Source organism: Diospyros lotus, chromosome 3 (genome assembly GCF_014633365.1).
Source record: "Diospyros lotus cultivar Yz01 chromosome 3, ASM1463336v1, whole genome shotgun sequence".
Classification (NCBI taxonomy): Eukaryota; Viridiplantae; Streptophyta; class Magnoliopsida; order Ericales; family Ebenaceae; genus Diospyros; species Diospyros lotus.
The window spans coordinates 20,484,190-20,617,517 of NC_068340.1; the positions used below are offsets into that span (position 1 = coordinate 20,484,190).

General features: G+C 36.9%; 2 protein-coding genes and 1 long non-coding RNA gene across 6 annotated transcripts; 2 read left to right on the top strand and 1 right to left on the bottom strand.

Annotated features, from left to right (window-relative positions):
- Positions 1-20,374: 20,374 nt before the first annotated feature.
- On the top strand, positions 20,375-88,545 carry LOC127797122 (uncharacterized). Of its 4 annotated transcripts, none has more exons than XR_008022131.1 (7): positions 20,375-20,625; positions 20,831-20,932; positions 53,342-53,396; positions 54,017-55,771; positions 60,438-60,594; positions 85,995-86,117; positions 86,327-86,338. XR_008022131.1 is itself a non-coding variant. In XM_052329692.1 (7 exons), the coding sequence occupies exons 4-7, from the start codon at positions 54,023-54,025 to the stop codon at positions 88,283-88,285; spliced, it is 2,163 nt and encodes a 720-aa protein (XP_052185652.1). In that variant the 5' UTR covers positions 20,389-20,625; positions 20,831-20,932; positions 53,342-53,396; positions 54,017-54,022; the 3' UTR covers positions 88,286-88,545. The 4 variants fall into 4 exon arrangements, 3 of the variants coding, with proteins under 3 accessions (XP_052185654.1, XP_052185652.1, XP_052185653.1); XM_052329692.1 differs by lacking the exon at positions 60,438-60,594 and adding an exon at positions 88,145-88,545 and having other exon boundaries at positions 20,389-20,625; positions 86,327-86,476; XM_052329694.1 differs by lacking the exons at positions 60,438-60,594; positions 86,327-86,338 and adding an exon at positions 88,145-88,545 and having other exon boundaries at positions 20,380-20,625.
- On the bottom strand, positions 26,172-27,581 carry LOC127796865 (uncharacterized mitochondrial protein AtMg00810-like). Its single transcript, XM_052329269.1, has 2 exons — positions 27,138-27,581; positions 26,172-26,384 (listed from the first exon to the last, which is right to left on the bottom strand). The coding sequence occupies exons 1-2, from the start codon at positions 27,579-27,581 to the stop codon at positions 26,172-26,174; spliced, it is 657 nt and encodes a 218-aa protein (XP_052185229.1).
- A 3,996-nt stretch (positions 88,546-92,541) lies between the features above and the next one.
- LOC127798405 (uncharacterized) lies at positions 92,542-94,081 on the top strand. Its single transcript, XR_008022382.1, has 3 exons — positions 92,542-92,759; positions 93,049-93,104; positions 93,947-94,081. It is a non-coding gene; the product is annotated as an uncharacterized LOC127798405 (long non-coding RNA).
- The last annotated feature ends 39,247 nt before the right edge of the window (positions 94,082-133,328 follow it).

The following is a 133,328-nucleotide window of genomic DNA, read 5'->3' on the forward strand; positions in this document are numbered from 1 at the left end:
ATTATAACTGAATATTTATGAATTAATCAGTTTAACCTACAAATTCAGTTTTGTTATTTTAATAATTAATATGAATTTTGATTTTTTTAAAATAATATATTTTTAATTTATAATAATTAATTAAAATAAATTGTCAATTATCATTAATTTTATTTATATATAAATTTTATTTTAAATAAATATAAAAGATAAAAAAATTTGAATAATAATTAAATATGAATTTTTTTATAAATATATTTTTATTTATTGTAAATTTTTAAAATTTTATTTTTATTTTATCTATTAAAATTAGCGTAGAAAATAATTTAAAAATTTTGTTTTTTTAATGTTTTAAAATTTTTTATTTATATAAATTTTTAATAATTTTAAAATTTTTATTTACGTTTAAATTTTTATTTTATTTTATAGCTGATCAGCGACGGGTTATTTACCCGTCGCAATTTATTTTTTTAAAAAATAACTGATCGGCGACGGAAATGGTGGTCGTCGCTGACCAGTGACGGAAATGGGGCCCGTCACTGACTAGCGACAGGAGTGGGCCCGTCGCTGACCAGCGACGGGTGTGGGACTCGTTGCTGACCAGCGATGGGAGTTGGGCCTGTCGCTGAATCCGTCGCAAAATGCCTCTATCGCTATATTCCATCGCTAAATTTTAGCGACGGATTGTAATGTTTTAGCAATAGAAATTTTCATCGCTAAAACTTTGATGTTTTGTAGTGTAAGCTCACTTCACTTTATTCCAATCCATTAGCCTCTTCTAGATCATCCTTAACTTCTATTTATAAGTATCCGAAGAGCTTCTTGAGAAATATAGTTGTTTATAATTGTTGAAGAATAAAAAAACTAACCGTTGTGAGATTTTTCAGTAGAAACTATCGATAGAAAATAAGGGTTAGTCTACAGTTTCTAATTAAAATTAAAGACTTAGTCGACAGATTCATAAAAACTGTGGACAAATGCCTTTGCACATATACTGACTATCAACAGATGCTCTCCAAACTATCGACAGTTTCAAGACATACTAAAAACTTGCTTTGTAACTATCAATCGAATCCTAGAGGATTATCGACAGTTTCATGCATTTTCCAATGCTTGTCGACAGATGATCTTGAATGCATTCAAAAATGATTTCTTTTGATTTAAAAGATATTTTGTTAGAAATTCATTTTGATTATCATGAACTAAGAGATTAATTTCAAAACCCATGATTTGATCGAATCACATAAATTTTGAATTTGATCTAAATATTCATAAACTAAGAAATTGATTTCCAAACAAAATATTTATATCTTTACAGAGATTCAAATATGCTTAGAAATTTACTTTGACAAGATACTTGATTTTTATACTTACTTTAATTCTCAAACTGTTGTTTGAAAATTATTTTGAAATATAATTCTTTATTTTTCTAATCTCCTAAATCATTAACAATATACACATATATATGTATTAGAAAATACTTTGACTAAATTTCTTGAAACTTGGGATTCAAAATGAGTTTTGATTAAAATGATCTTTTTGGAAATTGTACATTGAAATTGATTTTTGTTTCCAAATCATGTACTTTAATTTAGAGTATAAAACCATTTTATATTTTTTATCATCAAAACCAAACACAAGAGTAAAATATCAAATGTAAACTTCAAGCTCAAACAAAGAATACAAGTGTTATTTGTGAAAGTCGGATAAATCTAACTTTCCAAATACATTCACTTGGTTACATAAAAACCTTTAGAGGAGCCAAGATAACGAGAAATTCTCATCACATGGAATTTTACTGAAATCTTAAAAGATGAAAAGTTAAGACCACTGAATTATACTCAACTTTAGAACAAAATTTCTTTCAAGAAAGAGATAATTCTACTTAGCACATCATAAAGATACAACATGCATGGACGCATTTACTTTGTGATACATGTTCACATGAAACATACATAAGTCAAGTATCACTTGACTAAAATATAACATATAAAACATTGCAAAAAATGTTCCTCAACAAGGCACCCCATCATCACAAAGATACTCTATCTTGATCATTATGATAACTCATTTAAATATCAAGACAAGAGCATACATAAGATAAAATACAACATATAAAGATGCTATAACTCTAGCATCATGATTTTTTAACGTAAAAGCACACATGAGCTTAGCAAAGCATATATGAAATTTATTTATAAGCTCTAAGCCATTATACACATATATACCACGAATGCATAAATTGAGTAATTCCTAAAGGATAGAAACTTTAGAGTTCTATTACTCAAATACATTGAACCTAAACATAAGCAACACTTAGGAAGTATTGCTTTGAAAAATATACAACATTTAAATTCTTATCTATATCTAGATGCTTTACGATAGCACTACTTAATTGCATTTATATTCTTATTCAAGTGATTAACAGTCACTCGACTATCAATCTAAGAAGATAGATTTTTAGCAGCTTCACCAAATGATGTCTAAAATCAATAGTCCTATAGATACTTGAATGATTTGCCTATCAAGCAACATGCACTCAATATGAAAAGTTCTTCAACAGATCTTTCTAAGATGTTGAGAACTTTAGGAAATTATGCTCTATGAATTAGAGGTTAGAATCTGTAATACCCGGTATTACATGGTATTGGAAATAAATAATTTTTGATTATTTCGAAAGGATCTCGGGTGGTCCGGGAAGCCCGAAAGACTATTTCAGGAAATTAATTAATAAAAATATCGAATTTGTGACAAGGAGTGCCCCGGGACTTGGATGTCAAGGGAAGAGAGCAAGAGATTGGTGAGCGTCTCGAGATGAGGATAATGACGCTGGAAGCAGTCCGATCGGGAATAATTTTTGGAATAAATTCTGTAAAAGCCCGAAAGAGTGCTGCTATCGAATGGTCTTAGGGGACCTCCAGGAAGCTGAGAGAACCCTAGGGCCCAATTTTGAGAGTAAAGCAACCCTTAAGTGTTTTTGGGTGGAATAAAGGTCTCATGCCGGCGTAGGGACAAAATCGATATTTCTGAGTAGAAGTCTATTTTTTATTTTAGAAAATCAAGAATTTATGTGGCTTGATGGTATTTAAATTAAAGTTTGGAGGGTCCAAGTGTAATTATAAATTTCTCAAATAAATTAATGAGAAATAAAGAGGGGCAAATGTGTAATTGTGTATATATATAAATATACGCGTGAACTTGGGGAGCAAGCTTGCTACAGTGCAATGGTGTTCTCTGAAATTGAAATCAAAGAGAATAGGAGGCATTTTTTGCCGAGAGCCAAGGCAATGGAAGAGAGCTCGCAAGAGAGAGGGAGCCGGGCCGAGAGATTTTGAGAGAGAGAGAGAAAGAGGGAAGATCACCCATGGCAGTAGTGGCCATGGCTAACGATTGAAGCTGCGGCAGCGGCTGAGGCTAGCGGCGGAGCTGAGGCGGCATCAAAGCTGGAGCAGCCGATAGAGGTCGATTGGGCCGATGGTGGCCGAAGGCAGCCGCGGCCTGTAACAGCGGAGGTCGGCCATGGCAGCGCTGTGCGAGCAAGGGAGACCGGTGATGGCTAGAGGTGCAGGCTGCAGTGGTGGCCGCTGTGTGCGACGAAGCTGGGGATGTCGCCGGTGGAATTGCAGGAGGCGATGGCCGACAATGGTAGCGGGGCAAGCAGCGGCGATGGGCGGCTGCTGGTTCGTGCGTAGGCAGCGCGCTGAGGAAGAAAAAGGAGCAAGCGCGCGGGAGAAGAAATAAAGGAAAAAAAAGAAAAGAAAAGAAAAAAAATATATAAAAGAAATCTGGAAATAAATGAGAAAATATGGAAAAATCTTGAAAAATTCTAGAAAAATTGGGGAAAAGTCTGAAAATTATTTCAGGACTCGAGAAGCGTGCTAAAGGCTCGAAAATGAGAATTCGGGTGCATTGTGGCAGCTCAAGAGGCAACGCCAGGTGGGCGTTTTCCCTATTTCCCCTCCAGATCAATCGAGGTAAATTGATTTAATTCTTTTTAGTTATTTTCGTTCTAGGAGATAATGAAATGTGAAGTGATGGCTAATTTATGTCGTGGTTAGCATTGTTCGGAAGTAGTTGTTGGTGAGTAGTTTTGTGGTGTGTGGTGAAAATGAACGCATTGGTTAATGTCTGATTGTTGGGTTTGTGTGTGTGGCATCTAGGTCCTACTAGTAGGTTCTATGGCACACACCAAGAGGTGGGGTGAATTGATTATTTAAAAAAAAAAAAAACTTAATTGATAGAACTTTGAAATCCTTTTGATTGAAAATAAAAAACTCAATGCACGTGAGGATAATGAAATGCTAGCAGTGATAAACAAATAAAAAGAAACATAAGCAAGAGAGAACACAAAGATTTATAGTGGTTCGGCTTAACCCAAGCTTAATCCACTACCTTACCTCCTCACCAAGGATTTTTCAAACCATCCACTATCAACCCCCTACTCAACCCGAGTAGGTCCTCTAGTCCGAGACTAGGAATTACAACCTCTCACTCAAATGGGCCCTCTAGCTACACAAGTTAGAAAAATAACAACGATACAAATGAAAGAGAGAAGCTAAGAGTTAACACTCTTAGTTACAAGTTCTCTCACAATGAAAACTAGGCATAAGAATAGATTTAGAATGATAGAACAAAGCCTTGCATAGAAAAATATAACAATGAAAGCACAGAGAACATTGTAAGCACGAATAAAATGATTTGTAATATTTAGATCATCTTGTTTCCGTCCATTGGCCTTCTCTTGATCATCCATGACATGTATATATAAGTGTCCCACAAAGTTGAAGAGAAATATAGCCGTTTGGAGCCGTTGGGATTTGAAAAAAATGCCCTTGGAAGCTTTTTGCGAAATACATAGTCGACAGAGAAAATAGGTTAGTCGATTATTTTATCAAATAAGATTAGCCATAGTCGACAGACAGAAAAGCATGGTCGACTATCTTATATCACAAAAATCTCATAGTCGATAGATCCTTTTACATAGTCGACAGATCAAAAATTACAAAGAAAATTTTGAAATTCATGAACAAACATAGTCGACAAATGAAATAGCATAGTCGACTATCCTTACACAATAGTCGACAGAATGAAATATAGTCGACAGAGGCCATATATAGTCGACAGATTAAACAAGCATAGTCGACTATCCTTATGCATAGTCGACAGATTGAAGCACACAGTCGACAGATGAGGAAGATTTTCAACAGAATGAATTTTGAAAACATTACAACATATTTACATTTCTTTAGTTTAAATAAATGTCCTCATTTTATTTAATTTATATTTTAGCTTCCATTTACTTTAGTACATAAATGTAAATAAAAAAGTACCCCCCATTTGGATTCAATAAAAATATCAAAAAAATCAAAATCAATAAGAATAAAAAAGTAGAATTTAGATTTTAGTAGGAACTTAGGATTTTGTGATTTTACCACTTCCAATATATACACTTTCTATTTCTTGAAAAATTCGTTAAAAATCATTTTATCACTAATGAATGTTAGCTATTGAATTACCGGGAGTTAGTTTTCTAAAAAGGAAACATTTTCATATATGCCTCCTTATAAGGTGTTAGTCTTCCAGACTTAGAAAAAATATTGAAACGTTATCAAAATGAGTTTCAAGATATGATGCATGAACTAAAAGATTTTTCATACGATGAAGTTTCAAGTCAAAACCTTTCATGCACGTTTCAAAATATGAAAGCCTATTTTGAAGTATGAGATTAACATAAATGATTTTTCATACTTAAGATTGGATTTTCATCAAACACATATATGTTAAAAATAGTCTTTTTTGCCTTAGAACAATTTTAGCTCTATGTTGACTAACGACTTTAAAGCTAATTTGAAAATCATTTTAGGAGATTCTTTTAAGACTAAATACTTGACTTTGCAAATCTCCAACGAATATAGAAAATGATAAATCTTTTTGGTTTTCATTTTAACAAATCATTTGAAATTGATTTTTGTTGAAAACCATAGACTTGACTCATGACTTAGGGATAAAACAAGGTATTGTTTTTCATCATCAAAACTAAACACAAGGGTAGAACATCAGGTCCTACCAAGGAGGCGGTGGTCCTAGAAGAGTCTGAAATAGGTAGGCGTTTTTGCTCTAGGCAGGAGAGGCTTCGAGCCAGGTAAGGGATGACCCTATGTGGATGTGGTCTTGCATGTTGGTAAATATGTTTGATAATATTTTTATTTAGCATTTGCATGTAGTGGTTATCACTTGCGTGATATGAGATCTAGTGGACCTATAGCCATATGAAGGACTAATGTTGTGGGGGCTGATAGGTTGATGCCTCAAACCTTGGTGGGTTGTGAGAATGAATGGGCCTAGCCTCATTTGCATGCATTTGGCATATATAAACATGGTTATATTCATATTTACATGCATTACACCCTTATTGAGTCTTTATGACTCATGAGGTTTTACCTCATGTTGTAGATGATGCAGGACCAAATGCAAGCAGAGATGGTGCTGGGAGACTGTTGTGGTAACGAACATCGTTGCCTGGGATGTGTGGATAAGTATTCTTCTCTATTTTCTTATGTGTATTCATGTGTTTGAATGTAAGCGTTATTGAGCACTAGAGGTATCTAGTTGTTGTAATTATAACAGTGGGATAGATGATTGTGAGTCTGCGTGATATATATGTGGCTTTAGTGTTGAAGCCAAGTTCGGACCAAGTAAAGATCAACGAGGTATGTTCTCATAAATCCCCAATACTCAGTGAAATGGTTGTTATGCTAGCTTTGTGCCTGGGTCACCTTTGGTTTGCTAGGAGGCGAGCTGGAGAAAGGTGAAGCTTACTCGGGTTTCGGGTCCGGTCTGCTGTGTTTTCTTGTTTTAATTGGGACCGATTCCTAAATGGAGCAAAGGGAAGGACGAAGCCTAATTCCCACCTAGGGCGTTTCTTGTTGAAACATAGTCCAACCCTTCAGTTGTGGTTCGTCGGGTGAGTAATCCGGTCGATTATTTACCGGTGGCGTCCGTAAGTGGGAGCGGGTCGTTACAGAATCACTTCCCTAAGCATATATATATATATATGTATATAACTTTACTCTTTTGCAAGGAAGATAGATATTAAAACATCATCTAAAAGCACACTACTTTTAGCCTTGAGAAATGCTTCCACATAATTTGAGTGCTTAAGATATTCCTCAACCTTAAGCTTATTGCAAGTGTCTTAAGGATATATAACATTTATCCATTACACTAATTCATTAGGATACATAAGATATGCCATGAAGTTCTAGAATAGGAAACTTAATAACATATTAAGCACATAAGCAAGAGTAAGATTAATCACAAATATACTGAGGTTGTTAACATAACATTATCATGAAAAATAAGACTATAAATTCTATGAAGCACAACTCAAGTACCCTTACTTGAGTATATAATCTTTTACTCAAAAGACATCATGTTGGCTTGACTATTAATACTTAAACATTGGATAACATATATTGAATACATTACTCTAAAACTTTGAGAAATGCTATTACATATATCACCTAGCACATAAAATATCACGAGCCTTCACAAAGCACTCATGCAATATCTTTAGGATGACCCCAAAGAGAAGCATATACAAACATATCAATAAAGTATATGGCTAAAGCAATTATAACACATATAGATATATCTATCCAGGTTCTTGAACTTTATACACATTCAAGGGAACCTCCATGTATCTTATCAAAATAAATCTTAACATATTCTAATGCAAAGCATATTAACCTATGATAACAAACATAGGAGGACATTAAAGTTTTGGCATAAATGGAGTCATCATCAAAACACTCAAGAACATAAACTCAATAAAAATCATTCTCTCATTTTCTCATCACATCAAAACTTAACATAAGTAATTGCTTTGATATTCTCTTATTCATGGGGAAATATATAATATAGCCAAAGGAAAAACTAGAATTAAGGTGTTAATTTAGGAAATAATTGTTAGAATGCACTAACATTTGGTGTATCATGCAACGGGTTGTGATGGTTTTCAAATGTTTTTTGAAAATACACATATATGTGGCGGAATGATACAAAATAACCCTTCTAAGACTTGGTATAGATAGCCATATGCAAAATAAAAACATTTAAACAGAAATGAAAGCAACGGTTACCTCACGTCATTGAGATGCTATCAGTTGTGCCTGTGATGCACCTGGACCCAAATTCCTTCGATCCCAGAAAAACTCCTTCAAACAGCTTCCTCCCAATCTCGTCTGCTCTGGTACCTGCTTCTTTGGTTGACCACACCACCCCTACAGTTATAAACGACAAAGTCGGTACACACTTAGGCAACACTAGAACCCTTCACCTTACCTATGTGCTAGACAAGCAAGGACAAAGGTGATTCCTATTAGTGTTTTGTGCCCTAATACTTGATTTGGATGACATATAACGAGGTTGTTTTATGCATTCATTGTATCTTTGTATAAATTAATAAAAGGCAAGGTTTTCTTCATTCATATTTTTTTCAATCAATGATATAAATGAGTCTCTTGATCTTTTGTTTGAGAATCTTATTTTCAAGGTATTGAGACTATGCTATTGGATTCTTTGGTAGCAGAACTTCTTAAACTATTACTAATCTTTAGATTATTTGGATGTAGACTTCAAGTAATCGAGTATGGACTAGCACAGGAGTTACTATCTCATTTCATATGGGATACTGATGGGAGGGCGGTGTGTCATGCGTCATATGACATGAGATGTCGCTAGTAGACCTGTAGGTGGTCATTGGGAATGATCAGCCAAATCTGACATAGATGACTGACCACATGGCATGATGGGTAATAGTCGATTCATCAGGTTGCGATGGTGTGTTGATCCTTAAACTTGAATCGACACGGTTGTTTTATGTAATTGTGTACGAGATTTACTAACGAGTCGGATCATCTAATTGAGAGGTGAGAACATTATTTATGTGATTCTGTACTATTGGGAATAGGATCTGTCTTCTTCGTCGGTATTTGATGGGATGAACGTCCTATGTGATCTACTATTAATGTGACAAAACAGACCCTGACCAGGGTAGATTAAAAGTCAGGAAAGGTGTTTCTTAAGGTGTTATCTACTCACATTAATGAGGTCTAATACATAATTACTGAGTTTTTTGAGTTTGTCACTCCATGGCTCTCGCTCACCAAAGTTTTCTCCCTACCTTACATTAGAAACTAGATTCACCTAGATTTTATCGGATCTAGGAAACCTATACAATTTTTAATAATAATTTAAATGTTTACAAATAATTTTTCCACACTTTAACACAAATAAGAAATTAAGAACAAATTATACAAGGTAATAATATTTAAATAAATAAATAAATTTGTAAATTCAAATAGAGAAGTTCAGATTTGTCGTAGAAGATTTGAAGAACTTTTCTCCTCTTGTCTTGTGCCTCTTCGATTAATGAACAATGAATCTTTGAGAGCCATGGAATGCTTGAAAATTAGGTTGAGAGCTTTTGGGAGGTTTGGATGTGCAATGGATACTCAAAATATAAGTTTGGGGGTATTTATAAGCATTTTAGCCACTAAAGAAATGGTTAATATGAAGTTTGAAATTCAAAAAATGTTTCGACTTTCTCAAACAATAAGAAAACATGTCTCACATTTAATTCAAAATAAATTTACTTTTTGCATGAGAAATCAAGATCTGAAAATTCAAATATAAGCTTTTGAGACATAAATGATTAAAACAAAAACATGTCTAAAAGAAATTTCTTTTAATTTAAAATAAATTTACTTTTTACATGAGTAAGAGAAACATGTCTAAACCCAATTCTCTTTAATTCAAAATAAAGTTACTTTTTGTATGAGAAAGAGAAAAAAAGTCTAAAAGTAATTCTCCTTTAATTCAAAATAAATATACTTTTTACATAAGTAATAAGAGCATTTATTAATAAATAAAAATTCAAACATAAACTTTTGAGACATAAATGATCAAAAGAAGGAAACATGTTTAAAGACAATCCACCTTTAATTCAAAATAAATTTACTCTTTGTACTCACTTTTAATTAAAAATAAATTTATTTTTTTATATGAGAAAAAAATACATTTATATCATAAAAATATTTTTGTTAATCATCAAAACTTAATTAATATTAGCAAGTTGACTCAATATTCTCCTCCTTTTTTATGATGACAAAAAAAGATTTATGAGGTGATTAATGTGACTAAAAACAAATTTGAACTTCCCCTTAATTTTATACTATAAACTCCCCCTTTCAAAAATACTAATAGCATAAAAATATTTTGGATATAACTTAATAGATAAAATAGTTTTTAAGAGTTTTAAAAAGCAAACTTGATTGTGAAATTTGATTGTCTTGATTGCACCTGCGGCATGTCCTATCTCTCAGATATAATACATTTTTCTTCCCCTATAGAAAAATTATATACAATTCACACTCTCATACATACAATCTCTCATCTTATAACATCTTATTCTTCTCCTTATTTTTTTCATAATCAAAAAAACATTGTTAACGATGAAAATAAAGATATATAAACAATATAGGTCGTGAGAGAAATATATCGAACATAATCCACAATATTGAGCATAATTCAATATTACACAACATTAAAGAAAATAATCATAATATAGTCATGGGATATAGTAGCATTACAAAATTTACAAAGCAGTATTCTAAGGCACCCACGTTGATAGCTTTGGATTTGGCCGATGCTCAATGCTGATGATGGTTGCTGAACACGATGGATCCAAGTCCATTTATATCACCTGGGAATGGCCATTGGCTGTTGCTGGTTTCGACTAAGTAAGGTTGCAAACTAGTTTCTTGGAAATAAGGAAATGACACATTTTCTTTTTGAATAACTGGATTTTCAAAATTTCAAATATGGTTTGGATCATCCATGAGAAAAGATCAATTGTCATAATATGGATTTGAATTGGTTTTTGGGTGAAACCAATTTTGAACATTGAGAAGGTTTGCATAAGAGATTGCAAATAGTTATTCCTCCAATAAATCTAAATGAAATTGATGATCGACGATTTGCTGTTAGAGGGAAAAAATGTAGGAGACACAACCGTAAATAGGATCTTGAAGCCTAGCTTGAGCTTCATACAAGAGTGTAGCAACAACCCCATAACGATCACTAATCGGAAGCTGGTTTTGTAGCTTCGAGGCATTACTGACACAAAAAATCTTATGGATAGCGACAAAATCAAAAGATCCTTCTTCATAGCAGAATTAAGGGGCAAAGACACATGGTTGAATACATTTTCTTCTTAATACTTTGCAGGCACCGCATAGAGAACTGGATTTTGACATGATCTTCTAGTTTATTTGTTTATATTTATTTTTGATTTATTATTATTATTATTAATAATTTTTTAAAACAGTGACTTGTCACTATTTTTAGGGTTTCGATTAGCAGAGGCGAGAAGGCGAGGACAAGGGCGAGATTAGGAAATTACAAGCCTCCTACTTATACACAAGTAGACCCTTTAGCTTACAAGTTAGGAAATATAAGAATTGAATAATAAAGAAATAATCTCTTAGTTACAAGATCTCTCAATGTAAAATACAAGTCTTGAATCAAGTGAAACAAATTATGTACAAAGCTTTTGAGAGAAAAGTTAAAGCATAAATATAATTGAGAAGTATGAAAATAATTTGTAAGCTCACTTCACTTCATTTCCATCTATTATCTTCTTCTAGATCATCATTGATTTGTATTTGTAGGAGTCACACAAGCTGCAAGAGAAATCTAGTCGTTTATAACCGTTGGATTTTGAAAAACCAGCCGTTGGAGGCTTTCAACGACAAATTCGATTGACAGATGAAGAGAATCGGTTGACATATTGAATTTAAAATTTACGTTAGTCGACATATTGAAAGCATTAGTCAACAGATGTAGTAGTGTTAGCTGACAGATTAATAGCATAGTCGACCAATTGAAAGAAATATAAATTTGTGCATATAAATGAACAAACTAGTTTCTAGAAAGAGTGGTTCGTTGTTTTTGCTTCAGTCTTGGGTTTGGTTAGTGACAAGGGTACAAAACTTGGGGCAACAACTGCACTTGTTTATAACAAGATTTTTTACATTTTAATCAAATAAAAATACAACATTTCAAATATCATCAAGAAATTTTACCATAAGATTTTTTATATTAGATTGTTTAAAATAATTTTTATTCAACATTTTTTAATTAATTAAAAATAAAATATTCCAAATACCATTAAAAAATTTATCACAAGATATTTTGCATTGGATTCAACAATTTTGATCAAATAACATTTCAAATGTGATCAAGAAATTTATAACAAGATTTTTTATATTTAATTGTATGATGAAATTAATTTTTTATTTTGATACTTAATAAACCATATAAAAGAAATTTAGAGTACCAAGTAAATAAAAATTAATAAAATAATTTCATTATAAAATATAATTGAATTTGATCATTAAAATCATGTCAAAGACAAAAACATCAATCTATAAAGAGCATGCATGGTCTTTTGCCTTTGACAATGTTTTTGTTTCATTTATCCAATGATTCAAAATCAATTTGTAAAAATCATTTATGAGATTCTTTTAAATCTTAATACTTGTTTTTGCAAGTCTCCATACATGTAATTCATTTGGTTTTTATTTTCATAAAGGTACTTGAAATTGATTTTTGTTTGAAAATCTGAAAACTATATATTTGACTTAAGATATAAATCATTTGTTTTTCATCATTAAAACCAACACAAGAGTAAAATATCACCATTGACTCTTAGTAGCCATTCTGTTAACTTTTAATGGAACCAAGATCTCCCATTAACTCTTAACAGTTTCACTCTATTAACTCTTAACAGTTTATTGATCCATTTATTAACTTTTTAACAAAACATACACACGATAATTGAGAATCATTAATCTAATGCATTACCAAATTTATGTGTGGCCTTTTAAATTCATTGATGTGTAACAATCATGACACGTCAAACTTTTTAATGCAGATCAAACACTTTGATATACTACGAGAAGTTCTCCATTTCCTCACAGTACCCTGAAAGGTCCTAAGTGACCTCTAGCATAATATCAGGATGATTCTAATGGCAATAAAGTCAATATTTAAGGTAAACCTATTTGGACTTTTGATTACTGTGCACCATAATCCTTACACTGACTAGTATCTTGACTGAGTGAAAGTCATGGACTAATTAAAGTCACAAAATTTAGTAACTATGCTAAGATCCAGTACAGTGTGATCAAGATGACACATTGGAATTCCTTCCAACATTAGAAACTCATTTCCGATCATACGCACCCAGGTCAGGGGTTTTCTAACCATAATCAACTATAACAACATAGGATGTTCACCTCACACCAAATGTCAATGAATCCTATTAGCGAGCATCTGTCTCTATTTACCACTGCACAGAGTCCACAAAGAGAAATTCCTACCTGTTACATAGGATGGTTCCGCTGAATAAAAAATCTCAGACACCAGTGCACTTAACAACTCTGTTGCCTCTCGTTTAAGAACCAGATACATAATCAAAAACTAGTAACAAATCATTAATCCTCACAGCCACGTGATCTATTACAAATGTCAGATTCAGTAGGTATTCAACCAACACCTACCCACATGTCTATTATCTGCATCTTGTGCAATATGGCATATGACTTACTATCCTTTATCATTAGTATCTCATACTAATAAGAGGTAGTAGCCCATGTGCTAGTCCAATTAATCATAGTCCCATATAAGAAATCTTAGGACTAAAAGTAGTTTTAAGAAATCATGTATTGTAGATCTTTGTCATATATTTTTAATAGTTTAAGAATAAGATTCTCAAGAAATTTAGGGAGTCATTCATACACGTTTGGAGAGTAATAAATGAAGAAATGACCATTTTATTAATTACAAGAATATTATACATGTATCCCTCTATTGCATACTAGATGTCATCTAAATGTAGTATTAGCGCATAAATCACTAACAACAAGAACTCCTTTACCTCTAAATTAGCAAATAATAGAAAAAAAGAAACAAACTAAAAATAGGAAACAACTGAAAAATAGAAACAAATCCCTAATAATAATGTCGAAATAATGGTATATCAAAATCCGAACTTATTCGGAATCTTATCTTCCAACAGCTTATAATTTCAATAACACCATCCAATATTCAAGTCAATAATCTAATTAGAGGAAAAAGTTCTAATTAGAGGCAAAAGTTCAAGGGGATAAAGGCACCCAAAGAATAGAATGAAAGATTAAGTAGCTAAAGGCCAAGGAAATTAAGTAATATAAATCACTAGAAAATTAAACGAAGAAAGAAGTTTAAGGGAGAAAACAAAATCCGTTACAAGTCTATGCCTTAGAGGGTATTTATAAGTGTTCTTTGCTTATTCTATTATGTCCCAAATTATTGCACATTTAACTCTTTATTATATATAATCGATGTGGTTCTAGCATTACAAGAAAAACGGAATTTAGTGACGGAAAAATTCATCGTTAAAACATCAAAATCCGTCGCTAAAAATGGCGTCACTAAAATTTAGCGACGGGATTAGGGACGAAAATCATCGCCAAAATAAAAAATAAAAAATAAAAGTTATTTAAAAAATTAAATATTATTTTAGTTACGGAAATCGTTCCGTCGCTAAATTACGACAGAAAACTTTTCGTCACTAATATACAACAAAAATTAGAATATTTAAAAAATTAAAATAAATTATAATTAGCGACGAAATTGTTTCCGTCGCTAACTTTAATTTTTAAAAAAATAATAATAGTAGCTCAAGCTTAAAGGATGTGCGCCCTGCCTTGCAGCGCTACGTGGCCCTGCCTTGAGCCGCTACGTGTAGTGCTGGGATAATTTCCCAGTGCATTCTTTCTTCCCTTCCTCAATTTCGATCCCTGGTCACTCATGTGCGCGCACAATCGTCTGAGCTGCTAGCTTCCTTATGATATACACTACATATATTAACTATATACTATACCCAGCTAAAATTACAACATTTTAATTTTTTTTTAAATTATGTTTTTAAATTTTAAATCTTTTAAATTCATAAATTAATACTTAAAAAATAAATATTGTAAATTTTAACTCAACTAATATACTATTTAAATGTTGTAATTAATTTATCTCTTAAATATTTAAGTTTTATTTGATTAAAAATTAGTTTAATACATATTTGTTATTATAAATTTTACAATATCATATCAATTTACATATTTTTGGTTTGTAAATAAAATACATAAAATATGCATTTAATACATTTTAATATTTATTTAATCTTTGTTTAATACATAATAAATAAAATTTATTTTTTTTCATTTGTAACAATTGGTTAAATTTTTTAAGTATTAATTTATTTTTTTAATTATTTAACAATTTTCTATTTAATTTAAATTTAAATTTTTATTATTTATTTAATTTTTTTATTAATTAGAGACATAATATTTCGTTGCTAAATATTTTTAATTTAATTAAATAACAATTATAAAATTTAGCGACGGGTAACTCCCGTCGCTAAAAAATAAAAATAAAAAAATAAAAAATACAAATTTAGTGAGGGGCACACACGTCTCTAAAAAATAAAAAATAAAAAAAATAAAATAAAAAATTCAGCGAGAGGGCAACTCCCGTAGCTAAAAAATAAAAATAAAAAAAATAAAAAATACAAATTTAGCCACAAGAACACACCCGTAACTAAAAAATAAAAACTAAAAAATAAAAATAAAAAATTCAGTGATGGGCAGCACCTATTGTTAAAAAATAAAAATAAAAAATACAAATTTAACGACAGGCACACCCATCGCTAAAAAATAAAAAATAAAAAAAATCAAAATAAAAAATTCAGCAACAGGGCAATACCCGTCGCTAAAAAATAAAAATAAAAAAAATAAAAATTACAAATTCAGCGACAGGGGCACACCTGTTGCTAAAAAATAAAAAATAAAAATAAAAAATTCAGCGACGGGGTAACACCCGTCGCTAAAAAATAAAAATAAAAAATAAAAAATACAAATTTAGTGACAGGTGCACACCCGTCGCTAAAAAATAAAAAAAATAAAAAATAAAATAAAAAATTCATTGGCAGGCAACCCCTGTCGTTAAAAAATAAAAATTAAAAAATGCAAATTTAACGACAGGTGCACACCCGTGGCTAAAAAATAAAAAATAAAAAAAATAAAAATAGAAAATTCAGCGACGGGACGGCCCCATCACTAAACATTAAAAAAAAAAAAAATGCACATTTAGCGACGGAGGCACACCCGTCGTTGAAAAATAAAAAATAAAAAAAATAAAAAAAATAAAAAAAAAATTCAGGGAGGGGTCAACCCTGTGGCTAAAAAATAAAAAATAAATTAAATAAAAATATAAAATTTAGCGACGAGGTAACCCTGTCGCTAAAAAATAAAATTAAAATAAAATATTTTAATTATTTAACGATAGAATATTTCGTCGCTAATTAACTTTTAAAAAAAATTTGGCGACAGAATATTTCGTCCCAAATCCAAATTTCCGTCTCTAGTTAGTGACGGAAAAATTTCGTCTCTAAATCCATTACTAAATTACGGATTTTTTGTAGTTTAGTTTGTTAGGAATATCGCTATTAATTGTCTCAATTTGTTTATAACGTCGTTGTTAGTAGGCCCATGTTAGAGAAATAATTGCATCCGCCTAGATTTAATTATTTAAAGGTGATGATTATCTTGTATTTGTATGATATAAATAAATAAGAGATAAATCACTTAGTTATCTCTTTTATCAAGGATAATTAAGAGATGCAAGTTATCTCATCCTATTAGAGAAAGGATTTTTCTTCTCATTATCGAGTATAATTGAGAGATGTAATTTATCTCATCCTAACATAATTAAGATTTAACAACTTACTTATTTGGAATAAGAAAATTAATCAATTATCTATACCGCTAGTTACTTATAAATAAGTACCTTTAAACACAATTGAAAATACAATTCTTTCTCTTCATATATTATTCAAGAGCATGGGTCTGTTCGGTTTATACCTTGGATGTTTTTGGTTATTCTAGTAATAACCATATACTGGGAGCATTAAAGATTATTGTTTTGGAACAATCCAGTCCCAAGTCAGGTCTACCCTGTTTATTGGATCCTTAGATTAGAGGTTGTATTCAATAAGTATTGCATAATCAAATTAAAACCAATACTAATGACACGATAATCATGATCAACTATAGTCTAGCCATAGGCCACTACCTTACACTCATTCACATTGGTTCATATTGCTATGTTGTAAATATAAAATCAATGCCCAAAGATTCCCACGATAAGCCAAGGAAAATACAATAGCTCGACTTTGCCCCCAGGATCCACCACTTTTCTTGTTAGACAAGTGACTGCCTGTTAAACTACTAAAGCAAAAGGGTAAACAATCTAGAAGCTTGTACTATCGATTACCTATAAATAAGTATCTCTTCCCATAAATTACAACACAGTTAAAAATAGAAGTCTCTCTCTCCATATACTATTCAAGAGCAGGGCTTTGTGGGGTTGTTCCAATAATAATCATACATCGAGAACGTTGAAGATTTGTTGTTTTAGAACTCTTAGAAGCTCGTAAACATCATATTACTCCACTGTGTATATCTGATATTCGTTTATGGTCCAATTCATTGGAACATATTCACATGGAAAGAGCATTATTTGTAATTGAGACATATATCATTCTAACATGAACAACGATGTGACTTACCAAGTAGAAGCACGAGGATGTGACTTATCAAGTAGAAGCACTAACTAAGGCTTGTTAAGTGAATCCAAGACTTATTGACTTATAATAGACTTGATCCAAAGTGCACATTTCATGCGATCAATTGAGATGGTGACACACATGAAAAAACTAGTAACTTGGGTATACGACTAGCTAAAACTAAAGTTCTATTAAAAAACGTTTTCACGGGATGGAAACTCCTTGAGAAATATAAAGTTTTTACGATGTTGATCTTGAGCCACCATCCAAGCACGAATACCTTCGTTTAAGGAAATATTTTTAGTGTACAACTTATATGTTAGGGTGATGTAAACGTTACAATCATATCATGTTTAATCTGTAATCAGAAGAGTTAGAGTTTGTATGGTTAGCTCCACTTAATAAGATTAAGATTTATAATTTTTTTTTTGACAAATTCATATTATATTTATTTTAGTGTTCTAATAATTTTTGAGATCAATGAAACATATTTTTGTTATATTGTAGGTTCAAGATATTAGGGGTGTGCAAAAGTTCGGGTAACCTGAACTAATCGAAATGAACTGATCGGTTTGGTTATTCTTGATAGACGGTTTGATTATTCTTGATAGACGGTTTGGTTCGATTACCAATTTTCTAAAAAATTAGGAAGTTAATTCGGTTTGATTATTGTGGTATAAATAATCGCAAAAATTGATCCAAACTGTTCGCCCCTCATATAACACCCAGCCTTGTCCCCCTACACCCGAATCCCTAATCCCACTCGAGAATGAATTGATTCGAAACCCTAACCCTTGTCGTCGTCATTTGTCGGAAGACTTGGAACCAATTGATTTTGCCCCCACCCAACACCTTGCCCAGCCTCTCTGCACCCAAATCTCGAATCCCACCCGGGAGAGTGAATCGAAACCCTAAGTCCCTAACCCTCGCTGTTGTCGTTGGAATCAATCGCTGTCGGTGTAGGCTTTTGAGTTGTCACCTACCCCATCGACACCAACAGATGGGACCGATAGACCCGACACCATCATCGTTGCCCCCTCATCCCTTCTTTGTCGAGCAATCATATTTAGAGCACATATAGAGATAAGAGAGACATTATCGAGATCAATATTAAAGCTTCCGTTTGTTTCGATTCCTCAATTGATTCAGACTTAAAAGTTATCAGGTACATATATGTGTGTATATATAGTTGTACGATGCATATATAGGTGAATGATATGTATTGCAAGGTAGGTTTTGTGTAACTTTGAGTGAATAATCATAGAAATCAATTGATGCCATTTTATTAGCCAAAATTGAAATTTATCCAATTGTCCTTTAATTTTAGATTTGGATGCAAAAGCTTTGTAAATAAATGAACATTAATGTTTAGATTGATGTTGTGTATGGATGCTATGTGTTTGGTTTATTGTATTTGAATTTGGATAGGTAGTTTGTCTTTGATTCGGTATATCAACTATGATTCAATTCGATTCGATTATAAAAAATTTAAATTTAGTTATATTTAGTTAGTGAATAGGTTCAATTTAATTTTATGTTTAGATTTAATTTAATTCGATTAGATATTTTCAACCCGATTCAATTCAATTATAATAGGATGTACACCCCATCCAGATATGGATTCATGTCACGATTTTCTCAAATTAAATTCTGGTGCCAGCTTAATCCCAATTTGTGTGGTTGTAAATACCGAAAAAGATATTAGTCACGTCACGTGAGGAGGGGACAAAATGGTAAAGTAGCCGAAGGGAAGGTGAATTGAATGGACTCCAATTTGGGCCCTCTTGATTTGATATGACAAAGAAGCCCATTGTCACCTCACATAAGGTCCGTTTCCTGGTAAGTGGGCGGGCAACAAAAAAACCCAGGGCTAATGCTCTGTAGATACGGAACTGGCCGTCGCACTCCCAAATATACTTGTTTGTTTAAGGTCGTGTTTGGTAATATAAGTCAGATATTTGGTTTTTCAATTCCTAATGCTGTCTTCCATCCGTCATTATAAATCCGAAAATTTGGGAAATTTAATTTTTTTATTTTATTCTAATTCTAATTTTCTTCACTTAAACATATTTAAATTTTCTTCTTGCTTAATCAGAAAAATGTTTTTTCTTTTTATAATATTCTTTTTCGATAAATATAGAGTCTAATTTTCTCTACTTTAACACAATCACACAACCTCAATATTTATATAAATTCATACGAAAAGGAACATAAAAAATCAAGAAACAACGTATGAATTTATTTAGTTGTGAAATACAAAGTTATGCTTTATTTATTCTATATAACAATTGAATACATGCTTTATGTACATAACAATTTTGAACAAAAGGTATTTATATATCTAATAATTATAATTGATTTCATTTTTTAAATTTTTATAAAATATAAAACAAAAATTAGATTATAGACCTAAGACAAGTTTTATGTATTTTTTAAATTTTTTCTAAATAAAAATATTTTATATAACTCTAACAACTCTTTGCTCTCTTCCTTTCCCTGCAAGTAACAGGTATGCGGCCCGCCACTGGAGTCCAAACACGGCCCAACTGCCCCGGAAAGCTTCTGGCAGTCCACGTCAACCCAAAGTCAATCTTTAAATTCCGATATCACCCTTACGAACATCAGAATTTACGCCACAGACGGCGGGGACGAATTCAATCCGTGAACGACCAATAAGAAGCTCCGGTCACCGTCCCCCGTCACCACACACAGTTGCTTTGCACCTCCTCGCTGTCGTATACAACACACCACCGCAGAAGAAGTGAACTCAATTTTCGTTTCCCCTCCCAGCGTCTTGAAAATCGAAAATTCTCCACTATTCCTAAATCTTGCCCAATCCCGCCCGTCTCATTCTACTCCGCCCGTTTCTCTCTCTCTGGGTTTCTCCTCTCAATCGGGTGTCTCGACTCGCTCAACAGGTACTTCCGTTCCTTTCGATTGTGAAATTAAGTCGTTTCTGAAATTATGTTTCCAAATTAGGGTTTGAATCTTTGTTTTTCCTGGAATTCTCCGGGAATGTTATTGTCGTTGTTGAATTGTGATCGGATTCTCTTTGTTGATTTCATTTGGGTTTAATTTTCCTTGATTTTTTTTTTTAAATTTTTTGTTGACTCATTCTCGTAGAACACTGCTGTGTGTTGTTGGCGCTGCTGCTTATGGTATACAAGCGTCCACTTACTTAAATTGAGATGCGTAATCAATAGCTGGTTAATTGGTTGATTGCAGGTATTTCGTTTGTTGGTTTCTTTCTTTTTTTTTTTCCTTGAAACCCTCAAAATGACATGAAAATCTGTGAAAATTGTTTCTTGTGTTTGGGTAGTCGCATTTTGATCGATACATTTCAGGGCCAAGGCACTGAAGATGCGTTGAAACTTGTTAATGTGGAGGTTTTGGAGTTGGAAAACTAAATGTTAAGGAATTTAATGGAATTGGGATATTATCTGATTCAATTGTTTATACTATTTTTTTTTTCATACATTGGTTCACTTTGTTTAGACAAATACAAATATGGAATATGTCATTATTTGTTTTTTTAATAGCTCATATTAAAGATAACATGCATGAGACATGACTAAGATGGTTTGATCATGTGAGAAAAAGGCCAATAGAAGCTTTTGTGATGAGAGTGGATGGAATATAACAAGTATTTAGCAAAAGAGATATAGAAGACCATGAAAGACTTGGTGAGAGATACTTAGGTATGAGATTAATTATAAGGGTTAGAAGATAAGGCTCTAAATAGAAATAAACGAAATGGTAGAATTGATATAGCCTGACCCATATAGCGGGTTAAAAGGTTGGTATGTTGTTGATGTTGGGATTATCAACATGCCCCAATATAGCTGTCAAATCCTTGATTTGACAAGGTTGGTTCTCAATTGTTGAGAAGGTAGGCGGGAAGAATAGGGAAAGGTATGAAGAATTAGGCACTGTTCTCTTTGCTGTTTTCAGGTCGTTTTCAGTTTTTAGTTTTCCAAAACAGTGAAAATGTGTTTACCTTCATATTTTCAAAAACACATTTTTGAAAACAAGGATTTTTTTTTTTTTTAAAGAAAACTCAAAATTACAAAAAGTCGTTTTGGCTGTTTTCATTACAAACATGTTCAAAATTTTCAAAAAATTTGGAAAATGCTACAGATAAAAAGAATGCGTTTTCAACAATCTTTAAACAGACACTCAAAACACGAAACTGAAAAATGAATTCAAAACTCAAAATTGAAAACTGAAACACAAAGAGAATAACCCCTTAGGAATTGAGGGAGAAGATTTGAGAGAGAGAGAGAGAGAGAGAGGAGGGAAAATTGAATTCTCCAATTGATTGATCATGGGGGTATTGGCTTGGTTGGTGCTTTTTATACTGATCCATAGCCAGATTTCGGAGCCAAAATAGTTACCCCTCTACATAACTTGCTCACTTGACTAATACAACTTGCCCCACTTGACATGTTGGCGCATTCCTTTAGCTATGACAAGCATCGTTTTATTTACAAGGCCTAATAGCCTAATAACGTGACAATCCCTCCCCGTTAAGTCATTTCTTGTCCTTAAGAAATGTGTAATAACCTGGTCATGTTGGGAAATTGTGTGAGGAGATCCGACAAGTATTCCCACGTGTTGTTATCCGAGTGAAGGGACGGCCATTAGACCAGTACTTGGGTGAGAGGAACCCCGCGCTTGTGAACTGTCATGACCCAAGAGGAATTAGAGGGGCAATGTTGTCATTAGTTACAATTATTTGTTAAGAGACGCTATTCATTTTGTTAAAGTGCACATGGGTGCTGTTCTATAATATTCTATTAGTTGAATAGTCTATAAATAGGCTATAGTATGTAGAGAAATATGTGCTGAAATAATATATTGAATTTATATTTTCCTTCTTTACTATCTCTCTCTCGTTCTTGCTTGTTCTCCCTCATTTCTCTTATTTTCTGCTTTATATCTCCCTCCAATTCTTCTCCGTTTCTCTCTCGAACTCTTCCCATTTCCTTCCTAGACCCTAGCTAAACCCTAGGGTTGTGACATTTAGTATCAAAGTTGACAATTCTCGGCTGTGATTCGGAAGCCGTAGCAATTTACCAAGGTGATTCTGCAGCAAATTCAGACGATAGATTGCGGAATTGATCGAGGCAGTAGGTTTGGGGATTTGAAGCAATGATTTCTGACACTTTGTGGCGGATTAATTTCCAACAGTCCTGGATGCAATTCTAGTGACTGGAAAATTAATCAGAGCAAAGCACTTCGGGCTCGAAATTGGAGACGAAGCGGCCAAGTGAGTTCTGACAGTGATTCCGAGATAATTTGAAGGTAGCTCAAGGTGGCGTTGTTGGAAGTAGATCGTGAGTGATCGCCGAACATCAGTGAGTGCAACTCAATAAGGCAATCTCGACGGAGATTGAAACGGAGTCAAGACTATTGAAGTCCAATTCGTGACACAAGTAAGTAACTCTCAGTTGTTGAAGTGTGATTGAGGTGTAGCAGGAAGGCGAGTGCTGGAAGTTGATAGCTAAGCATCGCCAGGCTATCCTTGAAAGCTGATTGAAGGTGATCTTCAAGAAGCTGCAGTGGAGAAGATCAATTGTAGGAGGTGCTACAAAGTCAAGCTTGCTTTAAGAGGTTATTTGTCCATTGCGACTGTTGGCTCTCATCAACAATTCAGTTGCGGGATAGAGGTACGAAATTCAGCTGATTTCCGACAATCAGAGGTCAGTGATTGGGTGGAGAAGAAGGCATTGGTTGGGGTGATCATTGAATTCGCTGGACCATGGGAAGATAGCGAACAGTTGCAAGCAAGTTCGATAATCGGCAATTCAATTGCAGATCGAAGGTATTGAATTCAGGAGAATAGGAAGCATAACCTTGAGCGAGGCGAGACGGAAGGTACGACCACTGCATGTGACTTCGGCGGTTATCCAAAGCAAATTTGGGTCACTGCATGTGACCGAGTTGTGAAGGCGCCATCGAAAACGGTCCAAAGGAGAATTTCGCAAGCGACGATCCTCAATTGCCTTGATTTTGATGGTGATCTTCAACTCAGATTTGAAAGTTGAGCGAGAGGTGAGTCCTAGGCGAATTCTAACTTGACTCAGGCTAGAGGTGAAGAAGTCTTGCGGTTGTGAATTTCGGCTCATATTTGAATTGCTAAGGCGAAGCAGGAGGAATCCTTGGCCATTTGGCCAAGGCAACTACTATGGGGTGATTTCGGACGGAATTTCAGTGACTTGGGAAAGTGAGAGTCGGCGATTCACAAGAAGTTGCAACGAAAGCCAATCAAACTCTTAAGAAGTTAAAATTTGGAAGGCGACAGTCCTTAGCTGCTCCATCGTAACTAAGGCAGAGGTTTCGGGTGAGTTGGAAGCTGATAGTAGGCTAACTTCGAGGCCGAACAAACTCGATCAGATTTCAAAAATTGATTTGGAGGCTATTCAGCAGTAGCTAAAAAGCTGATTCAGATCTACGCTACTATTAGGGCAAGGTCTGAAGCGGATTAAGGTTGTTGAATTGGAAGCAACAATTGGATTGGCTTGGGTTGCTTAATTTTAGTACTGGAATAAATTTCCGAAGGGGTCCTTGGAAGCTGATCAAGAGGCTGTTGTAGTGGTGAATTTTTTAAGGAATTGAACTTAGGAGATGGCTGAAGGATTATGTGCTGTAACAAGAAAAGGAATCAAGGGCCTTAGTAGACAGTTGGATGATTTTTTATTCTATTTTCATACAAATTCCAAGTTAGTATTCTAGCTGAATGTTTTACAAAAGAATATTCTGCCTACTTGAGTCAGATTGGAGATGAGAGTTGCAATGAAAAGCATGCGCTACAGCCTAAAGGTTATATTAAAAGCAACCAGTAGATTGGAGGTATTCATAAGGCTGAAGTGTCCCTAAGATTAGGAATGGATGATGCAAAGGAGGAAAACTTGGGACGAGGAGTTGGGGGAACTCACTCCACTCTCTTGGGCTCGCGGATGAACATTCCTGCATTTGAAAGAGATAGGTTTAAATGGTGGATTAGGTAGTGTGAACGGGTGTTCTACCAATACTAAGTAGCTGAAAGGGAGAAAGTGAACATGGCTGCAGCTTATTTGGAGGGCATCACAGATGCTTGGTTTAAGAATTAGAGCCATGGGAGGGTGGAATTGAGCTGGCCACAGTTTGTGATCGACTTGTGTACCCGGTTTAGAGAAAGGACCAAAACTGATGTTATCAAAGGAGCTTCCAAGGCTGCTCATCAAGTAGCGCATGAAGTTGATGAAGTAGCAGTGGAAGAGGAAGATGGTGTTCATGCAACTGATGAGAAGTATGAGGCTGATGAGGTCCTAAGAATGGGAATGGTCCCTGCAAAGAATGAGGAACAATTTGAATTGAATCAGACAATTCAGAATGACAAGAAAGAAAAGGCAATTGCTGCAGAAGAGATTGAGGAAGAGGTGTTGGAGGGTGGCATTCAATTAGTTGACAGCCTTTCAAGTACTCCCACTGGTGTTGAGACTTCTGATGCTATTGATCTCCGGAAGCAGCAAAGGAAGGAGCCTAAAAAGCCTCTTTACCAAGTACTTGAGGAGAAGGAGGAAAGGATTGCAGTAGGCACTTTGTTTGGGACATCTCATACGTATGTCATCGACACGGGCCCACAAAATAGGACAGCAGCTGCAAAAAGGGTTGATTTGCTTAAAGAGAAGTTTGAATTTCTTCATATGGCTGGAAATGAGATGGCTACAAGAATGATAGTTCCATTGGAACCATTTTCAATGGCAATAAGGAAGAGGTGGCTGGCTGGACTTGGGGTTGCAGCTAGTCATAGTACTGTTAAGGAAGAAGGAAAGAGAAAACAAAAGAAAAAGGTAATACAAGAGGAGAACAAGAAAAGGTGAAGAAGAAACTAGTTGGTGAAGATGGGTATTGGATGAATAACAACGGCTCAATGGTAATAAGTTTCTTGGGGGCAAGAAACCTTTTAAGGAGGGGGGATTGTCATAACCCAAGAGGAATTAGAGGGGCAATGCTGTCATTAGTTACAATTGTTTGTTAGGAGATGCTATTTATTCTGTTAAAGTGCACATGGGTGCTGTTCTACAATATTCTATCACTTGAACAACCTATAAATAGGCTATAGCATGTAGAGAAATGTATGCTGAAATAATATATTGAATTCATATTTTCCCTCTTTACTTTCTCTCTCTCGTTCTTGCTTGTTCTCCCACATTTCTCTTATTTTTTGCTCTATATCTCCTCCAATTCTTCTCCGTTTCTCTCCCGAATTCTTCCCATTTCCTTCCTAGACGGTAGCTAAACCCTAGGGTTGCAACATGAACTACTTGTCTGTCCAAGATCACTGTAGGCATTGCTTCTTCCATCTCTTCCCCCACGATAGGAGGGAGTGTTTCGCTGGCCGTTTGTGTTCCGTTCGCTTTCTTGAGGAGAGAGATGTGCAGACCGAATGGATGTGTGATCCCTCTGATAATTGCAATCTCTAGGCCACTGTTCCTATCCTCTCCAGGATAGGAAATGGCCCATAGTACTTGGGGCTTAGATTGGATATTGGCTGGTGGGTTAGAGCCTTGAGGTGTTGTTGGCTCAACTTCAAATAAACTTCCTCCCCTATAGAAAATTCCCTCTCACTGCGCTTCTTGTTAGCCAATTGCTTCATTCTATTTCGTGCCTTAGCCAATTCCGTCTTCACCACCTGTATAATGTTTTGTCTCCATTGCAAATATGTCCCAATTGCAGCCAACGTAGTCTATCCCCCAATACCAGTTAATAAGGCTGGTTTGTAGCCATAAAGAGCTTCAAATGGGGTCATTTTGGTCGAGTTGTGATAACTCGAGTTGCATCACCATTGAGCTACTGCCAACCACTTATGCCACCTCCTTAGCTGCAAGAAACTTAGGCTCCTTAGATAAGATTCTAAGCACTGATTGACTTGTTCCAACTGATCACTTGTCTTTGGATGGTATGCAGTGGACATATGTGTCACACCCTTAGGGTTGAATTAGGGTGTGAAAGAGGATTTTGAAATTAAGAGTGAAATTTGGGTAAGAAATCAGATGAGAGGGAGAGAAACAACAGATGAGATAAGGGAGAAGATAACCGAGAGAGATATTAGCAGAGAATAGTAGCAAGAGGAAGAGGAGATCACAGGGAAGAATTAGAGGGAATTCAGAACATTCATCAATTCCATATATGCTCTAATGAAGGCTGTGGCTTAATATATAAGCTCACAGTTGTAGTTACAAGGCAAGGCATTGCAATTGCCTAAGTTACAAGACAAAAAGGGAAAAAGACAAAAGGTGAAAATATCCTAACAACCTCTAAGACAAATAACCCTAATAGAAATAGAAATTAAAAAACAAATTCCAGGTGTTGACTTTAGATAGCACAAAATTCTCCGTAAAGCTTGCATATGCTCTTCAGTGGGACTATGCATAAACTGACTTACTAAGCTGATAGCAAAAGCTATGTCAGGCCAGGTGTGAGATAGGTAAATCAGCTTTCTTACTAACCTCTGGTATCTCCCCTTATCCACCAATGGATTGTCACTTGGTCCTAATTTCAAGTTAGGATCTAAGGGAGTATTTGTTGCCTTGCTACCTAGCAATCCAGTTTCTTCCAATAAATCCACGGTATATTTTCTTTGGGAAAGAAATATACCCTCATTTGAGTATGCAACCTCTATTCCCAAGAAATACTTGAGCCTACGAAGGTCTTTGATGTCAAATTCTCGGGCCAAATTTCCTTTTAGCAATTTCTTCTCATCCTCATCATTGCCAGTAACAATTATGTCATCAACATAAACAAGTAGAATTGTTAGAGTACCTTTCTTGGAATGCTTTATGAATAAGGCTTGATCTCCTCTACTTTGCCAATACCCCACTGCCTTCATAGCCCTTGAGAACGGGTCAAACCAAGCTCTTGGGGATTGCTTTAATCCATACAATGCCTTTTTAAATCTACAAACATAACTTGCAACAAGTGTTCTAAAACACGCTAGGCACTAGTTGGACGGCATATTGGGGCCTAGCGCCTAGGCAGAGCCTAGGAAAACTGTTGTTTTTAGCAATAATGCAACATAAACCTACATTATTTTGTAACATTCGTTGCTTCCTCACATTATTTTGTGCTTTCATCTAATAGTAAGTCACAGACAAATCAAATTATTGTATTAACAATAATTTCGCCCATGGTGCTGTACTTTTCTCGACTTTTTTTCCCACGAAATTACGCCCAGGTTTCCTAGCAATTGCCCATTCAATATGTGCTTTTGACCAATGCTTTACTTTACTTTGGTCGCGCTCTCTCTTTCTCTTTCCCCTAAATTTCTCTCTTCTTCCCAGACAAGTTCCATCTACTTCAGAGTTAACGATGCTCTCTAGTCTCTACTCAATCATTTTGATGATAAATCAAAGAGGTAGACTTTGATTGATCTCCAGTTTTCTCCAACAGATCCATTCTTCCATGCTCCCTCTGTTCAATAACTATTACAACAAGAGGCAAAGAGCCCGCCTCCTCCTCTTCCGCTTCTTGGAGCAGCGACAACTATCACGTGTTCTTGAGCTTTAGAGGCGAGGACACTTGCCGGACCGTTGTCAACCATCTATACACTACTCTTACGAATGCCGGATTTCGTCCCTTCAAGGACAATGATGAAATCCAAAGAGGAGAAAGCATTAAGGTTGAGTTACGGAGGGCTCGACGCCTAGGATGTTGATTGGCATGAAATCGCGGCAGCTAGAGGCTGCCTAATGCCTCGGCGGTGCCTTTTTGAACATTACCTGTAACTTCATTAGGAAAACCAGGTGGGGGGGGGTACATAAAGACCTCTTTCTCCAAGTCACCATGTAAGGAAGGCATTTTTCATATCTAGCTGCATCAACTTCCAGTCATAATAGCTAGCCAAAGATAGGAGAACCCTCACTGTAGTCATTTTTGCCACGGGTGTAAATGTCTCTAAGTAATCGATGTCATATGTTTGAGTATACCCCTTGGCCACTTATCGGGCTTTGTATCTTTCCAATTTACCATTAGCATTGTATTTCACACTAAATACCCATTTGCACCCTACTGGTACCCCCTTCGGTTTAGGTACAATTTCCCAGGTATTATTCTTTTCTAAGGCCTTCATTTCTACCTGCATAGCTTTTACCTAATGCTGCTTCTGTAATGCCTCTTCTACAGTCTTAGGAATAGTTATGGAATCAAGGGAGGACATAAAACTTTTGTGTTTCAGGGACAATTTGTGATAAAAAACAAATTTGGTTATAGGATGCTGTGTACAACTCCTCACACCTTTCCTAACAGCAATAGGCATATCCGGGTCTGAGATTTCAGGGTTAGAACAATCAGTAAGGTTAAGCAAATCAGAATGTTTAGTGAGTTCCAAACCTGGTCGAGGGGTAGATGATGGATCCTGCATAGCACCTGGGTTAGGCTGTCCTTTCCTCTTATACACATGTGGTGAGCCTTTGAACTGAACAAGAGACAAGAGATATCCTAGGTTGAACAAGAATTGGAGAGTCAGATTAGTGTTCCAAGTCTCCGGAATCTGCTGGTTGAGGATTAGAATAAATAGGAGAATCATAAGAGCTAGGATCCAAAGAAGATTAAAGTTGATACGGCTGAGACTCTTCTAAGATAGGAAGAGCATGATCAATAGAAACACTCTCCCCTTGAGGACCAGAAGTAGGAACCTTAAAAAAAGACTGATTTTCAACAAAGGTTACATCCTTAGATACAAGGACCTTTTGGGTAGGAGGATGATAGCATTTGTACCCCTTTTGAGCTGGAGAATAGTCAAGAAATACACATTTAAGGGCTCGAGCATCAAATTTATCCCTATGATGTTTAGATATATTGACAAAAACCACACAACCCAATATCTTAAGAGGGAGAGGAGTATGTAGACCAATTTTTGGAAAATGAGTAGAGAGATACTAAAATGAGGAGAGTTGATTTAGCACTCTTGAGGGAACCCTATTGATTAAATAGGTTTACTGCTTCACCCCAAAAGGTTTTAGGAATTGAATGATGATGCAAGAGAGCCTTAGTAACATTTAAGAGATGCCTCATCTTTCTTTCAACAACTCCATTCTACTGGGGAGTTTCCACACAAGAGGATTTATGAACAATCCCCTTTTGTTGGGAAAAATGATTGAGATAGTGGTTAAAATAGTCCCTTGTATTATCAATCTTTTTAATAGAAATCTCAAATTGAGTGAGAATCATTCTATGAAACAAGGGTAGAATGCTGTTGATGGTTGCTTTGTCCTTGAGTAAGTAAACCAATGTCATCCTAGTGCAGTCATCTGTAAAGGATACAAACCATTTGGCCCCAGAATAATTAGAGACTCTAGAAAGCCCCCACACATCAGAATGCGCTAAAGAACAAGGAGACAAGGAAAGTTTATTGCTGATAGCATAAGGTAGTTGATGGTGTTTGGACAATTCACACATATCACAATGAAACATATTGATATCTACCCCCTTTAAACAAGTCTATAAACATAGATTTTAACAAAAAGAAAGGAGGATGAACCATAGTTCTGAAAGGCGTGAGGCGCAAAGGGTCCTGGAGTCTGAGGCGTGAGGCGCACGAGGCGAGGCATGCCTTTGCGAAGCGAGGCGCACATTTTAGAAAAAAAATTCAAAATCTTGTAAAATCATAAAAAACTATCAAATTATCAATAATAACACATGCATATCATTAATGTTTCATTATCTTCAAATTCTAAACTAACAACATCGAAGTTGATTCATTCATCATGCAATTTCTAAACTAGAAACATCATCAAAGTTCAAACTTAAAGTCTCAAACTCAAACAAGTACCAATCATCGTGCAAAGTTCTAAACAAACATATAAACACTACAAGTCCACAATCAATAAAGAAGTTTTAATCATCATCATCATCATACCCTTTACCAAATTGAAAATCATCATCTTACGGTGCCATATTTTGCTCATCCCTGTTATTTTTCTTCTTTTGCATGTACTCTCCAATCTCTTGTTTTATTGATGGAGGACATTTTGGAATAGCTTTAGTATTCTCTACAATCAATAAACACTACAAGTCCACAATCAAGAAAATGTTTTCATTTTGAAAAATGCTATTTTTCTAGGTTTGGAAGATTAGCGCATTTTTTCTAAGTCTGGAAGATTAGCGCATTATAAGGAGACATATAAGAAAATGTTTTCATTTTGAAAAATTATCTCTCGACATTTTGATAGCTAATATTCATTGTTGTTAAAATGATTTTTAATGAATTTTTCAAGAAATAGTAGATACGTATTTTGGGGGTGGTAAAATCGCTAAATTCTGAGTTTGTACTAAAACCAAAATTTTATTTTCTTATTGTTATGGATTTTGATTTTTTAGATATTTTTATTGAATCCAAATGGGGGGTACTTTCTCATTTACATGTATTAATGTAAATGGAAGGTAAAATATAAATAAAAGAAAATGTGGATATTTACTTAAACTAAAGAAATGTAAATAAATTGTGATGTATACATGCTGGAACTGAGAAGAGGGGAGGCTGGAGAGAAGAGGAAGAGAGGATGCAGGCACGGGTTTCATGAGGCTCGCCTCTCGCCTCAGCGCCTCATCTTGCAAGGCGAGGGCCTTGCTAAAACCGCCTCGCCTTAGCCCAGGCGAGGCGCCAAACTGGCGCCTTGTGCCTAGGCGCGCCTTTAATAACTATGGGATGAACTAACTTAAAATGCTAAAGCTAGATATTGGATTGAGTGGAAGTATGCAAAGAAGAGGAGTGACTTAAGCTAGGCTGATCTCCTGCAGGTGGCTCATTGCTCCCTTGTAGATAGTACAACCCATTAAGTGCCTTAGTAGCACCAATCATCTTCCTTGTGGCTAGGTCTTGAAACACACAATCATGAGGTAAGAAAATTGGGCAAGCTTGTAAATTGAAAGTAGATTGGTGGACAGGCTAGGCACGTAAAGTACTTGTTGGGTAGGTAGAGATGGGTTGAAACTTACATTTCTTTGTCCAACTATAGGGATAGCTTGGCCATTAGCAATTGTAATTTTTCTAGCGCTAGATATTGGTTCAAAGGTCTCAAAGAATTTTAGGTTAGGTGTCATGTGATCGGTGGCTCCAGAATCTAAGATCCAAAGATTATTCCTAGCTGCATATGAGGCATTGAAGGACTTGGAATTAAGGCACATGCCTGCCCTCACCATCAATAACCAGTTTACCAATGACTAGTTTTGTAGAAAAAATCTATCCAAAAACTCTCTCAAACTCACCTTGCTGTGAGTAGTTTTTCCAGATCTGAAAAGGCTCCCCACCTATAACACTTCCTCGTGCTGCTAGCAAGGTTAATCAGTTCACTGACCTAGCTCTTGACAAAAATATTATTGGGGTTAGAGATAGTTCTTGCCGATTTCGTTAGTGCAGAAGAGGCCCTGCAACTGTCTCTAATGAGAGGCAGCAACGAACAACTTGCTTCCAACTTTGAGAGTAGCTTTAGAAAGGTCACTGGCAAACTTGCAATGCAACAACAACAACAAACAATATTGTTCCCCTTGGTTTGTAATGGTGTAGGGAGCCGAATGGCTGTCGGCAACGGTTGTTGGATGCTCGTTGGAGATGTCAAGGCGAACAACAAAATGAGGAAGATCGAACAACGGCTTGAGTAGCTTCTCGTTCTAGGGCAACGATGACCAATAGGAGCAATGATGGAGATGAACGATTGACGAGGGACATTAGAACCAGATGCGAGAGAGACAAGGATGTACGCAACAACCAAGGCTAGGGCGGACGGAGGTGATGCTGAATATGAGTAATGCACAAGGATGAAGGAGTGTCGAGAATGAAGGCTTGCAATTGAGGGATGTACACCGCAGAACTACAACGATGGCAGAATCGGGGAACGTGGCAGTGGCGATTAAGGCCGGTAAGAAATATGCAAAGAAGCCCTAGAAACGATGAAGGCAAAACGGTTGGCAATGAAGGCCGGATCGGAAAGGAAGGCAATGAAGGCTGGAAAAATGCCCTAGGAAGATTGGCTCTGATATCATGTAGAAGAAAACTGAAACATAGGATATATTTCTCTTCTACTTCACAAGGAATGGTTACAATATATATAGGAGAAAGAAATCAATCAAATCCCTATAACTAAAAAAAAAGAAGGAATCCTAATTACATCAATTACTAATTTACATCAATTAATCAATCAATCCTAACAATTAAGATTGATTATAATCAATCCCATAGATTGTGGGATAATTGAGATTGATAATCAATCCCATAGATTGAGGGATCTGATTTTCCAACAACAAATTGGCATTCCATCCCCTTAGCCGTTCCCTTATACATAAAATTGTGGGTGTTCTCACTATTTATCAGACCCATTACGGTGTTGTCCTAAACTTTCCCTTCCACTTTAATGATTTTGCTACTGGCCATTCCCTTGATCACATGCAAGGAGATAGCCCCATTGTCCTCTTCTTCCACATCCTCTACTACTGCTAGGTCTTCCTCATCTTCCTCTTCTTCCCCTTCCAATAAAAGTAACTGCTTCATGCATTGATGTTCAGTGGAGTACCTAACCCCACATCTAAAACATAGCCCGACCTATGTCTTTTGTTCTATGAGCTTACCCCTTGACTGTAGGCTTGGGTTGGATGATGGGACTAACTAGTATCTCATCCTTGTTCCTCATTTTAGGAATTCCCTTCCCTGCATTTTTCCTCTAGATGATATTACTCTTGGATTTCCACCTCTACTTTGTCCCTTTTGTTTCTTCATTAATGCCTCAATCGTCAACTCTTGCAAAAGGCCCTCTTTGCCACCTCTTGAATAGTCTTTGGTTTCAACATCTTAATTGTAGACCGTATTTCATCATTCAACCCCCCCCCCCCCAAACAAAGCTGGATAGAAAGTATTCTTTAGTCATAAATGGATTCCTACTCAACATCAGGGACTTTAACTCTTCGAATTTCAGTTGGTACTCTTATATTGTACTATCTTGCTTCAATCGGTTAAACTCTTCCACTATGTCCATCTTCCCTCGTTCACCGAACCTCCCACACAATCCCTTGGTAAAATCATCCCTAGTGTAGCTATCTCTCACCTTGGACCACCCCTGGAACCACACATCTCCAACGTCGTTGAGATAGGCCGACGCCAGGGTCACCCTTTTGATCTTTAGCTACCTAGTGGATACTAAATAGTTTCTCACACCTCCTTATCCACCATCAAGGCTTTTGTCCCTTGAATATTGGTAATTCTAGCTTTGGTACTAGAAAATTGGATTGGTGCGGGAGAATTTGAGCCTCCTGCCTTCTATCCACCATATTTTCTCCCATAATAGCCGGATCCACCTCCAATTTTGATGATCTGGCATTCTGGTTGTTGGTTCCAGTCCCAGGTAGGATTGGTTATTTCCCATCTCTAGATGGGAAATCAGGAGAGATCCTTACCTAATTTTGGTTAGAGAACATGAGCATGAATTGTTGCAATTGATTGCGTAGCAAATTCCTTTGCCCCTGCATCTCTTCTTGTATTTGGTCACGCATGTTAGCGCGCAACCTCTTTGCCATCGTCTCCAATTTTCGATCTACCATCGTCTCCATCCTCCCTTCCATGCATTCCACTCTGTTTTGCATCTCTGTCATCGATGCTAACATCTATTGCAACTGCACCTCCATGTGTTTCATTTGAGTACCATCAGCCATGTTGTCTGATTGCTCCCCACAAATCGGCGGCCAGGACTTTGCTTTGATGCCGAATTGTCAGATCAGGGATCTGACAAGGTTGGTTCTCAATTGTTGAGAAGGGGGTTAGGTGGGAAGAATAGGGGAAGGTATGAAGAACTAAGAATTGAGGGAGAAGATTTGAGAGAGAGAGAGAGAAATGAGGAGGGAAAACTAAAATCTCCAATTGATTGATCATGTGGGTGTTGGCTTGGTCAGTGCTTTTTATGCTGATCCATAGCCAGATTTGGGTGCCAAAACGGTTACCCATCTACACAACTTGCCCCCTTGACTGATACAACTTGCCCCACTTGACATGCTGGAACATTCCTCCAGCTTTGCCAAGCACCGTTTTATTTACAAGGCCTAATAGCCTAATAACGTGACAATAGCATTTGTTTTGTCCCATTCATTGAATAGGTTATAGGAATACACTTTTCGTCTCAATTACTAACACATTTTGATTTTTATCTTTTACGCATTTTACTTTGCTCGAATATCGTTTTTGTTTTTATTTTGCCTTAGTTAGCTTATGTCTCTCTCCTTTTTTTTATCCAAAATATAATGGTCTTTTAGTTATAGAGGATATGGTTATAGATTGAGATGCATGTAGGCCTAGAATTCATGGACCTAGTCCTACTTAGTGGGATTAAAGCTTGTGATTGTTGTTGTTCTTGTTGTATGACATGTATAACATTTTGTAGTACGCCCTTTTGTTTTTGTTTTTATTTGGTAATGGTAGCTGTCTACTATTATTATGACACTTTTTGGTTGGGAGTTTTTCCCTTACTCTCTTGGAGCAATTTTTAATCCTTATCCAAATTGTATTAGCAAAATGGATCACCTGTGAATAAATTTGTATTCATCGATGATATATTGCTGGAATCACTCTTTACAATTGGTCTCTAACTAGACCAAATAGGGGATTGTGAAATCTCTATGGACAGAGTGGCTTATGCTAGGCAGCACTGTGGTTCTGTAATGGTGATATGAATGCAATTTAGATTTCTATGCTACTTTTCTCTTGTAATTTAGAGGAGACCAAAGTTCCACTAGCTAACAGTCTTTACCTTACAATGGTTGTTTTTTGTTTGTGCCATTTTTTCAAAATTTTAAAGTTCACTGTAAGGTAAGTTTCAGCCCTTATAATTAGGTGCTAACTGCTAATTTTCGAGTACTGAAGTTTTCGTTGTACACTTGTACTAAACAGATCCAAAGCCTTACAGGGAAAATTGTCATGTGACACCTAAGGAAAAGAGCTTTCATAAAAGGGCCGTGGTTGAAAGTCCAGATTTCTAAGGGTGATTGTTGGAAGTTTGTGTGGGTCAGCTCTAAGTTGTGTATTGGGCAGATTGAAACTTTTATTTGTATATAGCTCATCTGGGGGATTTTGGAGGTGAACTTTTAGCTCAATGGTTGGTGTAAGGATGTAATTTTTAATTTTGGGTAAGACCATGGCCTAATCTAGCCATTAATTATTGCACTGTGTCCATGAATGTGTTGTTTGATCATGGTATGGTACTACCATTACTAGGATAAGGAAGAGCTTTGGTAGTTAAAGGCTTTTAGGAAAGGAATTGTCACACCCCCCTTTACTGGTTGTGTAATTGACCATGAACCCTAAGCCAATACTTAAAAGTTCACAAAGCCTAAAATCTTTCCATATTTGCATGACTAAAATGACAGAAAATAATTGAAAATTTAACTATGTCAAATTGAGTCCATTGATAATCTCCCGATCTGTGTCCCCGTCTAGCCCCCTAATCTTGCTTACCTGGAAAATATGTTAGGGAGGGTGGTGAGCTTAAAGTCCGGTGTAGGTCACCCATTTCATACATATACAGTGAAACAAATTGCAGTTCATAAATATTTACCAATGTTCCCCATGCGACAAGTATCATCAAATAAGAATCACACCATATCACATGGTGTAGCTAACAATTTTCCATGATGTTGTCACAGTCCCAAGGGCAGTCTTGTAATTGTGTCTTTTGCCCAGCTATTGTTGCTCGTACTTAGTAGTTATGGTAGTTAGGCTATTCTAGGTTGTACATTCCAGAATAGTGTATGGATGTCTATAAATAAGCCATATCAGAGGATGGGGATCTTGATGTGAATGAGATTGATCTTTTCCCTCCACTTTTTGTTATCCTCTCTCTCCTCTCTCTATCCCTTTCTCGATCATTCTCCCCCTTTATTCTTTCCCTCCCTTAATTCAAATTTTCATTTCAAATTTCCTAAAAACACTATTGAAATTACCTTTCTAGATCGTACGGATTTGACAATTGGTATCACAGCAAGGTGGTCTCAGGCCGGTGATTGAGACATTGATTGCGATCGGTAGTTGCAAACTGATTTTGATCGACGACTGGGATCGGCTCCTAAGGGCGTTGGAGTAAGTTGAGAATGGCAGAAGGAATGAGGACGAAGCAATTGATGATGAGACTAGAGGCAATGGAGGTAGGGTTATGCCAAAACCAAGAGTAAATGGAGGGAGACAATGGAAATGGGAATTCAATAGACGCAAGAGGAGGTGAGTTGCAATTGATATGAGAATGCAACAACTTGCGATGTGTTGCTGACATTGGAGAGAACGGTGACAGGCCTCAGGGACAAATTCTCCAATTTAGGCTAGCAATTGAGTGCTACCTAGAGCATGTTCTTGAGGTAGCCAAATATGAACCTGCTGGCGGATTTTCCCCCTAGGACCACCACGACACTGATCCTAGTGACGCCAAGAAATCGGCAGAGTGTTTTCGATCCTCTGATAACCGAGGATCATCTTGAGTTAGATGGGGAGGCATTGGCGAGGGGAGCTTAGGGAGGCCATATAAATCCCCCAATGCTGAGGATAGAGATTCTAGGATTTGAAGGCATTAAACCTCGATAGTGGATTAGAAGGTGCAAGAGATTCTTTTATCAATACCGAGAGATAGAAGGGTAGAAGGTTAACATAGCAGTTGCATACCTCAATGATGTGGTGGACGCTTAGTTTTAAAGGTGGAGTTGGAGCAGAACGGAGTGGAGTTGGCTAGAGCTTGTAACCGATTTATGTGCCTGATTTGGAGAAAGATAAAAAATGGACGTCGTCAAGGAATTCGACAAATTGAGGCAAGATGGCACAGTGGATGAATACTGGATCAAGTTCGAGGAATTAAGGTCCTTACTCTTACTTTCTGACCTTACATTGGATGAGTCCTACTTTATGTCCAGCTTCATTAGTGGGTTAGGAGCAACTTAGTTTTACGATCAAAATGCTACAACCAACTATGGTCAAGCAAGCCATGGAGCAAGCTCAACTTTAGGAGATGCCTTAGAGGCATTCGCCAAGAAGCATCGATTGTCAACAAGAAGCTATTGAGAGTACAGTTTGCAGGTAGTGGATTGATGAGTCCTAAAAGTACTAATTAGTTGGTTCAGAAGGGAAGCCTAGTCCTTAGAAATTTCCCCTAATATGGCTCCGGTGAAATCATTGTCAGTGGAGCAAAAGTGTTAACTAGGATTATGTTCCTGTTGTGGTAAGTACTCCCTTGGTCACCAATGTAGAAGGCAATTATTGCAGGTGGAGGGACAGGAAGAGGAGGATGAGGAGGGAATAGAAGAAGTGGGTGAACTGGCAATTACAGGAAATGGGATGACAGGGGAAGAAGATGGGGAAATATCCATGCATGCTCTGCAGGGTTGTCCCATGGGCAGAATACTTAAGGTGAGAGGATTGGTGGGCAAGAAGAAGGTGATGATTCTAATCGATTGTGGAAGCACTCATAGCTTCCTGGATAAGGAGACTGCCATAGATTTGCAATGTATGACCCAAGAAACCCCTCCCCTGTCAGTGGTGATTGCAAATGGCAGTAAGATGATCAATGGGTACAAGTGCTGGGGAGTTAAGTGGGTGATGCATGGCTAGGAGTTCACTGCCAATCTTCGAATCCTAAATTTAGGAGGCTACTCCATTGTTCTAGGGGTTGATTGGATGAAGACAGTTAGTCCCTTTGTGTTTGATTTCAACACTTTGGAGGTCACTTTTGAGGTCGAAGGGAAGCATATCACGTTGACTAGGTGCATGGTGGATGGAGGAGGAATGCAAGTTGATGTTCGGCCAGAAAATGCAGAAATTATTGGATCAAGGGGGAACTACGATAGCTCACTTCCACTCTATATATGCGGTAGAAGTTGAGGGGAGCACAGAAGAAGAAGGAAGCTAAGTAGCAATAGCAACCTCAAAGTGTTGCCAGATTGGCCTTACTTCCACCTTGCATGCGATCATAAAGGTAAACTCTTGCGATCCCTTACACTCATTATTGATTGAATTCGAGGACTTCTTTGCTGAGCCATCAACCCTCCCCCCACATCGATTCCTAGACCACTTCATACACCTAAAGCTAAACACAGAATCGGTAAATATTCGATCCTGTAGATATTCACCCTTACAAAAGGCTGAAATTGAGAAGCTAGTAAAAGATATGTTGTCCAAAGCCATAATTCAACCAAGCCAAAGTCCTTTTGCCTATCCTGTTCTTTTAGTTAAGAAGAAGGATGGGACTTGCCGATTTTGCGTAGATTATCGTCAACCGAACTCTATCATAGTCAAAAACAAATTTCCCATTCCTATCATTGAGGACTTATTGGATGAACTAACTGGAGCCACAATCTTTTCCAAATTTGACCTAACCTCTAGATACCATCAAATCCGGATGAACCCTACTAATAGACCCAAGATAGCCTTTCAAAACCATTGAGGGCATTATGAGTTCCTAGTCATGCCATTTGGCTTGACTAATGCCCCAATATCATTCCAGGCTCTGATTAATCACATTTTTTAACCCTATTTAAGGGAATTTATGCTTGTATTTTTTGACGACATCCTCATATATAACCCAAACCTGGACCAGCATATAACCCATCTCAGAATAGCCTTTGAGGTCCTCAAAGCTAATCAATTATTTGTGAAAAGGTCCATGTGTACCTTCGTTGAAACCTAGATGGGGTACTTAGGCCATATCATCACCGGGGAAGGGGTTAGCACGAACCCTAAAAGGATTGCATCAATGTTGGATTGGCCAAGATCTCAATCAATCAAGGAGCTAAGGGGGTTCCTAGGCTTGACCGGGTATTATAGAAGGTTCATTAGAAGGCACAGAATTATCTGCAAGCCATTGACTAATTTGCTTAAGAAGAACAGTTTTGGTTGGAACACTAGTGTTATAATCGGGAGCACTGACAACCTTTATTCCTCTCAAGAAACCAATCAAACACCTCCTGATCACATTCTCAATCACTCTCAACACACCGGCCAATAAACCACAAAGCAAACATATAATAAAGAACATAAATTGATCAAAAGAACATAATAGGAAATGAAACATTCAAACCATATAAGAAGACATAATTTTATCCTGGTTCATGCCATGTGAATGGCACTACATCCAGCTTTGAAACCACCACTGAGCAACCTTCTTTATTGATGAAAACAGTATAGGACTTCCCTCTTCTCTCTCTCACGATATAAGCCTTCCCAAAAGTGTACAAGACTACAACTTTCTCACTCTCTAGGCTCTCGCGAAATCAGAAGAGAACATGCGGTATAGTCCCTCATCCCCCCTTTCCCTATTTATAGTAAATAGGGTGATATTACCTAGGGCCGGTTATGATATTTCCGGTTTTTCCCTCCACTAATAAATAATATTACAAGAGAGCCACCCACTTATCAACTAATCTCATAATTGCATACAAATCTATATATTAACCTATCACTAACTCTAGACAATCTTTAACAACTAGGGCGAGCTGAGCATTCCAGACATTGAAGTTAGCCATGACACAAGCCCCTATACTAGCTTTGCCCAAATTCTTAAAACCCTTTTTACCCTAGAAATAGATGCTTGCGAGATAGGGGTAGGAGCTGTACTAGTTCAAGAAGGCAGACTGGTGGCATTCCTCAGCCAAGCCTTACCCCATAACACTTGGGAATAAGCACATATGATAAAGAACTAATTGCAGTGCTGCTTGCTATTGACAAATGGAGATACTACTTGGAGGGTAATCGATTTGTGATCAAAACAGACCATGAGAGCCTCAAGTTCTTAACACAACAAAGAATCCACACTTAGTTGCAAAGGAAAGGGGTTACCAAAATGTTGGGACTTGACTACACAATACAATTATAGGAAGGGGAAGGAAAACACAGTGGTGGATGCTTTGCTTTGTCTAGGAAGGAGGAATTGGGGAGTTGCTTGGCTATTTCAGCTATAATTCCTGAGTTGGTGCAAGACATATCGGCCAACTATGAACAATCAGCATAGATCAAAGATCTATTAGCTAAATTGGCTGTGCAACCACAAGGTAGTGGAAATTATACCTTGATAGCTAGGCTTCTCAAATATAAGGGGAGATTGGTGATTGGGGAGGATGCCCAGCTTAAGGAGAGGGTCCTCCGTTCACCGCATGACTCACCATTAGGGGGACACTCGGGTTGGAATGTAACCTATCATCGTGTGAGACAGTTGTTTTATTGGCCTAGGGTTAAAAGGATGACATAGTATGTATGAAGTGTGCTACCTGCCAACAATGCAAACTGAACAGGTACCTTACCTAGGCTTGCTACAACCCTTGGCTATACCAGATCAAGCATGGGAGCAAATTTCAATGGATTTCGTAGAAGGGTTGCCGAAATTAGAAGGCCATGGCACTATCTTGGTAGTAGTGGATAAGCTAACTAGATTTAGTTACTTCATTAGCTTGGCACACTTGTTCCCAATCCTTGAAGTGGCACGGAAACTAATGTACTCAGTGTTTAAGGTACATGGCTTCCCCCAATCCATAATTTCTGATCAGGACAAAATATTCACTAGCCAATTTTGGAGAGAATAATTCAAGAACTTATTACATATGTCAACGACCTATCACTCGGAGACTGATGGACAGACGAAAAGGGTGAACCAATGCCTAGAAACCTATCTCAGATGTCTCTGCTTCTCTGGGTCGAAAAACTGGAATAAATGGTTGCCTCTAGCACAGTGGTGGTACAATTCTAACTTCCACACTTCCCTTAAGAGATCTCTTTTTGATGCTCTTTTTGGATACAAGCCCCGTATACTCCCTACAGTCATGCATTATACTATAACAGAGACCTTGGTGGATTAATACTTAAGGCAAGGGCAGGAAACCCTACAGGTGATCAAGGGGGAGCTTACCCTAACACAACAAAGAATGAAACAAATAGATCGGGAAAAAAGTGAATGGACTTTTGAAGTAGGTGATAAGGTTTATGTGAAAGTAAAGAGTGTTAGGATTTGCATTAGTTAGCATTCAATTCTCGATAGAGGGCTTTAAAATGTAGTTATGAATAACCATGTATTTTATATTTTATGAGTTTAAAATGTAACGGTAACTAACTCTTAAAAGTTAGTACCGGTAGTCCCTGTTATTCCTTTAATTGCATTTAAGTCCCTATTGTAACCACCTTTATCTCTTATAAATAGAGGCGGATAAGTTCTCTGTTATTCATTCAACATTCATTCTTCTTGTTTTATCTTGCACGGACTCTAGAGAGAATTGAGAGAAAGCTTCGCTTGGTCCTTGTATTCTCAGGAGGGAAGGCTATTGTTCATAGTCAAGAGTGTGCGAGAGGGAGTGTTATATCCTATTGCTTTCTAGTGGATTCTGTCAAGCTTCGACAGTTTGGATGTAAGGCATTTTGTGCCTGAATCAGGATAAGTTTCTTGCCTCTTTTACTTTCTGTTAATGTTTTGATTTACTCTAAATATCTGTTAGTCTATTTCGGTTTCTATTGATTGTGAATTGGCTGTGAGAAGTGGGGTTTATTGTGTGTTTAATCGGTCCTATAGTCAACAAAGAGATTCCAACAACAGCTTTTCTCCATAGTTCTCACCACTAAGCTTAGCCCCAAGTACTACGGACCTTTTCCAGTAACAACCATGGTTGGGGAAGTGACATATAGGCTGCAATTACCTAAAGGAATGGAAATACACCCGGTCTTCCATGTATCATTACTGGAGAAAGCTATCGGCCCTACTAATTCCATCAGTGCAGATCTTCCTCCTAATGTGGAAGACTTGTCGGTCGTAGTGAAACCCCTAGCAATATTGGAGAAGAGGGTGACCTATCAAAATTTTGCACCCCTGATACAACTACTAGTACAATGGACTCGATGGCACTTAGCCACATGTCTTAGGAGTACCTGCCAAACCTTCTCAAGCAGTTCTCGTGGGTTGCTCAATTTTTTTTGGGGGGGGGGGGCGGAATTGTCATAATCCTAAGGGCAATCTTGTAATTGTCTTTTTTTTAGATATTGCTGCCATTGTTGCTTGTACTCAGTTGTTATGGCAGTTAGGCTATTCCGTGTTGTACATTTTGGAACAATGTATAGATGGCTATAAATAAGCCATATCAAAGGATGGGGATCATGATGTGAATGAGATTGATCTTTCCCCATCACTTTCTGTTATCCTCTCTCTATCCTTCTCTAGATTATTCTTCCTTCTTATTCTTTCCCTCCCTTAATTCAAATCTTCCCTCCAAATTTCCTAAAAACACTATTGAAATTACCTTGCTAGATCCTAGGGATTTGATAGATGTGTAAAACATCAATTAACCAAGCGAGCACAACAATATTCTATAATCAGTTCAAACCTCATTAAATATCTAAATCTCCATTTAGAATCTGAACTCAATTCTAATTTCTTTGAAACTTTAAATTATCCTAATCTACAATGCCTTTAGAAATCCTATTTCCTCTTGGATTTTGTTTTCCCTCTTATTTGTCTCTTTCTAAAAATTCAAGTGTTGCAAGAATGATTGGGAAGTCTTATGTGGTTTGTGCTTCTTACTTTCGATGCGTATTTGGTCCAGTTACATTTTAGAGTGCTTGTCTTGTCTTAAATAGTTGCTTGGATTGTTATGAGTGTTTATATGGTTCTTAGGCATAGCCAAGTTAGTCACAGGTGTGTCCCACACCTATTTGCTAGGGTTTGGAAAGGAAATGAGAAGAATTTGAGGGAGAGAGAGCAGAAATGGAGGGAGAAACAAGTGTTATTAAAAGCCCAAGGCGCACTAAGGTGCACAAGGGTGTTGGAGTCTAAGGCGCAAGGCAAAGTGCACGCTTAGTGGAACTAGGCGAATGCTAACTAAAAAACTGAAAAATATATGTTCTAGTTGAAGAATAAGGAATAAAATAGGTTATAACTTCTAATAATATATTCACAAGCATTTTATCAAGAAAATTAAAAAATTCAACATATATTAACTAAAAACATATTAGAACAAGTTTCATACGTGTAAATTTCAACAAAGTATATCCGATCATATTTCAACAACTGGTATATAAGCATCACAAAAGTTAAAAAACTTTGTAAGAAAAGTCTCTTAAGTCAACTTAAATTAAATCTTAAACAATTTATAGGTCTTAAATCCTAATTAAAATTTTACTAATTATGAATTTTAAATAATTTAAAAATCATCCTCATTATCAAGATCAAATATTTCTATATGAAAAGTTTCTACTGGAATTGGAATTTGAAAATTTTACTTTCCCTATTAGGATTCTTTTAAAAATTACAACAATAAACAAAATACCAATTCGGATTCCAATAGTTAAATACCAATTTCAATTTGTATTTAGTTATAATTGGAATTTGAAAAGTTTCCATTTTCTATTAGGATTTTATTAAAAATTACAGTAATAAACAAAGTATCAATTCAAATAACTAAATACCAATTCCAATTGGTATTTAGTTATAATTGAAAATGAATCTGAAAAGTTTCCTTTTCCTATTAGGATTCTATTAAAAATTATAGTAATAAATAAAATACCATTTTGGATTTGATATTTAGCTATAATTGGAATCGGAAAAGTTTCATTTTCCTATTAGGATTCTATTAAAAATTACAGTAATAAACAAAATACCAATTCCAATCAATATTTAATTATAATAGGAATTGGAATTTGAAAAGTTTCTTTTTTCTATTAGGATTCCATTAAAAATTACAACAATAAACATGTGAAAATAAACTGTGTTCACATTTTATTTACACAAGCAATACTGTCCTATTTATAGGGTTGAAGATTACATCGTAGGAGAGATTACCTTGCTACAAAGGAAATATTTAGGCTGTTCAATCATAGGAAATGTTGACTATACAAGAATAAGAAAGTATCCTAAACATGGTTAAAGGATAATTTGGCAGTTTTTAAAAAACCAAAGATAAGATTAGCTTCTAAACTGAGGATGATTTGACTAACAAATCTTTTGTGATTATAGCCAATCTTCCTTATCTTTTACCAGGGAATCAATAAAACAAAATACCAATTCGGATTCCAATACCTAAATACCAATTTCAATTGGTATTTAGTTATAATTGGAATTGGATTATAAAAAGTTTCATTTTCCTGTTAGGATTTTATTAAAAATTACAACAATAAACAAAATATCAATTCTAATTAGTATTTAGTTATAATTGGAATTGGAATCTAAAAAGTTTCTTTTTCCTATTAAGATTTTATTAAAAATTACAACAATAAACACTTGAAATAGTAAAAATAGTTAAAAAAAAGCCAGGCGCTCTTGGTTGGTATGCTCCCAAACGCCAAAGGTGCACCTAGTGCACCTTTAATAACATAGGGAGAAACATAATAGAAAGGGAGAGAGAACAAAGAGAATTGAGAGAAAGCAGAGGAGATCGAGAGAGAGAAATGTAGAGAGAGATGACCAAAATTCAGATTATTATTCCACAATGCATTCTCTAACTAATCTAGCCTATTTATAGGCTATTGTCATGTCCCTAGGAGGATTAGAAGGGTAATATTGTGATAGGGATATAATAAAGGGGTAATATTGTAATAGGCTTATATTAGTTTATTAGGAGATATTTGGTTGTTTGTTAGGAGCACATGAGTGCTGTTAGAAATTAGTTAAGGAGCCTCTGCCTATAAAAATGCCCATTGTAAGAGGAGATGGATATGCATGAATTGATGAAATAAAATTCTAATTCTCTCTACAATTCTCTCCCTTCTCCCTCTTGTTTCTCTCTATTGCTCTCCCTCATTTCTTTCTACATTCTTCCCCCATTTTTGTTCAAATTTCCCTCTTAAATCATTCTGTTTCAGTCCTATTCAATCGGATCCTTCCGATTGCCAATTCCAACTTGTTATGAACCCTAGGTTCATGACAACTATCTAGGCTTTCATTTATTAAAACAATTGAAAGGTACAATTAGGGAAAGCAACAAAGTACAACTAACTAACTAATACATGTAAAATACTATAACTAATATACCCTTAGGGTTGTGATAATCGCCCTTCCAAGAAACTACAACAATTGTGTTGTCGTTTTTTCATCCAATTTCCATTTTCACTATTTGGTTCATCCTTTGCCTTTTCTTATTCTTTTCTCTTTTCTTTGGTCTCTTTTTCTTTCTCCTCTTTAGCTTTATCTTATGGATGGAAGAGGAATCAACATCTCTTTGTTCAACAAGTATTTCTAGGTCTCTTGGAGTACTTGCTTTACTTACCTCTGCTAAGGCCATCACCAAATCCTCTGCATCAATAGCTACCAATATATTTGCAATATTCGGCAGATGCAGCAATTGAGAAGCGTAGATTCTCTTCAAGTACTTGAACAAAAGCTATCCAAAAGCAACAATATGAGGATTTGTTGTAACACCAAGTCCAATCGTCCATCCATCCATTATTGCAATACTTTTCAATTTACCTGTTATACCTCTAACAATATCATCTCCAATGATTTCCTTGACGGTGCCTATAAGATTAGCAAAGTCTTTTGCTAGAAGTTGACATTCTTTAACTTCTTTTTCTCCCTCCTCTATGGCTCTATTCTATGGATCCTCAAATACTAGCTTTGCATTGTCATTAGGTATTGGGGAGTAAAGTCTTCAAAATCCAAAGTTGATGTGATTGTTATCTTTTCCCAAATTCATAGCATCTTTTACTTCCTTATTGTTGAGGTTTGCCTAGAGTTTTTCGATTGGAAGATCAGTGGAAGCTATTAGACAATTTGGGTTTTTAAAGCCAAAGTGTAATTAATGTAAACTTTGGGGTTTAACTATAAATTCCGTATAATTGTTAGTTTTAAAGGGGTTCTGCCTCCTCTATAAATAAGAGGCAAGGCGGTAGTCAAACATGATCTTCTTCTTTCTTTTCAAGTTCTCGGTTACTATTGTGAGTACTTTTGTTCTAGAGAAAATGAGACTTGTGCATTGAGTTCTTGGGCTTTCTTGGAGTGAACAAGGGATTGTACTTGAGCGATAGGATTGTATGAGGGCTTGGGTTTTGTACTGTTCAAGTTTCTTCTCATTAAAAGCTGCTCGATTGGGGTGTTGGACTGCTGGATGTAGAGCGAATTAAATTGGCTTAAACCAGGATAAATCTATCGTGTCTCCTTTATGGTTTGATCTTTTCAATTCTGTTAATTTCTTTTTACTGTTCATTTTTTGTTCTTATAATTCCACTGCATCCGTGGGTGTTGGAGAGGGTTTATGAAAGGGTTTTCTAGCCTAAGGGTATAATTCAAGAGTCCTAAGGTTTGGTATCAGAGCCACCCCTAGGATCAAGAACCGCTTTCTTGCAAGGTTTTCTTATATTTCTTGTCGATTTAATTTTCGGTCATGGCTGCAACAAGAAATGATGTAGAGAAATTCACTTGCCATAATGATTTTGGCCTTTGGAGGATTAAAATGAAAGCTTTACTAGGGAACTTAAGATTGAAATTAGCCTTAGGAAAGGAAGAAAAATTACCTGAAACCCTCTCGACAGAACAAAAACAAGAAAGGTTAAAACAGAGGGAGGAAATAGATGAGAGGCCTATAATACATTGATTCTTAGCCTTGGTGATAAGGTTTTAAGAGAAGTATCCAAGATGACCACCGCCCTAACCATATGGAATAGGTTAGAGACTCTATACCTAACCAAGACCCTTTCTACTCGATTGTTCTTAAAAACCTGCTTCTTCTCATTTAGAATGGGAGAAGGTCAGAAATTGCATGACCATATTGATGATTTTACAAAGCTGTGTTTGGACCTAAAGAACATAGATATGAAGTATGATGATGAGGATGAGGCCTTCGTCCTCTTGCACTCTTTGCCTAAGACCTATGAGACTTTGGTTGACATACTAATGCATGGTAGGGAAAACCTTTCATTAGATGATGTAATTGGAGCTTTAAACTCCAAGGAACTGCAACAAAATGTAGAGGTCAAGAGTTCTCCAGGAGATGCCCTAGCAGCTAGGTCTAGGCTTGAAAAGGGGGATCAAAGAAATAGGGGTAGGGGAAGATCTAAGTCTAGAAATAGTAGGAGATCTGTTAGGTGTTTCTTGTGTCATGAAGAGGGTCATATTAAGAGGAATTGCCCAAACAAGAAAAAGGAATTTTAAGAGAAATCTAGCACCATGAGTGAATTCGACTATGATAGTTTAGGAGTTTTATAGTTTTTTTTTTCTTGGCATGCAGTAAAAGTAGCACAGGGCCTAGGTTTAGAATGTTCTTATCATAGGTAATATGTATTTTCATATAGAGTCATGGTGGAGGGGTGGAATAGGTTTTGTCTAGGAAACAATTAAGGTCAAGGGAATTGGAGATGGGAGAATAGGATGCATGGTGGAGCTGTTCTAGATTATTAGAAGCTGTAAAATATGTCCCTGTTTTAATAGAAAGCCTAATGTCCTTAGGTATAATTAGATAGTGAGAATTGGAGTCCTAAGAGTTGCTAGGATCTCTTAGAGAGATGGAAGCAACCCTCAAGAATAGAGGTTATGTGGTGCATGCTTGTAGGTTCTGTGGATAAGCTGCAGCCACTAAGGATAGCCCATGATAAGTTAGGGAATTTCTTGAGGATGGCTCACAATGGTGAGCAAGGACTAGGAAAGGTATCTAAGGCTAGGGATATTAGGGGAGGGGAGAGTTTACAGGTATAAGGGAATATGAACCATGTAGTTTGGTAAGGTTACCAAATGTAGAAGTCTCCAAAACAGACCTTGTATATGTCAAAAGCCCATTAGAGATCAGTTTCTAGGATCTAGGGGGAACCTATCTAAGCTTTGTCTCATGGTGGAGCTAGGTGGGTACAAGGTGAAGTGTACCCAGTGAAGATGGTGTGTCCTTAAGGAATTCCCAAGCATATATGAGCTTGTTGGAATTGAATTTAAGCTTGCTGAAATTGCTTCTGGTGTGAAGGGTTAGGTGTTGTGAAGTTATGTAATAGGTATGCCTAGGTCTTACAAAAGCTAGGGTTCTTACCTATGAGGGAAAACTGTAATAATAGGACATGGAATTAGTTGATTCCAAGGCCAAGGGATGGAATTTGAAATGCTGGCCAGCAAGGAGAATCCTTTGGGATGTCGGAAACTAACCTATGAACAAGGGTATAGCAATAAGGAAATCTGAATTTTTTTTTTGATCATATTCATTGTGTAAGCTTGGGCTGGATTGTAAGAGGGAGGAAGCTTGTGTTTAAGATACTTTTGGCTCTTGCAGTGAGGGTCCTTGTGAACAGTGAGGGGAAATGGTGTGTGCAAGTGTGTCCTTGTATAGTGTAGCCATTATTGATCAAAAGTCCAGATTAAGCAAGGAAAGGGGAGGAGAATCATCTTGTAGGACATGAGCAAGGGAATAGAAGGTTTAGAGTGCTGCCTAGGATGGGTAGTGATAAGTCTTAAGCTAGGTTCCAGTGAGGTATGGAAATTTGGGATTATAAGATGTTTATGCACTGTCTTGAGTGCTAAGAATAGGCTGGGATATAGAGCCCCTTGTATAAGAAAGAGGGTTGCACTCATGTCCAAATGAATGGCATGGAGCCATGTAAATTTGGGAAGAGTCTTGGACTTAGGTGGAAGATCCCTTAGGTTAAATGGGTGGAGTGCTGTGTAAGTGTCTATTTGTAAGTTAAGGAAATGCTGGGGATGGGAAAGCCTAGGGAGAAAGGCTAGGCAAATGGCCATCAGGTATATCATCTCATAAAGGCTTAACTTTGGATCAAATAGGTGTCTCGAACAGCTAATTATCCATGAGGAAACTAAGAGAAAAGTGATCTTATAGTGTAGCCAAGGGATAATAGGCTAGAGGGAAAGGTAAGCAAGGATTGATTGCTTAGAAGGTCTCTCTAGGTGTGATTATAATCCCCTAGGTAAGATATAAGATTGTGATAGTCCAAGGGGTAAATTAAGTGCATGGGGTAGCCATGTCAATTTCAATAGTATGCCTAGGAAAAGTAAGACAGCTTCATTGATAGTTATCCAATGGGAATCTCAGGGTGTAGCTAAGGTGGTAGTTTAGTGTTTGAGATCGTTGGAAGGAGGAGAAGCTGGAAAGATAAAGCATAGAGGTTGGAATAGGAATAGGACAGCTCATGGCAGTCTAGGAGTACCCAAATCTCAAGCGTACCCTTGTTAAGCTGGAAATAGAGGATAGTTAAGAAAAGAGGTCGAGCAGCCCTTTGAGTTTTTTGAAGTAAACATAAGAAGGGAAGACAGTGGTAAAGCTTAAAAGATCGGTTTTGGGAAACTAGGAGTAAGTCTAGCAATGTTAAGGCCAATTCGGGTATGGTGCACTGTTGATGTGATGCTGTGTAAAGTTTGGACACTTTGGGACAAATGAGTAACATTGAGTATGGATTTGGTTTATGGTGGAGTGTAAGTAGACACCATGGAGAGACCAATCATATTGGTGTTAGGAAAAGTTAGTCATTAGGAAATCCCTTGAGGAGGATAATATCTAATGAGAGTTGCAGGTTTAGTTATTGCAGCTGAAATTTATCCAAAGGTGGTCCATTGTTATGTTTTACAACATTGATTTGTTTTCTTTGATGTGTTTGTGTTTGATTTGATCGGGTTTTTTTTTGTCTATCATTCATGTGGAGTGCAGGATTTTTGGCTATCAGATGAAGAATTCAAGGAAAATGGTGGAGAATTGTTGAGATTTGTCTAGAGTTTTTTGATTGGAAGATCAGTGGAAGCTATTAGACAGTTAGGGTTTTTAAAGGCAAAGTGTAATTAATATAAACTTTGGAGTCTAGCTGTAAATTCCCTATAGTTGTTAGTTTTAAAGGGTTCCACCTCCTCTATAAATAAGAGGGCAAGAAGGCAATCAAGCATGATCTTCTTCTTTCTTTTCAAGTTCTCGATTACTATTGTGAGTACTTTTGTTCTAGAGAAAGTGAGAATTGTGTATTGAGTTCTTGGGTTTTTTTTTGGAGTGAATAAGGGATTGTACTTGAGCGATAGGATTGTATGAGGGCTTGGGTTTTGTACTAATCAAGTTTCTTCTCAATAAAAGCTGCTCGATTGGGGTGTTGGATTGCTGGATGTAGAGCCAATTAAATTGGCTTGAACTAGGATAAATTTGCTTTGTCTCCTTTATGGTTTGATCTTTTCAATTCTGTTAATTTCTTTCTATTGTTCATTTTCTGTTCTTATAATTCCACTGCATTCGTGAGTGTTGGAGAGGGTTTTCTTGTCTAAGGGTATAATTCAAAAGTCTTAAGATTAACACTTATCTTCAACAAACATCTCCTCAATTGGAGTCAGGTTGATTTTCCTTGCAACTGCTATTTCTTCAATTTCTTAGAGGAAGTATGCACTTGATATCTTAGAAGAAGCTGGTATGGTGAATTGCAAACTGATTGACAATCCAATGGACCCAAATATCAAACTTTTTTCGGGACAGGGGGAGTTCTTTTTAGATCTTGTAAGGTATCGAAGACTGGTAGACAAGTTGAACTATCTCACAGTCACTTGTCCTGACATTGTTTTTGCTGTGAGTGTAGTTAGTCAGTTTCTCAGTTCTCCATGTGATTCTCATTGGAATGTTGTTATTCAGATTCTTAGATACATCAAAAGAGAACCAAGTAAAGGGTTACTCTATGAGGATAAGAGACACACAGATATTTGTTATTATGTAGATGCATATTGGGTTGGATCACCTTCTAATCGTAGGTCTATCTCTGGATATTGTGTTCTTGTGAGAGGAAATCTAGTTTCTTGGAAAAATAAGAAACATAATGTAGTAGCTAGATCCAGTGCAGAGGCAGAGTATTGGGTTATGGCTAATGCAACTTGTGAGCTTGTATGGCTTAAGCAACTCTTGTAGGAACTTAAGTTTTGTGAGGTGTTCCCTATGAAGCTTGTTTGTGATAATCAAGCTGCCTTACACATTGCTTCCAATCCAGTGTTCCATGAACGGACCAAGCATATTGAAATCGATTGTCACTTTATTAGAGAGAAGCTGGTTGAAGGTATTATCTTTACAGAATTTGTTAACTCCAATGATCAACTTGCAGATATTTTTACCAAGCCTTTGAAGGGCCCTTGAATATAATATATTTGTAACAAGTTTGGTGCATATGATATATGTGCTCCAGTTTGAGGGGAGTGTAGAGTTGTATATAGAATTGTCATTATGTTATGGCTTATGTCATGATATGTGTATATATAAGTGTACACTCTTTTAGTTGAATACAAGAGAAATTCTCACATCATACATAAACTTTTTTTTCTAGTTAATTGAATACGTAAACTTGCAATTTTGGTCAATTTCATACAAATGAAGTTGGGGTAAATTGTCCCCCCCCCCCCGGCCGGTTGGTTTGGACCATTTGTGCGAAGACTTTATGTGATTTGAAAATGTCTTGAAAATCTATGTAATTTATCATTTTTGCTCCAATACCCCCCACCATTTTATGCTTTATCCAAAATAAAACACACACACACACACACATTAGCTCTTTTTATTCTTCTTCTTCCTCCCTAGAACCATTCCCCATCCACAATTAGGTTTTAGAGGGAGTAACATGAAATAACAATTGTTTGATAATGGCGAAAGCCTGAGAATGAAAGTGATGGACTATGGGGGAGAACAAGTTGCTTTTGATAATCTCAACTGCTGCTTTCTTCTCTTCCAGTTTGTGCAATCCCCAAATATGATTTACCTCACCATTCTAATCTAATCAAAGGTTGGACAAGGGGGTCTTTCCGCTGCCCTTTTCTTTGTCTAATACTACTGTTAGTCATACAGTGAAATTGGTTATTTAACAGTAATAATAATAATAATAATAATAATAATAATAATAATAATAATAATAATAATAATAATAAAATCTAAAAAGAAAACGATGATTATCTATTAACAACCTCCAGTCGTCTCCTGTTGGTCTAATTAACAGCTTTCTGATATCTAAGCATGAGATATATATAGCTTGGTACTTTGGGAGTCAATCAACATCTCTGCTGCATCAGGCAGGCTTTCTGATCTTTCCCTCTGACTACCTTCTCCCTCAATTTGTTCTGCACTTTGGGATGATTACAATTGGCACTCTGTCGACTAAGTGAACCATCCTGGCGGAGAGGATGAATACTGGGGATGGGTTCCTGACCCATTGCCGGCAATGGGTTTCAGTGGTTCTTTTTATGATTTTATTTTCATTTTTGGTTAAATTTAATTTAATTTAACGAGAGTTTAATTAACATTAATTGTAATAGAAGGGTGTTAGGGTGAGAAAGATAAATCAGACAGCCCTTCAGAGATATTTTTATATTACAGTGGTCTGATGACAATTTATCGCAATTTTATTTGTATGAAATTGACTAACATTGTTTTTTTATATTACAGGGGTCTGATGACAATTTATCACAATTTTATTTGTATGAAATTGACTAACATTGTAAGGTTATATATTGAATTGACTACAAAAATAGTTTGTGTGGAATTGACTAAAATTTATAAGTTGATGCACCAAAAGCAACCTTTTTGCCTTTGTTTAAATTGTTTTGTTCTGGCCATGCCTTAGTGCTCCTATGCTATGCTTATGGGTATGCCATTTGTTGGGTCTTTTTTGTGCTGTTTTTAAATTTTTCTGCCTGGGAAAATGTTGTTGACCTAATATTTTATGTAAACTAATGTGTGCAGGTAAATGTGCATTTTGGATTTATTTGTGGCTGTTGAATGGTGATGTGAAACAAAGGTAATTGAAAAGTTGTAAGCTAATTAAAAATACACTGGCATGAGCCTTGATGCATGCATGTTTCATTCCCTGGTACTTTTTCTGATAAAATATGCTTTATTAGCAAGATTAGCAGTAAATTGGTTTCCTAACAATCATTCTGATAGTACCAACTACCTGCATAATTATTATTTTTTAAATCCAAGCACAAAGAAAGTCAATTAATCTCATTTTACCCCTTTCTCATTCTTATGCTCTACATCCAAATTGAACAATGCTGCCAAACTTTTAGTCCTGTATTCGTTGTAAATTTCTTGACGTCTCAGACTATTTAATGCAAGCACAAATTCAGGGTTTACCAGTGCCCTGTCTCTTCCATTTAATGCAAGCACAAATTCAGGATGTACCAGTGTGCTTGTGTCTTCTCTTTTTCTTTTTTGTTGCAGTATTACTTATCAGTTGTTACTTTTGTTTGACTAAAATTTGTGAATTGTTTAAGATAGGTAGAACTTTGTAGGCATATACTCCTTTTATGAATAATTCCTACACCTGATGATTCATGGTTTCTTATGTATATGTTAGTTCAATTATATCAGCAATACTTAAGTCTATCTCCTATTTTTTCCTGTCCTATTTTGCAGGGGAAAATGCAAGGAATAGCCAAATCTATACGTCATCCTCAATCTAGAACTTCTGGAAGAAATACATTGAAAAGGTGCAAGAATAATGGGGAAGCTGATAACGTTGTTCTCATTGATGTTGATAGTGATGACATCAATAATGTTATTATCATTGATGTTCCTGAATCTTTAAAGAAGAAGCTATTGAGAAAAGACAGAGAATGTCATTTTGAAACTATAATCTGCATTGATGATGATGATGAAAATTCTGATATTAATCAACCTGGGATGGGAAAAGAAGATGGAGTGGACTTCCATACTGAGGCCTCATCTAGCGGGAGATCTTGCCCTGCCCCAAACCACCCTCGAAGCTTCACAGATGAAGTTGGCAATGAGTCCCAATTTGTTCGAGGAAATTTATCTCCACTAAAGTTATCGAAGTGCAAAAGAACATATTCTGGAAAAGCTTCCAGCAGAAGTTATTGTGGTTTAGGTCCTGACTTAGACAGCATTTCACCTGATAATGATTCTCCTGACTGTGACTTCATGGAAGACTCTTTTGGAAAGCTTCGTGAGCAGTGGGAAAAGGCTAACATGAAGAAAAAATATGTTGTTCACAATGTTCAATCTGAGAGGGGTGACCAGGTTAATAATTCTGGCTTCCATAAAGTTAAGCATCAGAATGTCGAAGTAGAAAATGCAACTGACCAACAGGCAGAAGGTGAGGCTTGTACTTGTTCAAGCAATTCCAACAATGTGGAAGAAAACTCATTTCCTTTTGTTGAAAAAGGTGTTGGAAATTTGGGAAGTACGTGTAATAGTCCAAAGAAGACGCCTTCCACTGGTTTTGGTTTAGGCTCAACTGGTGAAACTAGTGAAACAAAGTGTTTTCGTAGTGAGGTTAACCGGTTCAGAGGGGATTCATTTCCAGTTAGTTCGTCCTTCGATAATGCCGAGGGGCAAATTAATGTTAAGCATGGTGGTTCCAGCTTCTGTGATGAAGTTGACCACTGTTCTCAAGGACCACATCAATGTTGTACCAATAGACAGGGTGAGAAAGACATCAATCCAACTAATTTATTTTCTCAGGACAAAGAAAAAATCCCCCCTGCAGAACCTAGTACATCAAAACCTGATCCAACTGTTCATGTGAACTTTGGTTGTAGTGAAGGTAGTTTACCAGATGAAATGTTTTCCTGTTTCTCGACCCAGCATTCAGTTGACATTGAGTTTGGCCATGGCACAGAAAAGTTTCACCAGAATCCTAGTTGCAAAGCTCATTTTCATACTGAATTCAGCAATGACACTAGTTCTGTGGATAAGAATAAATTTGTATCTGCAAAACCTCCATTTAATAATATCAGACCATCTCATGAAACACAGGTGAACCCTGGTTGTGTGGATAATGATGTTAGAGCTGTTGATGGGGAAAGTTACTGTCAAGTTCCATCCATGGGAAAGTTGGGGTTAGACAAGGAAGACAGATTCTGTCAAGACAAAGTGGAAAGGGTCCCAAAGAAGCCATCTTTATTTAGTTTTCCTTGTGAAGAAGTGCATCTTTGCAAAAATATGGGTTCAGGGGAATTATTTGGTAAAATTTCATCTAACCATCAGCTAGAGGAAAAAGATGGTCTGAAGGATGCTCAAGATGCTGATGTGATGAATGCTGTCCAGGATAATATAATAATTGAAAGGGAAAAGCATAAGGAGACCGATGAATATAAACGAGCAGCAGAGGAAGAATGGGCATCAAGACAACGAGAGTTACAACTTCAGGTGAGGCCAGTCCAGTGTACAGCTTTTTGACTGTTTGCATGTGGTGATTTAATTTCCATTGCATGGTGTACTGCAATAGATTGTACTGTTTGACTGTGTGCATACTCCTTTTTGTTAAGCTCCTTGACACTGTAAGAAGAATTCTCAAGTTTAATAGCAGATGTGTCAACCTATTTTAGTTGTGATATTTTCCATTGTTGTTGTATATGCTAATAAACAATCCTAGTTATGAATTTGTGGTGTAGCTGCAGTCATGAAGCAAAACTAGAAATGATGTTATACACGATAAGATTGGAGTGGTGCTAATTGAAGATAATAAGCTACATGAGATTCGTTTTTAAGATGTTTTTGATAATATTAGATGATAATCAGTAGACACACATGGTAGAAGAGTTGGATGGAGTAGAAGAAGTTTATAATTAAAGGGTGATTAAAGTATCACCTTGTCAGTTGGGACAAGGTTTTCCTTCTTGTGGAGGTTGGTGTTTTAGGTATTATGAGGCTCCTCCTCTTTAACAACACCCTTCTAAAGAAATAGCTTTGGAGGTTTGCTTTACAGAGTTCTTTTGGAGGAGAGTAGTGGTTTGTAAATTTAGTAGCTCTTGGGTGTATTGATCTTCAAGGCTTAGTTTGGGGTATAGTTATCGATACTGTACTAGACAAGGTATCTGTTTGTTATTGGTACAGTATTGATACCAGACAATACCGAGTACCATTTTGGATATATTATTGTATTAAATTAAAAATATGCTTTGCAAAATAATACAAATAAGACCATATAAATAATTCTAAATCTATACAAAATAATTAATCTAAACTAATTTTGGGTATCAATGAGAATTATTGACCTTTTTCTATGTGAGAATTAAGTCTAAGCTAATACAGAATAATGTAAAGAAATATAGAAAGTAGATATAGAAAAACAAAAAAAAAAAGCAAGATTAAATAAAATAGGGAATTGGGGATCTAAGACTTTTGAGTTGTGAGGTTATAAGAGGCTGAGAGTTGAAAATTAATTTTTAAAAAAGAATGTTTAAAGATATTATTGAAATTCTGGTATTGTCTTGTATTGTCCAGTACCACCCAGTTTCTGGCTGGTATTGTGATCAGTACCTTTGCCCAATGGAGCTTTACCCCCCCCACTGGAATTGCTCCATTATGGTACATACCTTTTGGAATGGGATTAATAAATATGGTTTAGGGTTCCTTTCAAAAGTATTTAAATGTTTGGCTTCTTTAGTGGTATTAGTTTTACCATTGGCATTGAAGACTGGGGAGAGGCTTAGGATTTTTGGTTGGGTAGCTGGTGCGGTCACAGACTGTAGTGTGACTTTTGTAGGCTGGCCAATGACTGTGAGGTGCTGCTGGCTTGCGAGTATCTCCATCTTGGTTTAACATTATGTTTAGTCCGCTATCTTTTGGAGGAACCTTCATTAATGGGAGGATAATCTAACAGTAACTTTCTTTGGCTTGTTTCAAGATAATTCCCCGACTTGGCAGGTGAGGTCAATTACGCGTGTAGACATTCTCAAATCACTAGCTGGTGCTATTTATGTAAGGAGAGTCCTGAATTGATTAACAGGCACTATTTATATAAGCAGAATACCGATTCAACTACCTTGTGCCGTTTAGGTACGGAGAATACTGTATCTGTCGATCATCTTCGCTGCATTGCTCCTGCTCTAGGGAAATTTGGAATTTATTCTTTTTCATTTTTAGTATCCATTGGATCATACCCATTTCAGTGTTGGAGTTTTTGTTTCGGTGGGTAGGGAAACCCCTTCCTGAACCTATGAATGCTAGGGTCAGTTGATTCCTTTTTGGTGATGTACCATCTTTGGTGGGAGTTTAGTAGGAGAGCCTTTGAGGACTTTGAACAGTTGACTATTTCTCTTAAAGCACTCTATTCTTGTCTCCTTGTGTTTGTGGTGTAATAGTTCTATTTATTTATTTTTTCCTTTTCCTTTTTTCTCAGTTTCTTCATCAGCTTTTCTAGGTATCATCTCATTGGTTTGGTCAACGTTTAGGTTTTCTTGTTTATGGATTCCCTTCCCCCCCTCCCACCAGTTCTTTTCTTGTGCAAGTGTTTTGGATTGCTTGAAGCCTTAAAAAGGTATATAAAATGACATAAGAATCATGCTAGATGTACATCACTTTTGTACATCTTGGGTTACATAAGGGGGTATTATGACCAAAATACCCCCTCGCCTCACATGCGCCTCACGTGCCTCTATGCGCCTCATGAGGGATTTTTTTGTCATTGGTACATCTTTATGTAGCCTAAAGTATACACAAAGGTGTACCAATAGCATTTTCCATGACATAAAATGAAAAAGGACATGTGAGCTGTCTTGCGCATTGCCACTACATGAGCCTGTTATTATCTCTTTAGCTTCCATAAGCTAGTTAATCTCTGTTTAGGCACTATAGCTGCTTCCAAATATGAAATACACAGTGTTCATTATGTGGTGTTTGTCAAATTCTGGAAACATGGTAAAGTGGCTGTAGGATTCGATACAAACAATGTAAATGGAAGATGAAAAATATTATTGCAGCATGCGGATTACATGACCAGACCCTTCTCTTATAGGGCTGGGAAATCTGTACATTTAGGAATATGCTAAAAGTAAACAGATTATACAATCAAGAATATTTACAAGATACAATAGGATCTTTCCAAAAAATGAGGATACGTTTGTGAATTGAGGATATGATCAAATCCTACAAGATATGGGAACTTTTTGGATTTAGGAATATTTGTAGAATTGCATAGTACTTGATGAAGATTTGTAGGATTGCATAGTACTTGATTATTCAACACTCCCCCTCCAGATGGCTTGTGAATATCTTCCATGCTTATCTTGGCAATTGTAAAAATAGCAGCAACGAGGTTTTGAAACTATAAGCAAAGACACCTTGCCCCTTTGGATTATACTCTATTTATAAGCTCATAATTTACAGTTTAGGAATCTTAAACAAAAGGAAAAAATACAAAAGTCATCTTAATTACAACTCATGTACAAAATTCATCCTGATTTATAGTCAATGTTTATAGCTGTAACAACTGTCTTGTCAGCCCTCTTTGATTGCTTTGTTGTCTTCCTTGATTGTCTCCATAGAATTTGCCATTTACAGTCAATGTTATAGCTGTAACAGCTATCTTGCCAGCCCTCTTTGATCCCGAGATTTCAACACTCCCCCTCAAGATGATGTATGGATATCCTCCATACCCATCTTGGATATCACAGTCATGAAGTCCTTGTTGTGTAAAGCCTTGGTGAATGTATTTGCTAGCTGATGCCTTGACTGAAAAGACAATAGTTTGAGCGAAAATGTCCCAAAAAGAGGTTAGATCATCCAGTGTTACAGGGGTTGCGGTGCCTACTGAGGGGCCTAAAACTACAGTTCCTTACAATAATCCATCTTGCTTATTAGTCTAGTGAAACTAGATGGTAGTAACTATCTAGCCTGGTCTTGCTCCTGCAAATTATTCATCAAAGCCCGAGGATTGGAAGACTGCATCACTGGCATGAAAACTCAAAAACCTGCCACTAGATAATGTACAAGCTCGACAATGGGAGATCGAGAACGCCCTTGTGATGTCTTGGCTGATCAATTCAATGCAACCAAACATTGCCAAGGGGTATCTACTGCTAGATACAATAGGGAAGATTTGGAATGTTGCATCACAAACCTACTCTCAAGTTGGACTTGGTGCACAAATTTACGAGATCCGAAAAAAGCTACATGAAACCAAACAAGGTGAGTGGTCAATTTCTCAATATTATGTTGAATTAAACAGTCTATGGCAAGAGTTGGATTTTTATCAAGATTTCTATGCAGAATGTTCTAATGATGCTTCTAAGATCCAAAAAATGATTGATAAAGAGAGGGTATTTGATTTTTTAACTGGGTTAAAAAATAGAGTTTGACCAAATAAGGGTTTAGATATTTGGAAGGGAGCTTTTTCCTACCTTGAAGCAGGTTTATTCCTATGTTCATCAAGAAGAAAGCAGGAGGAGTGTTATGCTCCAGCCTGCTACAACAAATAGATCAGGCATGATGGCGAAACCATCACTTGATAGAACCCCTACCAGCCATGGAAGTATCAATAAGAATCAGCTAAGGTGTGAATATTGTGGAAAACCTAGGCATACAAAAGAGACTTGTTGGTCTTTACACGATATACCTACACACACTATGCCCATCCAGAACCTGAAAAGGCTAGTCTCTTAAGGGAAGAATTGGTTTTCATATAGGAGATGATGAATGGAATTAAGATGGACTCAAATATCCCTTCTACATCACACTATGTCCAAGCAAGTACAACTGGTAGTGCTCCAAGGTACTGTTATAGCATTCTATTCTTCAAATTCTATAGAACAACCAGCATGGATCATAGTTCTGGGGCTTCAGCCCACATGACTGGTTTATCTAATTCCTACTTGACCTACACACCCCACGTTTTGGCACGGAAAATGTTAGAATTGCACATGGTACTCTCTCTCTTATTTTTGGAAAAGGGACTATTAACTGCAACAAAAACCTCAACTTGTCATCTGTTCTTCATGTTCTTAATTTTGCAAATAACTTGTTATCTGTAGGTCCTATCACAAATTCCCTAAACTATAAAATTACCTTTTTTCGTACCCATTGTGTTTTGCAGGAGGTGAGCACAAGGAAAATGATTGGCTCTGGTAGATTGGTTGATGGCTTGTATTTGCTAGACAATAAAACATTCTCTTAGGTTGAAGATCAAGCCCTAAAGGTTAACCAACTAACCTCAGCTAAGAAGGAGCTAATGCAATGGCATCAAAGATTAGGTCATCCTTCTTTTTCAGTGATAGGGAAGATTATTCCTAATATGAGTAAAGAATGTAGTAATGCTAGCTGATGCCTTGACTGAACAAATGGAATGCGCAGTTTTCCATTGACTAGTTTCTCCTTTATAAAGTGTCTATCAATTTCAATGTGTTTAGTCCTATCATGTTGAATAGGATTGTTAGTAATGCTGATTGTAGCTTTGTTGTCACTATATAGTAAGAGTGGCTCCTTTTTAGGCAATCCTAGCTCTGTCATAACCTTATTCACCCATAATAATTCACTTATGCCTAGGGCCATTGCCCTATACTCACCTTCAACGCTTGACCTAGCCACAACTGATTGTTTCTTTCTCCTCCATGTGACTAGGTTACCTCCAACAAAGGTGCAGTAACCTGAGGTTGATCTTCTATCATCTAGGGATCCATCCCAATTTGCATCTGTGTATCCCTCTACAATCAAATGGTTATGGTTAGAAAACAGTAAACCCTTCCCAGGAGCTGTTTTCAAATACCTTAAAATCCTATAGACAGCCTCTATATGAATTGACTTAGGATTCTGCATGAATTGGTTTACAACTCCTACTGCATATGTAATATCTGGCCTTGCATGAGATAAGTATATCAGCTTCCCAACCAATCTTTGATACCTGCCCTTGTTAGCCTTCTCTCCTTCATCAACTCTAAGTCTGTGACTTACTTCAATGGGTGAATTTGCAGGCTTACATCCTAGCATATTTGTTTCAGTCAATAAATCTAAAACATATATTCTTTAGGAAATAAAGATGCCCTTATTTGATCTGGCTACTTCAATTCCCAAGAAGTACATTAGACGCCCAAGATCTTTGACCTCAAATTCTTCCCCCAAGTATTCCTTCATGGTCATTCCTAGTCACCACTATGTCATCAACATAAACAATAAGAACAGTTAACTTGTGTTCCTTTCTTTTAAAGAACATGGTGTGATTAGCATTTCTTTGCTAGTAACCAAGTCTTATTACAGCTCTGATACCATGTAAAAATAGTAGCAATTAGGTTTTGAAATTGTAGGCAAATACACCTTCCCCCCTTGGATTATACTCTATTTATAAGCTCATAATTTACAGCTTAGGAATCTTAAACAAAAGGAAAGAATACAAAAGTCATCCTAATTACAACTTATATACAAAAGTCATCCTTGATTTCCTCCAATGAATGTGCAATATCTTGATGTAGATTGCCTATCATCAAGGGATCCTGCTCAGTTAGCATCAGTAAAACCTTCAATGTTAAAATGCTTTTTATTTGAGAACAATTTACCTTTTCCCAATGTGGTTTTCGGGTACCTTAGGATCCTATAGACTGCTTCCATGTGAATATCCTTAGGTTTATGCATAAATTGGCTCAGAATTCCGACGTCGTGGTCAATGTCTGGTTTGGTATGAGATAGATAGATATGTTTTCCCACTAATCTCTGATATCTACCTTGATCCACTTCATCCCCTTCTCCAGTTTTTAGTCTATGATTTACCTCAATTGGAGTGTCAACAGGTTTGCATCCCAACATCCCTGTTTTCTTTAGCAGATCTAAGACATACTTCCTTTAGGATATGAAGATTCCTTTATCTGATCTTGCAACCTCTATACCAAGGAAGTATTTTAATTTTCCAAGATCCTTAGTCTCAAATTATGTTCTTAGATATGCTTTCAGCCTTTTTAACTTTGTCTGGACCATTTCTAGTTACAACTATGTCATCCACATAAACAATAAGGACTATCACTCTACCTCCTTTGTTTTTGAGGAACATGGTGTGATCTGCATTGCTGTGAATTGTGATGGCAACCAAATGTCGTAACAGCCTTGCTAAATCTCTTGAACCAGGCCTTGGGAGACTATTTGAGGCCATATAAGGTTTTTAAGAGTTTAAGTACCTTTCCTATGGTTGAAGTATGGGCGAATCCTGGAGGTATCTCCCATATAGACTACTTCTTCAAAGTCTCCATTTAGGATAACATTCTTGACATCCAACCGATGTAAGTCCCAGTCCAAAATAGTTGCACAGGATAGAAGTATCTAGATGGTGTTCACTCTTTGCCACTGGGGCAAATGTCTCCTCGTAATCAATGCCATAAATTTTGGTAAATCCCTTTGGAACCAATCTTGCTTGTAATCTTTCTACTTGTCCATTTGCATTATATTTAATAGTCAAAACCCACTTACAACCAACAATCTTCTTTCCTTTTGGTAAAGTGGTTAACTCTCAGGTTTGGTTCTTTTTTTGAGCAGTCATCTCTTCCTACATTGTTTGTTTCCATTGGGGATCATCAATAGCTTCTCTCTAGCTAGATGGAACCATTGCAAAATCTATATGAGATAGGAAGGTTTTGTATGGGGTGGACAGAAAATCATAAGCAACATGATTGGATATAGGATGTTGTGTGCATTTTTTGATTCCTTTCTTTCAGGCTATAGGGAGATGTAAGTTAGAATCAAGATTAGAAGTAGGAATCAATGAGTTACTGTCATGTACCTAGACCATGGGGCTGTTACGTTGAGGGGTAGTTATAGTTGTAAGGGAATTGTACCTAGTTGTATGCATTACAAGTTATACTCGAAAAATGGGTAATCGTTTTTTGGCGCCATTCTCCCACTATGGATCAGTGTATAAGATCTGACCCAGCCATTTTTCAAATTGAGAAGTTTTGATTTTCTGCCTCCAATTCTCTCTCTCTCTCTCTTGATTCTTTCTCCTCAATTCTCTATTCTTCCCTCTCTTTCTACAAAACCCCCTTTCCCACCTAATTCCCATCCAAATCGGTTGAGAATTATCTGTCAAATCTAGGATCTGACATTCTAGTATTAGAGCAAGTTCTTGGCCCACGATCTCTCAGGCGATCAATTCCCAATGGTTGACGTCACTTGAATGAAGTAGATGGAGTCTCAATTGCAACAGGTGTGGTGACGGTGGTGGAGATGCAGGCTCATATGGGATCCATGGAGGAGACTATTGGAACAGTGGTGGATAAGAAGTTGGATGGTGGCACGAATCGATGGCGGGGAGACATGCGCAACCAGGTCTGAGAAGATATGTGTGAGCAGATGCAACAATTAATGCTCATATTCTCTAGCCAGAATTAGGTAAGATCCTCACCTGATTTCCCCCTTAGAGATAGGCTGGAACCAATCCTCCTGGGAATTGGAACCAACCATTAGGTGGTCGGATCCTCGGAGTTTGAGTGTGAATCGGTCACTGTGGGAGAAAATGTGGTGGAGAATAGACAGGAGATTCAAGTGACCCCCCACCAATCCAATTTTCCAATGCCAAAACTGGAATTACCTCTATTTGATGAGCAAAAGCCTCGATGGTGGGTGAGGCGATGCGAGAAGTTGTTTAGCATCCACCAAGTGGTTGATAGCCAGAGGGTTAGCTTGGCATCTGCCTATCTAAATGATGTTGAAGATGTGTGGTTCCAAGGATGGTCCAGAGTGAGGGATGGTTGCAATTGGGATGAATTTGTTAAGGGTTTGTGTAAGGGGTTTGGAGATCGTGGCATGATGGAAATGGTAGAGGAATTCAACAAGCTAAAACAAGATGGGACGGTATTGAAATATCAACTCAAATTTGAGGAGTTGAAATCACTCATGTTAAGCCGTAACCCCTACATGATCGAGTACTTTGTATCAAGTTTTATCAGTGGCTTGAGTGATGATCTTAGGCCTACGGTGAAGATATTGAAGCCTAAGACAGTGCAAGAAGCAGCTAAGAGTGCTTCATTGCATGAACTATTGGTAGAAGCACTAATGAGGAAACAAAAGATGCAAAGTAAGGGGGAAACTATGGTGTGATGCAGGTAGGAGGGAAGGTGTAGGGGAGGGAACTTGCTAAAACATACTCAAGGTTTAGGTATCAAACGGTTCCACCATCTGCCCTACTGATGCAACAAGGGGGAAAGCTAATAGAACAAAGAAGGCAAGTTGGTTTGTGCTTCAGATGTGGAGATAAGTTTTTGTCGAGACATCAATGCAGGAAGCAATTATTTCTATTAGAAGGGGGAGAAGAAGAAAAAGAAGATACTGGGGAAGAAGGGGTGGCAGTAGTGAATGAAATGGAAGAAGAAGACAATGAAGCCATATCCCTACGTGCAATTAATGGGATGGCCAGTAGTAAAATAATCAAAGTAGAAGGAAGAATGTAGGACAATATACTCGTAGTTCTAATTGATAGTGGGAGTACTCACAGCTTCATTAACGAAGGAACAACCAAGAAAATGAAGTGTAAGCTGACTAGCACACAGCTACTATTGGTGACTATTGCTAATGGTAGTAAGGTGATGAGTAATTCCACCTGCATAGGGTTTTGTTGAGAAATGCAGCGGGAGACTTTTGAAGCCGACCTAAGATTGTTGAAACACGAAGGCTGTCACATAGTGTTGGGGGTAGATTAGATGAAGGGGTGAGCCCAATCAACTTTGATTTCAACAAGATGGAAGTATCCCTTGAGAAGGAAGGCCAGAGGGTGATCCTCTAGGGGAATGTGGAGATGGTGACTGTCATGACCCTAGGATTTTGCTAGGGTCTTAGAAGGGATTGGAAGGAATTTGGGAAAGAACAGAGAAGAAATGAAGTGGGAGATTGAACAGAATTAGGGAGAAAATTAAGAGAAATGAGAGGGAGAATGGAGAGAAATTTAGAGAGGAAAATGAGAGTTTTATTAATCAATTTAAGCATGCCCTCTCTCCACTTACAATTAGCCTTTTTATAGGCATAGCTAGATGCTTAACTAATTTCTAACAACATCCTAATAGCACCCATATGCTTCTAACAACTTGTAAAATATCCCTAACTAACTATTATACCCTATTACAATAATGCCCCTTTATTGTTCCTAGGGTCATGCCAGGGACTTGCAAGCTGATCAAGGGGAAGAGGTTGCAAAAAGTATTCAAGAACAAACTATCCCAGGTGGCACAACTATTCTCAATCGAGGTTAGGGAGGAAACATAAGGTCTTGAGGAGCTAGAAGGAATAGTTTGTTCTTGCAAAAGAAAACTAAAAAAGTAGTAGAAAACTGAAAATTTGGTATATATTCCACTTCCACTTGATTACAATATATATAGGAGAAAGAAATCAATCAAATTCCTATAACTAAGGAAAAAAGAAGGAATCCTAATTACATCAATCAATCAATCCAAACAATTAAGATTGATTATAAACAATCCCATAGATTGTGGGATTGTTACAGCCTTTAAATCTTCAAAATATTTGACCAATTACACACATAATCACTACCTTGATTCATGACACTTTCTCTCAAGGTGGTGAATAGACATTGTCCATTCTCAGGTTGGCTATAAGCTTGTGAAAGAAATGTCTGCCTTACATTTCACTGGGATTTGGGACTTGGTACCTCTTCCCAAGGGTAAGTCTATTGTTTGTTGTCGCTTGGTTTATACTGTTAAAATTGGCCCTGATGGCTGGATTGATCGTCTTAAGGCTCGCCTTGTTTCCAAAGGATACACTCAGGTTTTTGGACTTGATTATGGCAATACATTTTCTCCTGTTGCTAAGATTTCCTCTGTTCACCTTTCCTTGTCCCTTGTTGCTATGTTTCACTGGCCTTTTCATCAACCGAACATAAAAAAATGCCTTCATGGCGATTTACAGAAAGAGACACATATGGAGCAATCTCCTGGCTTTGTTGCTCAGGGGGAGTCTGAGCTGGTGTGTCGCCTTCAAAAATCTTTATACGGTTTAAAACAATCTCCTCGAATTTGGTTTGGTCGATTCAGTTCAGCTGTTCTTGAGTTTGGGTTAACTCGAAGTGAAGCTAATCATTCTGTTTTTTATCGCTCTCAATTTTGTCGCCACATCCTTCAAGTGGTATATGTTGATGATATAGTACTTACAGGGGATGATGATGTTGGTATCACTGAATTAAAGACACATCTTCACCAACAATTTCAGACTAAGGATCTGGGTCCTTTGAAATATTTTTTGGGTATTGAGGTAGCTCGGTCAAAGCAAGGCATTTATATTTCTCAAAGGAAGTATGCCTTGTATAAGCTAGAGGAGACATGATTGCTTGGATGTAAGCCCAGGGATACCTCTATGAATCCAAATATCAGGCTGTTATTGAGATAAAGGGAGCCTCTTTTTGATATTGAGCGCTAATGTCGACTAGTTGAGAAACTTAACTATCTCATAGTCACACGTCATGATATTTCATTTGTTGTGAGTAGTAAGTCAATTCTTAGATTCACCTTGTGACAGTCACTGGGATGCAGTGATTTGTATTCTTTGGTATATTAAGGTTGCCATCGGTCGGGGTGTATTGTATCAAAATCATGAGCACAGTTAGATTGTGGGATATACAAATGCTGATTGGGCAGGATCACCTAGTGACAGGCGATCCACATCTGGATACTGTATATTTGTGGATAGAAACCTAGTCTCTTGGAAAAGTAAGAAGCAAATTATTATCGCCAAATCCAGTATAGAAGTTGAATATAGGGCAATGATCGTAACAACATGTGAGCTAGTGTGGTTGAAACAATTAATTGAGGAGTTAGGAGTTATGCAGGTTAAGTCTATGCAATTGATTTATGACAACCCGGCTGCAATGCATATTGTTTCTAATCCTGTGTTTCATGAGAAAACCAAACATATTGAAATTGATTGCCACTTTGTTAGAGAAAATGTGCTCTCTGGGGATATAGTTACAACATATGTGGATTCCAACGATCAATTGGCTGATTTACTCACGAAGTCGCTGAGAGGTTCTTGTGTGAATTATATTTGTACCAAGTTGGGCATGCTCAATATATATGCTCCATCTTGAGGAGTGTTAAATAAGATAAATAATGGGTATTAATGTAATTAATTTTAAATACTTGTATGTATATATATACTCTTGTATTGTACACTTTTAGTGGAATATACATATTATTTTTATTCACATAACAAATACAATTGATTCTTTTTCCTCCTGAGCTTCTCTCTCTCTCTCTCTCTCTCTCTCTTAATTTCTCTCTCTCTCTCTCTTTGTGTCTGTCTTTCTATTTTCTCTTCCCTCTTGATCTATTAGTTCCCGCACAATTCCCACTGAATTGCGAGCGAACTTTCCTTTGTCAGAATGTCATTCTAACAATTTGGTATTAGAGCAAAGTCTTGGGTAATCGGAGTGGGTGATGGCAAATGGAACTAGGATGAAACAAATGGAGTCGCAGCTCCAATAGGTGTCATAATTGGGTGGAGGCATTGGAGAATTTTGTGGAAAGGAGAATCAAAGGAGCGGTGATTGTGTGGCATGAGGAAAGTAGATTGTAGACGGCAAGGCTGGAGGATCAGATGAGGGAGCAGGGTCAGGCCCTCAGAGATCAGATGCAACAGTTTGTTGTAATGCTTGCGCGCCAAATTCAGGTAAGGATTTCACTTGAATTCCCCCTGAGAGAGAGGTCAGAGCTAATCTTAAATTGCCAAGGTCGAAGGGATCTGTGGAGTTAGAGGTGGAACCGCAGGTGATGGAGGAGAATGTAGGAGTCAGGAGGCAAGACAATGGAACCGAATTGCATCAGACCGGTCTCCCTATACCTAAGATGGAGATACCTTTATTTGATGGCCAGAACCCAAGGTGGTGGGTGAGGCGTTGCGAAAAGGGTGTTCAACTTGTACAATGTGGCTGAACAACAGAAGGTGACTCTCGTAGCCGCTTATCTAAATGACGCGGGAGATGCGTGGTATCAAGGTTGGAGTGGGGTGAAGGAGGAGTACTCTTGGGGAGAATTTGTAAAAGGTTTGTGTGAGCGGTTTGGTGAGATGGGGATGCTAGATGTGGTTGAAGAGTTCAATAAGTTGAGGTAGGGGAGATCAGTGGAAGCCTGTCCACAGAGATTTGAGGAGTTGAAGTCTCTTATGTTGCTCTCAAATCTTACCCTCATATAGGGATACTTCGTGTCAAGCTTCATTAGCTGTTTGAATGAAGAAATTCGTCCCATTATCAAGATGTTTCAACCAAAGACTGTCCAACAAGCCTTTGAATGTGCCAGATTACAAGAGCTAACAATAGAGGTGTTGGTCAAGAAGCAGAAGGGTGTGAATAAAGGGTGGCAGATAGTGTCCTTATAACAAAACAATAGACGATGGGGAAGACATGGAGGAACCATGGGCTAGGGCACCAAGGGGTTGGCAGCCCTCCCAGCACCCCTTCAGCCATTCCCTGGGAATTTGGTGGAGCAAAGGAGATTGGCAAGTCTCTGCTTCAAGCGTGCAAGCGACGACTACTGTTGTTAGATGGGACGGAAGGAGATGTTGGGGAAGAAGAGGAGGAATGCAATCAAGAGGAGGAGAAGCTGGAGATTTCCCCACATGTTTTAAGGGGAGTGGCCACTAATAAAATTATCAAGGTGGAAGGGAAGGCAAGAGATAGTTGTTTGATGATTCTCCTTGACAGCGAAAGCACTCACTGCTTCTTGGATAAAGGGGTAGCTAAGAAATTGAAATGCAATCTCACGAGGACTCAGCCCCTATCGGTCACAGTAGCTAACGGCCAAAAGGTCTTGTGTAAGTTAGCGTGTGTTAGGTTTTGTTGGCAGATGCAGGGGGAAAGACTTTGAGGCTGACCTAAGTCTATTGAAATTGGGGGGGATGTGATATGCTCCTAGGGGTTGATTTGATGAGAGAAGTCAACCTCATTTGCTTTGACTTTAATAAGATGGAGGTAACATTCTAGAAGGGAGGAAGGAGGATGACCTTAACCGGCAGTGTGGAGACAAGAACATGTAAGATGATCTCAGGCAAGAGGCTACACAAACAGTTCAAGAACAAGTGGACACAAGTGGCCCAACTTTTTTCCATACAAGTAGTGGAATGGGAGGAGAACACAAAAGGTGAAGGGAAACTCGTGCTGAATTTGATGGACTCCACACTGACTCCTTAGGAGGTAACTCAATTGGACTCTCTTGATTTACTCTTAGATGAATTTGAGGACTTGTTTGAGGAACCTAAGTCTCTACCACCCCAAGGCTAATAGACTATACCATTAACGTAAAATCCAATGCGGAGCCAGTTAACATCCGCTCCTACAGATACCCTCCAAAACAGAAAACTGAAATTGAATGCATGATCAAAGACATGCTACACACTTCCATCATATAGCCAAGTACCAGCCCCTATGCCTCTCCCCTGCTGTTAGTCAAAAACAAAGATGGTAGTTGGTGGTTTTGTATTGATTACTGCCAACTCAATTCCCTAACTGTAAAAAATAAATTTCCCATATCAATTATCGAAGACTTGTTAGATGAATTGCATGGAGCTAAAGTTTTTTCTAAGCTTGACCTCAGATCCGAATATCATCAGATACGAATGCACCCTAATGAAATCCACAAAACAACCTTTAGAACCCACCAATGCCCTTCGGATTAACCAATGCTCCAGCAACTTTTCAAGCTCTTACGAACCAAATATTTGAACCTTACCTATGCCAATTCATTTTGGTTTTCTTTGATGACATTCTTGTATAAAACCCCTATCTTCTCCAAACACCTAGAGCACTTAAGGACCACTCTACAAGTCCTCCGATTCAATAAGTTGTATATTAAAAAGTCTAAATGTGCTTTTGCACAAACCCAAGTGGAGTATCTTGGTCACATCATTTTAGGGGCAGGGGTAATCACAAGTCCCTAGAAGGTAGCAGCTATGATTGCTTGGCCAAGGCCTTCCAATGTGAAAGCCCTGAGGGGGTTCTTGGGCCCTATAGGGTATTACCGAAGATTTGTCAAAGATTATGGCATTATTAGTAGGCCCTTAACAGAGTTGTTGAAGAATGAGGGGTTCCACTGGAGTGAGAAGGCGGAGGAAGCTTTTGGGAAATTGAAAGCTGCCATGAGTGAGGTACCTACGTTCAGTCTTCCTGATTTCAATTAGCACTTTGTACTAGAGACAGATGCAAGTGATGGTGGAGTGGGGGGCGGTCTTGATGCAAGGGGGTAGGCCCCTAGCTTTTATTAGCCAGGCATTGGCCCCTGAACACTTATGTCTCAGTGTCTATGATAAGGAGCTATTGGTTGTTTTAATAGCGGTTGAAAAATGGTGACATTACCTTGAAGGAGGAAGGTTCATTATAAGGATGAATCATGAATCATGAGTGTCTTTAAGTTTATGTTGTAGCAGAAACTTCATACCTATCTTCAAAGAAAAGGCATGTCAAATTTAATGGGGCTTGACTATGTTATTCAGTATCGGAGAGCTCATGAGAACAAGACAACCGATGCTCTCTCTTGTTGTGTGGAAGAAGGGGCCTCAGTTGCTATTACCTCCCTGACCCTTAATTGGTTTCGGGAAGTAATGGCAAGCTACACAAAGGGAGAATGGATTAAGGAGTTGATGGAGCAACTTATCCTAGACCCGAGCAGCAAACCGGGCTATACCTTGAGGAATGGGTTGTTAAAGTATAAGGAGAGGATGGTGATTGGTGAGGATGAGACCCTCAAGCAGAAGGTACTAGAGGCTTTACATGACTCCCTGGTGGGTGGCCATTCTAGGGTACAAAACACTTACAACAAGATTAAACAATTATTCTTTTGGCAGAGGTTGAGAAGGGCAGTGGTGGAGTATGTGAAGGGGTCTAATACTTACAATCGATGTAAGCATGAAAACATCCACCCCCAGGGATGTTGCAACCTCTACCCATACTTGATTAGGCATGGACCCATATCAGCATGGATTTCATAGAGGGCTTGCCGAAGTTAGAGGGTAAGGATTGTGTGTTGGTGGTGGTTGACCGTTTGACAAAATATGCCCACTTCTTGGGTCTATCCCATCCCTTCACTGCACAGGAGGTGGCAAGGGCTTTCCTAGACCAAGTGGGAAAATGACATGGCCTGCCTCGGGTAATTATTTCAGATCGGGACAAAGTTTTCACAAGCCTACTTTGGAAAGAGCTCATGAAGTCCCTAAGAACACAGTTGCACATGTTTTCCTCCTATCACTCGGAGACAGATGGGCAAACTAAAAGGACTAATCAGTGCCTCGAGACGTACCTAAGGTGTGTGAGCCTAGTGCATCATACTAAGTGGCTCTCCCTAGCCCAATGGTGGTATAACACCCTCCCCCCCCCCCCTTGAAAATGACACTGTTTGAAGCACTCTATAGATGCAAACCTCCTCTCTTACCACTAGGAGGAAGCCATAACTTGGTAGCTACTATGGACAATTATTTGGCTCAGAGACGGCAAATTCTGCATACCTTAAAGAAGGAGCTAGCGAGTGCCCAAAATCGAATGAAGCAATATGCAGACAGAAAAAGGAATGAGAGATCTTTCTCGGTGGGAGATAGGGTGCATCTAAAATTGAGGCAAACCCAACAAAAGATTATATCCCCCAAGGCAGTCACTAAGTTGGGCCTCAAATACTATGGCTTGTGTGAAGTAATAGCCAAGGTGGGACAAGTAGCTTACAGACTACAACTCCCGGAGGGTCTCACATACACCCCGTGTTTCATGTGTCACTTCTCAAACCTTCTCCGGGCAACAATCTAGTAAGCTCTACCCTAAGCAATTCAATCTACTCAACAAGAGGCGGAGCCTATAGCCATAGTAGACAAGAGAGTCATCTAGAAGCAAAGGGTGCCAATCACTGAGGTGCTAGTATGCTAATCCAATCTCCTCCTAGAAAACAACACTTGGGAGTACCTTCTCGATCTCTTGAAGCAATTCCCCAGGGCGGCAAGGTTATTATGACTTACTTGAGGACAAGTAATGTTTCTAACCGGGGGGGGGGGGGGGGGGAATTGTCACGAGACTATAATGTAAATAAGGAGATTACTAAGGCAGAAGGATAGGGGGTGTTATTTTAATATGGGAGTAGAAGGTAGTTACAACACATGGACCAAATTCAAATGTAACATCCAAATGTTGGCGCCAAGGCTTGGTATATAAACCAACCTTCGCAATCTCGAGAGGCTAGAATACAATTGATTCTTTTTCCTCTCAAGCTTCTCCCCCCCCCCCGGTCTCTCTCTATCTTTCTATTCTCTCTTCCCTCCTGATCTATCAGTTCTCGTGCAATTCCCACTAAATTGCGAGTGAACTTTCCCATGTCAAAATCTCATTCTAACACTAAATTAGGCTCCTCACTAGCCTTTGATAGGATCCCTTATCAACCTTATTGCCTTCAAGAACCTCTCCCAACCTGTGATTAGGTTCAATCAGAGTATCTGCTACCTTAAAACCTTAGTATTCTAGTTTTAGTTAGGAGGTCCACAATATATTTCTTCTGAGAAATAAAGATTCCCTCCTTTGAGTATGCTACTTCTATGCCCAAAAAATATTTCAATTTCCCCAATTCCTTAATTTCAAAGTCACTGATCAAACACTCTCTGAGTTTATTCTTACCTTCCTCATCATTTCTGGTGACCACAATGTCATCCACATACACTATTAACACTGTCACTCCCCCGGTTGAGTGGTGGATGAATAGGGTATGATCTCCATAGCTTTGTCTATACCCCAGGGTAAGCATCACTTTTGTAAATCGGCCAAACCAGGCCCTCGGGACTGTTTTAAGCCACATAGAGCCTTTTTTAGTCTGCACACTACCTTCTCCCGAGTGGTTAGGCCATATCTTGGTGGTAAGTCCATGTAAACTTCTTCTAGATCGCCATGCAAAAATGCATTTTTTACATCATAATGTTGCAATGGCCAACCTAGATTTGCAACCAAGGATGAGATAACCCTGACTGTATTTAACTTTGCAACTTATGCAAAGGTATCTAGGTAATCTACCCCATACACTTGAGTATATCCTTTAGCCACAAGCATTGCCTTGTTTTTGTCCAATGACCCATCAGACTTATATTTTATTATATAGACCCATTTGCAACCCACCAAGTGTTTCCCTTTAGGCAATTGAACAAGCTCCCATGTTTGATTCTTTTCTAGGGCTGCCATCTCAACCTCCATGGCATTCTTCCAATTCTCATTCCCTATTGCTTCAGAAAAAGTTTTGGGGATAGGAATGGTATGAAGGCTAGTCAAAAAGTTTTGGATTGGGCTTATAAGATTTGAGAGTTTGGGAAGGCAATCTGTTGATAAGAAAAGTAGTTGTTAGAGCTGTTTCTCTCAAATAATGTTTAGGAACACTATGGTGGAACATAAGTGCTCTGATAACAGCAAGTAGGTGGTTATTCTTTCTCTTGGCCACTCCATTTTGTTAAGGAGTACAAGGGTAGGAGGGGGATTCATGGATGATCCCTTTTGTTGAAATAAAATTGATAGGGATTGATTGAAGAAATCTTTGGCATTATCAGACCTAAGTTTCTTAATTTCCACCCCAAATTAATTCTTGATCATGTTATAGAATGTGGGAAAAATTGTACTCACCTACCCTAGTGCAGTCATCTACAAACACAATGAACCAATGTGCCCCAGAAATATTGGGAATAGTTAACGGGCCCTAAACGTCACTATGAATTAGAAAGAAGGGAAGAGTAGTTCTTTCATTAGATAAATGATAGGTCACTCTTTTGTGCTTTGCAAATTCACGCAATAGAAGTGTTTTAACATCAAGACCCTTAAATAAAGATGGAAACATGACCCTAAGAGTAAAAAAAGAAGGATGACCAAGATGATAGTGATGTAACCATAGCTAATCTTTGTTGAATTAAGCCAGGCATGACACAAGGGGAACCTCCTCCTTTTTCTCTTGCTCACCCGATTCCTCAAGATAGTATAGACTAGCCCTAACTATAGTAAGCCCAATCATCCTCTTCGTGTCTTGCTCCTAAATCTCATAGAGAGTAGAATGGAAATTAACATTGCAATTAGTATCTAGGATAAACTTTTGGATAGAGATGAGGTTAATGAATAATTTTGGAACATGAAGGGCATTTCTTAGGGTGAGATGTTCATTAAGAAGAAGATCCCCCTTGGCCATCAACAGTTGTTAAAGAACTATCTGCCATAGCAATTTTTCTGGAGCTTGAACAAGGATTATAAGTGATAAAAAGATGTGAGAGAGGGGTCATGTGATCTATTGCCCTAGAATCTAGGATCCAGGAGTTAGGTTGGACTATTCCCGAAGCATGTAGGGTAAGAGAAAGAGAGGAAATACTTGCAAGTGCGAGAGAACAGGTACCTTCTTAGCTTTCTTGTCAAGGGATTCTAGAAAGCTCTTCAGTCTCTCAATTTCAACCCTGTTTAGCTCCAGGCCATCTCCCTACTCTGGACCCTTTTGTTTAGTGTGCTAGTGGCTGCTAGCCACATAGACTTGACCTTGCCCTTGGCCCCTCAACTGTCCTCCTTTGGATGGCTTTTCGTGTAGCTCCCAACACTTCTCTATGGTGTGCCTATGTTTTTTACAATAGGTACACCATAGGGAGTCTCTTTCCCTAGCCTTCTTCTCCTCTCTAGATCCTTTATTAGGAGCTTTTAGAGACACTAGGGCAGAACTCTATTGGAGAATTGTCTAGCATTACTCCCCTTCTTCCCTCTTCTACACGAACTATGGAAATCACTTCAGTTAGAGAGGGTAAATCCTCCTTATTGAGGATTTGAACTCTTATCGCATCAAATTCCATATAGAGTCTGGCTAGGAAGTCCTATGTCCTCTCCTTCTCCACGAATCCCTTTTGTAATGCGGCATCTTCACTGCACTTCATCTTCAAGCATAGGTAATGATCCAATTCCTACCATAAGGTTTGCAATATATTTGCATGCTCTGTGATGGATCTTGCCCCTTGCTTGGTGGCTGCAACTTTGGTTCTTATCTCATAAATTTGAGTAGCATTGTGAACCTTGGAGTACGTGAGCTTTATTGCCTCCCAAATGTCCTTTGATGTCGTGAGGAACATCACAGTATCACCGATCTCCGGAACCATGGAGTTCCACAGCTAAGACATCACTAGGGAGTCTTCATCCCATGCTGTAAACGTGGGATCTCTCTCCTTAAGACCAGTCCCCAAAAGGTGCAAGACCAGTCCCCGAAAGGTGCCTTAACTTTCCTTTTCCCTTTAAAAAAGTGCGGATCAACAAAGACCACTTCAAGTAGTTCTTACCATTCAATCAGTAAGTTGCTTGAAGATGCTGCAATTCTCCACGCGAGCCTACACTATTGGTTCCAGCAAATAGGATCTTCGTTGCACTGTTGGAATCGGCCAAATCTGGCATAGGATTAGTGTTAGGGGTAGTAGATATAATATCGAATGAAGAAGATTGATGAAGGCCTTAACAATCCCAAAGAACAGTGACTATTCTATGGCTCTGATACCATGTCAAAGAAGACGTGGGAATAATGTTTCAATCTTATTCATCCATTGAGGGAATGATTTCAATATATACATGCCTTCCTATCAACTTAGGAAGTTCCTAAAAACAAAATAGGATAGTTTCCAAACTTAGTTTTGAAAACCAGTACAAATTAGGATACAAGAAGATATAGAAGTTTACATCATCTAGAAAATACATTCTCTAACTTAGAAAGAAAAATATAATCAAGAAATCAATCACAATCGAAATGATCTGATCTTGTCCAAGAATAAGGACAAGATCAATTTCCCAATCGTTAACACCACCCTCACTTGAAAGCCCTATCTCGTCAGCCAATCTCTAAGCTGATCCCAAAATTCTATGGACCTTATCCAATTCTTTCAAAGATATGGAAAGTGGCTTACAAACTGCAACTACGAAAGGGAACTCAAATTCACCCGGTATTACTTGTTTCCCTACTGAAGAAATCTATTGGGACAAATGTGGCAAGTCATGCACTTCCCCCTAGCCTTAGTGAAGAAGTTGGAATAGTAGTACCAATGGCTATACTGAATAAACGAATCATCTACAAGCACGAAACCCCTATAACCCAAGTGCTTGTCAAATGGTCCTACTTGCACCCTAACAATAACATATGGGAGTATTTGCCTGATCTTATCCAGTAATTTTCCAACTCCTCCAATTTACTTAGCATTTCTTGAGGACAAAAAATATTTCGAAGGGAGGGAAGGTTGTCAAGTACCTAGACCGTGGGGCTGTTACATTGAGGGGTAGTTATAGTCAATATTGCACGGAAACGTTTCCCGTTTTGGAACCATTTACACCTATTTTTTTAGAAAAATGCCCATTTCCCCGTTTTCGTTTCCATGCAACCTAGGTTATAGTTGTAAGGGAATTGTACCTAGTTGTATGCATTACAAGTTGTACTCGGAGAATGGGTAACCATTTTTGACGCTAATCTCTAGCTGTGGATCAGTATATAAGATCTGATCCAACCATTTTTCAAATCATTGAGTACAGTTGAGAAGTTCTGACTTCCCACCTCCAATTCTCTCTCTCTCAATTATTCCCCCTCAATTCTCTATTCTTCCCTCTCTTTCTACAAAACCCACTCTTTCGCTTAATTCTTATCCAAATCGACTAAGAATTCTCTGATCTCGGATATGACAGTTACTTGTGTTGCTATCAGGATCTGTTGAAGCCGGGATGTCCTCTTGGCTAGGTAGATCGTTGAGATTGGCCTTGCATTTGCGAAGTAAGTTCTCAAGTTACCAAACTTTGCTGTTGGAGGAACTCAAGTACTCACCTTCTCAGTCAATTGAATATCTTTTAGCAATAGCCGAGTATCTTCTTCTGATTCTCGAGTGTCTACTTCTGGTGGTGGTCGGGTCTCTCCTTCTAGTACTCAAGCATCAACCTCTAGTAGGTGGGTATTGCCCTTTCTCAGTTGAGCATCTTCTTTTGATGATAGTTGAGTATTACTTGCAATACTGTTTGCAACGTTTGTTTTGGTTCCAACGGAAAACACATCTGTTAGGTTTGTCTCCCCCTCACTTGCTTGTCTCTCATGTTGGAGAAGCTCACTCTAAGACAACTGAAGAGCAATCAGCTGCTGATAGGAAGTTTGTTTTGAGGGGAAATGTTGGAGATCACGTGACATGACTAACTAATCTTTAGTTAGTCTTTTCTATATGTTTAGTGTTTCTGTTAGCTTTCTGTTAAGCTCGCTGCTTATATTAAGTGATTGCTTTATGCGGTTGGGTTTGTATCAGAGGCTGGCTGATTATATATATATATCAGCGTAGTCCTCATTTTCTGTAACTTGAGTTTTGAGTTAATTCCATATTCAGTTCTCTCTCTGTTCCTCTCTGTTTTCGTTTCTCGGAAATATCATTCTTCAACATAGTATCAGAGCTTTTGGATTAACATCCATGGCATCACATCCGAATTCGACTTCTGCGTCCTCTCTTCCTTCTCATGTTTCTGCGTCACTCTCGTCTGCATCTCAGTCGAATTTTGCTGAGATGACCAAGGCGTTCAATTATATTCCAATCCGCCTTGATCCGAACAACTTTCTTTTCTAGAAAGCACAGATCTCTGCTACTATATGTGCTTTCGATTTTCAGCCGTTTATCAACAAGACTCCACCTCCTCCGAAGTTTATAACAGTTGCAGACGCTGATGCAGAAGACAACACAACGGTGAATCCAGAGTATTTGACTTGGATGCGATCTAACCAATTATTGCTTGGCTGGCTGTTTTCAACCATTGATAAGGAAGTCTTAGCTCAAGTGATTCATTGCGAATCATGCTCTGAGGTATGGTCATGTCTAGAGAATTTATATTCTAGACAAACAATCACTAAATCTTTTCAACTCAAGCAACAACTTCGGTCGGTCAAGAAAGAGTCTATGTCCATTAATGACTATATACTCAAGATTAAAACGATAGGACATGCTCTCCCTGCTATAGGCGAACCACTAAATGATAAGGATGTGCTTCTAGCTATTCTTAATGGATTGGATCAAGAATATAAGACTGTTGTCAGTCTCATAACCTATCAAATGGATGATATTGATTTAGACAAACTGCAGTACCTTCTGTTAATGCATGAACAACGCTTGAGTGTCAAGAATTCTGTTTCAGTAACTACTGAATCCTTTTTGCCATCAGCAATGAATGTTAATTTTAGTGAAAGCAAAGCAAGAGGTGGTGGTTTAGTGAATCCAGGAGGAGGTTACATACAAAATAGAGGTGGCTATAATCGTGGAGGAGGAGGTAGAGATCGTCAATCTAATAGACATATGTATTTTCAGCTTTGTGGAAAGCCAGGACATGTTGTAGATCGATGTTATCATCGATTTGATCGTAACTTTCAGAGAGATGATCGTAATTTTCAGAGAGGAAGTTCTGTTCAATCAAGCCAAAATCCTGGTTTGGCTTATGGGAGAGGCAACTCAAGTTCTTCTTTTGATCCAAGGGCTTATATAGCTTCTCATTGTGACTCTAACGAGCCCTACATTAGTGATGTAGGTTTAGCATATGGAACTATTTGCCATTTTTCTCAACCACAGAATTTTGACAACCCTTAGTCTTCTATTTTACCAGATTCTTCATGGTTTGTTGACTCCGGGGCAACTAACCTTATTACCTCCAATCTTGACAATCTTTCTTTACATACTCCATACAATGGCATCGACAAAGTCTCTGTTGGTAATGGTAAGAAACTTCCTATCTCTCATGTTGGTCTTGGACTTTTGAATACTCATTCACAACCAACTTCTACCATTTCTCTTTCCAATGTTTTACATGTACCGAACATAACTACAAATTTAATCAGTGTCTCTCAACTCACTAGAGATCATGATCTTGTGGTTGAATTTAACTCTTCTTCTTGTTTGATCAAGGACAAGAATTCCGGGCTGGTTCTTCTCAGAGGATTTTTTAAAGATGGGCTTTATCAGCTGCATTCAGCATTTGGTCATGCTAACAACACATCTGCCCAGTCTCTTTCATCTATTCCTCATTCTTTTTGTTCTAGTAGCACTTTTATTTCAGCAAATAAATGTAATAGGCCAGTTTCAGTATCTCCTGAACTGCCTATGACTGTAAATGTAGCTGTTAACAGTGCATTGTGTAATCAATGGCATGCTAAACTCGGGCATCCCTCTTTTAATATTCTGAAAATGGTGTTGAATAAAATTCACATTCCTTACTCAAGTTCTACTCTATCTTTATGTGATTCTTGTAAGATTGGGAAACTACATCAGTTGTCATTGTTTTTATTGATGCATACACACGGTATACCTGGCTATATCCTCTGAAACTTAAATCTGATGCATTGTCTGTTTTTGTCACTTTTCACAAGCTTGTTTCTAATCACTTTCAAACCACACTTAAGGCACTACAGACTAATAATGGCGGCGAATTTAAGGCTTTTCTTCCTTATCTTCGTCATCATGGTATTCAACCTCGGTTCACATGTCCCTATACTCATAAGCAAAATGGTGTAGCTGAACATAAACATCGGCATATAGCTGAAATAGGGCTTACTTTATTGTCTCATGCTAACATGCCTCTTAAGTTTTGGGTGGCAGCTTTTAGCACTGTTGTTCACACCATTAATCTTCTACTTTCTTCCCCTCTCAACTTTTGTTCTCCATTTGAAGCTCTTTTTCGTAAGGAGCCGAATTATCTTAAGTTACAGCCTTTTGGTTGTACTTGTTTTCCTTATCTTCGCCCTTATCATACTCACAAGTTTGATTTTCATTCTACTAAATGCATTTTCATTGGGTATAGCTATGGTCAGGCCAGGTATAAATGTTTGCATCCTTCTGAGAGAATCTATGTTTTCGTCATGTAGAATTTAATCCAGCTGAGTTTCCATATAATCAGCTGTTTTCTGCTCTTGTTTTGTCTCCTTCGTCTTTCTCTATCTTCGGTGGACTTTCCACTATTGTGTTTCAATCTCTTTCGTTGTCTACATCTTCTAGAGGGAACTAGCCTGTACATTCTTCTTCTCTAAATACAAATGATGTCACTACAGCTCCTGTATCTCAATCCATCCCTGTGGTCACCAGATCTCAATCCTGGATACCTATTTCTATACCTGCCTCGGCTCCTTCTATTCATCCTATGCAAACCCGGTCCAAGACCAAACTTCTTGCCTCTCTTCATTCTTCTCCTCATATCCTTGTTAGTTCCCTCGAACCTACTTCAGTTAGTGAGGCCTTGTTAGATTCACAGTGGGTTCATGCTATGACTAATGAGTTCTCAGCTTTGCAACGCAATCACACATGGGATTTGGTTCCCTTTTCTCATGATTTGAATTTGATTGGTTGCAAATGGGTGTTTAAAGTGAAGTATAACTCTGATGGTACAATACTTAAACGTAAGGCTAGGCTTGTAGCAAAAGGATTTCATCAAACACCCGGTATTGATTTTGAGGAGACATTCAGTCCAGTTGTTAAGGCCCCGACAATCAGAGTTTTGTTCACTCTAGTAGTGACTTATTGCTGGGATATTCAACAAGTGGATATGAATAACGCTTTCCTAAATGGGGATCTTCATGAAGATGTCCTTATGGTCTAGCCCAAGGGTTTTGTTGATGATTAGTTTCCTACTCATGTCTGTAAGCTCAGGAAGTCGCTCTACGGTCTTAAACAAGCACCTAGAGCTTGGTATATCAAGCTACGATCAGCTCTGCATTCTTGGGGTTTTGTTAGAGCTATTTTGGATGCCTCTTTGTTCATTAAAAGGACTGATCAGTTTGTTATGTATGTGTTGGTATATGTTGATGATATATTGATTACCGGGTCTAACCAATCAGCTATTCAGACATTCATTTGTGATTTAGACACTCACTTTACTCTCAAGACCTTGGGATCGGTTCATTATTTCCTTGGTTTTGAGGTGTTTTGGAACTCAGCTGGCATTTTTCTTTCTCAATCTAAATATACAGTTGATTTGTTGAAAAAGGCGTCTATGCTTGCATGTAAACCTTGCGACACTCCTATGACTTCCACTGGAGCATTAACATCTGAGGGTGAATTATTTTCTAATCCTTCATTGTATAGGACAATTATTGGTTCTTTACAATATTTGACTTACACCCGACCTGACATCTCTTTTACTTAACAAACTTAGCCAGTTTGTTTCCTCTCCTAAGCTGCAACATTGGGTGGCTTGCAAATGCTTATTGCGTTATCTCTAAGGTTTTGTTGGCTGAGGACTATTTTTCTCTCCAGTTTCTTTTGATCTACCACTTGTAGTCTATTGTGATGCTGATCATGCAGGGTGTAAAGTTACAAGGAAGTCCACTAGTGGTGTATGTGTTTTTCTTGGCAACAATTTAGTGGTGTGGAGTTTTAGAAAACAAACAGTTGTTGCTCAGTCAGTTGGAGAGGCTGAATATCGAGCCATTGCTCAAGGTGTCACCGAAATAATGTGGCTGGTTTCTTTGTTTTCTGAATTGGGATTTAAATCACAGCCTACACTGATTATTTGGAGTGGTAACATGGAAGCTAAGAGCATTGCAGAAAACCCGGTATTTCATGCTCGCACAAAACACTTGAGATTGATCTTCATTTTATTGGAGAAAAGGTTGAGAAGGGTGAAGTGGAGGTTCGATATGTTCCTACATCTAATCAATTGGCTGATGTTTTTACTAAGAGTCTTCCTAAGACCAGGTTTTAGTTGCTTTGTGCTAATCTAGGTCTTCGACTGTCACATGCTTCTGTTGGAGAAGCTCACCCTTTTTATTGGAGAAAAGGTTGAGAAGGGTGAAGTGGAGGTTCGATATGTTCCTACATTTAATCAGTTGGCTGATGTTTTTACTAAGAGTCTTCCTAAGACCTGGTTTCAGTTGCTTTGTGCTAATCTGGGTCTTCGACTGTCACATGCTTCTGTTGGAGAAGCTCACTCTAAGACAACTGCTACTGATAGGTAGTTTGTTTTGAGGGGAAATGTTGGAGAAGCTCACTCTAAGACAACTGAAGAGCAATCAGCTGCTGATAGGCAGTTTGTTTTGAGGGGAAATGTTGGAGAAGCTCACTCTAAGACAACTGAAGAGCAATCAGCTGCTGATAGGAAGTTTGTTTTGAGGGGAAATGTTGGAGATCACGTGACATGACTAACTGATCTTTAGTTAGTCTTTTCTATGTGTTTAGTGTTTCTGTTATGTTTCTGTTAGCTTTTTGTTAAGCTTGCTGCTTATATTAAGTGATTGCTTTATGCGGTTGGGTTTGTATCAGAGGGTGGCTGATTATATATATATCAGCATAGTCCTCATTTTCTGTAACTTGAGTTTTGAGTTAATTCCATATTCAGTTCTCTCTCTGTTCCTCTGTGTTTTCGTTTCTCGGAAATATCATTCTTCAACAGGTATCATGGGAGAGGGAAAAAGGTGGAGAGCCAAAGTAAGGAGTAGACTCATGAAAGGAAACATCAAGACTGACAAAGGTTTGGCAGGTGGGAGGATGGTATGGTAGCATTTGTAGCCTTTTTGGGTGGCAAAGTAACCAATGAAAACACACTGGGGCACGAGGGTCTAATTTGGTGAGATGGGGAGAATGGTTGCGAACAAAATAGGTGTAGCCAAATACTTTGTGTAGAATGGGGTAGGATGAGGAACCAAGAAGAAGAAAAAGTCTAAAGAGGCTTTAAAATCAAGTGTCCACAGGGGCATCTTATTGATGAGACAAGCAGCTATAAGAATAGCATCTCCCCTATAGGGTTTGGGTACCTGCATAGTAAATAGGAGGGATCAAGCAACTTCTAGCAGATGTGGATTTTTCCTCTCAGCCACTCCATTCTGAGCTGGGGTATCCACACAACTAGTCTGATGAATGATGCCTTTGTCCCTTAAGAAATCCTAAAAACCTCTTTCCTTGTATTCCAACCCATTGTCACTCCTCAATACTTGGATTTTGGCATTAAATTGAGTAGACACCATGTGATAGATGTTTAAAAACATGTGCTGCTTCATTCTTAAATGTCATGAAGTATAGCCACGTTGTCCAACTATAGCAGTCAATGAAAGAGAAGTTACCCTACTAGGTCCCCAGACATCAAAATGCACAATATGGGAGGGAGTGCTACTTTTATCATCTCTTGAAGGATAATTTGTTCTAGTGTGTGGCAAGTTCACAAGGTTCACAAATAAAATCTTTGAGGCTACACGCTTTCACTAAATTGGGAAATAATCTGCCAAGAACCATAAAAGAAGGATGCCCCAACCCGTGATGCCATTGAATGATTTCTCGATGGGCAGTGCTAGTAAATGCTGCAGGCATGGCTTGAGCAGTTGCTTGGGGAAGTCTCTAGCATGTATAGGCCATCTCTCAGTCTACCATAGCCAATCGTTCTCCCTGTGTTCAACTCCTGGAAAACACAGTAGGTTGGGAAGAAAATGGCCTTACAGTTAAGATCATGAGTAATAGAGCTGACTGAAAGTAGGTTGTTGGCAAAGTTAGGAACATGTAAAACCGAGGACAGCTCAAGTGAAGGAGTGCAGTGTACATACCCTTTGCCAGCAATAGGAGAGAGTGTGTCATCTGCTATTTTAACACTTCATCCTTACCAGAACAAGGGTAGTAGGATGTATAGAGAGGTGAAACCTGTCATGTGTGCAGATGCACCTGAATTTATGATCCAAGTGCATTGTCCGTGTTCAACAGTATTGAGTGTAGATGAGAGAGCCTTACCAGGTTGGGCAAAATGAGAGGAGTACATGGTAGGGGATGATGAGGTAGCAGATGGTTCCACCTTCACCTTAGACATAAGCTATTGAAGGAAGGCCACTTCTTCATGAGTTAAAGTGGTTGCTCCTGATTCACCTTTTGAGTCAGCCTCTGCAGGAACAGCTTCTGATATGTGAGCCTGTGTGCCTCCTTCATTCCTTTTACCCTTTCCTTTGGTTGGTTTTCCATGTAGAAACCAACAGGTCTCCTTGATATGCCTGGGTTTACCGCAATACTCACACCTCACTTGTTCCTTAGTGGAACCAGGGAATATTTCACTGGATGATTTTACAGTCATGGCCGACCTACTGTTTGTAGCAGTAGGTGCAAGCATGACATGTCTGGGCTTTCTTCCTGCTGAATGTAGGAGTAAGACTGCTTCAGGGAAGGGAATGGATCTTTACAGAGGATTTGAACCCTCGAGATCATATTCCACATTAAATCTGGCCAAGAAATCAAGGACTCTCTCCTTCTCCATCAACTACTGGATCTTTCCAGCATCACTGGAGCACTCAGCCTGTAAATCTTGGTATTAATCAAGCTCTTGCCACAGGCTGCCCAACTCAGCATAGTATTGAGCAACAGTTAATTCTCCTTGTTTGATCTCATGAATCTTCTTCCTGATTTCATAGATCTCGTTCCCAACTGTGAGTATGTTTGGGCTACTGCACTCCATATTTTCCAGGCTGTGTTGAGTAGTAAATACCCTTTTGCTATGCTTGGCTGTATAGAGTTTAGCAGCCAAGACATAACCAGGGAATTCCCCAGTTCCCATTGCCTGAATTCAAATGAACCTGGTTTTGGTTTTGTACCTTTTGACTCCGGTGATATATTCTTCCAGCCCCCTGGCTTTGATGAACAACTTGCAAGAGCAGGACCAAGCAAGATAGTTGCTTCCATCAAGCCTAATGGGACTGATTAACAGGGAAGGATTATCAGCGGGTGTGGCAGTCCAGGTTTCAGCTCTGGCTGAGCTTTCTGTCACTTTGGATGACCTGGTTTCCTCTGGCTGCAACATCTTGCTGCTGTTTGTCCGTCCTTTTCAACCTAGCTTTGATACCATGTAGGATTTGATACGAACAATGTAAATGGAAGATGAAAAATATTATTGCTGCCTCCAGATTAGATGACCAGACCCTTCTCCTATAGGGCTGGGAAATCTGTACATTTAGGAATATGCCTAAGTAAACAGATTATACAATCAAGAATATTTACAAGATACAATAGGATCTTTCCAAAAAATGAGGATATGATTGTGAATTGAGGATATGATCAGATCCTGCAAGATATGGGAACTTTCTGGATTTAGGAAGATTTGTAGGATTGCATAGTACTAGATGAAGATTTGTAGGGTTGCATAGTACTTGATTATTCAACAGTGGCACTATAGCAACTGCATGTTCAAAATAGACAGATGTAAACCCATTCTGAAGCTCAAAATTTCATTCAAGACATTTATTTGGCTTCATCAGCTGGGGGGACACACATCTGTTGGAATCACACAATGTCCAATCCTTGTGTAAGGTGTAACCCACATCACTTCTTCTAGCAATTTGCTTTTTTCATTTAAATTTAGTTCATGAATCTTGGTGAGTTTATTCGGAAGGAACTTTGGATTCTTCTCTCCCCCCCGAACCCCTCTTTCTTCAGAAAAAGGTACATCCATGTTAATTAAATATGTAGAAGTATATTCCTGGGTCAATTGTTAATGTTTTGGCTTTTTCTTTGCTTTCCTGTGACCTTTATTTTATATTTTACCTTCATATCATACAAATAATACTGCATGATGCTGCCCACTGCTTTTTGTCTTTGCACCTCTTAGATATATTTTTAACCCAGTTTAATATATAAAATTCGGATACCTCTGCTCTAGGGTGTATGAACTACTATTTCAATTGACAGTGAGTATTTGCCCTTTTCCCAGGCTGAAGAAGCACAAAAGTTGCGGAGACTGCGGAAGAGGGAGAAAGCAGAAAGCATGCGTTTATTAGACATGGAGAGAAGACTAAAACAACGGGTAGACGAAATGAGAGAAACACAAAAGAAGGTATGTTCAATCATCTAATTTCAATTTTCTGAACTCTTACCAGAAACTCATTTTTTTAACCTCTTCTTTGTGTTGGCTTTAATCTCTCTCTCTCTCTCTCTCTCTCTCTCTCTAAGAAAGAAATGAAAGGAAAGAAAAGAAAACGTTTCAAGTTAGCAGGCGATGAGTGCATGATATCCATGATACTGATTTTCTTTTACATTAATTAGGATGAAGAGAACATGAACTTGAAAGATCAACTTCGTGCTGAGGTTAGGAAGGAGCTTTCGCAATTGGAAATGGAGTGTCCAGATATGGCTTCATTGTTGTGTAGCCTAGGAATCCTTGTGAGTTGTAGAGTTCAGCCTCTTCCACATGAGGTGAGTTGGATGTTCATTTCCATGTATCAGTTCTTATTACTGTAGTGGAAATGAGTCAATAATTTGAGACTAGTTATGGAACAACAACAAAACTTGATCCCTCTAGGTGAGGTCAGATGTGTGGATTCTACCTCACAGACCAATCTCTATTCATGCCTATATCTTCTTTAATGTCATTATATTCCATGTTATGCCTAAGAGTTCTTTTACCAATTTTTCTTTCTTTGTTTTTTTTTTTCTGTTGCTTTAGCTACTAACTTCTCCTGTTCCATTTAACTCTCCTTACACTTGTGTCTATTAGTATTTCTCCCAGATGTCCAAACTATTTTTTAGATGTGTCTATTCATCTTGCATATATTGTCTTTAATGTGTCATTCCTACCTCATTATGAATTATCTCATTTCTAATTATCTTTTTTCTTTTTTTTTTTCGCTTGGCTTCACATCTATGGTTACATTGAAAGTAGTTACTGTGATTATAATATTTCCTTGATACAGTCTATCCTGTTTCTTTCCATACTTGGATTGGCTTCTTGTTCTTTATCAGGTAAAAATTTCAAAAAAGTTGGTTAGTATTTTCAAGAAATGCATTTTTGTAGGAACAATTTTAAAGAGGTGTATTACGTGTTTATTATTGCTGTTCTACCAAAGTTTAGAACACATCGCATACCATATTTCCTGTTCCACATGTTGATTTGACCATATACAAGGAGTATGGAGTACTCTGAAAAACCCCTGTCCACTTCCTGATTTGCTGGATTCATACACCTCTGTTGAATTCTCTGTCATGTTGACATCTATTGGATGCACTTAAACATCTCCTAAATCTGCTGACCACATTTAGAGAAATACCTATAATCTATCCAACTACTCATATGTTTGCAGGGAGAGATTGATGATCGTCTCAGGGATGGCAGGTGAAGTGGATTGTGGGAACTGGTGTGGTCTTTGGGTTGAACAATTAACTATTATTATAGGATAAAAATGCTTGTGGGGGTGGGCAGGCGGTGGTTGGCTGGGTTACTGGGTGAAGGGGCTGGCAGTTGGGGCCAGCAAACAGTAATGGTATTATAGTTCCGTTAGTTTTTGATGATGCCATTTACTGAATATTTGAGGAAGGGCTTTAGTTGAGAACAAGCTTTCTAGAATTAGGTAGGTAGCTGCAATTTGCCTGATGATGAGGATAAGACCCTACACATGCAAATATTGAAGGAGGTTTGGCCAATTTACACTAGGTTATTTTGTGAGTTTCACTGGCATAAGCTGGACCTTGGTGTTACCTAGCTCTTGAATTGAAGCTCATGTGTCCCATACTGGATATTCATGTTTTATGTGACCTGAAGTTTTATTTGATTTAGATGTTGTGTTTATATGTTTCCTTGAAAAATGCTATGAACCTTTCATTCAGGCATTAGTGGGCAATTAAAGGTGGAAATTATCGGGTCCAATACCATGCATTGGTTTAAAGGGAGTTGGAATAAACCTGTTTAGGAAGCATATTATTGCTATTTTTTTTACCATACCCCTATCGCCTGTCATTTCTGCTTGTGGTCATATTTGTGGGGGGTCACCTTACAAAAAAAAAAAAGACGTGATCCATCCTATTTATGTTTTCATTTCTAATATTTTTTGGAGTTAATGTGATCTCACTGCCCATTATAACTTACAGGTCCGAGCTGCATATAAACGAGCATTGCTAAGCTTTCACCCAGACAGAGCTTCTGGGTCAGACCTTCGGCAGCTGGTCGAAGCTGAGGAAAAATTCAAGCTTATTTCACGCATGAAGGAGAAGTTTTCGTATACTTATTGATGATGAGGCTCAAACGTAGGAACGTTTTAGTTTCAGCGAAAGAAGTCAGTTTTGTGCCTGCTTGGAGGCCTCCCATTCTTTAGATTCTATCAAAAGAGTAGTAGTTAAAATGCTCTGTACATGTGTAGTAAGTAATTTCCTAAATAGTAGTAGTAGTAGTAGTTTGAAGCAAAGCGATTTTATCATGTCCAAAGCAATTATCGCCTGAGCCTGACAGACTTGTGAGAAAGAAACACGTTAAAAAGGCCAGATCTTTGCTACTTGTGTTCTTCTGGCCACGGCGTCTGCATGAAAATCAGTCTTTTACGGTTCAAAATGAACATATATACATATATATATTTAATATTTTGTATCATGCATTAACGAAGCGACACAAGTATCATAAAATGTGTTAAATTCTAGGACCTCTTGGGAATGGTTATTCACCATATGAATCTGAATCTGAATTTGAATTTGAAATTTAGTATTTGGAAATGTTACTATTGAAGCATTGGAATTTGAATCTGAATTCACCTTAAGATGTTAAGAATTTAAAACACTAGGCAATCCAACACTATATTTGTTATTAAGTTACAATGAAAGGTTATACTGTTTATTTCCTCACTGTCTATTACACAAAAGGAATGAAGCGATTACTTCTCACTAGTCATGAGCTTTGATGCACAGAAATATTGAAACAGTGTTTTTGAAACGTTATTTATCTCAAAATTTTATAAAAAATATATATATATATATTTAGACTTTTTATAACTTTAAAAAAGTTTTTGAGTAATTTTTTAATATTAAAAATACGTTTCTGACTATCTCAATAATCATAAAGTAATTTTGTCTTTATTGTCTAAACAAATTATGTTAATGATAAAAGTAATTTGTGTTTATATTTAATTAAATGAAAGATAAAATTTATTTTATGTTTGATTGAGTAATTGTTTTTATATTATAAATTATATTTATAAAAAAATATTTACATTTTTTTAATTATGCATTTTTTCTTTTTTTTTTAAATATATTTTTTCATTTTATACCGTATTTTTTTATTTTTATTTTCGTGTAACCTAGGCGATGTTTTTAAATGAGTATATATTTAAATAATTTTTAGAACCAATTTAGCAGGTGAATTATCCCAAATATATTTTATGCTGCAATGGAAAAGAAAAGAGAACTTTGAGAATGCTTTTAATAAATATATAATAATAGTAATTATAAAGTCCACGACACTTTATATCTGCTAGCCAAGAGATACTAACTTTAAATACAAGTGAAAAGAGAAGAAATACACAATCTCATACTCAATACTACCCATAAAAAAAAAAAAAAAAAGGCTCTCATCAAAATATGGTAGGAAGTGAACCATCAAACTCGTCCATCAATGTCGCAGAATCCAGGAGGCATGGAGCTTAAATTTGGGTGGGAGATGAATGGAGCATCATCTCTCTCTCTCTCTCTCTCTCTGTCCTTTACGCTAACCCATAAATAAATCAAAATAAAGAAGGGATCAGAACCATTATTATTATTATTAACTATAACTTCTCCGCTTCACAGTTCACACCACTATTTGGCCTTTAAATAGATTTGCTTCCTTCCCACAATCACAAACAGCAAGTGAAGTAGAAGAGTTTGACAGCTGAGAGCCAGCAGCTACCCACCATATATATATATATATATATATATATACAATGGCCCGTTCCTATGGACGCATCCTCCAAAGCAGGAAGAAACCGGAACCTGAAGATGTGACTACTGAAGATGAGCCTACTGAAGAAGAAGTTGAGATGCAACAGGAAGCAATTGTGAGGGCGAAGCAGAAGAATACAAAGGCGGATTTGGTTTTGTGCTTGGCTGCTGCAGTGCCTGTGATTTGTGCTGTGGCCGGCCTTGGCCCGACAGCCAAGGCCGTGAGTTGGGGCGTGGCTGCCGCTGTGGCTTGGGCTGCTCTAAGCTGAGTGAAGGAGGTCCCTGAATCCTGAACAACACAGCCAGCCAGCTAGCGACGGCACAGCGTATTTGGGTTTTGGATTGGCTGTTTTGAGTTTTGGATCAATTAACGGTGTTTCTCTATAAATCAAGATAAATGATTGTTTTGGCATTTGTTTGGGCACCAACGAAATTTAACTGATGCACCTTTTTCTTTACCAATAAATTCCATTAATCAATTATGTGTGTGTGTGTGTGTGTGTTGATATAATCTCGACAACACAAATCCTTTATCTCTGATTCAAGCCCTGCTTTTGCATTTGCAGCAAGAGGTCAGAAAATCTTGGCTTATAAATTGCCCTATAATTACTGTATGCGAAGCAACTAATAGTGGTGTTTTCTATCTATAAATGAAGATAGATAAATGTCTTGGCTTTTGTTACGTTTTGATCCTATTTATGTTTTGTTTTTGAGTCTCATACGACGTTCTGCCAAAGCTATGAGAATAAAAGTTACTTATAATGTAATATATAATTTTTATAGTGCAAATTTTACATAAACGAACGTCAAGAGTTCCGTGAGCATTGGACTTTCTTGTACCAATTTTTACAATACAAATTCTTAGTATGGAAATGGCAATGGCAATTTATAGACCTTTTTTTCTTTACTAACATGTGAAACGGTGTGAAAAAAAGAAATTATTATGTTGTTTGCATTGGACAATATAAGATTTGCCTAACTCAAACAAAATCAGAGGGGGGGGATGTGAGCTCCCCTGCATGCCCACGTCATGTAACAGATCACTCTCTATAAAAGAATTCTTTTTGTAAGCAATGTACATGTTTCAAAACCTTAATTATATAATTTGTTTAAAATATAAATTAAAAAATAATGACATAAGAAAAACTATAATAAGAATTATTATTTTGATATTTTTCTTAAAATTTATAGGGTAAATTATAATCATCAACTTACCCATCAATTTGAAGGTTATTTTGACACTACAACTCAAATTTTGCGTATTTTAAAGAATATAAAGCTTAGAGTTAAAACATATTTTATTCTTTTCAAATGCTGTAGTCATACAGTACTTCAAAACCAAAAACCAAATTAAATAGAATTGTGAATTGTAAAAGAGATCGTCTAGGGATGCTGTTATATATCAAATAATTACAAAAGCAATGTCATGACTTTAATATAAATCTACATATATATAAATTAAAAAGAAGAGAGAGACAGAGAGAGGGGGAGGGGAGGGAGAGAAAAGGCTAATATATATATATATATATATAGTGTAAGGCCCAACATTTAGGCCTCATTTTGACAAGGCCAATGGGAGTTATGTAATACCTCAAAATTTAATATAAAGGTTGGATGATGCCATAAAGTGTTTTAAATGGAAATTTTGAATTTAAGTGCAAATGGGAATGATTTTAAGGACTCAAATGCAAATATCAAAGGATAACTTCTCTAATAATAGGAATAATTATAATTATAAATGCTTATTTAAGAAGCTTTGTGTTGGAGAAATGGGATTGGAGGATTATCCCTAAAAGTCCTAAAGCTTATGATGATAATAATTACTTTTACCCTTAATTCAAAGTAAGGAAAACTTGGAAGAATTCTATTGGCTCACCAAAGCAAATGGATAAGAAGGGTTGTCTTGGAGGCCACGTTAGGAGCAATTGGAGGCATGAGATTGAAGAATGAAAGGCTTCTAAAGGAAGGAAGAATCAAGTGAAAGAATTTCAAAGATAAGCCATCATTACTAGGGAAGAAAAGTAGATAAATTAAAGGCTTGTTTGAGAAGCCTTGAGTTGGTAAAGGATAACGTCTCTAAATGAATGTCATGATAAAAGCTTGTTAGGAAAGCTTTGAGTTGGTAAACTTTCATTGGAAGACTTATGGTCATAATAAAGGCTTGTGGGAGAAGCCTTGAGGTGGAAAGATTGTATTGGGTAATCGTATTCAAAAGTCTTAAACCATGATTACCTTTATTTCTTAATTCAAAAGTAAATGGAGTTGGAAGCATGTTATTGGCTTGCTAAAAGATAAGGATAAGATGGGTTGAATAAAGGGTCACGTAAAGGGCAAATGGAGAAATGAGATTGGAAGAAAGGAGAAGCTTGAATAGGAAGATTGGTTATAATGATTAAAAGTCTTAACTTGGGAGACTTAACTTGGGAGACTTGACTTGAGAGACTTAACTTGTAAGACTTGAATTGACTTGCAAAGGAAGGAGAAGATGGAGCTTATCTTGAAGGTCGCGTGAAGGTGTACTTGGAAGCTTAGGATTGGAAGAAATGAAGGCTTGCTTGAGAAGATTGCAAAATTCCAAAGTTGTGATGATTATTTGGGTGGAAAATGAGCAACTTGGTGGCCAAGTAAAATCTTGAGGATTTGGGCATTTAAAGGCTATATAAAGGGGAGGAGGAAGGGCCACGAGAAGCAAAGGAGAAAGGAAAGAAAGCAAGTGCAAGAAAAAGAAAAGAAAAAGCAAAGAAGGAAAGAAAGAGAAACCAGATTGGAAATCACCAAAAACGGAAAATAAAGCTAAAAGGTAAGTCACTGTTCTTTTCGTAGGGTCGTAGTACACTAAAAGGGGAGTTCGTAGGTTCAAACGGAAGTCAAATTGGAGTTAAAATGAAGGAGTTATGGCCGTTTTAATTTTGGGTTGCAAAATAGAGAAGGGGTAGCGCGTGGCCACCCTTTCGGGGGCCCGTGAGGGCGCATCCGACCTCCGTTTAGCCTGAAATTTTTACAGTTGTTCTCCTATTCTAATTACCTACAACCCTGTGTAGAAATATTTGAGGTTGGTTCACTGAAATCTATTATTTCTGTAGAAACAGCCCCTAGTGCTCGAAACCGGGCTGTAAACCGTGCTATTGAAGGGAAAACGATCAAGGTGAGTGGTTCTTGTGCATGCTTCCTCTTGATCATTCTTGGTTTCATTTGTGAGTGGTCCTTATGCATGCTTCTTAATTCCTATTGATCATTCTTGGTTTCCACTTGTGGATGGTTGTTGCTTGCATCTCATGATTCCTTACTTTCGAGCATTTCTTTCCTATTTTGCTTGATCACGGAGTTCGTTGTTATGGTTCGTCGATGGGATTAAACATGACTACTCTTGCTCGTAGCTTGTGGATTGCATATTATATTTTCCTTGGTTTGTGCATCGTGCCTACAAGTGAGGTCGTGCCTACTTGATATTCCTTAGTTTGTACATATTCCTTCTGCTTTGTCCTCAATATGTTGTTTGGTGATAGTTGCTATTGGTGGATCGAGAACTTGTTGGCTGCTTGTTGGGAACATCACGAGGATCGAGGTGGTAATCCCGTGCCCAGAGGTGGGGCCGTGCCTAGAGGTGGGTCTGAGGGGTTGGACCACGATCCCGTGCCTATAGGTGGGGCTGAGATGTTTCACACAAGTGCCAACGGGCATAGTGGTGGCTCGTAATCCCGTGCCTAGAGGTGGGGCTGAGGGATTGGACCACAACCACATGCCTAGAGGTGGAGCTTAGCCTGGAGGTGAGGCTGTGAGGTTTGACATAAGTGCTGGAAGGGATGATGGTGACTCGGGGAGGTTTTATTTTGATATGGTCTTGGAAGGTTTATACTTAATTCTGCTTGTTTCCTGGCATAACTACATATTGCTCTTGCATGCACTGTTTCTTTCTTTCTTACCACTCACTTAGATATCATTATCTAACTTGGGTGTTTCTTACCCCTGGGGCATTCATCGTCCCAGCTTTATCAGAAGTGTCAAGCATTACAGGTTCCAGGTTAAAGCGTGAGCAAGGAGGTGGAGCTTCACTAGCTTTGGGATCTTGGATTCATTATGCACCCCTGTAACCGAAGTAATATATTGTGAATAGCAGTTAGGGTACTCAAAGTTTGTAATAAAAGGATGCCCTACAGTTGTACTACATTAATAAGTTATGTCTTTCCAGAGTGTTAAGAGTCTTTTACATTTCTTGTACCTGGTAATGAAATCTAGTGGAAACCCATTTTATTTAGCTTTGGTTAAGCTTGCAGGTTCGATCTAATGCTTCCGTTGGTAAGGGTTTTCATAACGCCCGTAGGTGAAGTTAGCTTGTATTTGATATCATAATGGTATTTGGAAAAGTGGGGCGTTACAAGTTAGGCCCAAGTGATTTTTAGGTCACACCCCCCCCCCCCCGGCGGGGGCATTCTGCCCGTTACACTCTCACTCTCACTCTCTCACTCTCTCATTTTCTCTTCCAAGAACTCTTTGTAAATTACCAATTTTGTGAAATTCAATCGTTGGATCTTAAATTCAACCACATTTTTATCGTGAAAGCAACCCCGATCACAAGAAGGTAGGTCTTTTAGTTTTATTAGCTTTATTTTTAGCTTAAATTCTTGGTTTATGTATGTATGTGTGGTTGGTTTGGCCAAAAGTTTGAGCTTAGATCTAGAAAGATTCGACTGTCGGATCTGGTCGATTTTTGGGTATGTTGGTCCATGGGAGTAAGGAAGTTGAGTGGTGGTCTCAAATCGCCGAAAAATGCTAATCGTGGTGGCCAATGGCAATAAACAGTTTGCTTTTCAAATCTGGTCAAAAATTAAAAACAAGATCTACAAATATCTAGCGATTTGATTTGACCCATTTTTGTATATATTGACCTTCGTTGCTTAGCGGTTCTAATGGTAGGTTTTGATCATGGAAATTTTCAACCGACAGTGGTCGTCGGTGGCAACCGTTATGGCCGGTTTAGGCTGTTTTGCATTAGCCATGGGTCAGTAGGGCCCAGTTGGCTTAGAGGCTGGTCAAGTGTGCTCAATGTCAGGTCTAGCTAGTTGTGGCAACCTTGAGTCGGTCCAAATCTTAGGTGACTTTGATCTTGTGTTTATTTAATTCTCAGGTGATTTAATAATTTTGTTATGTGACTTTGACGCCCCAGTCAGGAGGCGTTTGAGGGAATTCCAAATCTTCATTATACTATGAGTAGGTAAATTGCATTATAGTGGTAATTGTTGCATTCATATTTCTTGTCATCCCGTTATTCTATATATAATATTCACGATTTCATTCTTAACTGCATATGGGACATTGGAACCCATATTGTCTTATCTATGCGTGTTGATAGTTGTAATTGATTGCATTTCTATTCATATGCACCACGTATACTTTTGGGCGTGCGGTTGGCCGCCATTATGTTTATGTTCGGGCGTGCGATTGCCCACCAAGATGGAAATGGTTCATGTTCGGGCATGCGACTGGCCGCTGACATGTTCATGATCAGGCGTGTGATTTGGCCGCTATCATGTTCATGTTCGGGCATGCGATTGGCCATTATCATGTTCATGTTTGGGCAAGCGCTTGGTCGCCAACATGGAAATAAGAATTATGGTTCTAGCTTGGTGTCCTAAATGTACATGTTTATTTATCATCTCATATATTGTTATGAATACCATTGGTCATGACATGACATAATGATTATTTGTTGATGCATTGATTCTAAATTTCCCCCATTATAATGCTTGCTACCCCTCACTAAGCTAGTGTCAGGCTTACCCCTAAATATTTCAAATTTTGTAGGTTAGCGTCAACTGTGACGGTAGGATCATGGTAAACGATTCCATTACACGTACCTTAGGCACACTCTGGTTACAACATGTACACCTCATCTCATGGGAATTGGGCATGGGGAAGTTTGAGTTTCTTTCTTATGTAAATTAGAAAACGTTGAATATTGTAAGTGTATGATGAATTTGGCCCGGTGGGAGCTTTCTTTTTAGTATAAATATGATGGCAATATTTTTGTGATGTAATTGAAATGTTCAAATGTCAAAGGAATATATGTATGCTTGTTATTCCTTATTAGAGTTTCTGGCTTCTTAAGGGTAGTACCAATCATGGTCCTTGAATTTGGGTCATGACAAAGTTGGTATTAGAGCTTAAGCTTTAGAACCTTAGGAAATAAAAAAATCAAAATGATACGACACGTGGGTGCATGACTAAGGGGTTAAACACTTTCACATGCATTGTATTGCATACATGGTAGCTCAGAGTAAGTTTTTAGGCAAAATAGGTATGGATATGAGTCGCGACATATTCACAACCTTACTTTACCAAGGACTCTAAGTCCCTTTTTGCATATCATGATTGTGCATGTGAAATTTTATGTGATGTGGCATATTATTTTGTTTCATATAATGAGTCAATCTAAATGTTGTATACAGGAAAATTATGCCTCCTAAGACTCGAGGCGGTGTGAACTAGATACGTGGGTGTGGTGGTCGTCGTGGCCGTGGGAGAGGACGGGCCACTTCTGCCTTACCTGGATTTACTTGGGGTGCCCATTGTAGACAAGCATGTAGGTACGTTGAGGAGCAACACTCAAGGGATGGGGCCACACCAGATGTGCGGGATCAGGGGGTGGACCAATACAGCCCACCCCATTTTGACAGCATTAGTAGTAATAGTAAGGTGGAGCCAGAACAGTTTCTGCACAAATGTAAAAAGATTATTGATGCTCTAGGCTATAGGCAAAAGAAAATGGTAGAATGTGTTGCCTTTCGGTTGGAAGGCCCAGCGTACACCTGGTATGAAAATCTAAAGGCAGCCAGACCACTAGGTACACCACCATTAGAGTGGGAAGAATTTACTAGCAGGTTTAGGAAGCGGTTCATTCCTGAGGCCGTGAGGAGGACCAAGGCTCGTGAGTTTGAAGAGTTAATGCAGACAACTGACATGAAAGTGGAGCAATATAGTGATAGGTTCACTTACTTGGCAGACTTTGCTACCAAGTTGGTGGCCACTGAGGAAGGAAAGGTGGAGTGCTTTGTGAATGGGCTAGTGGAACCTCTTTCCAAGGCGGTGGTTCTTTCTCACCTCCCCACATATGTCAATGCAATGAATGGAGCCATGATGATAGAAAATAGGACAATGGAAGGGCAAGCCCAAAGAGAACAATGTAAGAAGGCTAGGACAGATGCCATGGGTTAGGGAGGTAGCGATTAGCAGCCACAGATGAGGAGACCCCAATAGTAGAGAGGCGCGAACCCTAGTGGACAGGGGCAACGACTACTCCTTGATGGAGGAGACAGATAGCTAGAAGGGTTCAGAGGGGATGGCTAGGGTGGCAGGGGGATACCATCCTACCCTACGTGCATGAGATCTCACTCTGGCCCATGTTGATGGCATGTCAGAACTTGTTATGGGTGCGGTTAAGTGGGTTATCTTAAGAGAGAATACCCTTATGCCAAACAAGAGATAGGTTATGGAGTCGAGCGTGGAGCGAACCAGGCGACGCTGCTTTAGACCCAAGCTCCAGTTTTGCCTTTACCCCTACCCTTAGGTGGTAGAGGTCAAGGAGGTAGAGGCCAGGGTGGCCAAGCAGGAGGCGATAGTAGGGGATACGCAAGAGTCTTTGCTATGACACTGCAAGATGCTAAGGCTATCAATGTTGTTATTACAAGTATGATTTCCATCTCTCACACTGATGCCTTGGTCTTGTTTAACCCAAGGTTCACACACTCATATGTATCACGAGAATTTACCCCATGTCTAGGTATAGGACCTTCCCCTCCAGAGAGACCTATGATGGTAGCCACCCTTGCGAGGAAACCTTTGGTAATGGACACAGTGTATCTAGGTTGTGTTGTCACTGTAGCTAAGCGAGACACAATAGCAGATTTAATATTGTTAGGATAGATGGGGTTTGATAGTATATAGGGGATGGATTGGTTAGCCTCTTACCATGTCAGTTTAGATTGTAGGCAAAAGAATGTGTGGTTTGAGCCTCGTAATGGAGATCGATTTTACCTTCAGTGGAACCAACCCTCGATGACTAAGAACCTTATATCCGTTTTAGAGGTGAGACAACTGATGGATGAGGGGTGTCAGGCATTCTTAGTCGTGGTTCAAGAGACCCACGAGTCAAATGGTGAGTTAGGGCAGGTGCATGTGGTGAGGGAGTATCCGGATGTATTTCCCAAAGATCTATCGAGACTACCTCTAAAACGTGAGATAGAGTTCGGTATAGACTTAACCCCTGAGACTTGACCAATTTCAATACCCCCGTACCATATGGCTTCAACCGAGCTAAAGAAACTTAAGGCACAAATCTAAGACCTTTTAGACAAGGGCTTCATACGCCCAAGTACTTCACCATGGGGAGTGCCTGTACTCTTTATGAAGAAGAATGATGAATCCATGAGGCTTTGTGTAGACTACAGGCAGTTGAACAAGGCTACTATACAAAACAAATATCCATTACCTCGTATAGATGACCTGTTTGACCAATTGCAAGGGGCCCAATGTTTTTCAAAGATTGACCTTAGATCGGGTTATCATCAACTTCATATTAGGGGAGATGATATCCCTAAGATTGCCTTTAGGATCCGTTATGAATACCCCGGTGGCATTTATGGATCTCATGAACAGAGTGTTTAAACTATACCTTGATCGCTTCGTCATTATGTTTATCGATGACATATTGATTTACTCGAGAAGCCATGAGGAGCACGAGCAGCACCTTAGGGTAGTGCTTTAGACTTTGCGAGAACATAAGCTATATGCTAAGTTCTCGAAGTGTGAGTTCTGGTTGGATAGCATGGCATTTTTGGGCCATGTGGTGTCCAATAAAAGCATCATGGTAGACCCCAAGAAGATTGAGGTTGTGGAGAAATGGTCTAGGCCTACGTCAGCCAGTGAGATATGTAGATTCCTAGGTCTAGTGGGTTACTACCGTAGATTCGTAAAGGATTTATCAAAGATAGCCTCTCCACTGATTTGTTTGACTCAGAAGAATGTTAAGTTCGAGTGGTCTGATGCTTATGAGAAGAGCTTATTAAGACTCAAGGAGAGTTTGACTATAGCTCCAGTGTTAGCTCTACCTTCAGGGGAAGGTGGCTATGTTGTCTTTTGTGATACCTCGAGGATTGGACTTGGTTGTGTTTTGATCCAACATGGTCGGGTCATTGCCTATGCTTCTAGGCAGCTGAAGAGGCATGAACAGAACTACCCTACCCATAACTTAGAGATGGTAGTAGTAGTGTTTTCCCTTAAGTTGTGGTGACACTACCTATACGGTAAGACTTGCAAAATCTATACCAACCTCAAGAGCTTAAAATATATATTTGAACAGAAAGATTTAAACTTAAGACAGAGGAGATTGATGGAGCTCCTCAAGGATTATGATTACACCATACTGTACCACCTGGCCAAATCTAATGTAGTAGCGAACGCCCTAAGTAGGAAATCGATGGGTAGTTTAGCCCATATTGTCGAGGTTAGGAGACCGTTAGTACATGAGATGCATAGTCTGGAGGCGACTGGCATGTGTTTCGAGTTAGGCGACACGGACATGGTTTTGGCTCATGTCCAACTTCATTCCACCTTGGTCGAGGAGATTAAGGCAGCTTAGTCTAGGGATCCATCATTAGCCAAGTTGATGGAGGTAGCCCGTAAAGATAAGGTTAGTAAAGGCAAGACTAAAAAGTTCATGGTGGACTCTAAAGGGGTTTTAAGGTGTGAGGAGCACCTATAAGTTCCCGACGTGGATGGCTTAAAGCAGTGGGTACTAATGGAGGCACATCATTCGATATATATCATACATCCTAGTGCAAACAAGATGTATCGGGACATAAAGACATTATATTGGTGGAATAAATTGAAAGAAGATGTGGCAAAATTCATAAGTCGATGTGCAATGTGTCAGCAAGTGAAAGCTGAAAATTAGAAGGCAAGTGGGGAGCTTCAAAGGATACTGATCCCTAAGTGGAAATGGGAAAGACTTGCCATGGATTTTGTCATAGGATTACCGACTTCTAGGAAGGGTAGCAACTCCATATGGGTAGTTGTGGATAGATTGACCAAGAATGCCCTTTTCATTCCTATAAACACTAAATATTTGGTACCTCAATATGCCCATAAATATTTGGACTACATGGTTAGATTGCGCAGTGTTCCATTGTCTATTATCTCCGATCGAGGGCCTCAATTTATTGCTCGATTTTGGAAAGAGTTCCAAAAGGCGTTAGGAACAGAATTGCACTTTAGCACAACTTTCCACCCTTAGACTGATGGGCAGTTTGAATGGACCATTCAAACCTTGGAGGACATGCTTAGAATGTGTGTCATGGATTTCGGTGGTGACTGGGAGAAGAACCTACTATTAGTCGAGTTTGCATATAACAACAACTATCACTCTAGTATCCAGATGGCCCCGTATGAGGCACTTTATGGCAGGCGTTGTAGGACTCCAATAGGATGGTTCGAGGTAGGCGAGGTTCAATTGATTGGGCTAGCTAAAGTCCATGAGACAATGGAGCACGTCTGGTTGATTAGGGAAATGTTGTTAACAACCCAGAGTAGACAAAAGTCCTATGCGGATCACCGTAGGCATCCCTTGGAATTTGCAATTGGTGATAAAGTTTATCTCAAGGTGTCACCTATGAAAGGGGTGATGAGGTTTGACAAGAAGGGCAAGCTTAGCCCTAGATACATTGGCCCATTTGAGATTTTGGATCGAGTGGGTGCTGTAGCATATAGATTGGATCTTCCTCATGACTTTGCAAGCATACACCCCATGTTCCATGTGTCGATGCTAAGGAAGCATGAATCCAATCCATTCCAAGTCCTTCCACCACCAACCATTGAGATAGTGCAAATAGATAAGGATCTTAGCTACGAGGAACTTCTAGAGCGTATCATTGATAGGCAAGTAAGAAGGCTTCAAAACAAAGATATTGTCTCCGTAAAGGTGGTTTGGCAGAACCACACAAAGGACGAGGACACATGGGAATCAGAAGGTGGCATGAAAGAGAAGTGTCCCTATTTTTTTGACACCTAAGTCATAGCCAAAATTTAAGGACAAATTTTTCAATAAGTGGGTGAGATTGTAAGGCCCAACATTTGAGCCTCATTTTGACAAGGCCCAAGTGACTATTAAGTCACTAAGGCTCCCAACTTCTCTCCCCCCCCCCCCTTCTTCTTCTCATTCTGCTCGTTACACTCTCACTCTCACCCTTTCTCGTTTTCTCTTCCAAGAACTCTCTGTAAATCACCGATTTGGCAAAATCCAACCGTTGGATCTTGAATCCGACCACATTTTCATCATGAAAACAACCTCGATCACAAGAAGGTAAGTCTTTTAGTTTTATTATCTTTATATTTTTAACATAGATGCGTGGTATGTGTATTATGTATATACCCGTAGTTGGTTTAGCTGAAAGTTTGAGCTTAGATCTAGAAAAATCCAACAGTCGGATCTGGCTAATTTTTGGGTATGTTGGTCTATGGGTGTAAGGGAGTTGAGTGGTGGTCTCAGATCTCCAAAAAATGCTTGTCATGATCGTCAGCGGCAATAAACAATCTGCTTTTCAAATTTGGCTAAAAATTAAAAACCAAATCTATAAAAATCTAGCCGCTAGATCTGACCCATTTTTATATATATTGACCTCCATTGCTTGGAGGTTCTAATGGTAGATTCTGATCGTGGAAATATTTGGCTGACAATGGTCAACGGTGGTCTCCAGTAGCAATCGTTGTGGGCGATTTAGGCTGTTTTGCATTAGCCATAAGTTAGCGAGGCCCAATTGGTTCATTGGCTAGTCAAGTGTGCTCGAGGCTGGGTCTGGCCAGTTGTGAAAGCCTTAGGTCGATCCAAATCTTAGGTGACTTTGATTTTTTGTTTCTTTAATTCTCATTTGATTTAATAATTTTGTTAGGTGACTTTGATGTGCATTAGCCAAGAGGCATTTGAGGGAATTCTTAATCTTCATAATATTGTGAGTGGGTAAATTGCATTATGGTGGTAATTGTTGCATTCATATTTCTTGTCATCCTATTATTCTATATATAATATTCACGATTTCGTTCTTGATTGCATATGGAAAATTGGAATCCATATTATCTTATCTATGCATATTGATACTTATGGTTGATTGCATTTCTATTCATATGCACCACGTATACTTGTGGGCGTACGGTTAGCCGCCATTATGTTTATGTTTGGGAGTGCGATTGGCCGCCAAGATGGAAATAGTTCAGGCATGCAACTAGCCGCTAACATGTTCATGATCGGGCATGCGACTGGCTACTATCATGTTCATGTTCGGGCATGCGATTGGCCGTTATCGTGTTCATGTTCGGGCATGCACTTGGCCGCCAACACGAAATGAGAATTATGGTTCTGGCTTGATATCTTAAATGTACATGTTTATTTGTCATCTCATATATTGTTATGATTACCATTGGTCATGACATGACATAATGATTATTTGTTGATGCATTGATTCTAAATTTCCGCCATTATAATGCTTGTTACCCCTCACTAAGCCAATGTCAAGTTTACCCCTCAATATTTCAGATTTTGTAAGTTGGCATCAACTATGATTGTAGGAGTCATGGTAAATGATTCCATTACACGTACCTGAGGCACGCTCCAGTTACAGCATGTACACCTCATCTCATGGGAATTAGGCATGGGCAAGTTTGAGTTTCTTTCTTATGTAAATTAGAAAACATTGAATATTGTAAGCGTATGATGAATTTAGCCTGGTGGGCACTTTCTTTTTGGCATAAATATGATGGCAATATTTTTTTGATTTAATTGAAATGTTCAAATGTCAAAGAAATATATGTATTGCAGGCTTGCTATTCCTTATTGGAGTTTTCGGCTTCTTAGGGGTAGTGCCGATCATGGTCCTCAAATTTGGGTCGTGATAGATAGATAGATGAAAATTGAAAGGTGCTGCAACAAAGTGTGACGTGCATCAATTTTTCTTGGAGAGAAATAGACGAATGAGAAAAGTGAGAAGAAAGGCGGCAGAGAGTGAAGAAACATTGGAATTAAAAACAGTGTAATAAGAGAAACAGAAAAAAAAGGCTCTTATGTTGATTGTCGTACTCCATTTCACTAGCTGATTGGGTAATGCCATCTTGGTGAGATTAACCTATTGTTTTTGGGTATTTTTGTAAAAATTTACCAGAGGTGAAGAACATCTGCTATCAATACTCATGTGGTAACCTCTACCTTGAGCTAGAGAAGGACATTTGTGTAATCCCATTATTATATATATTGGAAGAAGATTTATTGGTTTTGCTCATGATTTTTTCCTTCACATTGAAAGGCTTTTCACATAAAATTCGGTGTCGTGCGCATATGATTTTCTCTTAACTTGTTATATTTGTTATGTGTTGCTTGGCTATTTAATTTGCACAAAAGAATTAAAGTGATATTTCATTGTGTACGACTTAATAGCTAGGTCCTATTTTTTCAACCATTGATATCAAAGCTATAGTTTGGTACTCATGTAGATTAAATGGAAGATAAAAATGTTATATTTAAATTGACATCATCGAATTATTCAATACGGAAGCCAAGGATCAAGGACATTTTATTCTATAAAGATTTGTATGATCGTCTTGATCATGACTCTGCCAAGCCACAAGATAAGTTAGAAAAGGATTTGGAACAGTTAAATGGAAAAACTATCTATATGATTCAACAGTGGATTGATAATAGTGTATTTTATCATGCTGGTCAAGAGACAAACGCAAAGTATTTATGCAAAAAGTTAGTGTGTTAATCCTTAGACTTAAATCGGCACGATTGTTTTTGTATTAGTGTGATGGATTTGCTAATGAGCCAAACCATCCAATTGGGAGGTGGAAACGTTCATCTATGTGATTCTGTATTGTTGGTATATAGAGGTAAGTGTTGAGAATAAGATTTGTTCTCTTGTCGGCATTTGATGGGGTGAATGTCATATGTGATCTACTATTAGTGTGACGGGATAGTCTTTGGTCATGGCAGATTGAAAGTCAGGAAAGGTGTTTCTTGAGATGTCATCTAATCACATTAATGAGATCTAACACATAGTTATTGAGTTTGTGAGTTTGTCACTACATGGCTCTTGTTCAATCAAGACGTTAGGTGATAGAAGGATTATAACATATGGTAATCATCAACTGTAATAGGTTCACTTAAAGTGAGACTTTACTGCCACCTATATTCTCCTGAACTGCTACTAAGCGCTATTCAAGAACTCTCAGATCGTCGTCAAAATTTGGAGATATTCCGATGATGGGTCAAGGGGTTGGCCGATACCAAAAAGGGGTTTCGGTATTATCTGATTGTTAACAAGTAGTGAACCTAAAAAGTCACACACCATATAGTGTTGCGTTTGGTATTGACATCGTGTGCCTAAAGTGTCTCAAGAATTGACTAGTCAAATGTTAACCAGAGGCCCTAAGACTCAACTCTTGGCTGCTAAAAAGTCGACTCTCGACGACACCTAGAGTCGACTCTTGGAGACAACAAGAGTTGACTTTGCTATCTTCAAGAGTCAACTATTGGCCCCCCGAGCAGTAAATAATTGATGCACCACGTGGCGCAAAATTAAAGAGGTTGGTGGGGTTGGGCGACAGACATGAATTTCATATTGAAATTTGTTGAGGAAGATTAATTTAATGAGGGAGAGATTATATAATTGAAACAGACGGTCTTCTGCTTCATTACACGAAAATCTTCCTCTACTTCCTCTATAAATTTCTACTGCTACCATAAATTATACATGTAAAGGTCATGTGTATAATTTTGAGACACGAGTGCTAGTGATATGCGAAACCTTTGTGTCTAGCATTGGAAGAGGTGACTAAAATGATACCAGATTGTAGAATTATTATCCAAAATTCTAAGAACATTCATGTTTAGTCTCTAAAAATAAAATGAACAATAAACAGAAGCGTATTTGTATCCATTGTGATGATTGATCAAAACGGGTCTTTTGATCTTTCAATTGATTCGTAGTTTCTTAGAATTTCTCTGTTGATAGGGATGCAGAGATATGAAAACATAACTATCAATTGGGGACCATAACCCCTTTTATATAACTACTAAAAGCAATTAACAACTTCTAATATTTTCAAATTGGCCCCTCATCAATTTAAAAATATAACTTATGTCTCTACACATTAATTTCACGATAGTTTAATACCCAATAGATCAAAAAATAAACTTTATAGATCACTTTTAAATGACTAAACTTTAAGATAGCATTACACATTTAAAAATACATTTGTGGCCCTATATATTGAATCATTTATTTTCAACAATCTCCTATTGGGCCACATATGTAACCTTACAAATGTGCATAACCTTATGAGCTCCAAAATTTTGCTATCACCATTAAGGGTATTTCTGAACAATCTCATCCATTAATCATACTGATATATGATCAAAGTGATCTTCGTCACATTTAGCGTGACTAAAATCCATCAATGGTCACGTATACCAATACAACCAAATGACATAGATCAATCATGGATGTGTAGCATGGAAATTACATGTGATGTGATCCAAACATGTCTATTTCCAACTGGTCCTACCTTATTCCTTAGTGAGATCGATACTGAACATAATATATCAGAGTGAAATGAACCGAATACTTCATTTCTGTATAGAAAATATTCAAATACAAGAATGTCTTTATAAACAAACATAAAACAACGAGAATACAAACTCCCACTAAAACATGATATCCTCACACAATACAACACCCATATGAACAGTGTGCTCATGAAAGACATTAGGTGGTAATCCTTGGTAAGCGGATCCACAATCATGGAGTTTGTCCTAATGTGTTCTATAGAAATCTGTTCACTCTGCACTCTTTCCTTCACAACTAGGAACTTTATGTCAATATGCTTAGACTTAGATGAGCTCCTATTATTATTGGAATACATAACTGCTGATTTATTATCACAATATAACTTAAGTAGTCTTTCTATACCATCCAAAATGCGTAGCCGAGTGACAAAATTTCGCAGCCATATTCCGTGGTTGGATGCCTCATAACATGCCACGAACTCTGTTTCCATGGTGGAAGATGTTATGAGTGTCTACTTGGCACTCCTTCAAGAAATGGCTCCTCCAACTAGCAGATAAATGTAGCCTAAAGTGGATCTCCTACTGTCTTGGCATCCCGCAAAATCGGAGTCAGAATACCCTATGATCTACAATTGATTCAATCTCCTATAGGTGAGCATGTAATCTTTTATTCTCTACAAGTACCTCATAACCCGTTTTGCTGCTTTCCAATGATCCATGCCAGGGTTGTTTAAATATTTGCCTAATATTCCAATAATGAATGCTATGTCTGGACGTGTACAAACTTGAGCATACATTAGACTCCGGACAAATGACGCATAGGGAATCTTCTGCATCTCCTTAACTTCAAGGTCATTCTTAAGGCACTGACCGAGACTAAATTTTTCTCCTTTCGTGACAGGGGTGTCACCTAACTTACAATTATGCAAGCTAAATCTTTTAAGCACCTTATTGATATAGCTCTTTTGTGATAATCCAAGAATATACTGAGAACGATCTCGGTGTATCTGAATCCCTAATACAAAAAGGCATCACTAAGATCTTTCATCTCAAAATTCTTTGATAGATATCTCTTGGTTTCATGCAACAAGCCTATATCATTAGTGGCAAGCAATATGTCATCAACATACAAAACCAAGAAAATATGTTTACTCCCACTAAATTTTTGATACACACAATCATCCATAGCATTAACCTCAAAACCAAATGAGATAATTACTTGATGAAATTTGTGGTACCATTAACGGGAAGCTTGTTTGAGCCCATAGATGGATTTCTTTAATTTGCAAACCATATTCTTTGCGTCTCCTGACACAAATTTTTCTGGTTGCACCATATAGATCGTTTCATCAATGTCGCCATCGTTTCATTAATTTAATGCAGAGGGCATTTGGCCGCCGCCATCCTTGATGTTGTGGCCACTGGCAACGGCTTTGATTTTCTTAATGTCGCGGCTAGATGGCCGCGACTGTTCCTTACTGGTGTAGTATTTTGATTGCGCCGTAATAAAATTCTTAATGATTCAACATGAAAAACGCTCTGATACCACTTGTAGAATTATTATCCAAAATTTCAAGAACATTCATGTCAAATCACTAAGAATAAAATGAACAATAAATGGAAGCGTACCTGTATCCATTGTGACAATTGATCAAAATGGGTCTTTTGATCTTTCAATTGATTCGTAGTTTCTTAGAATTTCTCTATTGATGGGGATGCAGAGATATGAAAACATAACTATCAATTGGGGACCATAACCCCTTTATATAATTGCTAAAAGCAGTTAACAACTTCTAATATTTCCAAATTGGGCCCTCATTGATTTAGAAATATAACTTATGTCTCTACACATTAACTCCATGATAATTTAATATCCAATAGCCCAAAAAATAAACTTTATAGATCACTTTTAAATGGCTAAACTTTAAGATAGCATTACACATTTAAAAATACATTTGTGGCCCTATATATTGAATCATTTATTTTCAACACAGACTGCATACTAGCTAGGTGTAAACAGACTAGGACCACCACAAATTGAGGTGGAATCAATCATAGTACAGAAACAGTTTTTGTACTCCATCCTTGCATCAGACAGTAGGTACACATTTATTAATATTCATGTGATGAATATGCATGTTGATTAAATACCCAAACTAGTATATGGCGTGTATGTTTTATTCCACTGTGTGTATCTAATACATGATAAAAAATTTATTTTTTTCTATTTCACCATATACGTTATTTTCCTTCAGTGGTATCAAAGCCTCAGTTTGATATTTAATGCATATACACGATTGTATGTGTCAATATAACATTTAATTAAATAAAATGAAACTATGGCAATTGTTAGTGTTGTGTGCCATAATGTTAGATTTGGATGACATCTAGCAAGATTGTTTTAATGTATTAATTATATTTTGTATAAATCTATAAAAGGCAAGGTTATCTTCATTCATATTTTCTCCAATCATTTATATGAAAGAGTCTTTTGTGTGAGAATCTTATTCTCAAGGTGTTGAGACTGTGTAATAGGATTTTCTAGTAACAGAACTTCTTAAACAATTCCTAGTCCTTAGATTCTTTAAAAAGGACTTCGAGTATGGACTAGCGTAGGGGTTACTACCTCGTTTGGTATGGGGATACTGATGGGAGAATGGTGTGTCACGCGCCATATGATATGGAATATCGCTAGTAGACCTGTGGGTGGTTGTTAGAGAATGATCAGCTGAATGTGACACCGATAATTGATCACATGACATGGTGGATAATGGTCAAGTTATTAGATTGCGATGGTATGTTGATCTTTAGATTTAAACCGACATGGTTATTTTATGTATTGGTATGTGGGATTTTCTAATGAGCTGAACCATCTAATCAGGAGATGAAAACACTCATCTATGTGGTTCCATATTACAGATATATGGAGACAGGTGTTGGAAATAGGATCTATCGCCCTCATCAGTATTTGATGGGTGAACGTCCTATGTGATCTTCTATTGATGTGACAAAATAGTCCCCAGCTAGGGTAGATTGAAAGTTAGAAAATGTATTTTCTAAAGTGTCATCTAGTCACATTAATGAGATCTGACACATAATTACTAAGTTTGTGAGTTTGTCACTCCATGACTTTCGCTTAGTTGGGACGTTAAGTGATGAAAGGATTATAGCACACGACAATTGTCAATTGTAATAGGTTTACTTAAAGTGAGACTTCACTACCACCTATATTGTCCTGAATCGTAGCTAGGCGTTATTCAAGAATTTTCGAAACATCGTTGGGATTTGAAGAACTTCTAGTGATGGGTCAAGGGGTTAACTAATACCAAAAAAGGCTTTCGATTTTATCTAATTGCTAGCGAGCAGTGAACCTAATAGGTCACATACCATATAGTGTTGCGTTTTGGTATCGACATTGTGTGCCTAATATGTCTTTGGAAATGGTTGGTCAAAAGTCATCCCTTGGCCTCTCTTGCCAAAACTACACAATGAAATTGCACAGTGCATAATGTGAAATCAATTATTGATTTCACAGTAAGAGACAGTGGATTGCAAATAATGTATAATGCAGAGTGCATAGTTAAAATGCATAATGTATAGTGCATAGTAAATTATATGATTGCTCAATTATTAAAGGGGGTGGCTGGACGGATTTCAGGGGAGAATTGAATTGGGGGAGGGGAAGTAAGAAAAGGGAAATGGGGGGATTTATTTAATGGCAGAGGTTGGGCCTTTGCCTACTCTCTCTTTCTCCCCCCCCCCCCCTCTCATGATTCTGCTTCCTTTTCTTCTTCTTCTTTTCTTTTTTTTTTTTATCTAAGAAATTATAGAAATTATACATGTAATTGTTACGCGTATAATTTTAAGACACATGCACTAGTGATACACAGATCCTCTGTGTCTAGCATAGAAAGAGGTGATCGGAATAGTAGTTTATTGCATACTAGGTGTAGACAGACTAGGACCACTACAATGTAAGGTAAACACAATCTCAGTACAGAAATAGTTTTTATACCCCAACCTTACATATTAGACAGTAGGTATGCATTTATTTATGTATATTATTGAATATGCGTGTTGCTTAAATACCCAAACTATATATGATGTGTATATTATATTCTGTTGAGTGTATCTGATACACAGTAAAAAATTTATTTTTGCCTATACTATCGTACTAGTGACTCCTTTCAGCAATTGCATATAAAGGTGAAGTAATTGTTGTGAGTGATGAAATCTGTATAAATCTCACATGTAAGGATTCTAGTTGTGTAATTGATTATACTACCTCATATCATGTTATTTCACAATGTGAATTCTTCACATCCTATACCACTTGTGATTTTAGTGAAGTTAGGATGGAAAATGATGGGGTATTCAAAGTTGTTGGCATGGGAGATCTTCATAAAATGCCAGACATATGCTGGATATTTGCCTTTAGTTGATTTCCACTAGAATACTTAATGATGAAGATTATGTCAGCTACTTTGGTGATGGAACTTGGAAGCTCAACAAAGATTCTCTTGTGATTGTTAAAGGCAAGAAAACATGCCTATATCACACAGGCAAAAGTATGTATAGAAAAGATAAATGTAGTTAAAGATTCTTCCAGTGATTTATGATATAAACAACTTAGTCATATGAGTGACAACGGTTTGAGTAGAAAAAACCCCTCCTAATGTGAAAAAAACACATCTAAATACTTGTACTCATTGTTCTATTGGCAAACAGTATAGAGTTGCATTTAACAAATCCTTTCCATCTAGAAAATCTCATGTTTTAGACTTGATCCACACTGATGTTTGTACCATGCATGCTATAACTCTTGGTAGTGCAATGTCCTTTGTCGCTTTTATTGATGATCATTCTAGAAAAGTTTGGGCCTTTGCCTTGAAATCTAAAGACCAAGTACTCGAGACATTTAGGCAATTCTATGTTAACATTGAAAGAGAAATTGGAAGGTGGTCGAAATGTGTTTGAGTAGATAATAAGGGTGAGTACAAAGGTCCATTTGAGAAATATTGCAAGAATCATGGCATTAGGCTTGAGAAAATAGTGCCTAAGAGACCTCAACAGAATGAAGTAACAAAAAGAATGAACTGCGTCATTGTTAAAAAGAACAAATGTATTCTTTCTCATGTAAAGTTGTCAAAAGGTCTTTTTGGGGTGAAACAATGAGAATCGCAGTTGATTTGATCAACCTTTCTCCTTCATGTCCTCTAAATGATGATGTGCTAGAAAAGGTTTGGCTGTAGGCATTTGTTCACATTCTAAAAGATGAAATATCCAATCTAAATGATAAGGAAAAATAGTGTATCTTCCTGTGATATGGAAATGATGAATTTAATTATAGGCTATGGGATCCAAAGGATAGGAAAATTATCAAAAGTAGGGATGTGTACCTTGATGGTTAAACTATTAAAGACCTTGAAAAATTAGAAAATCCTAAGCCAACTAGAAAGCAATCAATTATAGATCTAAAGCCTTCTTCCATGTTAAATGACAATAGAGGGAAAGATGTATATGAAGAAAATGATGGTGGTAGTGGAACAGTTAATAAGCCAACACTTGATGATGATGACTTGCTAAATGATCATGATGAGCCAGCTTCTTCAAAGCCACTGGTATAAGCTCAATTGAGAAGAATAGAAAGACAAAGCAAACCTTTTAAAAGATATCCATCCTGATGTAGGAGCATTCCAAGGCTCATTAATCAACAAAATGCAAGACTATTTGATTGCCAACTGTAAAAATATTGTACACCCAAGAAGAGGATGAACTGGGTGTTTTTGAACTTTTCTTGATTTTACAAGAGGTTTATATAAAATTGTTTGGAATTATAGAAACTATGATCACTGATGCTCTAAGTGTAACCTTGATAGAAAATGATATGTAACAAGTGTAAGGCAAATTCAATGCAAGCAAATTGAACCTTTTAAAGTCTTGGAAAACTATTGCTATAAGTATTAAAATTGATTACAAACTTCTTGAAAATTAACACTTATTGAAAGCGAAAAACAATCTTGCTTTTGAATATGAATGTTGTGATATATATATATATATATATATTCAAAACTTATAAACTTTTACAACTTTCAAAAACCAAGAGTAAAGATATAGGATGTAAAATGTAAGTGCTGAAATGAAGAAGAAATAAAGTAATGTAACACGCAGTAATTTTTGTAGTGGTTTAGCTCACGTAGCCTACTCTACTAGCTCCTTACCAAGGATTTCAACTAACTTACTAGATTATTTTTTAACTAGGATCAATTATAACCACTTTACAATGATTTTTCAAAGATTAACCAAAACCACCATCTTTTCAAGGATTAGGAGTAACCACTACTTTTTCAAAGATCAAGTATAACCACTACCTTTTCAAGGAACAGGCGCAACCTCTTACCTTGTTAGGATCAAGCATAACCTTTAAAGTTTACAAGAAAGCAAAGTTGAAAGAGTACAAAAGAAGCTTACAGTACAAGCTCATAACAGAAATAATGCTTCTCTCAATTATACAGAGATTAAAGGATAAGAAGATGAAAATCTCACTCTCTATTTTTTTACAGATGCTTTAAAAAGAACCCTCGAATAACTTCTTTGGCTTAAGGGAGGAATTGAAAGTATTCAAGAATAGCAATAGCAACCTTATCTTTAACCTCAACTCCCTTTTATACTTTTTTTTCTTCTTTATAGCCATAGACTTTTCTTCTTTACAGTCATTGGACATCTACAGAAGTAGCTTTATTTTTTATAAAAAAAATAATAATTAGAATATACAAATATCATATTAAATGTGTGAGAGAAATTCCAGAGCAATAAAGGAGTCTTAACAGTTAAAACTATGCGTTAAGTACACTTGCAACAGCTAGTTAACAGGTATATTTTTTATTTTAGAAAACCTCTACTCAAGTGGATTTTGACAATAATCGAGTGGATCCATCATCCAATCGATTTGCAAAAAAATTCACTCGATTGGATTCATATCAACATAGCTGCCACTCAATTGGAAGCTTAATCCAATCGAATATTTTCACTGGATTGGCAAAGCATTTCCACTCTAATGGACATTTTTAACACTCGATGCATCACTCAATTTAAACAAAGCATTACCCAACTTGAAATTTTAGATTCTCAATTGGATAAATTTCAATACTTCAAGTATTATTGCTCCACTTAGTTGAGTAATCCTCCTACTTGAATACTTTGTCAAATACAAAGATCAACATTCTTTTTGACACTTTTCACTTGATTTGGACATGCCTACCACTCAATTGCTTACTAATACATAAAATATTACTTTATTTAATTCCTCACCACTCGAGTGGGTCATTTGATTATTCAAGTATAGAACTATTATTGCTCTAATACTTTAACTTCCTTAGACATTTGATCTAGTCACATAAGATGCTTGATCTAAGTCATATTCTAACTTAGTTAAAATCATAACATAGATAACCAACCTATTTGACTTTAGGTCAAATGATTAATCAAATCATTCTTAGAATATGGATAAATTATGCTAATACTTGATTGGATGGATGATCTACTCAATTGACAAGCACAAAAGGCTTGACATAAAACCTTGATTTTCTTACTCAAATACATAATTAATCACTCGATTTGAAAACTACAAAAATGATTATGAGATTAACAAGCATGAACTCAAATGAGTCTTTTACTACTTATTGAAATACTTAATTAATAGTAAGCTCAATACTATCATTTGAATACTTCGAGTGCTATTGTGAAAGTTAGTTGAAACTACCTTCCAATCACTTTCACGCGTTTACTTATAGAGCTTTACTTCAAATGAGATACTTGAATATGTTGATATTTTACTCTTGTGTTTGGTTTTGATGATGAAAAACAAATTGATTTATACCCTAAGTCATCAGTCAAGTTTATGGTTTTCAACAAAAATCAATTTCAAATACTTTGTTAAAATCAAAACCAATCGAATTGCATTCTTATACATAAATGAAGATTTACTCAAACAAGTATTATGATGAATCTCCTAAATCGTTTTCAAAAATTAGTTTTGAACCATTAGTTAAAATGAAGCTAAAAATTTTCAAAGGCAAAAGACCATCTATCGACTGGTTCTAGGAACCTGTCGACCACTTTGACATTTTAGACCAAACAGTCAACAGATCTCTTATACATATCAACCGTCGTGGATTTTATGTTTCCAGCTATCAACTATTTGCCTTAGGGCTGTCGACCGACAGAATGCTTGTTTTTGATGGTTTGCATTTTACCTTGCATTTGTAGATCATTTTCTTATAAGTTGTCAACCAGCAAACTGCATGTTCTTGATGGATTGATATTTTGCATTTGATATGGGATTTGATGATAAAAATTAATTAAATTTTGATGATGAAATTATTTTATAAATGAGTATTAACTTAGTGCTCCAAATTACTTTCATATGATCTATTAGGCACCAAAATTAAAACTAATTTCATCATGCAATCCAATGTAAGAAATCTTGTGATAAATTTTTTGATGACATTTGGAATATTATGTTTTTATTTGATTAAAAATATTGTATCAAAAATACTTTTGAAAATTTTGGAGTGGAGAAAAAGTTTTAAAATGATTTTTTGACGATTGATACAATAACTTTTGATTCTATAGTACTTTTTGTTTGCTACAGTATTTTCTGTTGCTACAGTAAAGTTGCTACAATGTTGCAGTAGCTGCCAACCATTTTGCTCCCATATATCGACCAGCAAAATGCATTTTTGCCTCTGTTAACTAGAAATAGCTTTACACTGAAACTGTAACCCATTTTTCGTTGAACGATCAATCGTTTTCAAATTTAAACTAACCTGTTAATCGATTTATCAACCGCTTCTATCATAGGAACCTCCAACAGCTAGTTTTTCTACTCATCCAAAGTGTTATTCCCACTACCAACAGCTATGTTTTTGAAAGGGTGTGCCAAGCACTATAAATAGAGATCTTGAGGAGCATTCAAGGCATTGAAACACATTGATTACAACCTCTCAAGTGCTCCATCCTTCAAGTGCTCAATTGTTTAATTCTTTTTCTCTCAAGGCTTTGTTGCTTCATTGTACTTATTTCTTTCAAGCCTTGTTTCATTTTGAGAGAATTTGTAACTGAGAGTTTCATCTCTCATATCCTCTCTTCTCTGTATATCTCATGTATTTCCTAGTTAGTTTGTTAGAGGGTCTATTTTGATTGTAGGAGGTTGTATTTCCTAGCTAGTTTGCTAAAAGGCCTACATTGATTATAAGAGATTATATTTCCTAACTTGTTAATAAAGGACTTGCTTGCTAAGTAAGAGGTTGTAAATTCCTAACTTTTTACTAAAGGGCCTATCCGGAAAGATAGGAGGATTATAGTAGATTGGTTGAAAAATCCTTAGTGAAGAGTTAAGGGAGTGGATTAGGCTTGGTTTAAATCAAATCACAATAAATTGCTTGTGTCTCTCTTTTGCTTTTGTTCTTATTTTATTTATTGCTCCAAGCATTTCCTCACTTGCTTTTGAATCTCATTTTTCACCAAAAAAGATTTCAAAGTCAATCAAATTTTTAAATAACTCAATTCACCCCTTTTGGATATTGGTGCTATTCTTATACAATTCTAACAATGGTTTGAAAGTTGGTTAAAACTAACTTTTGCATTTCATTCACTTGATTGCTAGAGAGCTTTATAATGAGATATTCTAATAACTTTGTAAATAATAAGTTGAGTAGAATATTTACTACTTAACTAAGAAATCTCTTTTCTAGATTAAAGAGGGATCATTCAATCAAAGCACAACAAGAATGCAACTATATGAGTAAAATGATTTCTCATTCATTTTTTCACATATATGTCAAATAACCACTCATTACTTTAATGAAACAAAACATGTTTGAATTCTATTCTAAAATTTCATTCAATTATTAATATTGAACTTTCAAGAGATACTTGAAAGATGGGTATATCTAGGTATTTCAAAGTAGTACTGCTCGATTTTATTGACTATCCACTCGAGTGATTAAGCATCACTCGAATACCATCCTAAAGAGTAGCTTGACCAAATTATGCTTGATTCAACAAGCTCTAAATCCTTCAAATGCACAAATGATTTGCTTATAAAGAAATAATCATACAACTTATAAGATCTTCAAATGTTCTTGCATTAAATTTCAAAACATTGAGAATCTTAAAAATTTGATACTAGATATCAAATGAACAATTTAAGCTCTATGAATCCCAACCTGAGTATATAAACATTTACTCAAGGAATTTGATGTTTTGACACATAAACATCAAATATGAATATGAAATACATTACTCGTAGACTTGAGTAATGCTTCCACATGTTTTGAGAACTTAAGATATTATCCAAACTTAAGCTTAGTTCACATGACACTCATGCATTATGGATATTAAAATATCCCTTGAAATCCTAAAACATAATATCAAGGCAACCTTATCTCAAGGAAACCTATTTAAAGATAAACTTACTAAGGTTCCTAGAGTTTCCTATTATCAAGGCAACCTTGTAACAACAAAACATTAGAATTTATGCTGTCATATAATTGCAATAGAATAATAAAGCTTCAATCAACAAATATAAAGTTACATTAAAATTTTGCATAAAGCACTTATCATCAAAACATGGTTAGTAGTAAACTCAACACTAACTATGCACAAGGCGTCAATTTGGGGGCATATCGGGAGGGTCAAACCTCAACCAAATGAGGCAAATTATATGTCATTTGAAAGATATGGAAGTCTCATTTCTAACACCACAAATAATTCATGAATCAGAGTTTTATATCAAAAGTCATACCAATTTTACTGTAGACTACTAAAACCTTGCAAAAAAAAAGAACATTACATTTAAAGCACTTTCAAGTCCAAAATGATGTTTTGATCTTATGAACGTCCGTTTTGCATATTCTAGGAGTCTTTTAGTGTTCTAAAATCATATGTAATAGACATTTTTAATTCCTATACATGGAGGAATGTTCCATGTCTATAGAAAGTCCTTCTATAGTAGTTGAAAAGGCTATGTTTGTTGAATGAAAAAGTTTTCTAAATTAGTTGGGTGTCTTCTTGATCTCTTTATAATTTCTAGCTTACATTCTTTGGTGGACTCCTTAGAGTGTTTGGTGCCCTGAAGGTTGTTGTTCTTGATTACCTTCTCCCTTGTCCACCATCAGGTTGGTATCAGAGCCGATAATGTTGAGATGGATGATTTGTGAAGCCAAGTTCAATAACTCCAGTAGGAGTTGGAAAATTATCGTGTTGTGGAACGTGATGCTCTTTTTCATGACTTTGAGCATGATGTTCAAGATGATGTGAATGAGGAAAATCCCTTCCATTACGATCATTGTAGCTCGTCTAGCGATAGGACTTCTATGCAACATCCTGTTGTTGTACTTGTGTACATTAGTTTTAATGATGTAAAACATATATTGGTTTAATCCCTAAGTCATGTGTCAAGTGTGTGGTTTTCAATATATATATATTTCAATATCATGTATCACTTTGTGAAAATGAAAACCCTGTTTTTGACTAAGTCTGGAAGGTTAGCACATTATAAGGAGACATGTAAGAAAATGTTTTCTTTATAGAAAACTATCTCCCGGTAATTTGATATCTAACATTCATTAGTGCTAAAACGATTTTTAATGAATTTTTCATTAAATAGAAAGTATATATTTTAAAGGTGGTAAATTTGCAAAATTCTAAGTTTGTACTAAAACCCAAAATCTACTTTCTTATTGTTTTGGATTTTGATTTTATAGATATTTTTATTGAATCCAAATAGGGGGTACTTCGTTATTTACATTTATGTATTAAAGTAAATGGAGGTAAAATATAAATAAAAGAAAAATGTGGACATTTACTTAAAGAAATGTAAATAAGCTGTGATGTATACATGCTGTGGATTGTGCTTTCATGCAAATATTTTTGAATATCTGTCATGTTCCTATGCATGTTTTGAAACCCCTTTAAAAAGGTTTTCAATGTTTTCAAGTGCATATGCTATTTCGAAACATCTATGTATTAGCATTTGTTTCAGGTTTTGAACTATGTTTCGAAACCTATATATCATGTTTTGAAACCTCATTTCCAGAGAGGTGCATTTCGAAACCTTTGATGGTATGTTTCGAAACCTCATTTCCAAAGAGGTATGTTTTGAAACCTGTGATAGTATGTTTCGAAACCTATGTCTCTGTCAACAGAGATCCGAGATGCTTTTTGCTTTGCATTTTTAATATTTATCTAAAAGCTTCTCAAAACATTTTTTAATGCATTCTCCATGGCTTGCAAAATTCAAATTCAAATTTGAAGTGGAGATCATTATTATGTGTTAGTGGGGAATAGATTATGTCTCCCACTCATTGCTGTCTCTTGGTGCATATACAGCTGGAAAGGCTGTATGTTTCGAAACATCAAGAGTATGTTTCGAAACCTATGTATAAAATTGTGATGTTTCGAAACCTATTATGTATGTTTCGAAACCTACTTTTTTGTCTTGTCTCTAACGGCTATAAAACGACTAGATTTCTATCTTTTGGTATAAATAGCAAGTATTTGAAAACAAGAAAAGATTAATTGAGAGACAACAAGCAAGAACAAGTGAGCACACACTAGAGACACACACTCAAGCACAAGAGGTGATTAAAATGTTTGATTAAGCTTTCAAGAAGATCTACAGACATCCTATTCTCATGCATTGCAAGTGTGAAAAGGAGAAGCAAGCTGAAATCCGAAGTCTCATCCTTCCAGCTCTCCTCACCTCAAGTTAAGAGGTTTGTACAACCATGTGGTAAGGAATTTATTGCTCATTGGGTTGTAAAAGATAAAACGTTTATTATCTTGTAAATGTTATAAGGTTTGAGTTTAGCCTAAAACTCATTATGGTGTAAAGGTTTGAATTGAGCCTAAAACTCATTGTGTCAAAGGTTTGAGTTTAACCTTAAAACTCACTTGGTGTAAGGTTTGAGTTAAGCCCGTAAAAACTCACTTGGTGCTAGGTTTGAGTTGAGCCCGTAAAAACTCACATAGTAAGGTTTTGGGATAAACCGTGGTAAAACCCTTGTTGTGGTTGATCACTAGTAAAAGTGATTTGGATTGCAAATCCTTCAAGTAGGTAAGCTTGAAGGTAGTGGAGTAGGCGGGTGCCGAACCACTATATATCTTGTGTGCAATTGTTCTTTAGCTTTTGCTTATCATTATTGCCTATTGCACATATTTTCATAAGTTTAGTTATCAAAGGCTAAAACAGTTTTCTTAAGTATAAGTTTATACACATTCATAGAAAACATATATTTGATATACAAACATCTTTGGTATACTCTTAAATATATAAATCATCTTTTCCAAAGATCGTTATTTTGAAATACTAAGTAAAGGATTTCGAATCAAGCAAAATAGTGAAGTAGATTTCAAAACATATATTTCATATTTCAAAACTTGTAAAACAATGAGCTATATTTCGAAACATATATAGTAGGTTTCAAAACCTACTTAACAGAAAGGTTTATTTCGAAACATATCGCCTATATTTCGAAACCTAGTATTCTACCAACAATCAAAGTTTTAAATTATCGAAAATCTATACAAATCCCAATTCACCCCTCTCTTGAGATATATTTGTCATCATTAGGAACCAACACATCCATGAAGAGAAAATGGTTCTCAATGTGATTATCAAATCAAGCATGATATACCAAAATTTGATGGTTGAACTCATCTAGAAGAGTTTCTTAATTGGTTACATATGGTGGAAAGGATATTTGCATATCATGACATTAAAGATGATCGAAAAGTAAAATTTTTAGCTATCAAGTTAAAGAAACATGCTTCCCTTTGGTAGGAGAATTTAAAGAGACAAAGAACGTGAAGGTAAGCAAAATATAACACTACAGGAAAAACAATTTTTAGCGACAGAATTTAGTAACGAAATTATTCAGTCACTAATTAACGACGGATATTCTGTCACTAATATTTTTAAATATTTTTTTAATTTAGCGACGGGAACCTCATCACTAAAAATGAAAAAAAATTAAATAAAAAATTTAAACTTTAGTGACGGAACAAATCCATCGCTAAAAAAGAAAAAAATATATATTCAAAATTTAGCGACGAGGTTATACTCATTGCTAAAAAAGAAAAAAAATTAAATAAGAAAATCAAAATTTAGCGACAGGGTTATACCAGTCACTAAAAAAGAAAAAAAATAAATTCAAAATTCAAAATTTAGCGATAAGGTTATACCAGTCACTAAAAAAGAAAAAAATTAAATAAAAACAATTCAAAATTTAGTGACGGGGTTATACCCGTCGTGAAAAAAGAAAAAAAATAAATCAAAATTCAAAATTTAGCAACGGGGTTATACCATTCGCTAAAAAAGAAAAAATAAATATTAAAATTAGTAATAAAATAAAATTTCTAAACTTCTATTTGAATTAGTAATGAAATAAAATTAATAAATATTAAAATTAAAATTAATATTTATTTTCCTCTACTAACATTGATATTAAAATTAATATTTCATTAAATAAGTTTAGGAAATTTTGGAGTATAAATATAATTCTGGAAAGTTTGGAAGAAAATACTATAAATATAATTTATGCACTTTAATAGTCAATGAGGCTTCCAGATCGGCTGGCTCGCATGCACGCATATAGGTGCTTGGTCTTTGGAGGTTAGGGGTTCGATTCTAAGGTACAGCACTTGGGATTATTGCAGCGAGGCCACGCGGCGCGTGCGTGAGGGGAGGGCGAGGGCAAGTGTGCGTTGATTTTGCGGTTATGCACTAAATTTAGCGACAAAAATCCCGTCGCTGTATAACCCATGTCGCTGATTTTGTAGCTAAAAAAATTCGTCGTTAACCCCATCGCTAAATTTCAAGGACGCCTTTTTTAGAGACGAAAAGGTACCCGTCACTAAATCCGTCGCTAAAAAATTAAGCAACGAATTTGATGTTTTAGCGACGAAATTTTTCATCGCTAAAACGTTGATTTTTGGAGTGTAAGAGCTTGGGAAAGGATGAAGCGAGAACTCAAAAATAAGTTTCTTCCCAATACATACAAGCAAGATGCCTTCATTAAATTCCACAAAGAGCAATTTGTAGGGGAATACACCATTGAGTTTGAACACTTGATGCTCCAATGCAATGTTAACAAGACCAATGAGCAAACGGTAGCTTGTTATCTTGCTACTCTCAAATCTGAAATTGTTAATATTATCAAGTTGGAGCCTTATTGTACTCTAAATGATGTCTACAAATTGGCTTCTCAAGTTGAGAAGCAATTAAAGGAGAAAAGTCATTATTCAAGCAACGAGGGATCCTCTAACTGGGGGAGTTCTTCTTCTAAGCCTTTACCCACGGCTAAAGCATCCTCCTTTAACCTAATCTCAAAAAATGAAGAAACTCTCAACCTAAGAATCAAATCACTCCAAACCCAACCCAATGCTTTAACTGTAAGGGATTTTCTCATATCACTTTTGATTGTCCAAATCAAAAGATTGTTTCTCTTGTGGAAGGAGAAGTTGGTTATGAGACTAATCTTGACTCTCTTACTCTTGATCGTAACTTAAGTGGAGAAGAAATTATTTATCACAACTAAGGAGAATCTCTTGTTGATCAAAAGAATTTGAGTGTAGCTCAAGTGGAAGATGAAAGAGGTTATGAAATAATATTTTCCATACCACTTATACATCTCACAATAAATTTTGCAAGGTCATCATTGATGGAGGAAGTTGTGAGAATTTTGTTTCTACTACTATGGTGGAAAAGTTGAATCTCAGGTCATAAAATCATCCTTGCCCTTACAAACTCTCTTGGCTTCGCAAAGGAGATGAAATAAGGATAGAAAAAAGATGTCTTGTTCCTTTTCAATTGGAAAAAATTTACAAGGATAAGGTTATGTGTGATGTCATTCCTATGGATGCATGCCATTTTCTTCTAGGATGACCATGACAATACGATCAAAGGTTTGTGCATAATGGCTACAAGAACACTCATTCATTTGTTAAGGATTAAATCAAGATCACATTGGGTCCTTCTAAGCCTGAAATTATTCCTATGCCTTCTATCGGTGAAGGAAACAACCTATTTTTGGAATCACTATTTATGAAGGAATTGAAAGATTATTCACAAATTTATGCCTTAGTGAGAAAGAAACACCAGCTATTTTGCAGCCACTACTTGAAGAATTTCATGATGTTATACCAGAGGAAATTCCACCCAAATTACCCCTCATGTGAGAGATCCAACATTGAATTGATTTTATGCTCGTTGTTTCTATTCCCAACAAACAAACATACAAGATGATGTTGGTTCTAATGATGGAAAATATATCCCAAGAGGGGTGAATTGGGATTCGTATTTTCAGAAGTAAAGAGGAAAAAAGAAGAGAAGAAAAAGATGAAGCATGCATGTGTGGGAGAGAGAGATTGCAGAGGCCCTACCTCTTTTCTTTTATTCAATCCCCCCTCCCCTTTTTTCTTCTTCTTCTTCTTCTAATTCAATCCCTTCTCACGTCCGCCCCCCCCTTAATAATGCAGCAATCATGCAATTTACTATGCACTATGCATTACTACTATGCACTATTGGCAAAAGGGCCAAGGGTCAACTTTTGATCAACCATTTCCAGAGACATTTTGGGCATACAATGTTGATACCAAACACAATACTATATGGTATGTAACTTTCTAGGTTCACTACCTGCTATCAATCATATAACATTGAAACCCTTTTCGGTATTGGTCAACCCCTTGACCCATCATCGAAACGTCTACAAATCTCAACGACATTTCAAGAGTTCTTAAATAGCTCCTAGCAGTAGTTTAGGATAGTATAGGTGGCAGTGAAGGCTCACTTCAAGTGAAACTATTACAATTTACGATTATCGTGTGCTAGAATTCTTCCATCAAGTAACATTCCGACAGAGCAAGAGCGATAAAATGACAAACTCAAAAATTTAATGACTATGTGTCAGACTTCATTAATGTGACTAGATGACACCTTAGGAAACACTTTTTCTGACTTTCAATCTGCCCTGCCCAAGGACTATCCCGTCACATTAATAGTAGATCACATAGGACGTTCACCCCATCAAATACTGATGAGAGCAATGGATCATATTCACAACACTTGTCTCCATATACTAGCATTATGGAACCACAAAGATGAACGTTTCCACCTTCTAATTGGATGGTTCGACTTATTAACAAATCTCGCACACTAATACACAAAATAAATGTGTCATTTCAAGTCTAAGGATCAACACACCATCGCAACCTGATAACACGACTATTATCCATCAGACCATGTGGTTAATCATCGGCGTCACACCCTAACGACCACCCACAGGTTTACTAGCGACATCTTATGTCATATAGCGCATGACACACCATCCTCCCATCGGTATCCCCATACCAAATGAGATTAGTAACCCCTGTGCTAGTCCATACTCGATTAATTAGAGTCTTCATCCAAAGAATCTAAGGACTAGGTTTAATTTAAGAAGTCCTATTACCAAAGAATCCTGTCACACGGTCTTAACACCTTGAGAATAAGGTTCTCACACAGAAGATCTAAGGACTCATTCATATAATTGATTGGATAAAATATAAATGAATAAAACCTTGTCTTTTATAGATTTATACAAAGATACAATGAATGCATAAAAACAAACTCGCTAGATGTCATCCAAATCTAGCATTAAGGCACACAACACTAACAAGTCCAACTCTTTTCTCTATAAGGTTAATAGAGTTACTTCCTAGCCTCTTCAATCTAGCCTCCTCCTAAACAAGTTTACTAGGCAATTCATTACCATTCCAATTATCCTTTATAGTGTTATAGTTAATCTAAAAAGGCTAATATTCAAAAGGTAGTGAGTTCAAAATGTACTACACTAAAAAGGAGTCCTCCACTGTTAACCCCAAGGTTTTAAATTATTAAGTGTGAGTGTAAGTGTGTGTGTGTTTTCTCTATCCCACATCGGTGGGTTAAGGGAGATTCCAAGGGGATATATACACCTCTTTTACCCAAATTTTGCGAGTGGGAAAGCCCTTACCAACACACTTGTACTGCCACCGCCATTAGTTCGATTGGTCGGTTCGGTGCAACGTAATACGGTAATATATATAAATATATTTTTACTATAAATTTATTTAATATTTTTTAATCCAATTAGCTTTTTTGGATTTTACTCCAATTGGTTTGTTGATTTTTTATGGGATTATCGATGGCTGGTTTTATGGTTTCGGTGTCGAGTTTCAACTATATACATAGACGGGCCTCTGTCAGATGTTATCCCCAATCATATCTTCTTCCTTCAATCCCAGTCACATCCCATGCTCGAAGAGCAATTACTCATTAGAGTTGTACTTGCTCCGGCTGTTCGTGGTAGCCGATCTACTGGAGACCACGGTTTAATCCTACTGAGGCAGTCATCATAGTTTGTGTGCCACCAGTGTAGGATGATTATGTCTTTAGGACAACGCTTACACATGACTCGGTCATTTCTGTCCCTCATTAGTTCCAGTCAATCTTTTTTTTTTTTGCAATTGTAGTTGTAGTGTTCATCACTCTCTTATTGTATTTTTCTTGATGCTCGCATATACACCTTGTTGTAGTTGCTATATTTTTATTTTTCTGCTTCAATACATACACACATACTACCATATATTTCAACAACTTGAAGATAGATTCTAATTGCAATGGCCATCGATAATGTTATTGTCGATGCACGCCCTTTGCCTCTATTGCTACTCCGGTCACTGTTTCGATCGTTACTTCAACCACTATTCCTATCACTGACACTGACACTATTGTCGGATTGGCTGTCGCCAAGGCAACTTCTTATATTGAAAAACCACAGCAATCCAACAGCAAGGACTTCAAGAGATGGTAACAAAAAATTGGTGTTCTATCTCACCATGCTAAACCTAGTTCACATTCTTAAGAAGAAGTGCTTAGTTACTCCCTGGTAAGACATCACTATGGAGACTAAAGCTACCAAGGAGGCTTGGTTGTATTCTGACTTTCTTTGTCAGAACTATATATTAAGTGGACTGGAAAACTCACTGTAAAACATTTATTGCACTGCCTATCAAAGGTCCAAGCAATTGTGGGAAGCATTAGAAAAACAGTACAAGCTGGAGGATGTTAGCACTAAGAAGTTTCTTGTGGGGAAATTTTTAGACTTCAAGATAGTTAATACCAAGTTGGTAGTCAACCAAATGGAAGAGTTGCAAATCATTATTAGTGATTTGCACAGTGAGGGAATGGTTATTAATGAACCATTCCAAGTCGTTGTTGTGATTGGGAAGTTACCACCTTTGTGAAAAGACTTCAAGAAATGTCTCAAGCACAAGCGAAAAGAGTTGTCCATAGAGGATCTACTTCTTAGACTCTGCATTGAAGAGGATAATAGAAAGGGAGATAAAATATCTCACAAGTTTGAAGCTAGGGCCATCATAGTTGAGAATAAAGGCACCTAGGTCCTAAAAATAATGGTATTAACAAACGCATCCAGGGCAGTTGTTGGGTGTTTGGAAAGACGGGTCACATAGCTGCTGACTATAGACACAAGAAGGGACAAAGCACTAGTAACTACCAGCGCAAGTCTAAGCCTAGTCAGCCCAATGTGATGGAAAATGACAACCTTGTTGCAGTCGCTTCTAACGTTTGTATGGTTTTAGATAGCAAGAGCTGGTGGATTGACACTAGGCAACGAGGTACATTTGTGGGGATAAGTCTCTATTCACCACATATGAGAAGTTAGACTGCGCTGAGAAGTTGTATATGGGAAATGTTTTAGCTTCTACTGTGGAAGGGAAATGCAAGGTCTTGCTAAAATGAACCTGTGGAAAAATACTTACCCTTATTGATGTCTAACATGTGCCTGAGATTCGAAAAACTCTAGTTTTTTGAACCCTGCTGAACAAAAATGAGTTCAAGCTTGTATTTGAGTCAGATAAATTTACTTTGATGAAAGGGGGTATGTATGTGGGAAGGGGCTATCTACATGATGGAATGTTTAAACTCAATGTATTAGCCCAAGTTCCTAAAAATAATAATAATAATAATAATAATAACTCTTTTACTTATACTGTTGAGTTATGTGATGTTTGTTTATTCAAGGTTAGGGTATATTAATTATCGTTCTCTACAAAGGATGGTATATTTAGAACTATTGCCTAACTTTAGCATTGATACGAGACACAAATGCAAAGTTTGTGTTGAATCAGAGTTTTCAAGAAAGTCGTTTCCATTTGTGAAAATAAACAATGAAGTACTTGATTTAATTCACAGTGATGTCTATGACATGAAAAGTACTTCTACTAGAGATGAGAAAAAAATACTTTGTCACATTTATTGATAATTGTAGTAAATATTGATATGTATATTTACTACATAGTAAAGATAAGACCTTCGATGTTTTCAAAATATATAAGGCAGAAGTTGAAAATTAACTTGGAAATAAAGTAACGGTGCTAAGATCTAATAGAGGTGGTGAGTATGAATCATAGTCTCTTTCTTAGTTCTGTGAGGTTCATGGTATAATCCATCAAATAACAACATCTTATGTACCACAACAAAATGGTGTAGCTGAAAGAAAGAATCGAACTTTAAAGGATATGGTTAACTGCATGCTAAATAGTTTAGGTTTACCCTATAATTTATGGGCGAAAACTTTACTTACTGCAAATCTAATTTTGAATAAAATTCCACACAAGAAGACTGACAAGTCTCCTTATGAAGTGTGGAATGGGAAGCAACTCTCCTACAAAATCCTGAAAGTGCAGGGGTGTCTAGCAAAGGTACAAGTACATTTACCAAAAAAGACTAAACTTAAACCTAAGACTATTGATTGTGTCTTTATTGGCTATGCTTGAAGGAAATCAATAATATGACGGTACGGACAAAAATAAAATTTTTACCATGTATCAAATACACGCAACAGAATATAATATACACGTTATACATAGTTTGGGTATTTAAGCAACACGCATATTCAACAATTGAATACGTAAATAAATGCATACCTGTTGTCCGATGTAAGGTTGGGGTACAAAAACTATTTATGTACTGAGACCATGTCCACCTTACGTTATGGTGGTCCTAGTCTGTGCACACCTAGTATGTAACAAGGTACCATTCCGATCACCTATTCCCATGCTAGACACAAAAGATCTACGTATCACCGATGCCCGTGTATCAAAATTATACACATAACAATTACACATATAATTTCTATGATATTTTTAAAGGAAGAAGAAGAAGAAAAAGAAGAAAGCAACGTGGGTGGAGAGGAGAGGAAGAGGAGGTAAAGACATTACCTCTGTCCTTTTATCCAATCTCCCCTTCTCCTTTATTTTCTTCTTCTCAAAAATCAATCCCTACTCATGTCGGCTACCCCTTGTTATTGTGTAATCAATAATTGATTTTACTATACATTATGTACTATGCACTATTTGCAATCCGCCGTCAATTACTCTATAATTAATTATGTACTATACATTATGCACTATTGGCAGAAGGGGCCAATGGTTAACTTTTGACCAACCATTTCCAAAGACATTTTGAGCACACAATGTTGATACCAAATGCAACACTATATGGTGTGTAACTTTCTAGGTTCACTACCGGCTAGCAATCAAATAACAATAAAACCCTTTTCGGTATCGATTAACCCCTTGACCCATCACTAAAACTTTTTCAAATCCCAATGACATTCCAAGAGTTCCCAAATAGCACCTAGCAACGGTTCATGACAGTATAAGTGGCAGTGAAGTCTCACTTCAAGTGAACATATTACATTTGTCGATTATTGTGTGTTATAATCCTTTCATTACCTAACGTCCTAACTAAGCGAGAGTCATGGAGTGATAAACTCACAAACTTAGTAACTATGTGTCATACCTCATTAATGTGACCAGATGACATCTCATGAAACATCTTTCATAACTTTCAATTTTCCCTGACCAGGGATTGTCCCGTCACATCAATAGTAGATCACATAGGATGTTCACCCCATCAAATACCGACGAGGGTGACGAATCCTATTCCCAACACTTGTCTCCATATACCAGTAATACGGAATCACATAAATGAACCTTCTAACCTCCCAATTGGATGGTTCAACTCACTAACAAATCTCGTACACCAATACAAAAAATAACCATGCCAGTTTAAGTATAAGGATTAAAACACCATCACAACTTGATGACACGACCATTATTCACCAGGCCGTGTGGTCAGTCATCGGCATCACATTTGACTGATCGTTCCCTAATGAATATCCATAGGTTTACTAGCGACATCTCATGTCATATGGCGCGTGACACACCACTCTCTTATCAATATCCCCATACCAAACAAAGTAATAACCCATGTGCTAGTCTATGCTCGATTAATTAAAGTCTTCATCTATAGAATCTAAGGACTAGGAATAGTTTAAGAAGTTTTATTACCAAAGAATCCTATCGCATAGTCTCAACACCTTGAGAATAAAATTTTCACACAAAAGATTTAGGGACTTATTCATATAATTGATTGGAGAAAATATGAATGAAGAAAACTTTGTCTTTTACTGATTTATACAAAAATACAATTAATGCATTATAAACAAGTTTGCTAGATGTCATCCAAATCTAGCAACACTAACAATGATTGGCATAGTGCGACCTAGAGATTCCTAGTGGTAAAATCATAAATTTTTTATATTAACAATAACACCATTATAGAATCTATTAAAGTTGAATTCTTTGACAATACATTTCCTTTTAAGGAAGAAAGACACAATGATGGTGGTACCAAAAGGAATTACTGAAATTGAACCTAGAAGAAGCAAAAGAGCTAAGAAAGTTACCTATTTTGGACCAAATTTTGTAACTTATATGTTAGAAAATGAGCCTCAAACCTTTAATAAAGTTATGTTGTCATCTGATTCTCTATACTGGAAGGAAGCTATCATTAGTGAGATAAATCTATAATGCAAAATAATATATGGGTATTAGCGAACTTACCTCCTAAAAGTAAACCAATTGGATGCAAATAGATCTTTAAGAAAAAACTGAAAACTGATGGTACTATTGATAGATATAAGGCTCGTTTAGTAGCTAAAGGCTATCGTCAAAAAAATGGGCAAGATTTCTTCAATACCTATTCCCTAGTGATGACAATCACGTCCATAAGGATGTTAATTGTCGTTGTAGCTTTATATAATTTGGAAATCCACCAAATGGACGTAAAGACTACATTCTTGAATGGAGACTTAGAAGAAGAAGTCTATATGGAACAACTTGAAGGGTTTGTTATAAAGGGACATGAAAAGAAAGTTTATAAACTGATAAAGTCTCTTTTTGGGTTGAAACAAGCACCCAAGTAATGACATGAGAAGTTTGATCACACTATGCTATCAAATGGGTTTAAGATAAATAAGTGATAAATGTGTTTATGTTAAAAACATAAATTACGAATGTGTCGTTGTGTGCTTGTATGTGGATGATATGTTAATAGTGGGTACTAACAGAAGTGTTACAAAATCCACAAAGAAGATGTTGAATTCTAATTTTGACATGAAAGACCTTGGTCTAGCTGATGTTATTCTTGGAATTCAAATAACAAGAAATTCTGAAGGATATGTACTTTTTTAGTCACACTATATAGAGAAAGTGTTGAGAAATTTTGGTCATTATGAGAGTAAGCTAGAAGTTACTCCATTTGATCCAAATTCTAAGTTGAAGAAGAATAATGGTGAATGTGTATATTCTCTAGAATTCTCTAGGGTCATTGAAAGTTTGATGTATATAATGAATTGTACAAGACCTAATATTACCTACTCAGTAGGTAGATTAGCAAGATACACGAGCAATTCTAGACATGATCATTGGAGTGCACTAGTCAGGGTACTTAGATACTTAAAGTACACACTTGACTATGGACTAAATTATACAAGGTATCCACCGGTACTGAAAGGATTTAGTGATGCTAATTGGATATCCGATAGCTTAGAGCCTAAATCAACCAATGGAAAAGTATTTACCTTAGGTGATGTTGTGGTGTCATGGAAGTCTTCAAAACAGATGTGCATAGCACGGTTTACAATGGAATTAGAATTTATAGCTCTTAATAAAGCAAGTGAGGAAACAAAGTGGCTTTGTCATTTCCTTGAAGACATTTCGTTGTGGCCAAAGCCCGTAAGCGCCATATGTATATACTGTGACAACTTAGCTACCTCTATGAGAACTAAGAACAGTGTTTACAATGGAAAGTCAAGACATATAAGGTGTTGGCATAATACGATAAGGCAGCTACTCACCAATGGAATAATTTCTATTGACTATGTGAAGTCTAAAGAAAATATAATAGATCCCTTGACGAAATGAGTGACAAGAAAATAAGTCACGTATACATCTAATGGAATGGGGCTAAAGCCTATGAAGTGAATTATCTGGTGGTAACCTAACCTAGTTAACTGGAGATCCCGAGATCTAGGTTAAATAGGCAAACTAGTTGGAATAATTCATAGTTGACACACTGAGAAACTCCTAGTTTTCTCCCAATTTCTCTAGTGAAAATAAAGAGTGTGTTTTATCGGTGTTAGAGGTAATATTGATATCTTGCTACAAGAGGAATAGTGACAGAATACTCTTAATCAATGTTTACCTATATAAGAGTAGAAGTGGGTCGCTTCTATGAGAACTGTTCAAATGGCTTGGATTCTCTAAAGCTCTCATGAATTTAGGATGTTGTCCAGGACTAAAATTGACACAATTATATAGAACTCAAAGGTATAAGATGAGTTATGTGTGATGTCTGTTGTCTCGATTTACCATACGAATGATAGTTCAAGAGCTAGCTTCACTATTTCTTCGATAAGTTCGATGGATACTCACTAAGAAAGATTCAAGTCCAAAAGACACCTTATCTGATACATAACTTGTCTATTTGCTCTCTGGAACATTGTGCCAATTTTTTTATTTCAATTCACTTACACTCATGTGAGGGATTGTTGAGTGTAAGTGTAAGTGTGTAAGTGTGTGTGTGTTTTCTCTATCCCACATTGATGGATTAAGAGAGATTCCAAGGGGATATATACCCCTCCTTTGCACATGGGTTTGGACCACAAGGGGATAGACATAAAAAAAAAGGGATATATACCCCTCCTTCTTTCCTTTGCGCATGATGGAAGTGAACCCATGTGCAAAAGGGGGATACATTCCAAGGGGATATATACTCTTTCTTTCCTTCCAAGGGGATATATACCCTTTCCTTTGCATATGGGTTTGGGCCCCAACAAAGATGTAGAAGATGATGGAGACGACGACAGCGATGGCAACAAACAATGGAGGCGAATGACTAGGAAAGAATGAGAGGAGCTCTATCACAGCCTAGGGCAAGAGGAAGGGAGCTAGGTTGGAGCTGCACTTCTATGGATTGGCCATTATCTTCAACCTTCATGTTGTCGGCGGCAGCAAGCAAGCACCATTCATGTCATTAGCAACAACAAATAGGCACCATATATATGGTTGTCGGTGTCTCTGATGCTCCTCAATCGCACGTTATTTCACGCATAGCAATAAGGTGCCTAATTGGTCCTAATTGAAAGTTGGGGTGTGTGAGGCCCTAAATTGAAACTTGAGGCCCCAAGTTGAAGAGGCCAATTAATTAAATGGAGAAAGTTGAGGGAGTTGCACATGTCTTTAGCCTATATATATATATACATATATTTTTTTTATTCAAAAATTATTCTTTAAAGTTTTTTGGAAACGTTCACATCAGATCATTCTACATCATAGTTAAAAACATTTTCTCTTCTCTTTCTCTTCTTCCATCCACATTTCTACTTCTCTCTTTGTTCTTCCGTCAACATTTCTACTGTTCACCTTCAAATGTAAGTTGACAGAAAAAACATCACTACAACAAAATTTAGTTTTCTTTACAAAAATTTTCATAAGAAAAATTTTAATTTTCGTAACAAAAATCAATTAAAATTTAGTCATAGTAAAAATTGTACTCAAACCTTAATATTTAGTTATGATTTAACATTTCGTAAAAAAATAACACACATTTTATTATGATCAAGAAAATATAGTGAAAGCATTAATTTTCTATTACAATATATATAGTAGTAGAAAAATTGTAGCAAATAACACATGTTTTACTATGAATGTTAAATTGTAGAAAAACATTTATTTTTCACTACAATAAATCATAGCTGATCATACCAATTTTTTTAGTAAATTAATTTTTTCTACAAAAATTTTTGTGATTAGTAGTTAAATTTTCATAGTTGATTCTATATACAACTAATAAACTACTATGATATCACTAAATTTAATTATGTAGCAAAAGAGAAAAAAATCTTTTCTTTTTAAATAATATTTTTCTCTAAACCTGCACCAACCTATACAATCTAGATAAAATTTAAAACATAATATATAATTGCAAAATCTTTTAGTTAATCGCATAAAATAAAACAAACGTCAACGACAATCACCACAATCTACAACTATTTTGACCGTGAGTAATACATAATAACAATACATGTAATGATAACAACATTAAATTTTAAAATAAAAATAGACAAAAGTTAACACAATATAAACATTTAGCTCCAAGTGTCTTTCTTCATTTGTTACTCATGTATCCTAGCACATGAAAAACAAAAGTAAAAGAAAGATCGGATAAATTAATATAATTTATTTCAATATTAGAGAATTATTAATAATTCAAATAAAGAAAACTAACTACACTATAGCTTAGAAATAGTTATATCAAACTAATCCAGTAATCACGCTCTCTACCTAAATCCACCCACCAACTACAAAGAATTTGAGCCAATATCATGTTATAATATTGATATAACATGAAAATAAATGCTTAATTTATAATTATTTTTCAATTACATGAAAACAATTTCTAACAACCCATTACGTAAAATATTAGCCATTAATTTCTAAGGACTCTCCCATCAAGTCAAACGGGGTGAAAACCCAGGGGCGGACCCAGTCCACGGGCAGGGTGGGCTGGACCCCCCCCCCCCCCCCCCCCCCAATTTTTTTTAAAAACTAGATTTTTTAATATTAAAAAAAATAAATTTTATTTCTAACCCCACCTCAACCAGGCAGCCCAAATATTTTTTTGCCTGTCAACTTGTCAGCTCAAATATATTATAAGCCCAAGCCCAAATATATTATAAGCCTAAACTTAAAATAAATCTCAAAATTAAACCTAAGGTTCTAAGCTTATTCGCATGTCCAACGCATCTCTGAATAGCTTTCCGAAATTTCTGCACACATTCAGATGTTGTCGCAGTCCTAGTACCCTTTATGATTTTCCTCCGCTTTTGGTTGCCTCTCTCTTGATCTATCACCCGTGTGACTTCATCTCCAACATCTCTTGGGCTCGCTCCAACTCTCTCTCTGTCTCTCCCGTCCATCGCTCATCTCCATTTCTTCAATCTACACAGACATAAGTCTCGCACCCATCTATGATATATACATATACATGCGTTATTCGATTTGTCCAAAATTTTAAGTTTAGATCTACGGAGTTTTAAAATAAGTTTATTTTGAAAATTTAAAATAAGTTATCCGAATGAGAGAAAAGATAAATTTATCTTGAAAATTTAAAATAAAAAATTAGGAAACTTATTTTTAAAAAATTTAATAAATATAATAAAAAAACATTTTTATCTAGATATTTTTTATATTTTATATTTTTTTTTATCTATATCTTAGTTAACAAAAAGGGTACTATTTAACTAA

Coding starts and splice junctions, on each gene's coding strand:
- LOC127796865 (XM_052329269.1), bottom strand. CDS start 27,581: ATGAAGGCAGTGGGGTATTGGCAAAGTAGAGGAGATCAAGCCTTATTC. Junction 26,385..27,137: donor TAGCTTTTGCTATCAGCTTA/GTAAGTCAGTTT, acceptor AACATTATACAG/GTGGTGAAGACGGAATTGGC.
- LOC127797122 (XM_052329692.1), top strand. CDS start 54,023: ATGCAAGGAATAGCCAAATCTATACGTCATCCTCAATCTAGAACTTCT. Junction 86,118..86,326: donor TGAGAGAAACACAAAAGAAG/GTATGTTCAATC, acceptor TACATTAATTAG/GATGAAGAGAACATGAACTT. Junction 86,477..88,144: donor TTCAGCCTCTTCCACATGAG/GTGAGTTGGATG, acceptor TATAACTTACAG/GTCCGAGCTGCATATAAACG.